This window comes from Callorhinchus milii, unplaced genomic scaffold (assembly GCF_018977255.1).
Source record: "Callorhinchus milii isolate IMCB2004 unplaced genomic scaffold, IMCB_Cmil_1.0 Scaffold1, whole genome shotgun sequence".
Taxonomy (NCBI): Eukaryota; Metazoa; Chordata; class Chondrichthyes; order Chimaeriformes; family Callorhinchidae; genus Callorhinchus; species Callorhinchus milii.
Genome location: NW_024704742.1, coordinates 108390474 through 108534652, shown reverse-complemented (window position 1 = coordinate 108534652; position 144179 = coordinate 108390474). Strand labels below are relative to the sequence as shown.

The window sequence follows — 144179 nt, the reverse complement described above, 5'->3', positions numbered from 1 at the left end:
ATGATTTTGCATTTGAAAAGCACCATTATTGTCTATTGACACCATTTGTTTTGGTCAATCAGGTGTCTCACTAAGAATTCCACATACTGCATATATGTCACTTACACATGGACATTTTCTATGAATGTGTACTCTCTCCCTGGAGGAATTCACCAGTTGCTAAAAGAAGATTCAATTTAGTTTTTCAAACCACTTAGTACAGTAGACGATGGATTTTTTTAATATAAGTATGGACAAGTAAAATCTATTCAGACAACCAAGGTTACTTCTCTCAAAGACCAAACAGAATGCATTCTACCACAGACTTTATCCAAATCCTATAATGTACTGAGAGTAGACTCAGCAGAGGTTCCCTCTGAATCCCCAAAGCGAAACTTGAGAAATGCATTGAATATTGATCAACCCATACATCCTACATTATTCATCCTTGAACAATTGTCAAGACATCTTGACCTGACATTTCCATTGTCCCAGAGCCTCATATTAAGGTGGAACTTTGCTGTCTTCACTCAGTTCTTTTGGTTTGGAAACAAAGACGTACTGAGAAGATCTATGGTTTCAGCATGTGTTAAACCATTAAATTCTTACTTCCCAATAGACTTGCACAGAAGTAAACTTCACTTCAGGTGGATTCTGCTACAGCACTTCACAAGCGGCTAAAAACGCTGTAAGTTTTGGTTCATTCTTTTATTCATTAACACATACTGTGGATTCAAAAGGTTGCATTAGCCACCACTTTACTGATTCTAAGAACAGATTAAGTTACAAACAGTAGTAGACCATAACTGATCTGCAATGTTTTTCAAATGAATAAAATACATTTGTATGAAAGCGCTTAGTATTAAAACTGCAATCTGTGCCTTTATTTTCCTCAGTATCTTTATACAGAGGAACATCTGGACATCAAGGAGGTTATGAATACTTGGACACTTCAGAAAGGGCTGCCAGTGATCATTGTTGAACACAGCGGGAGCTTAATCCGGCTACGACAGGAGCGTTTCCTGAAGGGTGTCCTTCCAGAGGACCCTGTGTGGGAGTCACTGCAGTCTGGGTAGTTATTGGTCACTTGTGATTGTTTTCCTGTGTTGTTTTTGGCGGAGTTTTGCTTATAGATCATTATAACACCTTCTGCAACACCTGCAGAATCAAAAATATTTTTACCTCATCTTTTGCAGCTATCTGTGGCACATCCCGCTAACTTACATCACGAGTAGCTCAGACAGAATTGGCAGATATCTGCTGAAAACAAAATCAGGTGAGAGATCTCGTACACACTACATTGAGGAGTATACACATGGCACCAGGTGTGATGCAGAGATGGTTGTCAAGGACTGCAGAATTAGAGATTCAATGTGTCACGTGCTGCCATCGCCAGTTTAGATTAGCTGTGCTCTATAGTATCTTAGTTCATCTATGCTACATAGTATCTTAGTTCATCTGTTCTCTATAGTATCTTAGTTCATCTGTGCTCTATAGTATCTTAGGTCATCTTTGCTACATAGTATCTTAGTTCATCTATGCTATATAGTATCTTAGTTCATCTATGCTACATAGTATCTTAGTTCATCTATGCTACATAGTATCTTAGTTCATCTATGCTATATAGTATCTTAGTTCATCTATGCTACATAGTATCTTAGTTCATCTATGCTACATAGTATCTTAGTTCATCTGTGCTCTATAGTATCTTAGGTCATCTATGCTCGATAGTATCTTAGGTTATCTGTGCTCTATAGTATCTTAGGTCATTTGTGCTCTATGGTATCTTAGGTCATCTGTGCTCTATGGTATCTTAGGTCATCTGTGCTCTATGGTATCTCAGTTCTCTATAGTATCTTAGTTTAGTTGTCCTGTCAGAGTACCATTGAGGAGAGCTTTGGTGATGGTCCATGAGAGAGGGAAAAAGACCAACGACAGACCCTATCCAAGGCTACTCTTGTCCATCTGTTTGCTCAATTAGCTGGGACAGACAGTCTAAGACAGTCTAAGACAAACTTTATGATTGACCAACAAAATAAATTTATAACATAAGTGAAGAAAATCCTGAAAACACACTTCCGACAGAACCTAGACTCAACAACAACAACTTGGATTTATATAGCGCCCTCCACTCCGGACGGCATCTCAGAGCGCTCATGTGAGTGTGAGCGGCTGCTCTTCTTGATGAGATTTAATGAAATAATAATGATCGTTATTTGACGTTTACGCATTTGCTATAGAGCCTTATCACGTCTTCGAGACGTCGCAAAGCGCTTCACAGAAATGTGTATCAATATGAAATTATTTAAATCTCAGTCTTCTTCCCTCTATTTATTTCAAGTGCCTTTGTAGCAATGTGATATCCTTCATAGCACAACGTCTGCAAGTCCCCTGATCTCTCCATGCCACCATGAGTGGCTGTACATGCCTTCAGCCACAACGTTCATAATCTCTAGAACTCCCTGCCTCAGCCTCTTTGACCCACACCCTCCCTTACCTATTTTTTAATCACCTGAAAACCTACCTCTTAACTGCGCCCAATCTGGCTACTGTACAGCATTCCAAGACATTATCTGATATGAAGGGTGCTACATAAATGCAAATTATTGACGTTGTTAATGTTTACAACAGAATTCAGGTGTAGTGTGAGTGTAATTCAGAATCCAATCTAACCGATGAAGCTAAACTCTTAGGTTTTCATTTGTTGGTGAACGTCACTAAACCCACTGATCTTGTGTTAATCAGATACTATTAAACTGGACAAAGAAGCTGACTGGGTGAAGTTTAACGTGGACATGAATGGCTATTACATTGTACACTATGAGCACAGTGGATGGGATGCACTGGTTAATCTACTGGATCAGGATCACACCCTCCTGAGCATGAAGGACCGAACACACCTCATTCATAATGCTTTCCAACTCGTCAGGTATTGTGAATTGCCAAGATAAATAGCATTATTGACCTGATAGTCAATATCACCTTATTCTGTGAATATACATTCCCAATCAAAGTGTTAGATTCATAGAAGTGACTACCTGGGAGGTCATTGAGTTACTTTAATCCAATTCTACTGAGACCTATTGATTCTTAATTCCAGTTATTTGCTGTTTTCTCATAGGTTTTTATGTTGTTCCTCTTCAAATGTTTATCCTAATACCCTAGCCAATACACCTTAAGTACTTCTGAAACTCAGAATTGTACAATACAATTACCAGACAATGTATCTTTGGTGTTTGGAGGACGTCGTAAAACAATTAACACTGCAGTTGGGAGCCAAGGGGAGTGGGGAGGGGAAAGATAAATAAAAGTGTGGTACATCGCAGTGGAGATGCTCATAAGCCCTGGTGTAGTTTCAGGTGTGTGTACCGCTCACTATTCTTTTTTTCAAACAGAGACTGATTCTTGATATAAGATGGTAAAAAGATAGGTGGGGGGGGGTGAGTAAAATAAAAGTGAAGTGGGGGAAGGTGGAAAAGCTTGATTTGTGTGTCATTTTTGCTTTCTTTAGTGCAGGAAAGTTATCACTTGATCGAGCTCTTGACCTGACCCGTTACCTGAGACACGAGAACAAAACTGTGCCAGTGTTACAGGGTCTGGCTTATCTGGAGGTATTTTACAAATTGGTTGAGAAAAGGAGTATCCCTGATGTTGCAACAAATCTGAAGGTAACAATCTCCACTTAACCTAGACCTTGCATTTGTTGACTAAGGATGTAATCTTTGGTCTGGTTGTAGTGCTGGACATTGCTGTGATATTGCTGCTGGCAGGAATTGGATTTCCTGCTGCCAGTCACACCTGTTGGGGCTGAGGAGTGTTCTGGTAATCAATCTTAGGACTGTAATATTTTTGAAGAGGGAAATGCTGGATTGGCTATTAGAAATCACAATAAAAATTAAAATAAGACAAAACACGTCAGAGTAATAACAACAATACTCATTACATTTGCCTTTCACATTTCGGAAGAAATCTCAAAGTGCTTCACAGGATACACTGTAAAGTGTAGGACTGTGTATTTTGTGGGCAAATACAGCAGCCCTGCTCAGCAAACAGCCATTAAGTGAAGTTTATTTGAGGGATTATAGAGGGAGAAACTTCCCTCTCTTCTCGTTTTTAAAGAAGAAATCATTAACATCCACCTGAACAGGGAGAGAGGGCCTTCAATTAATGTCCATTCAAGGGACGGCATCTCCAATAATGCAGCACATTCCCAACACTGCATTGAAAGGTCAGCATAGACTATATGAGTTCCAAGTCCCAACATGAGGCTTGAACCCACAATTTCTGATTCAGAGGCGAGAATGCTAGCTATTGAGCCAAGCTGATACACAAAATTAATTATGGGCTGTTTTCAGGTGTGAATCTTTAACATAAGGAATCTTTGTGTTTTTCCTTCAGATAAGGTTGTATTCAAGTTGTACTGTGTACCCTGACCATTTGATTGAAAGTAAGACAATCCCAGGCTGACTCTTTGTGTGATGTCCATCATATTGCAGAGATATATTCTGGAGTTTTTCAAACACCTGATTGACAAGCAGTCCTGGAGTGACGATGGCTCCCTGTCAGAGCGTCTGCTGCGCACCAACCTCCTGGAGATGGCCTGTGACCTGCAGTACCCTCCCTGCCTCCAAAAGGCTTTAGATTTATTCAATAAGTGGAAGAATTCCAATGGCACCATCAGGTTAGTTCAGCTTCTCCTTTGTGGTGAAATGCAGACAGCTGCCAGTATCATCCTAGCACCATGTTGGGCTTCAGTTTGTAATCGATGATATATTATATAGACAACAAAGACTGTTTGTGAGTGAACCTAAGCCAATAATCTCATTGAGGGGCTGAAATGTCTTATATAGAGAAATTGATACCTAGTTTTATTGATGGGTTTGGTTCATTTAGACAGAAAATAGTGAATAGCTGAGTGTTTATTAGTCATTAATTTTTTTGATGGATCAGATTGTCACATATATGAGAACAAGGTTTGAATACATATTGCTGATAAATCAACCCGATCTTACATAGTGCTCTTAAAATCATTCAGGGATATTTTTATATAATTTCTAGTGTAAATTTTGTCTTTTTGTGGGTGCATAAAGTTAGGTAAATTATACATTCAGTGATGATATACTACTGTAATAGGTGCGGTAGGTGGCTGAGTGGCAGAACAACAACAATTACACTTGTACAGCATCCTTCACATTGGAAAGATGCTGGACTGTCAGGGGTATTGGTCCCGAGCTGGGAGTTGGGATCAGAAGGAGAGGAGGGCAGCAAAGGTGGGTGTGGGAGGATGGCCGAAGAGACGGTCGAAGAGGAAGGTCTTCAGACCGGACTTGAAGGAGGTGGTGAAGCAGAGGGATTGCAGTATAGAGTTCCAGAGTGTGGGGGTAGAGATGCTGTATGCCCGACCACCAATGGTGGGACGGGAAGTGCGGGGGTCCTGAAGCAGGCCAGTGTCTGCCGAGTGGAGGGAGTGCCAGGGTGATATGGGGTTATGAGGTTGGACAGGTAGAGGGAGCATAACCATGAATGGCCTTGAAGGTAAGAACAAGGGTTTGGTATTTAATTTCTCCAGAAAGAGAAGACTATAGATTTAGGCTCCAGTGTCTTCGGTGGTATGGGTTTCAATCCCACTACTATCAAAAGCTTTTAATCTGGTATAATGTCCCCGTCAGATGTGAAGATTGCTGTAGGTGGAGGCCAATTTAGTTTTCTTTGTAAGTTATTTTCTCAGCGCCTTGGGACGTCCTCCTGACGTGAAAGGCGCTTTATAAATGGAATCCTGTTGTTGTTGTTGTTGTTGTTGTTGTTTCTCACATCTCCTTTGACCATCCTCCTGTCAACACTTGTCAAAAGCTGAGAGTTGGGAAGGGAAGCCTGGGAATAGCCCGTCACTAGTGCTGCTCTGAACCAGATGTGAGGAGTGGGCAGCAGCAGCAGCTTCTCACTGTTACTACATTACTATTCCTTCCTGTGAGGAAGTCCTGACTTCCATTTGATTGAGATGGAGACTGCAGTGTCAGTTGTGGGTGTGATTCCATTTCCTACCACTGGGTGTCAGTGTGCAGTAGTCTCTATACTGAACCACTGAGACACCTGGTGGCCAATTTCTTAAACCCCCAGAAGTATATCAGACACAGCTCTGACATACATACTGCAAGGTTTTGAGATGATTCTTATCCAACATTATAGTATTATACTATACTATCAGCTTCTAGCTGCATCATTGTATCATTGGGCAAGTTTCCTTACTCCACACGCCCAATAATAATCCCTCCAAAAAACAAAGCAATAATATATTGGTCATTTTCAATCCACGACTGTTTGTGGGACACTGCTGTGCGCAATTGGCTGCCGCGTTTTGCCCACAAATATACGGTCAATTCACTTTAAAGCATATTCTGTGAAGCACTTTGAGACGTCAAGAAGATGTGAATAGCGCTATATCAAATGCAAGGATAATTATTATCATACTGTATTTACTGTACATCACTGTGGCTCATCCATTCCATTTGTCACGTTTGGTCATGAATGTCCGAATCGAGCCAGGCCTCTGTGGTGGTCTCTGTAGTCCAGTTCCTGAAACACCAGGTCCACAGTATTCCAGCCTGGCTCATCATCAGGACTTGGAAAGGCAGACCAGTCACTGAGCGCAAGGACTCTTTCGACTCAGCTCCTGTTAACCCTGTAAACCAAAGCCCTAATGATTTAATGGTCCTAGCTGGACAAGCAGTGGGAAAGCTTGCCAGAGAGTGCTACCAATGGCAAGCTCTGCTACCCAAGTATCTGTCTATAATAATAATAATCCTTGCATTTAATGCAGCCAATTGTGCACAGCAGTGTCCCACAAACAATCATGGATTGAGTGACCAATTTATTATTATTTTTTGAAGGAGTTATTACCCCAGGAACAGCAATTCACCAATCGATTAACATCCGGGTTCCTACTTACTGATAGGCACATAAGAACATAAGAAATGCTGGACGAAAAAAGACCAAGGTCCATCCAGTTTGTCTTCCATCTTCCATCAGGCAGTCACTTGCACATACGTTCCAAACTACCTATGTACTATATCCCATAATGTTATTTCCTGAAAGAAAACTATCTAATCTTTGTTTGAAAGAAAGGTAAACAGAAGCATGTGGAGTAAAGAAACTTGCCCAACATTTTGCCCTGTTGGGAATCGAACCCAAGCTTGCGAGGCGAGTTCTCTGACCACTGAGCTACAGGACGCCACAAATCTATTTCTGCCTTAAGCATCCAATCAAAATGTTGCACAGCAAATTTACTATTCCCTCCAATAGCAGTCAGCACCCAGTAACAGTCCCCTGTTTTAAAATCACAAAGCATGTTTCCCAAGAGTCCTGCTTTTCGCTTTTGGTTGAATTACACCGGTTACATTAGCCGGTGGTGCAATGATCTTTTACTGGCATTTACAAAGATTCTGATTCATGCCTACGTTGTTCACTACAGTTAGTGTTAAAGTTATTTTAACTTTAATTTTAATTTTAACTTTGATTAGTTAAAGTTAATCAACTAGTTATTTTATTTTTTCAGATTTTTGTTGGACAATAATATTGCCACTTTCATTACTTCATGTTTTTCTGATTTGTCAAAAACCGATTTTAAATCAAATTCTTTTTGACAATTTTCACACTGGGAGGTTTTAAAATTACCAAACATAATGATTTTATCTACATTTATTTCCTATATAAAGTAGTGAATGCAAGAATCTTTGATCTCATCCACTGTGTGCGATTATAGGCTCCTCCTTCTCCCCTTGCTCACTTTTGACCCCACTATAAGCCTTGTCAAGGCATTACTCAAACATTGTCATATTCACAACTTTATACAGGAAATTATTAATTATTATGATTGTTAATTCCCCCAACTATTAATTTTTTTCCTACATATTGGTTAAAAAAAATTAAGGAAAAATATTGGCTGATATTATTCGACAAAAGTGTTCACCCATAAAAAACACAATCACACACCCTCACGCACGTACATATATACTATATATAGATACATGCAATATCTGTGGATGTATCTATGTATGTATATACATGTAGGCTGCAGTGAAGACTATTAACTTGGAAAACTAACACCCCGATTTATTCAGCTTGCTGTTGTTTGGTATCACAGTTTGTCGACAGATGTTCTCGAGATCGTGTATTCTGTGGGAGCCCAGAGGGCTGATGGATGGGAATACCTCCTGAAGAAGTACATCCAGTCCATGTCAGGGGCTGAAAAGATTAAGATTGTTAACGCTTTGGCAGCCACCAGGGATCCAGAGAAACTGTCAGGGTAAGGAGTTTATTTTACATTAAACATTGAGGAGCCAAAAGGTACTAGATGCTATTCATGTCAGTTAGGTTTCATTTCATTGTGTTGGAATGTGATTAAAAGGCAACTAACAGCTTGTTTTTATTTTCATAGATTTCTCCATTGTTTCGGAATGTGTTCCAAGCTTGTAAAACAGTTCTTTCAAAAAGCTACAGATTTCCATCGATCAAGTAGAATTTTATAACTAGATTTCTGAACAAACATTTCTGTAATTACTCTGTACATAGGACAAAGTAATGTATTCTCCTTCAGAAAAAAATATAACAGCAGAACAACAGGGAAGCTGTACCAGCAAAGGAATGTGTGACTTGCGTGGCCTTCTGTTCAAACTTATGTGTGAAGCATATCCTGTGGCTGGCGTAGGCTTATTTTGTGCTTAATGCTCAGTTCTTCTCTGTTCTGATATCCCCAGGTTGTTGGAGATTGGTATGGAAGGGAATGTCATCAAGTTGCAGGATCTAGCCCATGTCGTTGCTGCAGTGAGCAGAAACCCAGTCGGACATCTCCTTGCCTGGAATTTTGTGAAGAAGAATTGGAACAAACTGATTGAGAAGTCAGTACCTTTTTAATCATTCAGACCTTGTGTCCTTCATAGTATCTGAGCAGCACAAGGCAGTGACATTAACAAAGTAAAAAAATAATAATTCTTGCATTTGATATAGCGCTTTTCACATCTTCTAGATGTCTCAGGGAGCTTCACAGAATATACCGTAAAATGAACTGACTGTATATTTGTGGTTAAAACGTGGCAGGCAATTGCGAACAGCAGTGTCCCACAAAGCAGTCATGGATTGAAGTGACCAATTTTTTTTTCTTGAGTGATTATTACTAGGCGTGTGGAGTAAGGAAACTTGCCCAAGGTTTCACCCTGCCGGGAATCAAACCCAGGTCTCTCACTGGCAAGGCAAGTGCTCTAACCACTGAGCTACAGGACTCTGTATTGCATTGCAATACACACCAACACTGAATGTTTCAATGTCATATGGAGAACAATTGCAATGGGAGCAGTTACAGCTCAGTGAAGGAGCATTGGGTGACCTACCTGTGTTCATCTCCACATAGTGAAACTAGACTGAAATACTCTTGTGATATGATCTGTTGAGATGAGTGGCTTTTTATGATCTTGTGCTTTGAGCAGAATCCTTCATTGTTTCCCATAATAGATCTCTATGATCAATATAATACTAATAAAAAGAGCAGCTCACATTCAGGAACCTCGGTCACCTCATAACAGCACTAAATACTAAACTAAGCTAAACTGTCCAAGAACATTAATTTTCTTTTGCAAAGTGCCAGTGTGAAGGGTGTTTAACAACGTCCATATTCATCATAGATTTGAGCTTGGCTCCGTCACTATCAGATGGCTTATCATTGGAACGACATCTCACTTTTCATCACAGGAAGAATTGGAGGAGGTTAGTGGCTTTTGTTATTGTATAAACACAATGAAAGAGAGAGCACAAAAATATGGTTGGTGACAATGTTAGAACATTCAGTACAAAACTCTCAAGTGAGGCTTAAAGGTAAAGGAAGGTGCACTCTGCGTACAACCTGTGCTAAACGTGAACTTGAAGTGATTGCTGAGGGAGGCCGGTATTTTTCCCACTTGGCTCCTGTTAACCCTGCAATATGTAGAGTTTTCCAAGCTGGAGAAGCTTGCCAGACAATGCTCTTGGTGGCAAACTATGCAATTTAAGCTTGTTAAACTCCAGTAGTTCCCCGATGTACACTATAGGTTCCCAAGCCATGGCTTTCGCAAACTTGTGACTTGTGTCTAGTACAATCTGGAATCAGGTATGCAAGGTGGGTGGGTCCCTCTGGGAGAGACTTAACATTCCATTCCAGACATGGACATTTACAGATGTAGTTGGTATACATATATGGGCTCCCTCTCAGGTTTAGATACTATTAAACATGATGATGGTTTTTCACATGTTCAGGCACCCGGCTGACCAAAAACACGATAAATGCTGACACTGGGTAATAATCAATTTTGAGAGAAAACAACTCAGAGAGAACCTCATAGAGATACGGGCAAACATAAAGCCACCCATTTAACCTGTATTTCCTCTTTTCTAGCCTGAGTAACTGGCAGTACAGAGGTAGACATCCTGAACATATGACCTGAACATATGACCGCAATGTTGTATATAATTGAACATTGTTCAATTATATTCAGGCTATATTTGTAAAGTATGTCCTGTAAACCAAACCCTTACCTGCATACATCTGTTTCAGGTGAAAATGTTCTTTGAATCTATCAAGGAGCAGAGCTCCCAGCTGAGGTGTACCCAGCTTGCCCTGGAAACCATTCAGAAAAACATTAGGTGGCTGGAGCGGAATCTGGATGTCCTCAGATCGTGGCTATTGGATATTACTATCCCACAGTAATACCACTGCTCAGCAACATCTTATTTCCCTTCATTTCAGGAGTCCCGCAGTATAGGCTGCAACACTGGTAAATATAATGGAGTTGGCAAAACTGATTGAAAGAGAGGGAGAGAGAGTGTGAGAGGGGAGAGAGAGAGTGTGAGAGGGGAGAGAGAGAGTGGAGGGGGGAGCGAGAGTGTGGGAGAGGAGAAGTGAAGGAAAGTAATTGTAAGAGAGTGTGTGTCTGTGTCCTTCATTCTTCCCCCCCCCCACCACCACCCTACCTCTGCAACCTCCTGACCCAGCCATTCCCTTTCCCAGAAAACACCAGCTGGCTTCATGTCCCCCTCATCCCCCTCCAAGTCTGCCCTACCATCACCATTTTGCCCTCGCCCATGGGAGCTCCATTCCTGGAGTCCCTCTGACTCGCTCTCTCCCCTTTCAAGGCACATCAAGACCTAACTCTTTGATGAGGCTTTCTTTCCCTTCCCCACCCCAACTCCATCAGCTCCCACCCCCTCGGCTGCCCAGCCGACAATGTCGAGAGCTTTGAGACGTCTTTCCAGCGTGAAAAAGGCGTTGTGTAAATATTGTTATATTTCTGGAAGGGAAACACAAAAATATAGTTTATGGGCCTGGGAACCTTTCTCTAATAGGAAATCAGGCCCTTGGAGACCAAAAGGTTGGACCAACCCAGTTTTAATAAATAATGTGATACAGATGCCCACCAGATAGCTGATGAGGAATCTCTGAGGCTTGGGCCAATAGGTGCTGGGACGTCCTCCTGACGTGAAAGGCGCTTTATAAATGGAATCTTGTTGTTGTTGTTGTTGTTGTTACCTGGAATCTGAGTTTGTGAACACACGTTTATACATCCAGTGCCTGAAATCCACCTCGATTGGGTTGAGAGAAGCAACAGCTGTTGTGTAAACATCGCACCTCCAATTGGTAGAACCATCGCTCAATGGGAAAGGATATGTGCCTGAGCTACATGCAGGAAAATGGTAGCAATGCCATCATGTGCCAGGTGTAGGTGGGCTGCATGGAACTCTCAATTTGGTTTGGATATTCTTAAACATGGCGTTGGGTTTCCGCATGTGTCAAACCCGGCTGATCATGTTGATGGGTTTGAGCATGTGTCAGACAAACGGCTGACCAAAAAAAGTTGAGAGCAGATGGTTGCAGTGGAGGAGCTAACATCAGTGTAGACTCGATGGCAGAATCTTTAACGCTGGAAGGTGTATGATTAGAGATAAAAGTTTTCAAAATCAAACACCAATGGTAATGCACTGATGTTTTTCTCTCTGGACTCATTGGACTTGGAGCCCAAACCAGGAAATGATGGCTTCCCAATGAAAATTGAGAGTTGCTGCAGGTTTCAAAGTGCAAAGCCAAAGATCATAACACTTTCAATCTCACATCTAACTGCTGCTTACAGTCACATTTTCTACCTGCAAATCAGAAATATTTCTTTCCCACTTCTGATTTTTTTTACCTTCTGATTTTTTTTATTAAAAAATGGAAAATGATTAGAAAATCTTGTGTGTTTTTGGGCTGTCTATATGTGTGTCTGTGTATAGGGGCTGTCTCTGTGTGTCTGTGTGTGTGTGTAGGGGCTCTGTGTGTGTGAATGTGTGTAGGGCTGTATGTGTGTGTGTGTCTATGTGTGTTTAGGGGCTGTCTATGTGTGTTTCTGTGTGTAGGGGCTGTGTGTGTCTATATGTGTGTGTGTGGGAGTATCTATGTGTATGTGTGTAGGTTCTGTGTGTCTGTGTTGGGGCTCTGTGTGTGTGTGTCTGTTTGACTGACTGTATGCGCGTGTGTGTGTGCGTGTGTGTGTGCGTAGGGAAGTGTGTGTCAGTGTGTGTGGAGGAGTGTGTGTGTGTATCTATGGTGTGGCTGTAGGGTCTGTGTGTTGATGTGTATGTGTCTATGTGTAGGGGCTCTGTATGATTGTGTATGTGTAACTGTCTGTATGTGTGTGTGTCTGTATGTGTGGAAGGGCGTGTCTGTGTGTGTGTAGGGGAGTGTGTGTCAGTGTGTGTGGAGGAATGTGTGTGGCTATGTGTGTCTATGCGTGTAGGGGCTGTATTCGATACAGCATTCGATACGGTTGACCACGCTATCCTCCTCCACCGCTTGTCCTCCCACCTCAACCTTCAAGGCACTGTCCTTGAGTGGTTTAGGTCGTACCTCTCCCACCGTCTTCATTTTGTTTCCACAAACGGCTTTTCCTCCAGCCCCCGCACTGTCTTGTGCGGTGTCCCTCAGGGCTCTGTCCTCGGTCCCCTCCTCTTCACCCTCTATATGCTCCCCCTGGTGACATCATCCGCAGACATGGGGTTAACTTCCACATGTATGCGGATGACACCCAACTCTACCTTTCCTCCTCTACCCTCAACTCCATGACCACCGATGTCCTGACAGCCTGTCTGTCCGACATCGAGTCCTGGACGAGAGACAACTTTCTTCAGCTCAACGTGCGAAAAACTGAGGCCCTCCTGATTGGCTCACGTCAGCGCCTCCGCACCTCAGACGCTGACACCATCAGCATCCAAGGCTGCACTCTCCACCTCTCAAAGCCAGTCAGGAACCTCGGGGTTCTGTTCGACCCTGAGCTGTCCTTTCTCCCTCATATCCGCACCACAACTGGCACCGCCTTCCATCACCTCCGGAACATCGCCAGACTACGGCACTACCTCACCCCTCACGCTGCTGAAACTCTGGTCCACGCCTTTATCACCTCAAGGCTGGACTATGGGAACTCTCTCCTCGCCGGCCTTCCCGCCACCTCCCTCCACACTGCAGGTCATTCAGAACTCTGCAGCTCGTGTACTGTCCCGCACCAGGCTTCGGGACCACATCACTCCCACCCTCGCTCGCCTCCACTGGCTCCCCATCCCCCAGAGGATCGAATTCAAGATCCTCATCCTCACCTACAAGGCCATTCACGGCCTTGCTCCCTCCTACCTCTCCAACCTACTATCCCCCTACTTACCTGCCCGTACCCTCCGTTCCTCTGGCTCCGGTCTGCTCCACGTCCCCCGCCCCAACCGCCCTACCATCGGTGGTCGGGCCTTCAGCCTCTCAGCCCCGAGGCTCTGGAACTCTATCCCCCAGTGCCTTCGCCGCCTCCTCCCTTTCCTCCTTCAAGGCCGGTCTCAAGACCTTTCTCTTTGACCGAGCCTTCAGCTCCCCTCTCGACTCTCTTCCTCCTCCTCGCTCCCTCCCTTCCCTCCCCTCACCCTGACCATCTCCCCCCTGCTGTGTGTATCTGGTGTGGCTGTAGGGTCTGTGTGTTGATGTGTGTGTGTCTATGTGTAGGGGCTCTGTGTGACTGTCTGTGTGTGTGTCAGTGTGTGTGGAGGGGAGTGTGCGTGTGAGTGTGGAGTGTGTGTGGAGGGGAGCGTATTTGTGTCTGAATGGAGGGGAGTGTGTGTGTCAGTGCGTGTGTGGTGGGGGGAGGGAGTCTGTCAGTGTGGGGATGGGGAGGGGGGGGGGAGTGTGTCAGTGTCAGTGGGGGGGGGGAGTGTGTCAGTGTGAGGACGAGTGTGTCAGTGTGAGGGGGGAGTGTGTCAGTGTGAGGGCGAGTGTGTCAGTGTGGGGGTGGGCATGGTGTGGGGAGGGAGTGTGTCAGTGTGGGGGGGAGGGTGTGGGTGGGGGAGGGGGAGGGTGTGGGTGGTGGGGAGGGTGTGGGTGGGGGTGGGGGATGGTGGGGGATGGGGAGGGTGTGGGTGGGGTGCGTGGGGAGGGTGTGGGTGGGGGGTGGGGTGGGTGCGGGATGGGGGATGGGGAGGGTGGGGGTGGGGTGGGGGAGGGGGAGGGGTGGGTGGGGGGGTGGGGAGGGTGGGGGATGGGGAGTGTGGGGGTGTGGGGGAGGGGATGGGGAGGGTGGGGGAGGGGGTGGGGGGTGTGGGGGGTGGGGAGGGTGTGGGTGGTGGGGGAGTGTGTAATGTGGGTTTGATTGCAGTATCCGCTGATCACAGACCAGAATGAAAGTGAAAGTATTGAGAGTGACTGTGCGAGAGCTGAGCTGAGAGGAGGGGAAGGGCAGAGGAGGAGACCGGACCTGGTGAGTATCTCTGGTGTTTATTCTGCTTTTAGAAAATGAGTGAAGATGAACTGCAAACGTGGGGACGGCGGTGAGAATTAGTGAAGACGACGATGTGCAGTGACTGCCGGTGTGGGCAGCCCAGGAGCAGGTGATCCTGAGCCCAATGTGGAGCTGTTCACAGCCACTGAGCTGCACACGGGGTCTGTAAGGGCTCTGCCGTCCTGACCCGGATTTCAATCCGATCCATTGACAGAGTGAGACAGTGACTGTGACTCGGGTCAAATATTAAATATTACGACACGGGAAGGGATGGTCTCAGTCTATCTGAGAGTTCAGAGAATCATGTGCCTGTGTCAGGAGAGGCCGAGCTCAGACTCTTGCAATCCACTGTGTGCAATTGGGCTGCGCTTTGTTTCCTCTTCAATAAAAGGTTATGAAATCAATATGGCAAAGTGCTGCTTACCTGTGGGTCTGTGGTTCAATAGGGACCACCTGGCGGGTCAGGGTTTAGTTTATATTCGCAGGTTTTATGGTGATCCACACAGGAGGTCAACCACCACAAGGGCTGGGACCAGGATCAGAAACAGCCTGACTGATCTCTCCCCCCTCCCAGGAAATGAATCCAGGACATGGTGTGGTATTCATTTTTATTGTCCTGAAATGGAAAGGTTTATCCACCAGTATTCAAACTCAGAGCTGTCTTGTTCTTGTTTCCTTTATTTTTGCTATATTCCTTACTATTATTTTTAATACATCATAATCCTTGCATTTGGTATAGCACCAAATGAAGGCTTTCCCAAAGAAGACTTCACGGGATTTACCACAAAATGGTGTGACTGTGTGTTTGTAGGCGAAAGTGGAAGCCCTATTTTGCACAGTAATATCCTACAAACAACTAAGCCATGAAACGAGTGACTCATTTTATTTGGGGTATTGTTGGACAGCACATTGGGAGAAACTCTTCTCGGACAGTGCCATGGGATCTTCCACATCCATCTAAATAGGCAGACTTGGCCTTGGCTTAACACCTCGTCCGAAGGATAGCGTCTGCGGCAATGTAACACCCCCCAACATTGGAGTGTCATCGTAGACTATATGAGTTCAAGTCCTGATGCAGGGCTTGAGCCCACAACCTTCTGACTACCACTGAACTTGGCTGAACACACACATACCTTATTTTCCATCTATCTTTCTATTTCCCTCAAACTTCTCAGTTGATTCTATAATTGTTGTCTGCTGGGGGCAGTGCATTGCAATCCTTTGAAGAAAAAAATCTGGATTGACTTCGGAGTGGCTTAGCTTCCAATTTTAAAATTGTGTTTTCAAATATAATATGCATGAAATGTAAGTAATGTATTGCGAGTCTGAACATTTTGTGTTTAGACAGTCATGATAACAAAACTAACAGCATTAAAATAACCTGTGAGGACCATGCGATTATTATGTATGTCAATTAACTCTGTTGTTTGAAGTTCAGTAATGTGAGAATGTATTATATTTGCAGATTACTCCTGATTGTCATCCATACATTGTTGGATGTCAATAAGGTGTAGATAGGTTTCAGAATGTGCTATTACCATTTCAATGATACTGTCTCTGACCATGCAATATTACTGACCTGTTGTTCTTTCAGGGGACTCTGCGAGGAGAATGTTATCGAAAAGGGAGATGGTGTTATTGATTGCTGGAATACTATTGCAGTTCTTGCTGAGCTCTGCATTAAGCACCAATGACCATGAGAGTGGAGATGCTCCTATAGCTTCTAATGGACAGAAATTTCCCTGGAACAAGATGAGGTTGCCCAATAGAATCATCCCACTTCACTATGACCTGTTGATACACCCAAATCTAACCACTCTGAGTTTCACTGGAGTAGCCAAGATTGAGGTCTCTGTCAAACAAGACACCAACTCCATTGTCCTCCACAGCAAGTACCTGGAAATCACCAGCGCCACCATTGCATTAACACAAGATGGAATTGCCCAACATGAAAAAGCCATGAATGTTTTGGAGTTTCCACCTTACGAGCAAATAGCGCTTCAGTCTATTGAGCCTCTGGGTGCTGGAGAGAAGTACGTTATTAACATAAACTATGCAGCCAATCTGTCTGACGGTTTCTATGGTTTCTACAAAAGCAGCTATAAAACACAAGATGGCAAAACAAGGTAAGGTAGCATTTGTTTTGTAGTTGGTTAACTCATAATTGCTGCTCTGGTACTCGAGTAAACACTTCCCTCAATGTCGTACAAAATGACAGGCATCATTGATGTTATAATGATGTCTCCATCATCAAACCTCTCAAAGCGCTTTCACATGGACTTGCTATTGTGTATGCTGATTGTTTAGTTGTAACTATTTCAATGGAGTGGTTTTAGGCTTAGCCCAAATCAACAAATCCATTGCAGGGAGAACACAGTACCAAAAGCCCCACTCTGAGCCACAAATGGGTAGTCCTGAAGATAACTAGAGGTATATCACCAATCCATAAAATACACGATCACTACACTTTACGGTATATAATAATCCTTGCATTCGATATAGCGCTTAATCACTTCTTCAAGATGTCTCAAAGCGCTTCACAGAATATACTTAGAGTGAATTTTGTGGGAGAGAAACGTGGCAGCCAATTGCACACAGCAGTGTCCCACAAACAGTCGTGGATTGAGCGACCAATATTTTTAAGGAATTATTGCCGACAGAAAAGCGATCTACCAATCGACTGACAACCGGACCCTACTTACTGCTAGGTAAACAGAGGTTGTGGAGTAAGGAAACTTGCCCAATGTTTCGCCCTGCCAGGAATCAAACCCAAGTCTCTCGCTTGCAAGTCAAGCGCTCTAACCACTGAGCTACTGGACTCCACAATTTACCCTGCAAACCGTTTTGAGATGTCCACCCAAAAGTGAAAGATTCTACATCAAATGCAAGGAATATTATTTATTTATTATAAATTAAATCCCATTGTAACTGCCTTACCCCAGTATATTCAAGGCGATAGAGGAGAGATAGAGTAGGGTTGGATGTACACATACTCGTCCCCCACATGATCCCAGGGCAATAAAAATAGTTGTCTTGATGTGCAACTTGCCCTTCACTTATTTCACATTCATTTAACTTGCTCTAATTTCTTTTGATGAATGTCTTCCCTTTCTAGACTGCTTGCTTCTACCCATTTTGAACCTACATCAGCACGCATGGCCTTTCCTTGCTTTGATGAGCCGTCTTTCAAAGCCAACTTCTCAGTCAAGATCAGGAGAGGCAGCCAATACATTGCACTGTCCAACATGCCCATGGTAAGTGATCTTCATTCTGTTTGACAGTCACACCCTCACTGTTTATGATTGTAGGATTGTTTAGCCTGACCTGCAACTGCAGACAAACTTTCCACTTCACGTCATTGTCAAACGAGTGAAAAAAAGAGAACTCTGACTTTCCAAAACACTTGTCTTTATGATGGCTTTTATGAATTAATGAAAGAAGCTTTAAATAACCCTGGCTGTCTCTGAGCTCACAGTTACTAAAGCCTTGTTATTAGCCCTAACCCTCATTCCCACCTCACTTTAAATTTACCACCATCTAACACAGATGTGATTTAGTTTTGTATTAAACTCACAAAAAGATTTTTTAAACCAGTGAGATTTTGATATTGTGCTTTACTTCAATATACAATTTACATTTAAGTATACAGTGGAAACCGGTTAATTTGGACACATTGGGGGTGGTCGTTTTGTCCGCCTTAAGAGGCGTCCGAGGTTAGCTGAATTATCATTCCCGCCCATCAGAGGACTGGCGCTGTATAATGATATGTGATAATGTTTCACTTGAAGCAATGTTAACGAACCGGTCGGTTAAAAGTTAAAATAGTCTCACAGAGATCAGTAAAATATATTTACCTTCGTTTGGCTGCAAAATACAGAACTTACCCTCCAGCAGAGGAGCCCTGATGCTTCCTCCCTCCCATTGCCATTCTAATTGGACGGGAAGGGGACCAAATAGCAGCGGCTCCGTAGTGATCGACATCCTGTAGCTGCTCCACCCATTCACAAGCGGCTCAGCTGTCTATCAATCGTGATTTGACCCCTCCCATTCCCTCCCTTGTTCTTTCCTATTGCTCCGCCCCCCTCACTGATTGACAGACGCACTCCAGTCACTTGTGAATGGCCGGAGTCCGCTGTCAATCGCAATCTGACTCCTCCCATCTACATCCAGGAGTCCCTCGTGGCTGAATGCAGCCGCTGGACACACAGACGGCCTGAGTGAGTACATTCAGTGGCGACCAGCGAAACATTTTGCCCAGATTCCTGTCCGAATCAAACGGCATATTTAGGGCAGGAAACAATATAAATGAATTGGGGCCGGGCGTTTTGTTCAATTTACCCGATGTCCAGGGTTACCCGGCGTCCGGCAAAAGCGGTTTTCACTGTTTGTGTATATATACATATATGTACACCATTCCTTCACTTTAAAAAAAATTGAAAATAAATGTTTCATTTGAAAAAATATTAAGTGCAGTTTTTTGTTTTTATATCTTCCAGGTTAAATCTTTCCCAATAGGGGAGGGGATTTTTGAAGACCATTTTGCTGTGAGTGTGAGGATGAGCACATACCTGGTGGCATTTATTGTCTGCGACTTCAAATCTGTTAGTGCTGTAACTTCAACAGGAATTAAGGTGACCTTTGCGCCAAAGTTGTCTCTCTGTGTCTTGTCCTGGTTCCTGCTCTGTATGGCTGGGTGTATGGAACACAACATTGCTGCCACATCAAGTAAATAAAATCTTCAAAATGTTAAGCGGAATAATTTTTATGAAGCCCCTTTTTGTGTCAATATCTCTCAAAAGGCTTCCCATTGAGTTACTATACAATGTATTCTGTTGATATAGTCAAGTGTGACAGCTAATAGGGACCAGAAACATGTCATAAAGAACAAGTATCAACAAATAATATTAGCCAGGGGACCAGAATACAGTAACTTTCTGCTCTCTGAACGAATGTCATGCGATCTTAAACTGCATAAATTGTCACTGATTGTACAGTACAGAACCTGGTCACTTGGCACAATCAGTCCAACTGATGTTTATACTCCACCCGAGTCTTCACCCACCCGTACTCCAACTCATCCCTTCTAGTCCCTTCTCCTTCGTGTGTATATCTATTGGATTCACTAGAGCAGGCAGACTTGGTGTTAATATCTCAACCGAAGGACATATATTTCAGTGATATATGATTTAAAGCATCTTTCCACAGGTTTAAAGAATTGAAAATATGACGCAAAATAATGTTTCCTCCTTGTGAGGGGTTGGGCAGTATCCTGAACACCAGGTACCTCATATTCAATACCTACGTGAGCTACAATTCTACCTGGGTATAGATTACTACAACAATAACTTTATATAGCACCTCTCATGCAGCGTAGAGTCCCAGAGTGCTTGACAGTGGCGGAGCACGACTCCGAGCTGGGTGGAGGTGACCAGAGGCATAGATGTAAAGGAAGGTTATCATGAGTTTGTGTGTGCATATATATAATAATAATAATCTTGCATTTGTAGCAGCACCCTATCACGTCAAAGCGCATCGCAGAATATACTGTGAAGTCAATTGACTGTATATTTAGTGGGTGAAAAATATTATAGATTATATATAATATTGATTCGACAAAGTGCCTGTTTCCGTGCTTACAGTCTATAACAATCTATGTAGTTAAAAATCCCATGACATCTATTGTAATATAATATGTTATCTATTACTGGATTAATTCAGAGTGTCCAGAATGTGGGAAGATTCTTAAACCCAGTCTTTAATTTTGAAGCTGATTGTTTTAAGAGTTATTTGTTTTTTTGTGTGTATGGGGAAGTCTGCCTTAAACATTTTGGATCTGATTAAATCTGGGCCTGGAGAAATGGCATCTGGAGCTCGGAGGAAAATGTCCTTTGACCAAAACTATGTTGTAGTTTTGTAGTAAAAAACACAGAACTACGTGTATGGCATTTTTCAAAGTTTAATTTAAATTTAGAACTTCCAAAGTTAAGTGATAGTACTGTGCAGACTCTGTTGCATTTGCTTTTAAGATTCCCTGGTACTAGTTTACCGTCATGAACAAGTATCCATTGAACATAATAAATTGCGCAGAGCACCAAAACCTGCTGTGTGCAATTGGCTACCACGTTTCACTCACAAATATATACAGTCAATTCACTTTACAGTATATTCCGTGAAGCGCTTTGAGACATCTAGAAGACATGAAAAGCGCTATATCAAAATGCAAAGATTATTATATTTATTTCTAAGCAATTGCCTATTCTGGAATATAATGTACATTTTCCTGCTCATTGACTTGAAGGACTTTGACACATCTATACCCCATTCAATAGGTGTCCATATACGCTGTTCCAGACAAGTGGAGCCAAACTCACTATGCTTTGGAAGCAGCAGTGAAACTACTGGAGTTTTATGAACATTATTTCAATATCTACTTCCCACTCCCAAAGCAAGGTATGGCAATATCAACAGCTACTGGGAAAGGGATATCAAACAGTCATAATGTTCTTTAAAAAAGGCAACAATTTAATTTCATCTTATTACATATACTGTATATCAATGATATACCCCTACCAACCTGTTCGCTCCCTCTGCTCAGCAGGCTCCGGCCTGCTTCACGTACCCCGCCTTGCCCACTCCACCATTAGCGGGCGGGCCTCAGCCTTTCTGCCCCCATTATCTGGAACTCTATCCCACAAGCCCTCCATTCTACAGTCACTCTGCCTTGCCCCATCCCTTGCCTCATTCAAGAGCCGTCTCAAGACCCTCCTCTTCGAACGTGCTTTTGGTCACCCTCCTACCCCTCCCCTCCCCGCCCTCCTGATCCAAACCACCAGCTCGAGTGGGGTTCCCTGACTGTCCAGTACCTTCGGACATCCTCCTGACTGAAAGGTGCTATAGAAATGTAATCTGTTGTTATTATTGTTGATATTGTGAAAATCGACCTTGCTGTTGATATAACAACAGAAGAAATATTGTGCTTTTAGATCTCGTAGCGATTCCCGATTTTGAGTCAGGAGCCATGGAGAACTGGGGTTTGATCACTTATAGGGAGACATCTCTACTCTACGATTCAGTGACCTCCTCAGCATCGAATAAACTATGGATTACTATGGTGATTGGGCATGAACTGGCTCATCAGGTATTTCCATCTCTTACATTGAAAGTTGGCTTTCTATCATGACAACAACAACTTGCGTTTATGCAACAACTTTCATACAGTTTACCATTTTGGAATGCTGTATTCTAAATTCACCAGGAATAAATGGAGAATTCAGGAACTATTTTGTACATCGAGGGATATAAATTTATAGAACAAGTTACAAAGTAAGCCCATTGAAACAAAGAGTTGTACTTGTTCTACAGGCAAGTAAATGTGCTTCTGGAGAGAAGGAATTGATAAATGTGGTGAGAAGATGGGTGTAATGAATATGAAGGAATGTGCACTAGCCCTATTGAAGGCTTAAAATCTGTTGGAGCTAAGAATGCTCTATGTTAAGCTTGTTGAGGTGTGTATCTGAATAAAAAAACAATAAATAATCTGAATCCTTGTACTTACGGCCTTTGTAACCCTAAAATATATATAATATATTATAAATGGATATAGCGATAGATATACAACTTCGACCTATTATGGTGAGGTGTGTGCTCGTATGGTCTGTAATGTGACCATAATAAAGATGTAAGAGCTGTACTGAACACAAAGATGTGAAAATTGCAGTATTCCTAAACACAGTCTGTTGCTTAGTTAATGCCAGGATGGTTAACACATCGTACAGAATGTGTCTGTCCTTAAAAACCTGTCTTTAATCCCCCTGGTACACCAGCCATCTCTGTTCCCTCAAGGCACAAGTGCGAGCTGCCGAACGTGCCTGGACCAAATCCAAACTCATGGTCCATTGGCACATTTGGCTTCACCACACCAAGACCTACAGCTGTGCTCTTGCCTCCGTCAAATCCTCCTACTACTTCTTGGTTATCTTGGAGACAAAGGACAATCCCTGGCTTCTCTTTTCCACCACTAACCGTCTCCTCCGTCCACCTTCCCATACCTCACCCATCCTCTCCTCAAACTCCAACTTTAAGGAGATGCTGGACTTCCTCGAATCTAAAATCAAGGGAATACGTTCAGCCACCTCAGCCCCGTCCACAGCCATCCCCACATCACCTCTCCCTTATGACCCACCCCCACCCATACTCCTTCGACCCTATCACTCCCTCCTCTCTCACCACGGCTGTCCGCAAACTCAAACCCACCACCTGCTCCCTCGAACCCATCCCCACCTCTCTCCTCATCTCCCAGCTCCACCTTCTGGCCCCTCTCCTTGTCCACCGGTTCAGTTCCCACCCCCCTAAAAACAGCTGTCATCACCCCCATCTTGAAAAAACCTTCCCTGGACCCATCCCTCCTCTCCAGCTACCGCCCCATCTCTAACCTCCCATTCCTCTCCAAGGTCCTGGCACAAGTCGTCGTGTCCCAGCTCAGCTTCTTTCTTTCTCGCCATTCCTTCTTTGAACCCCTCCAATCCGGCTTCTGGCTGCCCACAGATCGGAAACAGCCCTGGTCAAAGTCACTGATGACATTCTGAACATCTGTGATCAGGGCTCCCTCTGCCTCCTTGTCCTCCTCGACCTCTCTGCCACCTTTGACATCGTTGACCACTCCATCCTCATACACCGCCTCTCTGCTTTACTCAATCTTCACAGAGCTGCCCTTGCCTAGATCGAATCCTATCTCTCTCACCGTCTCCACTTTGTTGCCTCTAACGGTTTCTCCTCCAGCCCCCGCACTGTCACGTCTGATATCCCCCAGGGCTGTCCTTGGCCCTCTCCTCTTTAATATCTATTTGCTCCCCCTTGGTGACATCATCCACAGACATGGGATCAACTTCCACATGTATGCGGATGACACCCAACTCCAGGACCACTGCTGTCCTGTCGGACATCAAGTCCTGGTTGAGGGCAAATTTCCTACAGTTGAATGTGAACAAGACTGAGGCCCTCCTGATTGGCTCCCACCAGCGCCTCAGCACCTCAGGCTCTGGCAGCATCAACCTCCACGGTTGCACACTACAACTCACCAGCCAGTCAGGAACCTCGGTGTCTTGTTCAACCCTCAACTGTCTTTTCTCCCCCACATTCAAGCCATGACCAGCTCTGCCTTCCCTCACCTCCGTAATATCGCCCGACTCCGCCACTACCTCACCCCTCAGGCCACTGAAACTCTTGCTCATGCCTTCATCACCTCCAGGCTCGACTATGCAAATGCCCTGCTTGTCAGCCTTCCCAACTCCTCCCTCCACAGGCTGCAGATAATCCAGAACTCTGCAGCCCGTGTCCTCTCCCAAACCAAACTCCGTGACCCCATCTCCCCCACTCTCGTACGACTCAATTGGCTCCCTATCCTTCAGAGGATCCAGTTCAAGATCCTGGTCCTCACATACAAAGCCCTCCATGGCCTCGCCCCACCCTACATCTGTGACCGCCTAACCCCTATCAACCTGCCCGTTCCCTCTGCTCAGCCGGCTCTGGCCTGCTCCACGTCCCTCAACCCACCCGCCCCACCATTGGCGGAAGAACCTTCAGCCACTCTGCCCCCAGCCTCTGGAATTCCATCCCCCAGTCACTCCGCCTCGTCCCCTCCTTAGCCTCCTTCAAGTCCCGCCTCAAGACCCTCCTCTTTGACCATGCCATCGGCCATTCCCCTCCCCTCCCTTCTCCCCCCCCCCGACCCCAGCTCGGGTCTGAAATGCTGTACTCTGTCCAACGCCTTGGGATGTCCTCCCGACGTGAAAGACTCTATACAAATGTAATCTTGTTGTTGTTGTTAATGATAGGTTTGTGACCGAACATTCCCTCCCCACCCAGCTTCTGGGCAATGGTGTGTCCCACAGGCTTGTCACATTTCAAATGGGATCCATGTTTGTTTTACTTACAAGTGCCGTTTATTCAGTGCCTTTCATATTGGGAGGATGTCTGAGAGCACTGAACACTCCTGGCTGGGCAGTCAAGCTGGGGGTGGGACCCAAGGAGGGTGAGGAGGGGAAAGATGACCAAAAGTGTGATCAAAGAGGTATATCTTGAGCTAGACCTTCAATGAGATGAGGGTGAGAGGAAGGAATCTCTGGGATGGAATTTATCCTTTTGATTGTAAATCTTAAATTTTAATTCATCTGGTAAGGAAGTGCTAAATTGCTGCTCGCAGGGCCCTTCGCAATCCTTGCTAATTGAAAGCAAACCTTTGAGAGTATTAATGAATGTTTGTTTCCTCCAGTGGTTTGGTAACCTGGTGACAATGGAGTGGTGGAATGACCTCTGGCTTAACGAAGGCTTTGCCCGGTATATGGAGTTTGTCTCTGTTGGTGCCACCTATCCAGAGCTACAAGTTGTGAGTAAATTCTTCTCAATACCAGTAACTCAATAACTACAGGATCTTTGATTCAATTTAACGCATTCTTTCACGTTTGATCTGCCCAGGATGACTATCTTCTGAACACATGTTTTGGAGCAATGGGAAGCGACTCCATGAATTCATCACGTGCTATATCCACAGCAGCAGAAAGTCCAACTCAGATCCAGGAAATGTTTGACTCGGTATCTTATGAGAAAGTAAGTGGGAATTTAACAAAAACTAGACTATAAAGCTAGTCCTGGGCTAATGTAATTGCAACAGAAGTTTGAATGGCGTTTGGCCCATTGGATCGCACCCTTCTAGAATACCTATCCTACCAACTTTCTATAACAGCATTAAACTGTTTCTAAAACAGGTCTAGTGTCCTGGCCTCAACCACCCTTCCTGGTAACTCATTCCAGTCTTTAATTACTCTCTGTTTAAAGTAATTAGAGAATTCATATGTTCTCTAACAGGCTAATAATGTGTCAGTCTCCCCTATTATAGTTTTGTGTTTATACAATGTAATACAAATTTACATTTATGTTTGCAGTATTCACATCAGGAGGACATCCCAAATGCTCATGTGAGGATAGGTCATGCTTAACTTCTAACCCTGTTGCTCTAGTTGGTAGTATGTGCCCAATATTTACCTATGGCTCCAGTAAAAATACTGTACCTCAATGTTTGGCCTTTCAAAGAGAGTCTGAATAAGCATTGATGTTTCGTCTGTCACTCATTTTTGCTGTCTGTTTTTTTTATTTAGTAATGGGGACAATTCATTAATTCCAGATTATGCATGGTGTAACTGACCTTTTGCTACTGTTGAATGTAGGGTGCTTGCATTCTGCACATGTTGAGGAATTTTCTAACAGAGGAGGTTTTCCAGAGTGGCTTAGTTTCTTACCTACGGAAATACAGCTATGGGAATGCCAAGAACGAGGACCTGTGGAACAGCATGGCCAATGTAAGGCTTTACATTTCTGTAAAAAAATATGATTTTGCATTTGAAAAGCACCATAGAGTGAAGAAGTAAATGTAAAATATTCAATCAGTTCACATTATTGTATGTTGATGCCATTTGTTTTGGTCAGCCAGGTGTCTGACACATGGGAAAGTCCATCAACATGTTAAGGAGTATCCAAACCAGATTTCGAGTTCCACATACTGTATCTATGTCATTTACACACTTATCCTTTTCCCTGTGTGTGGAATGGAATATGCACTCTCTCCCTGGAGGACTGCACCTGGGAACATTTGATACAAATTGCCAAGAGCCAAGAGTTGGCGAAAGCCAAGCAAGAAGTGACATTGACAGCGATGGACAAATAAAATCTATTCAGACAACCAAAGCTACTTCTCTCAAAGGCCAAACAGAATGCATTCTACCACAGACTTTATCCAAATCCTATAATGTACTCAGCAGAGTTTCTCTCTGAATCCCCAAAGCGAAACTTGAGGAATGCTATTGAATATTTATCAACCCATACATCCTACATTACTTGTTCTTGACCAATTGTCAAGACATCTTGACCTGACATTTCCGTTGTCCCAGAGCCTCATATTAAGGTGGAACTTTGCTGTCGTCACTCAGTTCTTTTGGTTTGGAAACAGAAAGACGTACTGAGATTATCTATGGTTTCAGCATGTGTTAAACCATTAAATTGTTACTTCCCAACAGACGTGCACAGAAGGAAACTTCACTTCAGGTGGATTCTGCTACAGCACTTCACAAGCGGCTAAAAACGCTGTAAGTTTTGGTTCATTCTTTTATTCATTAACACATACTATGGATTCAAAAGGTTGCATTAGCCACTACTTTACCGATTCTAAGAACGTAGGAATAGTAGTAGACCATGGTTGATCTGCAACATTTTACTGCTTGTTCATGTTATCCCTTTATACACCTGACTATCAAATATTCATCTCCCTCCCTCTTAAATTCTGAGAGATGTCATTACCCAGAATATCAAAGATAGCTGACTCCATTGGACTTTCAACATCCAGAAAGTTAGGTCAAGCCCTATTGTAGCCTTCTGCATGGCAATCATGTAATTAACATGGAGTCCTGTAGCTCAGTGGTTAAAGCACTGGCCTCACAAGCGCGAGACCTGGATTCGATTCCCAGTAGGGTGACACGTTGGGCAAGTTTCCTTACTCCACATGCCTGATAATAATCACTCAAGAAAAAAACCAATAATAAATTGGTCACTTCAATCCACGACTGTTTATGGGACACTGCTGTGCGCAATTGGCTGCCGCGTTTCGCCCACAAATATACACTCGATTCACTTTACAGTCTATTCTGTGAAGTCCTTCGAGACGTCGAGAAGACTTGAAAAGCACTATATCAAATGCAAGGATTATTATTATTAACAAACAAAGGCATGCTTGTAGCAAGACAAGGAAGTTGCCTGTCAACAGCTGAACCTCATCGAACACACAGCACTGGGTGGCTGAGCAGAGGAGAGCTCATAATCCATCAAATGGGGAAGTGAACACTTATTGTCATCAATTAAGAAACAGAAGAAGTTGGAATGGAAGGACTGCAGTTTTGTGGAATGAGATCAAAAGGGCCAAAAAGCTTTTACATCTGAAGCTCCCTTGTGATCTCCACTCTGGGTGGATCATTCACAGAATGACTTACTTCCTTTAAACACAGATTTCAAAAGAATAAAATACATTTGTATGAAAGCGCTTAGTATTAAAACTGCAAACTGTGCCTTTCTTTTCCTCAGTATCTTTATACAGAGGAACATCTGGACATCAAGGAGGTTATGAATACTTGGACACTTCAGAAAGGGCTGCCAGTGATCATTGTTGAACACAGCGGGAGTTTAATCCGGCTACGACAGGAGCGTTTCCTGAAGAGTGTCCTTCCAGAGGACCCTGTGTGGGAATCACTGCAGTCTGGGTAGTTATTCCTCACTTGTGATTATTTTCCTTTGTTGGTTTTGGTGGAGTTTTGCTTATATATAATTATAACACCATCTGCTGCACCTGGAGTATCAAAAATATTGTTACTACAATCTTTTGCCACATTCATATTTTTAACTGAATCTTTTGCAGCTATCTGTGGCACATCCCGCTAACTTACATCACGAGTAACTCGGACAGAATTGGCAGATATCTGCTGAAAACCAAATCAGGTGAGAGATCTCATACACATTACATTGATGAGTATACACATGGCAGCACCAGGTGTGATGCAGAGATGATTGTTAAGACTGTGATTAAGAAGTGATAAGAAGAACAAAAGAAGTGATTCAATGTGTCAAGTCCTGCCATTGCCAGCACGGTATCTTGGTTTGGCTGTGTTATCAGAGAACAACAACAAAATTACATTTATAAAGCGCCTTTCACTTCGGGAGGACGTCCCAAGCTGAACAGTCAGGTGTCGGGGCCCGAGCGTGGGGGAGGGGTGGTGTAGGGGTGAGGGAAGGCAGAGAGGTGGGAGGGCGACCAAAGGCACGATCGAAGAGAAGGGTCTTGAGACCGGCCTTGAAGGATGCAAGGGAGGAAGCGAGGTGAAGGGACCATGGAATAAAGTTACAGAGTGTGGGGACAGAGAGGTAGGAGGGGGCAAGGGCATGGTCGGGTGGGAGACATGGAGCAGGCCAGAGCCCGCTGAATGGAGGGAGTGGGCAGGTTGGTAGGGAGTCAGCAGGTCAGAGAGGTAGGAGGGGGCAAGGCCATGGATGGCCTTAAAGGTGAGGACAAGGATCTTGAACTCGATCCTCTGGGGGATGGGGAACCAGTGGAGTCGGGCGAGGGTGGGAGTGATGGGGTCACGGAGCCTGGTGCGTTAGAGTACATGAGCTGTATGGTTTTGGATGATCTGCAGCTTGTGAAGGGAAGAGTTGGGAAGGCCGATGAGGAGGGAATTTCTGTAATCGAGCCTTGATGTGACAAAAGAACCTTGGAGTGCTTTTCCATGAGAGAGGGAAAAAGACCAAAGACGTCTGTCTGTTTGTCCCCATCCAAGATTCACCATTCTAGTCCACCGTCATCTGTTTGCTCATTCAGCTGGGACAACATAATATAAATATTAATAAATCAATATTAGGCAGATATCTGCTGAAAACCAAATCAGGGAATGAGGGACTTCAGTTATGTGGAAAGACAAGAGAAGCAAGGATTGTTCTCCTTGGAGCAGAGAAGTTTAAGGGAAGATTTAATAGAGATGTTCAAAATTATGAAGGGATTTGACAGAGTGAACAGGGAGAAACTGGTTTCACTGGCGGGTGGGTTGGTAACCAGAGGACACAGATTTAAGATAGTTGTCAAAAGAACCAGGGAGAAGATGAGGACAAATTTTTTCACATAGCGAGTTGTTTCGATCTGGAATGCATTGCCTGAACGCGTGGTGGAAGCAGATTCAATGACAACTTTCAAGAGAGAAGTGGATAGATATTTAGGGAGGACAAATTTGCAAGGCTATGGGGAGAGCGCGGGGAAGTGGGATTAATTTGGACAACTCTTTCAAAGAGCGGGCACAGGCACGATGGGCCGAATGGCCTCCTTCTGTGATGTATAATTCTATGATTCGATGAAATCAAGAAATATTCAAGAAAAATGCTGAAAACACTATCCATCAAACACAGACTTACCTAGACTCATGTAAATGTTCATGGGCTTGCTTCTTGACAGCCCGTGGGAGGTGACAAACCCTGGGTCAGTCTCCATATACTATGTTGTAATTAAAAGTTAAAAGGCCACATTCAGCCAAGAATAGAGGTTTCAGCAATGCTTGCTATCTAAGACAATGGCAGCACTTTGAATTCTAACCAGAAACTTGGTCGGAGAATCCATTTTTCTTTCAGAAATAAGGGGATGTTCAGGTCTGAACCAGTCGCTAAGAGCACAAAATTATTACATTTCTGGCCTTGTGATAATTAGCACATCATATAGCATATTTTTCCCTGTAGATAATTGTACCCATAATTATTAAAATGGATTAAGGTAGTTTTAAATATTTGGCATCTCTTGTGACATAAAAATGAAATACACTTTCATGGCTAAAATAGTACAAACCTAAACATAGTGTACAAGATTTAATGAAATGTGTGTCAATGTGAAATTATTTAAAACACAGTCTTCTTCCCTCTATTTATTTCAAATGCCTTTGTAGCAATTTGATATCCTTCATAGCACAATGTCTGCAAGTCTCCTGATCTCTCCATGCCACCATGAGTGGCTGTACATGCCTTCAGCCACAACGTTCCTAATCTCTGGAACTCCCTGTCTCAATCTCTCTGCTCCACCACCTTCTTTACCTATTTTATAATCTCACTTGAAAACCTACCTCTTAACTGCGTCCTTGAGCACCTCACCCCTCCTCTTTCTCCCTTGCTTGGTGTCCATCTGGCTACTGTACAGCATTCTGAGACATTATCTGATATGAAGGGTGCTACATAAATGCAAATTGTTGTTGTTAATGTTTACAACAGAATTCAGGTGCAGTGTGAGTGTAATGCAGAATCCAATCTAACCGATGAAGCCAAACTCTTAGGTTTTCATTTGTTGGTGAACGTCACTAAACCCACTGATCTTGTGTTAATCAGATACTATTAAACTGGACAAAGAAGCTGACTGGGTGAAGTTTAACGTGGACATGAATGGCTATTACATTGTACACTATGAGCACAGTGGATGGGATGCACTGGTTAATCTACTGGATCAGGATCACACCCTCCTGAGCATGAAGGACCGAACACACCTCATTCATAATGCTTTCCAACTCGTCAGGTATTGTGAATTGCCAAGATAAATAGCATTATTGACCTGATAGTCAATATCACCTTATTCTGTGAATATACATTCCCAATCAAAGTGTTAGATTCATAGAAGTGACTACCTGGGAGATCATTGAGTTTCTTTAATCCAATTCTACTGAGAGCTATTAATTCTTTATTCCAATTCTTTGCTGTTTTCTTATAGGTTTGATATTATTCCTTTTCAAATGTTTATCCTAGCCAATAGCACCTTAAATACCTCTGTAACTCAGGATGGTACATTACAATTACTATATAGTCTACATTTTTGTTAGGAGGATGTCTCAAAACCCTTAACAGTGCTGGATGGGCACCCAAGATGCAGGTGGGAGCCAAAGGGTGTGGGGAGAGGGGAAAGATAATTGGTCAAAGAGACATGTTTTCACATCTGCTCACAGTTGCTAGGTTATCTTAGGAGATCTGCACATAGCAGTGGAGATGCTCACTAGTATTGGTATCATTTTGGGTGGGTATCGCTCACCTATCCCTTTTTTCAAACAGCGACTGGTTCATTGGATAAGATGGTACAAAGATAGGGGGGAAATAAAATAAAAGTGAATTGGGGGAAGGTGGAAAAGCTTGATTTGTGTGTTATTTTTGCTTTCTTTAGTGCAGGAAAGTTATCACTTGATCGAGCTCTTGACCTGACCCGTTACCTGAGACATGAGAACAAAACTATGCCAGTGTTACAGGGTCTGGCTTATCTGGAGGTATTTTACAAATTGGTTGAGAAAAGGAATATCCCTGATGTTGCAACAAATCTGAAGGTAACAATCTCCACTTTACCTCGACCTTGCATTTGTTGACTGAGGTTGTAATCTTCTACCTGGTTGTGTAGTGCTGGACATTGCTGTGATATTGCTGCTGGCAGGAATTGGATTTCCTGCTGCCAGTCACACCTGTTGGGGCTGAGGAGAGTTCTGGTAATCGATTTTAGAAGTAAAGTATTTTTGAATAGGGAGATGCAGGATTGGCTATTTAAAATCATGATAAAGAATAGCTCCTTAAATATTTTTTGGTAAGGCACAATAGTTGTGGTATAAATAAAAGCAAAAAGATCCTTGTTAAGCAGACTGAGTCGTTTACATTCAATGGACAATTCACCATAGTGACAAATTGTCCAAATACAGCCCAGCATGCTGAAAGCAAACCGTTCAAATGAATTCCAAGCCAAACACAAGAAAAGTAATAATAAAATGATAACTTACTAATTTAAGGATAATAATATCCTTACATTTGCCTTTCACATTGCGAGGACATCGCAAAGTGCTTTACAGTATATACCGTAGAGAGTAGCGACTGTGTATTTTTTGGACAAATGCAGCAGCCAATTTTGTGCACAGCAATGTCTGGCAAACAAGCATGAAGTGAATGACCAATTTTATTTGAGGGATTATTGATGGAGAAACTTCCTTTTCATTTTGATATTAAAGAAATCTTTAACATCCACCTGAACAGGCAAACATCTTGAACAATGCAGTACCTTCCCAACACTGCATTGGAAGGTCAGCATAGATTATATGAATTCTAAGCCCCATTGTGGGGCTTGAACCCACAATTTCTGACTCAGAGGCGATTCACAATTCACAAAATTAATCAATTATGTCTGTCAAAGGGGCTACAATGGGCTGTTTTCAGGTGTGAATCTTTAACAGAAGGAATCTTTGTGTTTTTCCTTCAGATAAGGTTGTATTCAAGTTGTACTGTGTACCCTGACCATTTGATTGAAAGTAAGACAATCCCAGGCTGACTCTTTGTGTGATGTCCATCATATTGCAGAGATATATCCTGGAGTTTTTCAAACACCTGATTGACAAGCAGTCCTGGAGTGACGATGGCTCCCTGTCAGAGCGTCTGCTGCGCACCAACCTCCTGGAGATGGCCTGTGACCTGCAGTACCCTCCCTGCCTCCAAAAGGCTTTAGATTTATTCAATAAGTGGAAGAATTCCAATGGCACCATCAGGTTAGTTCAGCTTCTCCTTTGTGGTGAAATGCAGACAGCTGCCAGTATCACCCTATCACCAGGTTGGGCTTCAGTTTGTAATCGATGATATATTATATAGACAACAAAGGCTGTTTGAGAGTGATCACAAGCCAATAATCTCATGAGGGGCTGAGATGTCTTATATAGAGAAATTGTTAAGACTCAGATTGAGTATTGTGTCCAATTCTGGCACCACACTTTACAAAGCAAGTCAGGGCCTTGGATAGGGTACAAAAGAGATTTACCAGAATGGTACCAGGAATGAGAGACTTCAGTTATGTGGAGAGACTAGAGAGGCTGGGATTATTCTCCTTAGAGCAGTGAAGGTCGAGGGGAGATTTATAATAATAATAATAATAATTCTTGCATTTGATATAATGCTTTTCACATCTTCCAGACGTCTCAAAGCGCTTCACAGAAAATGCTGTAAAGTGAATTGACTGTATATTTGTGGGCGAAACGTTTAATAAGGTATTCAAAATTATCAGGAGTTATGATAGAGGAGATTGAGGGAAATTGATTCCTCTGGCAGAAGTCACAGATTTAAGATAATTGGCAAAAGAACCAGAGGGGAGACCAGGAGAATTTTTTTACCCAGAGAGTTGCTATGGTCTGGAATACACTGCCTGAAAGGCAGTGGAAGCAGATTCAATATTAACTTTCAAAAAGAAATTGGATAGTTACTCAAAAAGGAAAAATGTGCAGGGCTATGGGGTAAGAGCGGGGGAGTGGGACTGGTTGATGCCTCTTTCAAAGAACCAGCACAGGCGCAATGCGCCGAATGGCCTCCTTCTGTGTTGTAAGATTCTATAATACCTAGAAATTATTAGCAGCCAGTTTTATTGAGGGGTTCCTGTTATTTAGATCCAGAATAATGGATACCTGAGTGTTTATTATTATTGATGGATTCAGATTGTCACATACAATGAGAACAAGGTTTGAAAACATATTGCTGATATATCAACCTGATAGTGATCTTAAAATCATTCATAGGTACTTTTTATCAAATTTTCTGGATTAATTTTGTCTTTTTAGTGGGTGTATAAAATTATGTCAATTATACATTTAGTGCTGATACCATAATACTGCAAGTGGATGGAGGCCAATTTAGTTTTCTTTGTAAGTTATTTTCTCACATCTCCTTTGACCATCCTCCTGTCAACACTTGTCAAAAGCTGAGAGTTGGGAAGGGAAGCCTGGGAATAGCCCATCACTAGTGCTGCTCTGAACCAGATAATAATGATAATAATAATAATAATCCTTGCATTTGATATAGCGCTTTTCACGTCGGGAGGACGTCCCAAAGTGCTTCACAGAATATACTGTAAAGTGAATTGACTGTATATTTGTGGGCGAACGCGGCAGCCAATTGCGCACAGCAATGTCCCACAAACAGTTGTAGATTGAAAATGACCAATTTATTATTGTTTTTGGTTTTGGAGGGATTATTATTAGGTGTGTGGAGTAAGGAAACTTGCCCAAGGTTTCGCCCTCTGCCTGGAATTGAACTCAGGTCTCTCACTTGCAAAGCGAATGCTCTAACCACTGAGCTACAGGACTCCACAAATGTGAGGAGTGGGCAGCAGCAGCAGCTTCTCACTGTTACTACATTACTATTCCTTCCTGTGAGGAAGTCCTGACTTCCATTTGATTGAGATGGGAGACTGCAGTGTCAGTTGTGGGTGTGATTCCATTTCCTACCACTGGGTGTCAGTGTGCAGTAGTCTCTATACTGAACCACTGAGACACCTGGTGGCCAATTTCTTAAACCCCCAGAAGTATATCAGACACAGCTCTGACATACATACTGCAAGGTTTTGAGATGATTCTTATCCAACATTATAGTATTGTACTATACTATCAGCTTCTAGCTGCATCATTGTATCATTCAGCAAGTTTCCTTACTCCACACGCCCAATAATAATCCCTCCAAAAAACAAAACAATAATAAATTGGTCATTTTCAATCCATGACTGTTTGTGGGACACTGCTGTGCGCAATTGGCTGCCGCGTTCGCCCACAAATATACAGTCAATTCACTTTACAGTATATTCTGTGAAGCACTTTGGGACGTCTAGAAGACGTGAAAAGTGCTATATCAAATGCAAGAATTATTATTATATTATAATGCACACTCTGGGGTCCCCAAGCCGTTGGCTCATGTCAACCTGTACCTAATACTATATGTAATTAGGTAAGCAGGATGCGTCCATCCAGGGTGAGAGTGCACATTCCATTCCAACAATCTATTCCTGGAATTTCCATGTGTAGTTGGGATGCATGCAATTCTCAGTTTGGTTTGGATACTCTTAAGCATGGTGATGCATTTCCACAAAACCAAAAAGCAAGTTTCCGGCTGCCAAAAAAAAGTATTCATCCTGAGTGTAAGGCTGTACAAAGTTCAAGTTGTTATAGAAGAAATTCTGCTTTGTACAAAAGCTTACATGCAGTGCACGTTTTGGTAATAAAACCACTTATGCATGCCTGTTGTACTTTTATTGATTAATATGTCACCAAGTAATGGCTTATTTACCAGTCTGAACATCTTACTAATGAACACAAACGTGCCTGTTCACTTATTCACTCACCTTCAAATATGTACTTACATAAGTACCTATATACATCCACCCAAGCGTATATACATCCATCCATAAGTATATAAATACATACAGCACCGTATGCAGTGAAAACTATTAACGTGGAAAACTAACACCCCGATTTATTCAACTTGCTGTTGTTTGGTATCACAGTTTGCCGACAGATGTTCTCGAGATTGTGCATTCTGTGGGAGCCCAGAGTGCTGATGGATGGGAATACCTCCTGAAGAAGTACATCCAGTCCTTGTCAGGTGCTGAAAAGATTAAGATTCTTAATGCTTTGGCGGCCACCAGGGATCCAGAGAAACTGTCAGGGTAAGGAGTTTATTTTACATTAAACCTATCTCTCTGACCTGCTGACTCCCTACGAACCTGCCCGCACCTTCTGTTCAGCGGGCTCCGGCCTGCTCCATGTCTTCCGCCCGACCCGCCCTATCATCGGTGGCCGGGCTTTCAGCCTCTCTGCCCCCCACACTCTGGAACTCCATCCCACAGTGCCTTCGCCTCACTTCCTCCCTTGCCTCCTTCAAGGCCAGTCCCTCCTCTTTGATCATGCCTTTGGTCACCCTCCCACCTTTCTGCCTTCCCTCACCCCTATACCACCCCTCCCCCATGCTCGGGTCCTGACCCCTGACTGTCGAGCGCCCTGGGACGTCCTCTCGACGTGAAAGGCGCTCTATAAATGTAATTTTGTTGTTGTAAAAATTGAGGAGCCAAAAGGTACTAGATGCTATTCATGTCAGTTAGGTTTCATTTCATTGTGTTGGAATGTGATTAAAAGGCAATTAACAGCTTGTTTTTATTTTCATAGATTTCTCCATTGTTTCGGAATGTGTTCCAAGTTTGTAAAACAGTTCTTTCAAAAAGCTACAGATTTCCTTCGATCAAGTAGAATTTTATAACTAGGTTTCTGAACAAGCTAATTACTCTGTACATAGGACAAAGTAATGTATTCTCCTTCAGAAAAAAATATAATAGCAGAACAACAGGGAAGCTGTACCAGCAAAGGAATGTGTGACTTGCGTGGCCTTCTGTTCAAACTTGTGTGTGAAGCACATCCTGTGGCTGGCGTAGGCTTATTTTGTGCTTAATGCTCAGTTCTTCTCTGTTCTGATATCCCCAGATTGTTGGAGATTGGTATGGAAGGGAATGTCATCAAGTTGCAGGATCTAGACCATGTTGTTGCTGCAGTGAGCAGAAACCCAGTCGGACATCTCCTTGCCTGGAATTTTGTGAAGAGGAATTGGAACAAACTGATTGAGAAGTCAGTACCTTTTTAATCATTCAGACCTTGTGTCCTTCAGTAGTATTCGAGCAGCACAGGCAGTGACATTTATGACATGTATTGCAATACAATGTGGAAATACATTTTAATTTATAAAACACTGGTTAGACCTCAGCTAGAGTACTGTGTTCAGTTCTTTTTCATCACACTTATGTAAGTGTGAAAAGAACACACACATAGACACACACACACATAGACAGCCCCTCCACACATACATAGACATACACACACACATAGACACACACACCTAGACAAGCACATATAGACACACACAAACAAACATAAACAGCCCATACACACATGAATTGGCATCCACTACACACACACACAGACACACACATTGATAGACCCTACACACACACACACATAGACAGCCCCTACCACCCACACAGACAGCCCCTACACACACACATAGACAGCCCCTACAGACACACACACAAATAGGTCGAATGGCCTCCTTCTGTGCTATAATTCTATGGTTCTATACACACCAACACTGAATGTTTCAATGTCAGGTGGAGAACAATTGCAATGGGAGCAGTTACAGCTCAGTGAAGGAGCATTGGTTGACCTACCTGTGTTCATCTCCACATAGTGAAACTAGACTGAAATACTCTTGTGATATGATCTGTTGAGCTGAGTGGCTTTTCATGATCTTGTGCGTTGGACAGAATCCTTCATTGTTTCCCATAATAGATCTCTAGTGTGATCTCCAGTATGAAGGGTGTTTAACAGTGTCCTTACTCACCACAGATTTGAGCTTGGCTCCTTCACTATCAGATGGCTTATCGTTGGAACGACATCTCACTTTTCATCTAAGGAAGAATTGGAGGAGGTTAGTGGCTTTAGTTATTGTTTAAACATGATGAAAGACAAACAACACTCTCCATAATAATTTTCTGGTATCTCTTGATGGGAATTTTTAATGAAGAAATCCGGTAGTTGTTGACTCCGATTATTTTCAGAGTGGGGTTTCCCTCAGGTCACTGAGACGGACCTGCCACCAGAAACAGTTGCTCACTCGTACCTCTAAATCAAAAAATACTGCAAAATTGAGGTTAATATCTTAAAGTGATTGTATTATATATACCACAGACTTTTGACACTGGGGTGAGGAGATTGAGTATGACTGTGGGTTAGCACACTTGTCTCTCATCTTCAGAGCGGTTTTGCCTCAGGTCAATGAAGTCACTGGAGGGATGAGTTTGAATGAGCTGATAGACCTTCTTCATCCAAATCAATCTAAAAACAATGTTCTATTTGCCAGCACTGACATCCACTACTTGTAGGTACAACACATTTAAACCATAGAGCCTTCAGTTATTATGAGTGCAACAATCACATCATAACTGCCTGAATATTTGACTGTTGATTGAAAATGATTGCGACAATCATCTCACTTACCTCTCAGCTGTCAGTCAATTGTATTATGTTTACCTAGAGTGGTGATCACAGATATAATTGTAGTGGCAGAATCAGAACTGATCTCTATAACAGGATAATTACTGAAGTGAAGAGCTTTGCCAGCACTTCTTATTCAGCTGTTCCTCAGATGTTAAGTGTTGCATTCCATTAAGCACCATAGCAATGCTGCTGATTCCTTCTCTGGTTGTTGTTGCTCATTCAGTCCCACTATTAGTACAACAATTTGCATTTAAATAGCAATGCCCTATAAATAGCCATGTGTGAATGACCAATTTTTTATCATTGTTGGCCAGGACACCAAAGTAAATTCCCTAATCTATTCAAATAGTGTCATGGAATTTTCAGCGTCACCCTAAACATTTGAAATATAAAAATATAAAAGAGTATGGGGAGAGGGCCGGGCAGTGGGACCTACTGGATAGCTTGTTCAGAGATCTAGCACAGACACAATGGGCCGAAAAGCCTCTTTTTGAACCTGTCATTACAGCGCCTTCTAAGGAGGGAAGACTATCTGAGTAAAATGAAACATTTAACCTTTAAGAACTTTCTTGTAAGCATTTACTCTGTTCATTTTTGGCCAGACAAGTGTCTGACACACAGGAAAATCTATTACTGTGTTTAGGTGTATGAACTCCACACAGTAATCCTGGACTTATTAACTTAGTAATTCATAACACAGGGTTGTAGATACAAGCTGGCACCTCTTTCATTTCCATAGTACATCCCAGCCCACAGTGAAAGCAACAAAGGGTTCATCAAACCAACAAGCATTAGGGGCAAACACAAAGTCATCCACTTAACTTGTATTTCCTCTTTTCTAGCCTGAGTTAGACCTATGACCAAAAAGGTAGACACCCAGAGCCTATGACTGCAAAGCACATTACAAAGCACATTGTTTAATTATATCCAGGCTATATTTGTAAAGTATATCCTGTAAACCAAACCCTTACCTGCATACATCTGTTTCAGGTGAAAATGTTCTTTGAATCTATCAAGGAGCAGAGCTCCCAGCTGAGGTGTACCCAGCTTGCCCTGGAAACCATTCAGAAAAACATTAGGTGGCTGGAGCGGAATCTGGATGTCCTCAGATCGTGGCTATTGGATATTACTATCCCACAGTAATACCACTGCTCAGTAACATCTTATTTCCCTTCATTTCAGGAGTCCCGCAGTATAGGCTGCAACACTGGTAAATATAATGGAGTTGGCAAAACTAACTTATTATTATGAAAGTATGCAGAGGCCACAAGTCATCAGGCACAATAACAAGGGAAAGAAATTAAGCATTGGATAATGCAGTAATTTATTAGATGTGGGGCAACAGAGCTATAAACGTCACATCCACACCCTGTTCAGGCTCACGTGTGTATGCTAATGTTAGCATTTGTTATTTTAAAAACTTTATCAATTAACTTTCATTTCAAACAGGTTTTCTTAACAGATTTCTTAATTTAAAAAGTTTCAATTGAATCTCCAAGCTATCAAACATGCTGAAGAATGCATTCAATCATCTGAAATTCAATAATTCTTCATCTTATTCAATAATAATAATTTAATTTGATATAGTTCGTTAACACGCCTTCAAGACATCTCAAAGTGCTTCACAGAATATACTGTAAGGTTAATTGGCTGTATTTTTGTGGACAAAACGCTGCAGCCAATTGCACCAAGTATATTTCTTACAGTATAAAGAATTCTGTTCAGAAATATTACATGCCTTCTGTTTCTGTGAATGAGCCTGAATGGACTTTATCCACTCATGGTGGATAAAGTTGCAAACTTGTTTAAAATCAGCCCCACAAATGGTAAGATTAGTGTTTCAAAAATTGAAGTGGTGCAATGCCCCATATCAAGGTTATAAATACCCGGGTCTAACTTGCAGTATTTCTTTATAGAATTAGTTCTTGTTGCCCAGTGAGAACTCCATCCCAGAAGTAAATTGCACCAGAGCAGAATTCCCATGGGTCAGTGTGACGTACTTCCATTTACCATAATAACATCCCATTTGTATGACTCCAATTGTTAAGGAATCCTGTGAAAGCAAACTGCAAATTAGATCCCGCTGTTATTCTGATAACTTGTAAATGTACACTGGTGTGCTAAGTCATGCTTTCTATGTGATTTTGAAGTGAAGCTCGAATGAGTTAGAACAAGCTGTGAGTTTGCAGTTTTAGTTGTTGCTTTTTGTCGTGTGCTATGCTACTTGTCAGGGGCTGCCCTGAATGACTCAGATTTACTTGGATGTACAATGAACTAAATTTGTACAAAGAGCATCATGCCCGCAGCTTGTTCCCATGGGCAGAAAAACACTTCAACTGTGATTCAACTAAAGAGTGTGTGACTTAATTCTGAAGAGCCAACTTACTATTTTAAGTGCTCCAGGATGCTGCCCAGCGTGAAAGCCGCTATATAAATGCAAATTATTGTTATTGTATTTTGTTTGCTTAAGTGCTTCAGGTTTCTGAATGGTTGAGAATGAGCCATTAACATACTTGAGAAATACACATCATACCATAAGCCAGAGATCAAATTGTCCAAATACTGAGTGCGTTGCCTGAGTGTGGGTAAACCTGGAATGAGAAGACAAAGGCCATTGGTTCCATCGTCCACTTCTTTCAGCAGATCCTGTATATTTTGTCTATCGTGAAATGCTTCACCACTTCCTGATCTCTGAAAGAATAAGAATCCTTCTATCTGATATAGTACCTTATCATATTGTTGATACATCTCAAAAGGCTTTGCAGTTTACTGTGAAATGGAATGGCTGTATATTTGTAGGCAAACCTGGCAGTCTATTTATACACAGCCATGTCCTGCAAACAATCAAGAAGTGAGTGACCTATTTTATCTTGGGCACTGTTGGCCTGGAGGTGACTAAGCATAATTTTTCAAAGATGTAATAATTACAATTACAATGGATGATGTTAATGCTAATCCCTAAATATTGCTGTGACCATTGAGATGTTTACCAGGTCCTGTGTCACATGAAAGGAAAGAGAGATATTTTAGACAAGAAATTACATGTAATTGATGTTACCAATATTCTGTTCTGTTTCTTAATTCTTAAACACAGCCACAGAGGTCTTGGGGTCCATGTTTGATTCTCAGTGATATTTTTATTATTGTTAAAGAGTCTACTGTAATGTTATTACCATTAACGCTATCAGCTGAGTTTTATATTTTTGAAATTCAAGTTTTAATAGTGCTACCATGTTGGCAAGGACACCTAGAAGTATTTCTTTACACAGAGTAACACCCTACCAGGAAGAGTGGTTGAGATCAGGGCCCTGAACTCCTCTAAGGAATAGCTGGATGTTCTAACGGGGATATTGTAGAGTGGGTACCCAGGCAAAATGAGATCAAGTAAGTAGGGTATTCTTCATCTATACTTCTCTCTGATCCTGCAGTTAAGGTTGTGCAGCAGTACAGATTGCATGAAGCCATGTTGTGTAACATTACCTCCTCAAAGTGGCCTCACAACTAAAACACCTGCTGAATGGAATTCCAGGGACTAGCAATAAAAATAGTGATCTTTTCCTTATAATTTTGTCCAATGTAAAATCATATGTTGTGCATAATCTCTGGATCAAGATAGTAGAACAAGAGGACATGGGTTAAGAGTTGTAGAGGGAAAGGCAATTTCAGGACGGACACCAGGAAGTTTTTCCTTATTCAAAGGGTAATTAATTACTGGAACAGTTCACTAGAAAGGGTAGTTGAGGCCAGAACACTGGATTTCTTTAAAAAGCAGCTTGATGCTGTGATGGCAGGATGGTAGGGTGGGTATTCTGGAGGAATGCGATCATTTGGACCGAAGAGCCTTTTACATCCAAACCAATATTGGGATCCTTTACGTACAAATTCATTTTATTTCCAGGTTGGCCCACTAGATGGAATGCTCCAGTTTTAAATATAGCTAAACACAAATGTCTCTGCCAAGACCGGCCATCTACTGCTTGAACCAATTTAATCAATTAATGGAAGCTTTAGCCATGTCTGCAGAGGACTCAGCCACTCTCACAACTGCGAGGGAGATGTGTAGATATGAGCAGCTATTGAGGATAAAATGGAGGAAATATTGGTAAATGGTACTGTTTATTTGCACATAGTGATTTAATCAAGGATCTTCTGTCATTCAATTTAATTAAAAAAATATTTTGGACCATGCTTTAGTCAAGTGGAAACGCAAGAGGTTTGGAAGATAAACTTCATCGCCCATAAATTAAAGTGTAATGCAGAAATGGGATTTAGTAAATATTTTTGATAAGTGTTTCCTGATATCTCAGATCTATTGAAATGTTTATCACCAGCAAAAAGGGTCTTTCTGACTGTGTTGATGTGTGGCTGCATTTGAAATGTAGGTTTGATAAAAGACGTGTTACCAGTAACTCTGGGTATAAGCGCTGGGGAAATTTCAGTCTCTTGTGCTGATAAAGTAACTGTTTAGTATCTCTATCTTACCCAATCGATGAAGAGTCTGCTGTGCAGGGTCATGCGTCTGCCAATTTACACTGTTGTAATAAAGTACTGAAATGGAATCGCCGCTGTCTGGGTGCCTTAATTTTGAAAATGCAAGCAGCAGAGCCGGGCTGTTTTGGCTGTTTACCTGCTGGGAGTTGAAGGCTATGAAGTATGATCACTATAGAAATGAGCATCTTGAATTCAACTGACTTAAGATGACCATGATGGCACCAATGTCAAATTGAAATCAAATACCAACAATCACATGCATGGCAGAGTGTTGAAATACCACCAGCCTCAATCATTTGGTGCGGCTATATTTAAAACTGCCTCCAGCAGCTGTTGCCTGTGAAACGTGACCACAAACAACACTCAACGTATTAACAAACAACATCCTAGATGTGGAAAACAGAACATTGTCTCACGGCTCACACTCACCACTGGTTCTTTCAATAATTAGCACTTTCAATGCAATGGGGTGCCTCAGCATCTGTACTGGGACCACTCCTGTCGCATGTATGCATTAATGACCTGGATTTGCAGACCCAGCAGTAAGATAATTACATTTGCAGATGACACAAAGTTGGCGGAGGCAACAAGATCTTACAAAGAAAGCTTGTTAGCTACTGTACATGGGCTGATGACTGTCAAATTAAGTTCAATACAGATAAATGCAAAGTACTGCATACAGGAAATAAGAATAGAAAATACATGTACTCTGTGGATGGGATAGTACTTTCTAAAGGGGAAGCTGACTCATTGCTCACAATATCAAAACAACGTGAGACAGCAATAAACAAGGCTAACAAGACACCTGGACTACATTGCTAAATCAGTTGAGTTCAGATGCCCAGATGTCACACTCAAGCTGTGTAGTGGTCTGGTCAGACCAAACGTATAGCACTGCTTACATTTCTGGTCACTGTAACATAATGGAGCTGCCTAAACCCTAGAGGCAGTGTAGAAAGAGCAACAAGGATGGTCTATGAGCAATGGTTAGACAAGCTAGAGCTCTTCAGTCTTGAGAGAAGATGTCTCAGTGTAGTCCTTATAGAGATATACAAGATTTTAAAAGGGATTGAGAAAATAAACTCAGAACAGAAGCAACAAGACACCAGTACAAAACAACCTCTTTATACGAACCAATCTTGTGATCTTGATGCCTTAATGGGAAAAAGGTAGGGTGGATATTGATCAAAGACTTGAACTTCTTGTGAACTTATTTTGGATCAATTTGAAAAAGCCTTTGATGGTTTCTCTTCAACCGTGCCTTCAGCTCCCTTCTCGACTCTATACCCTCCTCACTCCCTCCCTTCCCCCCCCTCACCCTGACCATTTCCTCCCTGCTCGGGTCGTCCTCCCGACATGAAAGGCATTCTATAAATTCAATCTTGTTGTTGTTGTTGCTGTAAAAGGGACCAATCAGTGTTCAGTGACATGGAGAATGCAGAGAATAAAAGACCTGATTATAGGGGTGTTTGGGTGACAATACAGGCATCCACTTCTCCGTGCGCAGTAAAGTCTCAAAAACAGCACCAGCCTCACACAGTATTCAGTTTCTACAACAACAGCTTGCAGTTGTATAGCCCTTCATGTGTGGTAATGTCTCGGAGCACTTAAAAATGGTGGAGGTTGATGCCACTGGACGACTGGTTTACTGGTCTTTCATTCTGACCATGTTGAAAGAGCAACAGGGGCATTTACATTGTTGACAAAGTCTGAAGGAACCTTCTTCAAAACAATTCAAAGGATCATTTTTATTTCAATCCAGACAGTATAAGAATCTTTCTGAATAATACGCCTGGGTAATTCTGTGAAATGGTAATTTCTCACTAATGTATGTCAGTCTTATAAAAGGCAAAGTCAGTTTTGCTTCTCTTTTTAACCACAGTTAGGGAAACAAAAGTAACAACTCAGTGGAATCGTTTGCTTAAACACGTACAACCACAGTATTGTGGCCTCAGTTATAGACAAGTTCAGATCTGCTCGTAAACCTTCAAGATATTTTTCTGACCTCATGAGAGACCGATATACAGATATATCCTGCATCAACCTGACTGCTAATGTAGGAGTTAAATAATGTTTGCAATGCTGAGCAAGGGAGTAGATGTTTCATCTGTTCAGCAGCACATACAGGATCACAGGTAGGCCATTCAGCTCATCCCTGCATTTAGCTAAATAATGGCAGACTCTTAATACCATTTCCCTGTGAATTTTCCATATACCTTAATGCTCTAGCAATGCAAAATCTGTCAAGGGTGGTGGGGGTAGGTAGATAATCAAAGGCACAGTTGAAGCGGGAGATCTTGAGATGGGCTTTGATGGAGTCAAGGGAGTAGGCGAGGCACAGGGGCTTGAGTTCCAGAGGATGGGGCAGAAAAGCTGAAGGCCCGACTATCAATGGGGGATATGGAGCAGGCCAGTGCCCGCCGAGTGCAGGAGTGGACAAGTTGGTAAATGTTTAGTAGGTAGGGAGGATCAGGACCTTTAAAGGGTTTTAAAGGTGAGGACAAGGATCTTGAACTTGATCCTCTGGGGGATGGGGAGACAATGAAGCCGGACGAGGATAGGGGTAACTAGTTTATGGAGCATAGTCATGAGAGAACATGAGGTGCTGAGTTCTGAATAATCTGCACCTTGTGGAGAGAAGATTTGTCTTGTCAACGTCTAAAATCTCATGGCTCTCACCTCCTCCACCTACCTGACCTCCCCCTAAAACTCTCTGAACCTGTATGCAACCTAGGCGTCAGGTTCAACCCCCAATTATCCTTCCTCCCCCACATCCGGTCCCTTACCAGCACCACCTTTTTCCATCTCCGTCGCGTCGCCCGTCCGCCAATACCTCTCCCCAAAAGCTGCTGAAACTCTGGTCCATGCCTTTGTCACCTCTCGGCTGGACTACTCCAACGCCCTCCTCGCCGGTCTCCCATCCACTACTATCCATAAAATCCATTGTGATTTAGTTCACAAGATGTCAGTGTCAATTGTCATCTACTGTACCATGCGTCATGCTGTTTTATTTCCAATAAGAAAGTGCAGCAGCATTCCCTTGGTATCTCCCGTGGAGACGCATCCAAAGTTGGGATAAATAGTGTGAGGCAACACTGTGTAACACAGCAACTCGCTCGTCACCTCACTCCCTTTCCCACTTTGACTGCAAAGTAAGAAAAGCCTACATTGAAAACATATTCACTGCCGTATACTGCAAATTGTCTGATCTAGAATAAGAATGTACCCCACCAGCCAGATTTGGAGAACATATGTGTATTGGATATTCAAATGTGAACGTGGCTGTTTAGAAACAGTAGCTTTCCTATAAACTGCTCTCTACACTCAGCTACAATACTTCACTAATTAAGGATTTTCTCTCTCAGACTAGCATGTGCATTATTGTTTTGTCAAAAGTAAGAAAGGGAATCAATTAGAATAATTAAGCGTAGAAGAAAGCAAGCAATGAGGAAAGATCAGCAGAATATATGTAAATTATACGTGTAAGTTGTGGGCTACATCGATTTGCAGGGAGAAGTCCAATTGACTCTGCCCGCTACACATTGTTGCAAATCAGGACTGAAAAAATAGTACAATTTGATGTTGACATACACACATACTGACTCATATGCAGATTGCCCAAATCAAGTGTTTGTTATAATATTTATGTTAATACAAATGTTATTAATATGAATTGAGTCATGTGAACACTTAGATAGCCTGATACTTAATGGTCCAAGTCAGCTCCATCGAACTATCCAGAATTTCTCTCAACAGAATTTGATTAACATATGTGATGCTATATAAAGTCATTATCATTTTAATTGGTTTGTGCTAGCAAGTATAGAACGTTCAAGTCCAGTAATAGATATATTTTTTNATTCAGGCACGTTCATAGGTTGAAGAATTTCCTGCTGGGTACAATGGGCATGCTAGGAATCATGTTAGCTTTCAAGAGATATAGATAGCTATCTAAACAAGAATAATTCACAAAGAATGGGGAATAAGCATTAAATAGAGCTGAATGGATTGCTCTTTCAAGGAGCCAGCATAGACATCACAGGCCAAATAGCTTTCTGTGCTGTAAATTTCTATGGTTTTATGTTCCCTTTTTGTTTCATTCTTTACATAAGACACCATAAAGACCTTGTAAAACCTAAGCAAAACCTGGGACAAATGTTATTGCCCTTTGACACTAGCTGGTCCAATGCCAATTTATACCAAGATCTGTATGGTTAATAACCTAAGGTCACTGTAATGAAATGATTGTAAGAGTAATTCTGTAATAAAAGTATAGTAGGAGTTACATAAAATTTCTTTTATCACATCAGTTATCACTACATGCATTACGTGGTTTAAATGTAATCATTTGTAATGTATCAATTACAAATTTACCTAGAGATACAAGCTTTCCCTCTCTCCATAGAATTATCAATGCCGTCTGTGAAACCGGGTCACACATTCACTGGCTTACTAAACCAAAAACTTGGAATAAGCTACTATAGTTATTGATCACCTCTGTTCATGCAAAATCCCCACTATATTGCATTTATGACAGTCCTTACTATCCTAATTGATTCCCTTTCACACTATAGTATTAGCAAAGGCAGCTATTTCCAATACCAGCCTTAGATTCAGTTTAACAATAACAACAACAACTTGGATTTATATAGCGCCCTCCACACCGGACGGCGTCTCAGAGTACTTCACAGTAATGGATCCTGGAACCGAGCCAGGGGGAGGGGGAGGAAGGTGACCAAAGGTACGGTCGAAAAGAAAGGTCTTCAGCCGAGACCTGAAAATAGAAAGAGAGGGAGTGAGGAAGGGAGTTCCAGAGCCTCGGGACGTAGTGGCTGAAGGCACGGCCACTGAGGGTAGAGCGGAGGACTCGGGAGACAAGGAGGAGGCCAGTCCTGGTGTAACGAAGGCAACGGGCACTGTTGTGAGGAGAGAGGAGGTCAGAGGGGTAAGGGGGTGCAGAGGAGTGGAGGGATTTGAAGACAAGGGTGAGGATCTTGAAGTCGATCCTCTCTGCGACAGAACTGGGGAAATCGGGGAATGGAGTTTTGTGCGGGTAGGAATGCGGGCGGCAGTTGTTGCTGTTATAAATCCAAGTTGTTGTTGCTGTTGTTGTAGATTCAGTTTGAAACTTGAATGGTTGCTTATCTAATCCATCCAATCGGGTTTCCGTGCCGCCCACATCACAGAAACAGCCCTGAGTTACGAATGACATTCTGTCCATCTGCGACCAGGGCTCCCTTTGCCTCCTCCTCCTACTCGACCTCTCTGCTGCTTTCGACACCCTCATCCACCGTCTCTCCTTTCACCTCAACCTCCACAGAGCTGTCCTTGACTGGTTCAGATCGTACCTCTCACACCGCCTGCACGTCATCTCCTCAAATGGTTTCTGCTCTAGCCCCTGGACCGTTTCGTGCGGCGTTCCTTAGGGCTCTGTCCTTGGTCCCCTCCTCTTCAATATCTATATGCTCCCTCTTGGTGACATCATCCACAGACATGGGGTCAATTTTCACATGTATGCTGATGACACCCAACTCTATCTCTCTGCCTCCACCCTTGACTCCAGGACCACTGCTGTGCTGACAAAATGTCTGTCAGACATCAATTTCTGGATGAGAGCTAACTTTCTTCAGTTGAATAACAACAAGACCGAGGCTCTCCTGATTGGCTCCCGTCAGCGCCTCCTCACCTCAGGCTCTGACAGTCTCACCATCCATGGTTGCACACTCCACCTCACTAAGCCAGTCCGGAATCTTGGGGTCTTGTTTGACCTTCAACTATCCTTTCTATCCCACATCTGCTCCATGACCCGCTCTGCCTTTCCCCACCTCCGCAACATCGCCCGGCTCTGACGCTGTCTCACACTGCAGGCCGCCAAAACCCTCATACATGCTTTTATTACATTGAGGCTCGACTATACTTGTCAGTCTCCCCAACTCTTCCCTCCATAGGCTACAGGCCATCCAGAACTCTGCAGTCCGTGTCCTCTCCCGCACTAGGCTCCATGACTCTTATCACCCCCATTCTTGCCCATCTCCAGTGGCTTCCGATTACACAGAGGATACAGTTCAAGATCCTGGTCCTCACCTTCAAAGCCCTCCATGGTCTTGCTTCCCCCTACCTTTGCGACCTCCTAACCTCCTAGCATCCTGCTCGCTCCTTCCACTCAGCAGTCTCTGGCCTGCTTTACGTCCCCCGCCTCACTAGCCCCACTATTGGTAGATGGGCCTTCTGCCATTCTGCCCCCACACTCTGGAACTCCATCCCACAGACCCTCCGCCACTGCCCCTCCCTTGTCTCCTTCAACACCCATTTCAAGCCTCTCCTCTTCGACCGTGCTTTCGATCTCCCTGCTTCCCCCTTTGCCCTCCACATTCCTGACCCCAACTTCCAGCTCAGGTCCGAAACTCTGTCTGTCCAGCACTTGGGACATCCCCCCGACTTGAAAGGCGCTATACAAATGTAATTTTGTTGTTGTTATTGTAAGGTGGTCCTAGCTGGCAAGCAATGAGAAAGCTTGCCAAACAGCAATATCAATGGCAAGCGATGCGGTTTTACCTGGTTAGACTCCAGCAGTATCCCAATGCACACTCTGGGGTCCCCAAGCCTTGGCTCATGTCATCCTACGCCTAATACTATACGTAATTAGGTAAGCAGGATGCGTCCGTCCAGGGTGAGAGTGCACATTCCAGCTCGGGTCCGTAACTCTGTCTGTCCAGCGCCTTGGGATGTCTTCCCGACATGAAAGGAGCTTTACAAATGTAATTTTGTTGTTGTTGTTGTTGTTGTTGTTGTTATCCTGAGTACACAGAGGCACAGGGAAAATTCTCCATTGTGAATAGGTATCCTCCCATAGACTTTGCCTACAAATACACAGTCACTACACTTTGGAGTGAATTCTGTGAAGTACTTTGAGACATCTCGATGACGTGATATTTCAAATGCAAGGATTGTTATTATTATAATTACATACACTATACATAATGGAAAAAAGCCATTCAGCTGCACTACTCCATGCTCCGGATGAACCTCCCTCCCTCTTAATCCCTTTCCCATATCTCTCTATTGCCCTCTCCTGTACCTAATCCCTTCTCTTCCACAGCACATCCCGTGTTTTAACGACAGTAAGAAGTCTGGACACACTTTTGCCTGAAATAATTGCATAATAAGCCTCTTTTGTAGCTCCACCCATAATGTAACAAGGACATGCTCTGAGAATCCACTTGGTTGCATTTTCTTTGACTCACATTAACATTTAACGCAAATTGTTGTTGTTGTTGTGTATGGTTTCCAATATTAGATTACTCTGGGATTCAAATCTAATTTTTAATTTATATTGATCCCGTCCTTTATCAAATTACATTCTCATAGCTAAAGGAGAGTGATATTTAAATATATAGACACAGCATATTTAAATATAGAAACACATATGTAAGTGAAAGCGCACAGAGAAAAAATAATGCCAGACATAAAAGCACTGACATAAGTTTTAATATAGTTTTTCCACCACTAGATGATGCTATTGTGTTTTATGCATTATAACAACAATAATAATTATAGAAGTCCTGTGGCGTACTGACACTCGTCTCGAAAGGGAGAGAACCCGGGTTCGATTCCCAGAAGTGGCAAAACCTTAGGCAAGTTTCCTTGCTCCACACGCCTCTGTTTACCTAGCAATAAGTAAGAACCCAACTGTTAGTTAATTGGTGGATCACTTCCGGGGATAATAATCCCTCAAAAAATAAAAAGTTAAAAAAATTTGGTCATTCAAACATGACTGTTTGTGGGACACTACTGTGTGCAATTAGCTGTCTCATTTTGCCCACAAAATTCACAGTCAATCTACTTTACAGTATATCCTGTGAAGAGCTTTGAGATGTCTTAATATATTATTATCAAGTAATTTTATCAAGTAATTCCCTGTCTTCTCTCCAGCCCCTTTATTTACCTGGTTTTGTTTATTTAAATAACATTTGGTTAGTTATAGGTGTTAACAACTTACAATAAGGCAAACATATTTCCCTGTAACTTGCACAGAGGTAAGAACATAAGAACATAAAAAATGCTAGATGAGAAAAGAGCAAGATCCATCCACTTTCCTTGCAGTCGTATGCACATATGTCCCAAACTACCTATGTACCTAGGTGTTTTCAGTTGTGTTAAAATCAGTCTTCCCAGTGAGAAATTCTCATAAAATATTTGCTTTGTGTATTCAAAATATAAACATGAATAAATCCACATTGCAATGGTTCTCAGTGAGGAGGGATGAAGGAAGCAGTGTATTTAGCTCACCTTGAGTCTACAGAATAAAAAGTAAAACCGTACAATTGGCTTAGCTTGATACTCTCTTTTCTCCACCTCTAATTTACACATTTCGAATGTATCAGCAATTGATTTTATTTGTTTGTGCAAAGCAAGCACTTAGAGATCAAGAGTTTATGAATGATACGTCACCGTTGGTAGAAGAAAAGGAAAGAATACGAAGAAAAGCAAACATCAATTGGCATTTTGGTTTAAAGATCTTTGAGGGAAAATAAAAATGATGACAATTGAAATAGATGAAACCAAATTTAACAACAAGCTAAGACAAGAGGGACACAGTATGTAAACTACTTAACGTGCTTGGGAATATAATAGACATCAAAACTAATATTGGAAGATAGATAGGGATGACTGAGCAGTTAGTACCTTTTTGTAGTATTTGTCAGGAGAAATACTAAACAAAGATCAGATTATAAAATCAACTCACGATGTACCCTGTTTATATGCACTAATGCAGGCCAGTGGTAAAGTTTACAGAGAAGGTATTTGACACTTTCAACAACAAAAGTCAACACAAGATAAATTAGACAGATAAAGTCACAAAAGACAAATGCTGGAAGATATAATCACAAACAGATTGCAGAGTGGGTTTGATGTGCTGAATGACCATCTCTTTTTTCTAATTACCCATGTAAGATCATTGCCAGTAAGAAGTTGCCAGTAAACAAATTTGCGGAAAAAAACCCTTTCCTACTTGATTAGTTAAATAATATAAATAATCCTTACATTTATACAGTGCCTTATCACGTCATCGAGATGTTTCAAAATATTTCATAGGATATATTGTAAAGTAATGTTACTGTGGATATTTTGTGGGAGAACGCAGCAGCCACAGCAATGTCCCACAAATAGCCATGGAGTGAGTGGTCAATTTTATTTGAGGGATTCTCGGCAAGGACACCAGGGTAAACTCCCTTCTCTTTTTGAATAGTGCCATGGGATGTTTAATATCCACCCGAACAGGTAGACAGACCTCGGGTTAAAGTCTCATCCAACGGACAGCACCTAGAACAATGCAGAAGCCCTCCCAACACTGCACTGGTGTGTCAGCATAGACTATATGGGTTCATGATATGCTTAAAGTACAAGAAGCCAGACTACCACACTAAGAACTGAAATAGTGAAGTAGACAAATACAAAAGGATACTGTGAAAATTCAAGAATGACCAGACCAAGAGCTGTATAGAAAGACAACAACAACAACTTGAATTTATATAGCACCCCTCACTCAGGGTAGCGTCCCAGAGCGCTTAACAGTGGTGGAGCATGACACTGAGCTGGGGGGAGGGGGGATGTGACTGTCGAAGAGGAAGCTCTTCAGGCATGATCTGAAGATGGGGAAGGAAGTGGCAAAGCAGAGGAATAGAGGAAGAGTGTTCCAAGTTTCGGGAGTAGTGGCTGAAAGTGCAGTGACAGATGGTGGAATAGAGGGCCTGAGGGTCAGGCAGGAGGCTGGAGCCAGTCAGGCAGAGGCAGCAGATTGTGGGTTGGGGGTTAAGCAGGTCGGAGAAGTAGGGAGGTGCCGGGCATGAAGGGATTTGAAAATGAATGTGAGGATCTTGAAATCGATCCGTTCGGCAATAGGGAGCCACTGGAGCCTGGCTAAAACTGGTGTGATGGGGGTACAGAGTTCAGTACGGGTAAGTATGTGACCTCCTACAAGCCAACAGTATAAGCGAAGAAAGAGGCATTATCTAGTTAAAGAAGGGTGGAGTGAAAGGTTGATGCTGTCCCTTGTTCCTATACAATAGAGGACTAAGAGCCAGCCAGAACCTGTTTGATTATTAATCTGATGTGTTGTTTGATCCTCACCCCAGCCCTTGAACTTATAATTGAAGCTAATATTCTAGGGTAATACTGAGTCAGTGCCGCATTGTTGGAACTCATGTGCTTCGTGGGAGAGATTCAATTGAGGTAATTCAGTTGAATGATAAAAAAATCCTATGGTACTAGTTCAAAGCAGCGCAGGAAGTTCACCTGGTGTCCTGGCCAACAACCCCACAAATAATAATAGTTTCACCCAAAAAATACACATTCAGTCCACTTTACTTTACAGTATATCCTGTGAAGCGCTTTGAGACTTGTCGAAGATGTGATAAGGCGCTATATCAAATGCAAGGAACATTATTATTTATATTATTATAATATTGGTCACTTACTTCATATTGTTTGATTGCAAAATATCCAGTTACTACATTTTACAGTAAATCTTGCAAAATCTTTGAGATGCATACTCATCCTTACTAAACTCCGTACTCCCATTACACCAGTTCTAGCCAAGCTTCACTGGATCCCCATCACCGAACGGGTCAATTTCAAGATCCTCACACTCGTTTTCAAATCCCTTCATGTCCTGGCACCTCTCTCCCTCTCCAACCAGGCTACCCTCCAACCCACAACCCGCTGCCTCTGCTCAACTGGCTCCGGCCTTTTGCATGTCCCTAGTGCCTTCTGTTTCACCATTGTTGCCTGCACTTTCAACCACTACGCCCCGAAACTCTCGAATACTCTTCCTCTAAACATCCGCCTTGCCCGTTGCTTCCCCATTTTCAGGTCGTGCCTGAAGACCTTTCTATTCGATCTTGCCTATGGTCACCTCCCTCTCCCCCCTGCTTGGAGTCGTGCTCCGCCACTATCAAGCGCTCTGGGACACTACCCTGCGTGAGGGGCACTATATAAATGCAAGCTATGGTTGCTGTTGACGTGCCCTCCTGTGTGAAAGGCACTATTTCAAGTGCAAGGATTATTATTTTTTTGGAAGCTCTTCATAAAGAATGAAGAGAGGGTTATAAAGTTAAGATGTTGTGATAGAATAGGAATTGAAACAGAATATTTTGACACATAAGAATTATAATATTGTGAAATATATTGCATCCAATGAATGCAGAACTGATTAATTCAAGAGGGAGCTAGACTATTTCCCATTGTGCAAAAGAGTCTTGAAAGTTAACAACAAAAACTTGCTGTTATATAATGTGGGGTAGAGTCTTGGAGTGCTTGATAACGCTATATAAGGAACAAAACATCTATAATAGTACTTTAAATTGTACTTTTAAGTGAAAGGTGCTATGCAAATGCAAAAATACAGAGATTACAGTGAGAATTATCTGAATAAATCAAGTGGCCATTTCGCTTTAATAGATTCCATAACATCTTGTATTAATATTTCTTAAGTTTGTTAAACTTAAGTGCAAACATATTTTTATAAAATGTTCCTTTTTTCTCTAATGTTTCTGTATGTCTACTTGCGGTGAAGAAATAAAATAATTGAATGAGATGCATAATTTTCAATGGGCAATCTGATATTATGAGAGATTCTGTCACTTAATTTAGAGAAGATTTTATCTCTTAGATTTCAAAGTTCCTGAACCAATTATGTGCAATCGTCTGGCTTGTCAATTTGACAGAGAAACTCGGTTTGCTCCCTGTAGACTGACTTATACATTTTCCTTTGCAGTGTGTAGTTTCTATCTCCTGTCTTCAATTGGATTATGGAGGAAGTATTATTGAATTGTCTGTGAATGATTACACCTATTTCCTCTGTTAATGGGCAAGTTACATAAAGCAGCTTTCATATGTGGGGAAACTTCCATTCCAAAACTTTCTGAGAATGTCACTTGGCACGTAAAGGGTTACGCGGGGGCTGTGACACAACATGAGAGTACATCCAGAAGCTATTACTTGAACAAGACAGAGGAGGATGGGAAAAGGGGAATTCACCACTCAGTAGAAAAGTAATTTGATCATGAATGACGGGTGCTTAAACTGATTGCTATGGCTAATTGGCTCATGTAGCTTTCATCTGGCTTTATTGTATAAACAATATTGCGTTTTAGTATATATTCATTATTATGCTTCAAGTTGCTATTTTTAATTAAAGTTGTTAATTATATTAGTCTCTAGTTGTCTCTGATAATTCCTTTTTGAAAAGCAGCATGGGATATTTAATATCCACCTGAACAATAGGCAGATGATACCTTGGTTTAACATCTAATCTGAAAGATGTACCTCCAGCAATGCAGAGTGCCCCAATAATGGGCAGTTGGATAGTCTGATAAACGGATTACTACCAATGAGGAAATTATTAACCTTCTGGTACGCAACTCTTCAAGGACAGAGAACAGAAAGGGTACAACTTTGCATAATGTAATGGACGAAGGCTGCACAAGTACTGGGATGCTCGCGAGACAATAGCAAGTTATATGGTTTTAACTGGTTAAGTTGAAGAAAACTGATATATAATTCAATGGTACTTCAAAATATTCGATACTGTAACAGAGAACCTCAGTAGGTAAGGTGAATAGCCCTTTACTAAATACTCTACATAGACATAACGTAAGTCTTTTAGTAAGTCTTATTTAATTCTCTCGCTTTCTCCAGTGCTGCATTCACAGATCAGAAAGTCACAGAGTCTCAACTTGCTCTGTGCTGAGTGAGCTGATCTCAGCCAGGACAGAAATTGGGCCACTACAATTAGTCTCAGCACCCTTGTGTGACAAAGGGATAATAATAATCCCTGCATTTGAAATAGCGCCTAATCACGTCATTGAGACATCTCAAAGCACTTCACATAATATACTGTAAAGTGAATTGACCGTATATTTTGTGGGCAAAACGCGGGAGCCACTTGTGCACAGCAGTGTTCCACAAACAGTCGTAAATTAATCAAGATTCCCGTTCTGCACTGCCACCTTTATTGGAGAATGCTGTTTGTAGACAATGAGTGAAGAAAGGATCAGACTGGGTTGTTAAGTCCCATTTCTCTTCGTCAGCTGGATGTCTGAAACATGTTGAAACCCATCACCATGCTTAACAGTATCCAAATCAAACTGAAAGTTCCACATTTGCTTGCCACTTACATATGGAAATATGTGTGCCTGAATGGATATGTACCTTCTCCCTGGAGGGATACACACTGATTACCTAATTCTGGGAAATATTAGGTGCAAGTTGGTGAAAGACACGGCTTGGGGTCCCCTAAGAGTATGTTAGGGTACTGCTTCATCTTAACAGCTAAAACCATATAACGTACCATTGTCTGGCAGGCATCCCACTACTTGTGCAACTAAGGGCACCCTAACCAGTAGACCTTTGTCTTGCAGGGTTAATAGCAGCCAAGTGGAAAGAATTGCTGAACACAGTGACCCATATGCCCCTTCAATTCCTGCAAATGAGCCAGGCCATCTGGTCTATCATCAGCAGTGCACTAAGTACTGCAAACACACCTGGCTGAGGAATTGGACTGAACCAGATTAGCTCCAAGGAAATTCTATGTGTCTCCCTTCCAAGGAAGATAGTCACTTAGGTCCCCATAGCTGAATAGCCTGCCGACACTCACTGTCTAGAATGACCTTTTAGATGAGATATTAGTAAACTGCTGGAACTAGAGCCCAGAAAAAGACTCAGCACTTTCTGAAGAGATGGAGAGGATAAAAAAAACACTTAGGTTGCATGTAATCAATTCCATTTGGACTTAGATAATTTATTCAGTAATCTATTTAACAATAAGAAAGTATTTCGCTTTTATTTATAGCTGGGAGTTATCCAGTTGCTTTATTTCACTTTGTCTGCACCTTCTTCCATTTTGATTGAGAATATCCATTCTCACTAATGCCTTGTGGAGGATTAGCGTCACTTTCTTTGAGTTATATTCTTCTGAAGGAACCTGATATTTTATTTGCTCATGCAACTCTTGCCCCACACTGCGACAACACATTCAGTCCTAATAATTATAATAATTCTTGCATTTGATATAGTGCTTTTCACGTCGGGAGGATGTCCCAAATTGCTTCACAGAACACACTGTAAAGTGAATTGACTGTACATTTGTGGGCGAATGCGGCAGCCAATTGCGCACAGCAATGTTCCACAAACAGTCTTAGATTGAAAATGACCAATTTATTATTGTTTTTGGAGGGATTATTATTAGGCGTGTGTAGTAAGGAAATTTGCCCAAGGTTTCACCCTGCCTGGAATTGAACTCAGGTCGCTTGCTTGCAAAGCGAGTGCTCTAACCACTGAGCTACAGGACTCCTGAAAAATTATTATGCCTGCTTTTTTCTGACTCACTTTATTTAACAATCTATCCCTGATTTTGTAATCATGGGCTTCAATATGCAACCTGTGATGTGATAATTATTACCAGTGATATCATATTGAACAACTCATTTTTCACCACTATAATCTTAATAATCCTTGCATTTTGAAATAATGCCTTATCACGTCGTCAAGACGCTGGACTGGATAAAAACGAACTAGAATGGAATACCACCCAATACAAACTTACATTTATCTTAGTGCCTTTCCTTTGAAAGACTTCCCAAGGCGTTGGAATGAGGAATAAACTAATTGAGGTAAACTGGAGTGAAGTAGAATTCACTGCTGGAAGCTGCAAAAAAATTGTTATATACATGAGAGAGAAAGAAATAGAAAGTGTAGAAGAGGGAAATAGGAGTGGTGGAGACTTGTGTAAATGTAAAATGTAAATGTAATCTTGTTGTTGTGTGGAATATAAACACCGGCATGGACTTGTTGGGCCTAATAGCTTGTTTCCATTGTAATTGAATGAGCAGAAGATAGCAAATAAGGTAATCCTTGCATTTGAGATAGCGCTTTTCAGCAGAAGATAGCAAATAAGGTATCTTCTGCTCACGGGATTAAAACTGAGTCAAAGTTGATATTCCTGACCACTGAATACCAACAAGGATAGTGAGGCGGGGGCTAGGAGATGTGGGCCAGCGGCAATCTACAAGCCAGCGGAATTTTTTTTAATTTTCCGTTTCAGTCCTGATCCAGGTAGGTACGAATTCTGGATCACCAGAGATTTACTAACCTCTGTATCCTTAGATGTGTTTGGGAGATATTTCCATTTCTTGGCCAGTTGAGAGCATTATTTGAAACATTAATTATTAAAATAAGTCAGAGTAATGAGCAACAAAGGTGGTGCACACTATAAACTATCCGGGGATCTACAAATCCAGCCATTTAAAGATGGAACTTTCAATAAAGACTCCAAGCTGTAAATGGAGTATTCCCCCTCTGCCAACCAGATACACATCATGCAGACCCATAGGAACTCTGCCCTTCAAGCTGATTGTGTCCGAGCGTATATTACCATGCATTACATACCTTCAACCACCAGAAATCCTGTGAAGTGAATTGAGATACCCTGATGTCAAAGGCATTACATGAACTGCAAGGATTACTGTTATTAAAATCACTTACAAGATTTTGAGTAATTGTATGTTTAAATTTGAAGATGACACAAACCTTGGGAGTGTGGTAAACAGTGAGGAGGATGGTAGAAGACTGCAGGAGGATATAGACAGACTGGTGAAATGGGCAGACACATGGCAGATGAAGTTTAATGCAGAGAAGTGTGAGGTGCTGCATTTTGGAATGAAGAATGAGAAGAGGCAATATACACTAACTGGTACAGTTTTAAAGAGGGTACCAAGCAGAGAGACCTGGGGTTTCACAAACACACGTGTTAGAAGGTGGCAGGTTGCTAAGAGCTGTTTAAAAAAAAGCATATGGGATCCTTGGCTTTATAAATAGAGGCATAGAGGATAAAAGCGAGGAAGTTCTGCTAAACATTTATAAGGTACTGGTTAGGCCTCAGCTGGAGAATTGTGTTCAATTCTGGGCATCACACTGTAGGAAGGATATCAAGGCTTTGGAGAGGGTGCAGAGATTTACCAGAATGGTACCAGGATGGGGGAGTTTAGTTATGTGGAGACTAGAGAGGCTGGGATTGTTGTACTTAAAGGGAGATTTAATAGAGGTGTTCAAAATTATGAGGGATTTTGATAGAGTAGATGGGGAGAAACGGTTTCCACTGGCAGCTGAGTCAATGACCAGGGGACATAGATTCAAGATAATTGGCAAAAGAACCAGAGGGGAGAAGTTTTTCCCCTCCAGAGTTGTTATGGTCTGGAATGCACTGCTTGAATGGTGGAAATAATAATAATCCTTGCATTTGATATAGCGCTTTTCACGTCGGGAGGACGTCCCAAAGCGCTTCACAGAACACACTGTAAAGTGAATTGACTGCATATTTGTGGGCGAACGCGGCAGCCAATTGCGCACAGCAATGTCCCACAAACAGTCGTAGATTAAAAATGTTTTTTTTAGGGATTATTATTAGGCTCTGTGTGGAGTAAGGAAACTTGCCCAAGGTTTCGCCCTGCCTGGAAATGGATACAATAACAACTTTGGATAGGTACTTGAAGGGAAAAAAATTACAAGGATATGTGGAAAGAACGGGGAGGTGACTGATTGGGTAGCTCTTCCAAAGGCCGAATGGCCTCCTTCTGTGCTGCAATATTCTATAATTCTACGATTTCCTCCCAATGTGAAAGGTGCTTATAATAAACACACTTCTTGTTGTTGTAGTAGTAAATATAAGAGTTAAAGTGTTGTTGATTCGAAACTCTTTCCAACCCTGGGCAGTCTTGGTTATTTTTCTGAGAACAAAAACTGATCCAAAACCAAAGCAACATTTATGAACCAGGATCTGTCACTCCCCAAGGCGTGGCACCAGCAGAAACATTCCTCTCCCTCTCTCTTTCTCTCCTGCAAAAACTTGGCAGCTGCACTGTGGGGCTGGTTACAGCGGGTGGGTTGCGGCTGGGGGGTGGGCTGCGGCTGGGGGTGGGGTGTGGTGGGGGGTGAGCTGGGGGTTGGGGGTGGGCTGGGGGTTGGGGGCTGGGCTGGGGTGGGGCTGGGGTTGGGCTGGGGGTGAGGGTGGGTTTGGGGGTGGGGTTGAGTGGGTGAGTTGGGGGTGGGGCTGGTGGTGGGGATGGGGTGGGGCTGTGGGTGGGGGGTTGGCTGGGGGGGTGGGCTGGGGGTGGGGTTTGGAGTTGGGTGTGGGTTGGGGGCTGGGCTGGGGGTTGGGTTGAGTGGGTGAGTTGGGGGTGGGGTTGGGTTGAGTGGGTGAGTTGGGGGTGGGGCTGGGGGTTGGGGGTGGGGTTGAGTGGGTGAGTTGGGGGTGGGGCTGGGGGTGAGGGTGGGGTGGGGTTGAGTGGGTGGGTTGGGGGTGGGGTTGAGTGGGTGAGTTGGGGGTGGGGCTGGGGGGTGGGGTTGAGTGGGTGGGTTGGGGGTGGGGTTGAGTGGGTGGGTTGGGGTGGGGTTGAGTGGGTGAGTTGGGGTGGGGCTGGGGGTGAGGGTGGGGTTGAGTGGGTGGGTTGGGGTGGGGTTGAGTGGGTGAGTTGGGGTGGGGCTGGGGGTTGGGGTGGTGTTGAGTGGGTGGGTTGGGGGTGGGGTTGAGTGGGTGGGTTGGGGGTGGGGCTGGGGTGAGGGTGGGGTTGGGGTGGGGTTGAGTGGGTGATTTGGGGGTGGGTTGGGGTGGGTGAGAGTTGGGGGTGAGGGTGGGGGCTATGGGTGGGGTGAGGGTGGGGCTGGGGGTGGGGCTGTGGGTGGGGGCTATGGGTGAGGGTTGGGGGCTATGGGTGGGCTGTGGGTGGGGGCTGGGCTCGGGGTTGGGGTGAGGGTGAGTTGGGGCTCTGGGTTGGGGGTGAGGGTGGGACTGGGGGTGGGGGTTGGGGGCTATGGGTGGGCTGTGGGTGGGGCTATGGGTGGGGTTGGGGCTCGGGGGTGAGGGTTGGGGGTGAGTTGGTTGGTGAGGGTTGGGGGTGAGGGTGGGGCTGGGCTCGGGGCTGTGGGTGAGGGCTGGGGGTTGGGGGTGAGTTGGGGGTGTGGGTGGGGTTGGGGGTGAGTTGGTTGGGGGTGAGGGTGGGGGTGGGGCTGAGGGTGGGGGTGAGTGTGGGGCTCGGGGTTGGGGGTGGGGGTGAGTTGGGGCTGTGGGTGGCGGTGAGTGTGGGGCTCGGGGTTGGGGGTGGGGTGGGGCTGTGGTGGGTGGGGTGGGGGTGAGTTGGGGCTGTGGGTGAGTTGGGGCTGTGGGTGAGTTGTTTGGGGGTGAGGGTGTGGGTGAGTTGTTTGGGGGTGAGGGTGTGGGTGGGGTGAGTGTGAGGGTGGGGTTGGGGGTGAGGGGTGGGGCTCGGGGTTGGGGGTGAGTTGGTTGGGGGTGGGGTTGGGGTGAGTTGGTTGGGGGTGGGGGTGGGGGTGAGTGTGTGAGTGAGTGTGGGGGTGAGTTGGGGCTGTGGGTGAGTTGGTTGGGGGTGAGGGTGAGGCTCGGGGTTGGGGGTGAGGGTGAGGCTCGGGGTTGGGGGTGAGGGTGTGGCTCGGGGTTGGGGGTGAGGGTGAGGCTCGGGGTTGGGGGTGAGGGGGTTGGGGGTGAGGGTGTGGCTCGGGTTGGGGTGAGGGTGAGGCTCGGGTTGGGGTGGGGTGGGGCTCGGGGTTGGGGGGGTGAGGCTCGGGTTGGGGGTGGGGTGGGGGTGAGTGGGCTGTGGGTGAGTTGTTTGGGGCTCGGGTGGGGGTGGGGCTCGGGGTTGGGGTGAGTTGGGGCTGTGGGTGAGTTGTTTGGGGCTCGGGTGGGGGTGGGGCTCGGGGTTGGGGGTGAGTTGGGGCTGTGGGTGAGTTGGTTGGGGTGTGGGGCTGAGTGTGAGGGTGAGGGCTGTGGGTTGGGTGAGTGTGAGGGTGGGGTTGGGGGTGAGGGTGGGGTTGGGGTGAGTTGGGGCTGGGGTGAGTTGGTTGGGGTGAGGGTGGGTGGGGGTGAGTGTGGGTGGGGTTGGGGTGAGGGTGGGGTTGGGGGTGAGTTGGGTGGGGTGGGTTGGTTGGGGGTGAGGGTGTGGGTGGGGTGAGGGTGAGGTGGGGCTCGGGGTTGGGGTTGGGGTGAGGGTGGGGCTCGGGGTTGGGGGTGAGGGTGGGGGTGGGGCTCGGGGTTGGGGTTGGGGGTGAGGGTGGGGCTCGGGGTTGGGGGTGAGGGTGGGGGTGGGGCTCGGGGTTGGGGGTGGGGTGGGGGTGGGGCTCGGGGTTGGGGGTTGGGGTGAGGGTGGGGTGGGGCTCGGGGTTGGGGGTTGGGGTGGGGCTCGGGGTTGGGGGTGAGGGTGGGGGTGGGGCTCGGGGTTGGGGTGAGGGTGGGGCTCGGGGTTGGGGGTGAGGGTGGGGGTGGGGCTCGGGGTTGGGGGTTGGGGTGAGGGTGGGGCTCGGGTTGGGGGTGAGGGTGGGGTGGGGCTCGGGGTTGGGGGTGGGGTGGGGGTGGGGCTCGGGGTTGGGGGTTGGGGGTGAGGGTGAGGGTGGGGCTCGGGGTTGGGGGTTGGGGGTGGGGCTCGGGGTTGGGGGTGAGGGTGGGGTGGGGCTCGGGGTTGGGGGTGAGGGTGGGGGTGGGGTGGGGGGTGGGGGTGGGGTGGGGTGGGGCTCGGGGTTGGGGGTGGGGTGGGGGGGGTTGGGGTGAGGGTGGGGGTGGGGCTCGGGGTTGGGGGTGGGGTGGGGCTCGGGGTTGGGGGTGGGGTGGGGGTGGGGCTCGGGGTGGGGGTGGGGGTTGGGGGTGAGGGTGGGGCTCGGGGTTGGGGGTGAGGGTGGGGGTGGGGCTCGGGGTTGGGGTGGGGTGGGGTGGGGCTCGGGGTTGGGGGTGGGGGTGAGGGTGGGGCTCGGGGTTGGGGTGAGGGTGGGGTGGGCTCGGGGTTGGGGGTGGGGTGGGGGTGGGGCTCGGGGTTGGGGGTGAGGGTGGGGTGGGGTGGGGGTGGGGTGGGGGGTGGGGGTGGGGGTGAGGGTGGGGGTGGGGCTCGGGGTTGGGGGTGAGGGGTGGGGTGGGTGGGGTGAGGGTGGGGCTCGGGGTTGGGGTGGGGTGGGGGTGAGGGTGGGGGTGGGGCTGGGGGGGGTGGGGTGGGGTGGGGTGGGGTGGGGGTGAGGGTGGGGTGGGGTGGGGTGGGGGGTGGGGTGGGGTGGGGGGTGGGGGTGGGGGTCGGGTTGGGGGTGAGGGTGGGGCTCGGGGTTGGGGTGAGGGTGGGTGGGGGTGGGGTTGGGGGTGGGGGTGGGGTGGGGTGGGGTTGGGGGGGTGGGGGGGGGTGGGGTGGGGTGGGGTTGGGGGTGGGTGAGGGTGGGGCTGGGGTTGGGGGTGAGGGTGGGGGTGGGGGGGTGGGGTTGGGGTGGGGTGAGGGTGGGGGGGGGGGGTGGGGTTGGGGTGGGGGTGAGGGTGGGGGTGGGGCTCGGGGTTGGGGCTGGGGTGGGGGGTGGGGTGGGGCTCGGGGTTGGGGGTGAGGGTGGGGCTCGGGGGTGGGGGTGGGGGTGGGGGTGGGGCTCGGGGTTGGGGGTGGGGTGGGGGTGGGGCTCGGGGTTGGGGGTTGGGGGTGAGTTGGGGCTGAGGGTGAGTTGTTGGTGAGTCAAACGCGAAGGAGAAGCCGCAGCACTCGGATCGTCGATCGACCCGTCGCGTCTGTGAAAGCCGCTCTCGGTGAAGCGGAGGCGGACGGAAACGGACGAGAGTTAAGATGGTCGTCTGGACTTCGCTTTGAACAGCGCGGCGGCGGCGGCGGCGGGAAGGCAGTGCGGCCCGAGAGCGGCGGCGGCGGCGGCGGCGGCGGCTGAGAGGGTGACTCCGCTCCGCTCCCCCGGTGCCGGGGGTGGGGGAGGGACTATGGTTTAGTTGCCCGGCGATCCTCTGGCCCCGGAGGGAGGGATTTGCTTTGCTCGCAGTCAGACGGACCCCCTGTCCCCCCTCTCTGTAGCTGTGACCGGTAAATAAACACCACCGCAAAAGGGAGCGGAGAGGAGAGGAGAGGGAGTGAGGAGGAGCCATGGATCCGCATCCACAGAGCGGTGAGTGCAGAGCAGAGGGCGCTGGGGATACTGCCCTGTCCTGCCCTGTCCTGTCCTGCCCCGCGCTGTCTTGCCCTGTCCTGCCCTGCCTTGTCCTGTCCTGTCCTGCCCTGCCTTGTCCTGCGCTGTCCTGCCTTGCCCTGCCCTGCCCTGCGCTGTCCTGCCCTGCCTTGCCCTGCCCTGTCCTGCGCTGTCCTGCCTTGCCCCGTCCTGCCCTGCCTTGCCCCGTCCTGCCCTGCCTTGCCCCGTCCTGCCCTGCCTTGCCCTGCCCTGCCCAGCCTTGCCCTGTCCTGCCCTGTCCTGCGCTGTCCTGCTCTGCCTTGCCCTGCCCTGCCCTGCGCTGCCCCGTCCTGTCCTGTCCTGCCCTGTCCTGCGCTGTCCCGTCCTGTCCTGCCCTGTCCTGCGCTGCCCTGTCCTGCCCTGTCCTGCGCTGCCCTGCCCTGCCCTGCCCTGTCCTGCCCTGTCCTGCGCTGTCCTGCCCTGTCCTGCCCTGCCCTGTCCTGCCCTGCCCTGTCCTGCCCTGCCCTGTCCTGTCCTGCCCTGTCCTGCCCTGCCTTGCCTTGCCCTGTCCTGTCCTGCCCTGTCCTGCGCTGTCCTGACCTGTCCTGTCCTGCGCTGTCCTGCCCTGTCCTGCCCTGTCCTGCCCTGCCCTGTCCTGCCCTGTCCTGCGCTGTCCCGTCCTGGAGAGGGTTTGTGACAATAACAAGGGATCTGATGTGTGCAAAACGTTACAAAGTTTCCCAGTAATAATCTCAGGAGGAAAGGTCTGAGAAAGGCTGAATGCCAACATCTCCTCCTCCTCCTCCTCCTCACACACAGTTTCATTCCCAAATGACTCACTGCGTAATTTTTAAACTGACCCCAATCTGGGCAACACAGCCCTTCATTATATTTTAGTTTTTAGATGCAAAGGATCTTATCTAACACTCTGGCCCATGATTGGTCCCTTTTGATTTTGTTTCTTAGTGTTGTGCCAGCATTTTCTTAAAAAAAATGCCCTTTCATCTGTTTTTTTAAAACGGATGGAATAATATGTGTTAAGTTTCGCTTCTCACTTAACTTCCTTAAATGTCGTCTGATCTGCTGTGAGTCGGTGTAATGGTGTAATGTTCTCACATCCCTATTTCTGAGCTGCGTTGTGATGTTCTTTAGTTTGCATCCCTGAACACAATCCAAGGGTTTAATTTCTAATTCAATCTCGCCGCAATCTCGATTTTAATACTGTTTACCATTTCAGAGCTCCTCTCTCATAAAAATGTATTTTTGCAACATTAGCAATGTTGTACTGAGCACTAATGACCACAATGGGAATGTTGCGGAGATGTAATTTTCCTGCATACATCTACTGTGTTTCACTGGTTTCTTTTGCTGTCGGATAGTGTTTTATTTGTCAAAATCGTTTTACTGGGTGCTGATGTTGTTCACAACTCTTGATCTAATGTCACGTTAAAAAAAAAACCTTTTCCTGTCATGTGATGTAGAGCTGAAGGCAAAATTGGCCATGCTGGTGGTGATTCAACTGAAAGAAACTCCTGGGGAGAGTGAAGCAGATCGCAATGCTAACATAAACGATTATATCAGAGATGGTTCAAAGTATGCTCAGGCTCTGAGTTGACTATAAATTTCTTTACTTGAGTCTCTTGTGGTTTATGAAGGCATTCAAAGCTGGATCTGATGTAAATTATGCTGCTCAGTTGTGCATTGTGTGATTTCGTATTGCAAGTACTGTAATTGTTGGTTTGAACTGCAGTGTGTCATACCAACAAAGTTCATACAGCAGAGAACACTTCGTAAAAATCATACTGTGAGAAAAATTCACTCAAGCATTATCGTCAGTCTTCAAAAGCAACATGTGCTCTGTTTGACAACATCTGCTGTGCAGGTCAATTTGAATCTCCCTTCTGAATGATATATTATTGGTGTAGATGGGCATCAGGAGTTGTTGGAGAGGGGTTTGTCCCAGGTCATTGAAGCAACAAAGCACTTTAGTTGATGTAATTCCCTGAAGGTCTGGGTATCCGTGAAAGGCATCTGCTCAAGGGTTTGTGGTTGATGGAACCTCCCTCCTTGCTGCCGGAGCAGGTGTTCTGGAGCCTGGAGCTAATTTATCTGCATCCCAATTTGCTTGTGGTCTTTTGAATTATAGATATTTTTCCTGTAATTGTAGGCACTTTCCTGTAGTAACAGAAGTTCCATGCATGGTTGCGAGTGTTCTTCCTGCACTGTGCTGCTCCATTGTACCCATCAGGACCGCATGGTCTGGGCTGGCACATCAGTGCAGTGCTGGGGTGAGCTGCATTGTTAGAAGTGCCGTCCTTCGGCGTGTTAAACCGAGGGCCCATCTGCCTGTCCAGATCCCATGGCATTATTCAAAGTGAGTTTCTGGCCAACAAAAATACAGATAAAATTGGTTACTCAATTCATGGCTGTTTGTGGGACATAGCTGTTTGCAAATTGGCTGCTACATTCACCTGCAAGATACACAGTAACTGCACTTTACAGTGAATTCTGTGAAGTGCTTTGAGATACACCTACTGTGTAGCAGGATAGGGAGGGAGGCCACCGGCCCTCCAATACACCAGAAGTCTCAGCGACGCATCTGAGCATGTGTGCCTAACATTTGCCGAGTGCCAGGATGAGTCACAGTGCCTCCTTGTGGCCCAGGAGGACCTTACTCGCCACTCGTTGAACTCTTTTCCCTTGGAGTGATGAGTTATCTGGAGTGTACTGTGTATCAAATGCAAGGATGATTTATTATGATTAGTGAAATTCCTGTCTGTTCAACTAAGGAGAGGCTTGAATGATGCATGAAAACTGGTCTACAGGCTTGTCCTTTGATGTTGCGGTAATGGCCATGACCTTTTCTTCCCTTCCATTCTCCGTGCTCTTTGGCTCTTTATGAGGTGAAATGTGCAACGTGTGATGTGGTAATTATAATTATCTTTGGTGACAATTATCACATCACAACTCTTACTGCTTCAACTCTTTAGCTTTGATTGACCCTGAGTTTAAAAATCCAAAGCAGAAGCGTGTTGTCTGAGTTTCAAAAGCCTCTCGTGACAGAGCAAAATCCATTTTTGGTAATCTGCAGGAGCTGCTAATTTACATGCAATCTGTATTCGTGGCCTAATTACATTTTCAGCATGTTTAAGATTTACTCTGATATTCTCTGTGCTCGAAAATGCTGTTTTAATGATTACTTCAAAATCTTGGTAAAGATACAACGTTTCAGTGAAATAGCGTAGATCTCAGCACAATTTCATGGTAAATTGTGTTCAGAATAAAACCTGCTTGAACACATATCATTAACTTGCTGTATGTATGTGAATGGATTGTGGTGTCTTACTACTATTGCAGCCTCTTGACTGCTAAATGTGCAGTGATTCCATGGCTCAGGTATTCAATATTCCAGCTTCTCTTTGTGCCATGTAGTTCCACATGTACTGTGTTGGATTAGAGGAACATAGTGACAGGAGAAAACCATTCATCTCATTGTACCATCATATTAGATCACAGCAAATTGTTTAATCTTATTTCTCTGCCTTTTCTCCATATCCCTTAATACCTTTACTTCTCAGGTTTACCCACTCTTTAACTCGCTTTTGAATATTGTAATGAATTCTGCATCTGTGGTCTTGTTGAAAGGTACACTCCACATTCTTTCACTTTAGGTAAATAAATGTTTACTGATTCTCCTTTCAATTGGCTTTGTTCTACTTTTGCTTGATCTTCATGTTCACCCAGCTCTTTACAGCCAACTGCAGCGGGTGTAAATAATTGTTTTAAGTTTATAGCAAACAACAGATGTGTCAGCTGGATTATGAATGCAATATTTTGGCATAAAAACCTAGAATGCCTTTGCCTTTCAATGTTCACCTGACAGTATAGCCTTAACCCTAAAGAGAACATTTAAATTTTTTTTGCAAAATGTTCTCTAAATCTTAACCATGAGATGGCAGGGCATATATTGGCCTGCTAAGCTTGTGGGTTGAAGCCCCCAAATAACTTATGAAATTCATAAGCAAACGCTCTAACGCATTAAAACTTACAACTGTCTACTTCTGGTCAGTCTGCAATAGGGTATAACTACTCGTTAAATGGACACGTCAGGGTTTATATATATATATACATATATGTATATAGATGTCCTATGTCAGGAACTTTAAAATCAGACAGTCTCAGCAGTCCAATACAGTGTTGGGGGAGCCTACATTGTTAGAGGTGCTGTCCGTCAAATGAGATGTTAAATAGAGGCCCCGTCTGCCTATTCAGGTAGACACTAAGAATCCCAAGGTGTTACTCAAAAAGAGAAGGGACTTTCTTCTGGCCAACAATCCCCCAGATAAAATTGGTCATTAACATCATGACTGTTTGTGGGATATTGTGTGTGCAAAATGGCTGCAGAACGTGGAAGGGCAGACACGTCACCTGGGGCAGGGAATCATCCCATTCAACTCTGCAAGCCAAAGCCCTAATGGGTAGGGTAGTCCTACCTGGACAAGCAGCAGGAAAGTTTGCCAGAGAATGGCAAGCAATGTGGGTTTAGCTGGTTAGACTCCAGCAGTACCCCAATGTATACTCTGGGGTCCCCAAGCTCTTGTCAACCTGACTTGTCAAAAACAACACTTTTGTGGACTTCCCATTTTATGAAAAGGCTGAGTTTCTATAAAGTACAGAATGAATGGAGCTGTGAGTTGGTCGTTATAGTTGCTACTGTTTTCATCTTTTCTCCCTTCACACTAGTAAGCATTTATGCTTTGTTTAATGGGCAGAGCAAGCTACTAAAACATCTATATGAAGTATCATTTTACGGACTGTCAATGCCAAATGTCTCTAATGCGTGTATTTTTACACAGGTCTGCCTGATGCCTGCTCAGACAGATCATTATTGTTATGGCTGGTTTATTCAGATTACCATCAATATCATTCGGGTTATATTTTAATAAGAATTGTGTAAATATTGAATTTCTAAAACATCAAATGTGTTGAAGAACAGCACAACTTCAGCATATTCAGTGGTTTAGAAATAAGATAATCACAAATCCTATTAAGAAATAAGGCAAATTAGATCCCTAATTATAGGACTTTAACATGCCCTAGATAAATATGTCTGTAGAATGCCTGATAGTCCGAGGTCCAAGGTTTTTTATCTATTTTTAAACTATCGCATCTTGTAAAGGAGTAGAAACTCATCTAGTCGTAGAGTAGATTTCTAAGGAGTTAAAATTTACATTCTTCCTTCCTCTATCCCCATGTACTTTCATGAAGAAACTTACTTGTTTGTCACAAGAAGAAACTTACTGGTTTTGTTTCTTCAAATATTATGTGAAAGGTGTTATATAAATGCAATCTGCCTTAACATGCTGTCCAGATGTTATTGGCTTATTTACCTTATGCTATCAGCAGTTTGTAGGTGGAGCTCATCAACCCACAACTCTCTGCCTCTGCTCGACTGGCTTCTGTATGTCCCCCGTGCCCTCCGTTCCACCATTGGTGTTGCGCTTTCAACCACTATGCCCTGAAACTCTGGAACACTCCACCTTGCCCCTTCCTTCCCCATCTTCAGGTGGCGCTTGAAGACCTTCCTCTTTGACTATGTCTACGGTCACCACCCCTCACCCCCCCACCCCGGCTCGGCGAGATTGCATTGTAGAGCTACTGCTTCTGATCTCTAGAAAAGACAAAGGCACTGATTTTAAAAACTTTGAATTTGTGAATGAATAAATCAAGACTTCTCTTGTTTTGTTTCTTCAAATATTATGTGAAAGGAGTTATATAAATGCAATTTGTTGTTGTATGCTTTTCGGACCTCCACTTGTATCTAAAGATTGTATCTAAAGATTGTATACAATCTAAATCTTATTATTATAAGAAATAACAAGCAAGGGGAAATTGTGACACTTATTCTCACTTCTTTTTATCTCCACCCATCTCAGGGGAAGAAGTAAGTTTAAGAATGCTAAAAGTGGTGTGTGCACTGCTGTTAAGAATGTCCTGTATTACATTTAGAGGTTACTTCCCTTGGTAAGTTTAGTGTGTCCCTCTAGGGAGAGAGAGAGTGCTCATTCCTTCCCAGATACACAGAAATTTCCATGCATAGATGGCATACATATGTGAGACTCTTGGTCTGGTTTGGAGACTCTTAGTGATGGATTTTCGTGTCAGACATCCAGCTGACTAAAATATGTCTCAATGTGCTAACTGTGCTGATTCAATGTGCTCCCAAAATAGGGAAGAGAGGGTAAGGACTAGAAAGGCTAAGAAAGACTGGCATGTGCAATAGTAAATCACTCTTGTGCTAGTCACTGCTTCTGTTTTCTCATGTGTGAAAGACGATTTAAATAATGCATCATGCAGATGGTGTGTCTACGTGTGTGGACAAGCTCATATCCTTCGCCCTTCCCTTTCTCCTCCCTTTCTCTTCTGTAACATACTGTACTAATAACGTTAGTAATGGATTGCTTCTCAGCCTTCTGGCTAAGATCAAGTCTGGTATCTGTTCTTATCAGTTACTCCTTGGGCTGTGCACCTGTCAGTTCTCTCTCTTGGAGGTTTGCATTGTTTAGGGATGCCATGATCCAAAACTCCCCATGATTTACTCCTGTGGGGCAAAGCTAATTCCAGGAAAGATATGCCTTTGGCCGTCTGTGATCGGGATGTCAGAGGGTTCTGATTGGAGGAGTTTGATTCACACTCAAAAAAAGAGTGGAGAAACCGGAATACAGATCAACCTTGAGCCCTTGAGTCCTCCAACTCAGCGGTTAGAGCACTCGATTCGCAAGAGAGAGGACCTGGGTTCCATTCCCGAGCAGGCTGAAACTTTGAGGAAGTTTCCTTACTCCATGTTCCTCTGTTTAACTTGCAGTAATTATGAACCCGGTTGTAAGTCAATTGGCGGATCGTTTTTCTGGGGGTAATAATCCGTTTTTAAAAAAAAAATTAAAAAAATAATTTGTTCACTCAATCCATGACTGTTTGTGGGACGTCGATGTGCGCAATTGGCTGCCGTGTTTCACCCACAAAATATACAGTCAATTCACTTTACAGTATACTCTGTAAAGCACTTTGAGACGTCTTGAAGACATGATAAGGCTCTATATCAACTGCAGGGATTATTATTTATTATTATTACTTGATTTGCCCGAGTGGTCATGATGCATGAAATTGAATCCGCGTTGTACTTTGACAATCAGGGACCCAGATTTGGGTGAGCATACGGGTTCCCTTGGGGGCAACGCAAGTTCCACTTTGCGGAGAGTGATTCAGTTTAATTTGGCTTAGTGGGGGGTGATTGGGGACGACCTCACTCACCAAAAACAAATGTTAGTTATGGAGTGTAATACAAGGTTTGTTTGCTTTCTGAGGAGATTGGTCAAATGCAGTGTATGACTCCTGCCTGTGACAGATGGTGCAGTCAGGCTCAAGCAAGCACAATGTGAAATGATTACTAGGGATGCTTATCAAAATAAAACAGACCCGTCCAAGGTCCTAGTTTCAGGATCTGATTCCTGTTTAAAAAGCACTTAGTAAGACATCACATAATAAAATGTTTGAGTCAGGTTTCAGGATGCTGTTTTTCTCTACCGCAATCAATTGTTGAGGTGGCAACCATATGTACTTTCAAAAAAAGACTGGACATGTGGTTAAGAGAGAATAAAATTGAGGAACATGGGAGGAAAAAGCCAGGACATGCTTTTTGATGCTTTATGTAAGGATCTTTAAAGACATTTTCCTCCCATTCATCCACAAAATACACTAAAGTCACTACACTTTAGAGTCTATCCTGTGAAGCACTTTAGGTGTTCTCCTGAAGTGAAAGGCGCTAGATCAAATGCTAGGTTTATTATTATTATCCCAGTGGTGTTGCAATGGGAAAGTTTAGAGACTGCTGATAAGCACTACACTATACTGTACAGCCCATACAAAACCTGATGGCTCTTTTTCATTTATTTAATTCAGGTGTATGGTAGAGGATATCTGTTTGCACTAATTACTGATAAGGTTTCTTCACTTTCAGGAAGTGTTTTTTGTGGGCAGCTTCATAAGCAACTGCTGCAGATACAGGGAGAGTGTGAAATGTACTATTAGAATACGGCAGATTTTGCACAAAGAGTGCTTGTGGTTTGCTTTTATGCCATGATAACTTTCAAAGCCGAAAATTAACCTGACACCCAGGTCCTAAAGGAACAGTAAATGCTACTTGAATGGCTGTCAACAGCTGAATTTGTCATCGTGTGTTTAGTGTCTATTTGGTGTGTGCGCCATCTTTATTTAGTTGTACTGAATGGTCCTCCAGTTTAAAATGTTATATATTGGGAGATTTATTGGTCTTTCTCAATCACCTGTTGTTCAACTCGTATATGCTTTACAAAGGCTGGCCGCAGGCAGTCTTAGACCATGCATTTCTTGCATTACTGTCAACTGTCATCATATCGTAATGAAATTCACTTAATTGTGGACAACTCCTCTATCTACTCGAATTTATTGGATATGTGTGTATTCCAATATAGCAAGATGTCTTCCTGATGTGAAAGGCACTATGTAAATGTAAATTGCCTTTTATACTGTTGTAGTAAATACCACAGTGCATATACATATCAGTCAGGGAAGACTTGGAAGGCACTAAGACCATACATAATATATACAAGCATAAGATTAGTTTAAACCTATTGCATAGAAGGCCGGTATACAAACTGACACCATTTTAATTTCTGCTACTTTGAATGGCTGTCAACAGCTGAATTTTCATTGTGTGTTTAGTGTCTTTTTGGTGTGTGTGCCATCTTTATTTAGTACATTCATTCAGCTTCTGTTGAATAGATTTTTATGTTCCCCTGGAATTTCATATTGATTTAGAAAGCCCAACACCCCCATCCTCACTTGGCCGCATTTGGCTCCTCATCCCCCAAAGGATTGAGTTCAAAATCCTCATTCTCATTTTTAAATCCCTCCATGGTCTCACCCCAACCTACCGCTGAGACATCCTACTTCACGTCCTCCGACCTACCCACCCAACCATCGCCAAACAGGCTTTCAGCCATCCTGCCCAGTTCTCTGGAGAATACCATCACAAAGTCCCTCTGACTCCCTCCTTCCTATCTTCCTATCTTTCAAGGCATGTCTCAAAATAGCTCTCTTTGACAGTGCTTTCAATCATCTGTCTGCCCACCCCACCCTAACCATGTCAGCAGCTTGTGTGACAATGTTGCACTCTAAATGTGCCTTAGGATGTCCTCCTGATGTGAAAGGTACTATGTAAATGCATATTACATTGTATATTGTAGTAAATATCACAAAAACATATACATATCACTTACACAGCTACCCTAATGTCTGGATGGTAGGGTGTACAATCTGCATCCTTCACATAGTTGGTGGAAACAAACACGCTCACACCCCCATAGAAAAAACAACTAATATTGTTATTGTTGCTTTTTCTACTGTGGCGTAATCGGGCCTGTTTCCTACAGGGGTGTGAAGTCTCTCTGCCTTTCCCCTGTCTTCAAAACCTGCCTTAACTTTGACTATGCTTTCGGCCACCTTCCTTCAGCTTCCTTCCCCTCAAAGTTCGGACTACCAGTCAGTCGTGTGAAGCACTTTGAGATGTCATCCTGCTTTGAAAGGTATTGTATGAATATAAATTGGCTTCATAATGTTTGTGGTGTGATCCAGACTGCTTAGTACTTTCCGGCAGAGGTTGAAGATTACTTATATAATCATATCCCTTTGATGCCATTCGAATGTTTGGGTGTGACCAGATGGATTGATTGGCCTTTTCCAGTCCTGCATGTTGTTCCTATGTGTGCTTTGAGATACTATCCTGCATGAAAGTTGTTGTATGTGCTAATGTTTGGTAAGTGCCACTATTCATAAATCAAATTCATTCAAAACTCCGCCACCTGTATTCTCACCTGCACCAAATTCCATACCCCAACACCCCAGTCTTTGCCAGGCTCCACTGGTTTCCTATTACAGAACAGATTGATTTCAACAACCTCACACTCACAAACAAATCACTTCATGCCCTCGTAACGGGCTATCTCTCTGACCTGCTTACACCTCACTCCTCTACCCAGCCACTTTGCTCAACTGGCTCTGGCCACATGCATTCCCTCATCCCCTTCACTATCAGCAGCCTGTTTACAGCCACTACACCTCAAAACTCTGGAATTCTCTGCCTCAATCCCTCCGCCTTGCCCTCTGCTTGCCCGTCTTCAGGCCATACGTGAAAACCTTCCTCTTTGACCATGCACATGGTCATCTCCCCTTTCTCCCTGGATTGACGTCAAGCTCTGCCACTGTTTAGCACTCCGAGATGTTACCTTGCATGGAGGGCGCTATATGAATGTAAGTTTTTGTACATGCCAACGTTTGTGTTGGAAATTAGTGAGATTTTGCCATAAACCTCTTCTTTTCATTTCTCCAAACTGGCCTAACCTTAGATCTTTAAGGTTTGGTCTTAGTCGCAATCCTCAACCTATTTTTTCTTAAACTGTTTGGGTTACGATGCCTAAAGATTTATCTCTATCCTTTGACTATGTAGTTAAAGTTCAATGTCTGTAGCTTGACTTGTAATCATCTCATCCCAATTAATTTTCTCCTGATAGGAAGTAAATGAAATTAAAATAATCTGGTTACTGACAGCCATTTTGCTGGTTTGTTCTTCACGGTCCAGGACTTTCTCCCACTAACGACTAGTCACGGCCAAAATAATGTGGGCCCAAAACACTGATATTTAATTTATTAACCCATTTGCCAGAAGACAGAGCAGTTCAGAATTGATTGGCAAATCATTGAAAATGGATGGCAAGCTCATAAAGTTGTCATGAAAGTTAATGAAATCTTAGGTTTATAATAATAATCCTTGCATTTGATATAGCGCTTTTCACATCTTCTAGACGTCTCAAAGCGCTTCACAGAATATGCTGTAAAGTGAATTGACTGTATATTTGTGGACGAAACGGGGCAGCCAATTGCACACAGCAGTGTCCCACAAACAGTCGTAGATTGAAAATGACCAATTTATTACTGTTGTTTTGGAGGGATTATTATTAGACGTGTGGAGTAAGGAAACTTGCCCAAGGTTTTAGCCCTGCCGGGAATTGAACCCAGGTGTCTCACTTGCAAGACGAGTGCTCTAACCACCGAGCTACAGGACTCCACAAATGGGTGGATAGAGTATAAAAGCAAAGATTTCATGCTAATTATTGGTTAGAGCCATAGTTGAGTATTGTGTCCAGTTCTGGGCTCTCCATTTTAGGAAGGATCAAGGCTATAGAGAGGATACGGAAGAGGTTCACTTGGATGACAACCAGGAAGAGATTGATTAGTAGATACGAGAGGAACTGGAGGGATCAAATCAGAATGGTGTTTTCTAAAACTTTAATGTGAGAAAATAATATCCAGAAACTGAGAAAGCCACTAGGTCCTACGAGTCTGTCGATTTTCAGTTTGTCTTGAACTCCATCTATCACCTGCCTTCTTACCATATCAATCAACTCTACATGTCTACATTTGAATGATCTAAACTCGTAACTTATTCCACAAGCCTTTTATCCTTTAGGAATACAAAAGATTCCAACAGATTTGGCTTTTTTTCCCCATCATGTTGCATTTTATCCTCTCATTGTTTGAACACGGTCTGGGGGGAGGGTGGGGGGATTTAAAAACTACTCAGTGTTTTCCATTCCAATGGAACCAGTCAGATTACTGATTAAACAGTATCAGTGTAACTACTAGGAATCAGCCACTTAACCTTTTGCAGATGCATTTTTTCCATTCTGAAGAGATGATAAACAGTGGAAAAACGGTATTGAGACGAGGAGTGGCGTGCAGCCCACACATTTTCCGACACTGCGCTTAAAGTTCTGATGAAATGGTTCATTGAATTACTTCAAGCTTACATGCTTTTCTGGGTAGCCATTCAGGGCTACTTCATTGGATGGCAAGTCATTGCAACAAAAAAAAGATTGTGCTTCACATAGATTTGTATAGATTGTACAGCCCAACTAGTCTGTGCCAGTGTTTATATTCCACATGAGTTTCCACCCACTCCCACATAAGTTCAGTTCAGTTGCCTGTTTAGGTCGATGTTAAAGATCCATGACACTATATGAAAAGAGAAGTGAGTTTTTCCCGATGCCTTGGCCAACAATCAATCTCCCAAATAAAATAGATCATGCACTGATCATGGCTGTTTGTGGATCAGTGACAACTGGCTAACATGATGTGCTCACAAAATACACAGTCAGTCCACTTTACAGTATATCCTGTAAAACGCTTTGAGTGCTATATCAACTGCAAGGATTATTATTATTTACAAATGTGAATATTGCACCAACTAAGCATTTTTAAAGTATTGTAGTTACTCCGTGCAAGATCTGTTGGATTTTAATATACATTCCTCAGTACTCTGTCCTTGGTCCTCTCCTCCCACCACCAAGAGGGAGCATGTACATCTTGGTGGCATCATCTATAGACATGGGGTCAACTGCCACATGTATGGGGATGACACCCAACACTATCTCACTGCCTCCAGCCTTGACTCCAGGACCACTGCTGTGCTGACAGAATGTCTGTCAGACATCAAGTCCTGGATGAGAGCTAACTTTCTACAGTTGAAGTCAACAAGACCGAGGCTCTCCTGATTGGCTCCTGTCAGCGACTCCTCACGTCAGGCACTGACAGCATCCACCTCACTAGGCCAGTCTGGAACCTTGGCATCTTGTTTAACCCTCAACTGTCCTTTCTACCCCACATCTGTGCCATGACCCACTCTGCCTTCCCCAACCTTCGCAAACATCGTCCGACTGCCACTGTCTATCCCCTCAGGCCTCCCGAGATCCTCATTCATGCATTTGTTACATCTGGCCTTGACTATGCAAACTCCCTGCTTGTTGGCCTTCCCAACTCTTCCCTCCACAGGCTGCAGATCATCCATAACTCTGAAGCTCCTTCACCAGGCTCCGTGACCCCATCACACCCACCCTCGCCCGGCTCCACTGGCTCCCCATCACTCAGAGGATAGAGTTCAAAATTCTCGTCCTCACCTTCAAGGCCCTCCAGTGCCTTGCCCCATTCTACCTCTCCAATCTGCTGACCCCTTATCAACCTGTCCACTCTCTCCGCTCAGCAGGCTCACCTGGCCCGCCCCACCATCGGCGATCGGGCCTTCAGCCTCTCTGCCCCCAACCTCTGGAACTCCATCCCCCATTCCTTTTGTCTTGCTCCCTCCTTCAAGGCATGCTTCAAGACCCTTCTGTTCAGCTAACTACCTATCACCACCTTTCCCGCCCTCCACCCTTTCTGATCCCCCTCGTGCCACCCTCGGGTCCTAATCCCCAACTGTTCAGTGCTTTAGGCCGTCCTCCCGATGTGAGAGGCGCTTTACCAATGTAATTTTGTATTGTATCACTCATCTATTCAATATAATTTACAATACAATTTAACTTCTGTGCCTCCCTCTGATTTCCCTCTCCCGCACCAGGCTCGCTGACCTCAGCAACCCCAGCACCACTCCCATCTCCCAGAGGATAGAGTTCAAAATTTTCATCCTTGCCTTCAAGGCCCTCCCATTGCCTTGCTCCTCCCTATCTCTGTGACTTAACACTGTATTGGCCTGTCCGCTTCCTCCATTCACCAGGCTGCTCCATGACCCCGCCCGGCCCACCCCACCATTGTCGGACCTTCTGCCTCTCTGTCCCCACCCTTTGGAACGCCCATCCCACAGTCCCTTCGCCTTGCTCCCTCCATTGCCTCCTTCAAGGCACGTCTCAAGACCCTCCTCTTCGATCGCGCCTTCGATCACCTTCCTACCCTCCCTGCCTTCCAACCCTCCTGATCCCAACCCCCAGCTGGTGTCCAAATCCCTGACTGTCCAGCGCCTTCGGACGTCGTCCCGATGTGAAAGGCACTATGTGAAAGGTGGAGTCCTGTAGCTCAGTGGTTAGAGCACTCGCTTTGCAAGCGAGAGACCTGAGTTCAATTCCAGGTCAGGGCGAAACCTTGGGCAAGTTTCCTTACTCCACACGCCTAATAATAATCCCTCCAAAACCAAAAACAATAATAAATTTGTCATTTTCAATCTACGACTGTTTATGGGACATTGCTGTGCGCAATTGGCTGCCGCATTCGCCCACAAATATACAATCAATTCACTTTACAGTGTGTTCTGTGAAGCGCTTTGGGACGTCCTCCCGACGTGAAAAGCGCTATATCAAATGCAAGGATTATTATTATTATACAAATGTCATTTGTTCTTGTTTAATATGAGGTTTTAGGATAAAAGTTATGTACTGATAAAATTTTCTTAGCTTTTAATTTAGTTCATAAAAGTGGATCTCTTTTCCAGTCATAATATTCCCTTCAAAAATAAATAAATAAATAAATCACTCAATCCTCAATTGCTTGTAGGACACTGCTGTGCGCAATTGGCTGCAGAGTTTCGCCCACAAAAATATAGTCAGTTCACTTGACAATATATTCTGTGAAGCGCTTTGAGACATCTTGGAGACGTGATGAGGCGCTGTATCAAATGCAAGGACTATTATTATTATTTAAAATGATTACTTATCCTTTCATTTGATAAATCGCTTTTCATGATATGAGGAATGTATTTGTTTTTTGGAGTAAAAGATTCTCATGGCTTTTTTCTGTCCAGTGTCTTTTCCTTCTCTATTTCAATGATGCTTCTTTCATATTAGATATGAAAGTATCAGATTAGCCAACTATTAAACATGGTATAGGTGTAGTGATGCACCTGTAATGTAAACAGCAATGAGCGAAGTAGCCAATAAATTAGAATTTGGGGGAATATTTGCATGCTCCCAGCAAGAGTTAAATGTCTGGAACAGGCGTACTCCTGCTGCAGCTTGTTTTACATGGAGACAAATATGGAGTGTACATATGTGATGATTCCTCTTTTTTCCCCCACTCCGTGGCTCACTCACATGATTTATGTTCCGTTTGAATGACAAACATTTCAGAAGATAGAACAGGACATTTTGGCAATTGTGTCATTAGTTTCCATACCCCGCACGCCTCTGTTTACCTAGCAGTAAGTCGGAACCCGTCGATTAGTCGATTGGCGGATCTTTTTTCCGGGTTAGTTTTGACAGAGGCTGAGTGGCATCTGGTCATGTTGGGCGATTGTCAAGATGGGCCGATGCTGTTGCTTACTGTTTAGTTTCCAGGAGCACTGAATCATACTGTGTTTATAGTTTCAAAAAATGCTTCACCATTAAAGCACCATTGTTTTTCATCTTAATGTCTCGGAACATCTGTGTGAGATCCTCCCCTTTGCTTCTGGAGAATCCTCATCAACCGCTGAAGAATTCACTAACAGACTTAACCAATCGATCCACCAAGCTAACTAGTTAATCCCTCTGCAATTCAACTGGAACTGGTGTGATGCGGGTGCGGAGCCTGTAAGACCATTTAGTCTTAACATTTAAGATAATAATAATAATCCTTGCATTTGATATAGCGCTTTTCATGTCGGGAGGACGTCCCGAAGCACTGCACAGAACACACCGTAAAGTGAATTGACTGTATATTTGTGGGCGAACGCGGCAGCCAATTGCGCACAGCAATGTCCCACAAACAGTCGTAGATTGAAAATGACCAATTTTATTATTGTTTTTGGTTTTTGGAGGGATTATTATTAGGCGTGTGGAGTAAGGAAACTTGCCCAAGGTTTCGCCCTGACCTGCCTGGAATTGAACTCAGGTCTCTCGCTTGCAAAGCGAGTGCTCTAACCACTGAGCTACAGGACTCCATTATTATAATAATAATAATAATCCTTTAATTTGATATTGAGCCTTATCATGTCATTGAGAGGTCTCAAAGCGCTTCACAGAATATATTGTCAAGTGAATTGAATTGGTGCTACAATTGTCTCTTTAGCTAGTAAGGGGAGAATCAGCCTGATGTCTTGCTCCTGTGTGTTCTGTTGAAGAGTGGCCATTCTCGTGCACCTCTGGTGAGGAACGAATGGGAGCTCAGTAATAATGCCCTTTCTAATTGTTCTTTGTTCAGGTAGCAGATAGCCGGTTCCCGCATATGCTCACATTTTAACTCAAGTCAAAGCATTCAATGAAGGCTAGGTGGTGACTGAGGAAAAGGAACGGCTTATATTTTTAATTGCTGGTTTAAAAAAGTAATGTTTTTAGGTATGGATTGTTGCTTACCCTCAACAAATCTAAATGCAATCCAGCCAAGCAATCAAAGAAGTACTCCTTTGCTAAGACACTTAGAGCATGACATGAATTGCATCAGTGACCAAGTCAATTGAATTCTCTACTTAACTCCCAACAATGGGCTGCTCTTATAAACTTGGAAAAGTTTCAAATTGGACTGAAATTAGCACCTCTTATTCTGTCCAAGTATTAAAAATATACAGTACAGTATAATCGTGGCCTCTGTTGGAATGGAACTTTCTGTATTGTGCTCCAGATTGCTAGATGCATAATTTAGCTATTTGTTTTATGCGTCACCATTACTGAAACATTTTCAGAACTTATTGGTTGAATTCAAAAAAGTTTATCAGAGCAGAAGCAGATTGTGTTCCTGTTGGTACAGTAATTCCAAGCGGACGGTAATTCACTCTGGCAGATGATGATGCTCTTTTCCTTTATTGCACAGTATATAGAAAAGGGCAGAATTCCCACTAGAATCCCAGTTCACTGCTTGTGGATACTTAGAATTGCCTTTAGTTTGATTTGCTCTGCTAGTTAATGCTCCTCCTGTCTGAAATATAGTACTGTAACACACTATTTCCAAAGTACTGAAATGGTAATTAATGAACAAGGTCTCCTTTTCAGCATAGAAATAGTAAGAATGAGTTGCTGTTTGGCAATTTCTAGTCATAATCAATAAATATAAGTGGCTGAATGGGTTTTATTATTTGTAAGATATCAAGTAACTGGTTTGTAACAGTCATCTTTTGGGCTGACCTGAAGTGAACTCCTAGTACAGGTTCAGATCTGGCTCACGAATTTGGTGTTTCGATTGATGAGGGGATGGGGTGCATTGGTGTAAAGTGCTCTGAGACATTTCCCTACATGAAAATGTTATGTCAATGCAAGTTGTTCTTGCAATTGTATGAATTTGTATATACAGAATCACAAAAAAATCAAACGCAAAGTGCAAGGATTAATCAAGGGCATTTTCCCGTTGGAACTGGATGGAAATGATGATGATTCACACCCAGAATAGAGTCCACTTACAGCCTGATGGAGATCTAAGTGTGGGTCAATTTGTGCAGATGTGCAAAGGAACCAACCTGACCAGAGTTTGCATATGATGCCTTATCCATTCAAATCCATTTTGTCTTGCAGAGCGAGCTCAATTGCCCAGAAACATGATTGAAAACAGCATGTTTGAGGAAGAGCCAGACGTGGTCGATTTGGCCAAGGAACCGCGTCTTCATCCCCTGGAGCCAGATGAGGTTGAGTACGAGCCACACAGCTCACGCTTGCTCGTGCGGGGTCTGGGAGAACACGATCTTGAAGATGATGAAGAAGATTACGAATCCTCTGCAAGATTATTGGGCATGTCCTTCATGAACAGGAGTTCCAACCACCGCAATAACTTAGCAGGGGGCTATAACAGGGAAACATCGGGGGGATCTTGCTCAACATCTGCTCGGACCATAATAGTGGGAGCGTTTGTTTTTGTGATCATACTCTCTGTAGCAATGGTCGCCTACTTTCTGCCAAAATGTACCTTCACCAAAGAAGGCTGTCATAAAAAGAACACAACTTTGACCCCCATATTTCCCATGACAGCCGATGGCAAGGTATTTCCTTGGGCAAAGATGAGACTGCCTAATGCTGTTGTACCAGTCCGTTATGTTCTTGTTTTGCATCCCAATCTCACTACCTTGACGTTCACGGGCTCAGTGGAGATACATCTCGAAGTCAAGGAAAACACAGACAGCATCATTCTCCATAGCTCGGGTCTCCACTACACTGAAGCAACTTTGGCTCCAGAAGTGGGAGGCCAGCCGATGGCTGTCAAGGTTTTGGAGTATATACCAAGGGCGCAAATTGCAATCAAGGTCACTCCCAACTTATTAAAAGGACAAAAGTACAATCTGAACCTGAACTATGCAGCAAACCTGTCTAACACCTATTATGGATTCTATAATAGTAGTTATAAAGACAAAGACCAGAACAAGAGGTAATGATTTATTATGTTTATTGAATTCAATTAAAACTACTTTGTGATATATCTGCTCGTTTTGAAAAGTCACGAGAAGGAAATAAACCTTTTAACTGAAAGCCCAGGACATATTTTGAGGTTATGATGTTTGAATATATAAATATGGTATGTCCTATTATTGACTTTTTACTGTTTGATCCAATCAGAAGTGCAGTATTCTCCTACAATCTACCATTTCATAATATACTACACTACCTCATAGTAAGAATTCTGTAAAGCGCTTTGAGATGTCACAACAATGTGAAAAGGCACTATATCGAATTGTTATTGGACAACCCTGTTAGAATATAATAATAATAATCCTTGCATTTGATATAGCACCTTATCATGTCTTCAAGACATCTCAAAGTACTTCAAAGAATATACTGTAAAATGAATTGACTGTATATTTTGTAGGCGAAACGTGGCAGCCAATTGCACACAGCAGTGTCCCACAAACAGTCGTGGATTAATTGACCAAATAATTTTTAAAATTTATTTTAAAGGAATTATTACCCCCGGAAAACTGATCCGCCAATCAATTAACAATCAGGTTCCTATATACTGCTGGGTAAACAGAGGTGTTGGAGTAAGGAAACTTGCCCAACGTTTTGTTTCGCCCTGACCGGAAATCGACCCCAGGTCCTCTTGCTTGCGAGGCAAGTGCTCTAACCACTAAGCTACAGGACTCCACTTTGTCCCTTGATTGTGCGCAGATTCACTTAGGTCCATGACATCTAGCTTCCCGTGTTGACCAGTTCACTTCCAGCGCTATAAAAATAACCAGCTTCTGAGCAGCTAAGTCTGACATTATGTGTTGTGCACAAAGTTTTGCAGATGTCACTTCCTGCACGCTGTTTTCTGTGCAAGAAATGCCTCCAGCGTCACTATTTGAGGGCTCTACATATATGCTTTATGCAGGAACAGCACTGACATCACTTCTTGTGTGAGGTCAGCCGTGCCTGTTGCGTGCAACATGATTGAAGTGATGTCAGCGGCAACGTGATGACCAGGAAGTCAGCTTTTCAATTTGCTCTTCCCTTATAACACGTCCTCTGAGATATTGGCCCCAGGCGGCAGTGTTGTAGAAGGATTGCTCTGTATTGCCACTGTTTTTCTTGGATATATGGCTATATCTTTTTAAAGCCTCAAAAAGGTGTTAAAGGGAAAGAGCAGACTTATTCCCAACCATTGGCCCTTGCTGCATTTGTGCTGGCTGCTGAAAGGGGGCAAGAGAGGAGTGGGTGTCATTTCTGGGTTATTTTTTGCCCAATTCTAGATGATTTATACTTCCTCATAGTCTTGCATGACAATGGAAATGAAACTGTAACCAGTTTGTGAAGTGCTTAGTTATTAAGCAACACATCAATGTCATTTTTTTTAAAACAAAAATTATTTTTACAGCTCCTTATCGTTTCAAGTCTGCTCAGAGTTTTTCCCAAGTAATTGCTGCGTAGTGATGTTATTGTGTTCATTTATTAAAATAATCACTTGTTCTTCCACTATAGCAATCAGCTAGCATCCAGCCTCTGCTGCCTTACTTTGCATCATAGATATCGAGCTTGATACACTTGCAGCTTTGAGCTTAAAGAACTGGCTATGAGATCAGTTAGGTGGACTGCACTGACTGTTCCTAATCCTATAGATTCCTTATGGTTGCTTTTGGTCAGATGGTGTCTGACACATGTGGAAACCCATCACCATGTTTAAGAATATCCAAACCAAACTAGGAGTTCCATGCATCCCACCTATCATGGAAATTCCTCTGTAATGGAATAGAATGCACATTCATAAAAAAAACAAAAAATAGACAGAAACCTAACTGCTTCAGTAAAGTCCTTCTGGGAAAGGAAATCTTTCTGTTTGTCCCACATGTGACCCCAGTCCCCTGTTCTGGTGGACATTAAAGATCCCACTGCACATCTCGAAGAGAGTTTCTCCCGCTGTCCTGGCCAACAGTCCCCCCAGATAAAATTGGTCATTCACTTCAAAGCTGGTTGTGGGATTTTATTGGCAAATTGGCTGCCGTTTGCCTGTAGAATACATAGTCATTACACTTTGCATTAAAATCATCCTGATACAAAAGGTATTATACCAAATATGTGAATGATTATTATTATTAGACCTGCATAACATGTTTCAAATAGCTTCTGAAATAGCCTAACAACAACTTGCATTGATAAAGTGCTTTTCACACAGGGTAGAGTTTTAGAATGCAGAACAGTGGCATAACTTGACCCCGAGCGGGAAGACAGGGGAGGTGACCATAGACACAGTCAAAGAGGAAAGTTTTCATGTGCAATCTGAAGATAGGTAAAGAGGGGGCAAAGTAAAGGGATTGAGGCAGGGAGTTACAGAGGTTCAGGGTGCAGTGTCTGAAAGTACAGCTGGCGATGGTGGAGCAGAGGGGTTGGGGATGTGCAGAAGGTCCAAGCTGGCCGATCAAAGGTGGCAGGTGGAGACGTGAGTTGTAACAGGTTGGAGAGGTAGGGAGGCATTAGGGTGTGAAGTGATTTCTAGGTGTGAATGAGGATCTTGAAATCGATCTGTTCAAACCTCTTTGTGCCTTGCCTGACTGACTAGGCCCTAATCGTGCTCCTAGTAAACCACTCAGTTGTAAAAGTTGCATTGGTTTAAAGAGAATATTCATCACCATCTAATTAGGCCAACCAGGAATGAGCAACAAATGAAGGCAAAATGCCACTTCACCCACACCTCAAAACAGAGTTAAAAAAACTGCTCCACACAGTGGTATCCTCTTTGACTTCCCTTGACAAACTGTGCAGATCAGTCAAAGAAACTTGAGTTCCAGATTCAGTTACTGTGCCAGATCTCTGTTGGAAAGACACAGAATAAGTTTGTTTTATGTTTTATTTTTGCCAAGTACACAAGAAACCTGCAGTAATTCTCTGTCCTTTACAGATTGTTGGCAGCCACCCAGTTTGAACCCTTCGCTGCACGGACTGCCTTCCCATGCTTTGATGAACCAGCGTTTAAGGCTACATTTCGGATCAAGATTATCAGGGAACAATCCCAGGTCGCGTTATCCAATATGCAAAAGGTACCTGAACATAAACTTTTTTTAAAATTAAAATTTTACAACCAGATGCAGACATGTGATTTTCTAATGGAAAATGTGTGATGTTTTACTTGAAGTCAATGGCTTAATATGCTTACAAGGAAAAGAAAGTCTGGTAGGAGGAGTTTTTGTTCAAAGTTCTTTCTATCAGTAAATATAATTACAAACTACATTTTACATATCCTTAATTTCTTCAACTTTACAGAGAAATCTACCTGTTCTTGCTCCCCCTCCCCCTCTCCCGTTTATGTCACTGACAAGCAGGAGCTTGATTGACAGGCAGTTCTATTTACGTCAGTGGGGGGAATACTATGTAGCAGCCCGCGAGCCCGTGTGGAGATGCTTGACTCTGTACATTGGACAAAGCTAACAGCAGCTGGATATTACTGCATAGCATTGGCAGGTATTATATTCAGGATCACACAGCTCAGAATTGGCTCAAAGGCTGGTCCAATTGTCAGTGTACATTGAAGTCATGAACACATGCATCGCCCCACACCCCCCATCCCATCAGTGATCTCTCCAGAGTAATCTACAGCTGAAATAGCCCGAAATGATGGATCTCTGCAATAGTATGGAGTTGAACAAATCTACAGACCAGAAAGGACCCAGATTTAATTCCCCCCCCGCCACGCACACACCATGTTGAGTTAGCTGATCTCAGCTGAGGCAGTACTAGGGCCACTATAATTGACCTCAGTTTTAGGGACGCAAAAGTCAGTTCCTGATCTTTATCCCGCAATTCCTGATGGGGATGTCAGTGTGTGTTATGTGGGTTAGGACTAGATCAGTTCAGGCTGTAAAGAAATAGCCTGGCGCCATTCCTGTCTAGACTCACGTGGGAATAATGGCCATTCAGCATGCATTGAACAATACTCCGACAGTAAAAAGAGAATCAAATGGCTTCAAGAGGAGGAGAAGGGAGGAAATTAAAATAATAATCCCTTCACACTGGGAGAACGTCTCAAAGAGCTTCACAGGATTCACTTTAAAGTGAGACTGTGAATTGTAGTGAAATTACAACAACAACTTGCATTTATATAGTACCCTTCATGTGGGTCAGAGTCTCAGAGCACTTATTAGCACAGGAAAGAATAAGGTTAGGGACTATGTAAGACTATATGAAGATGTTTAGATTGACCAGATTCCACCATGAGTTCATGAGTAATCGTCTAAATGTGTCCGTGTTAAAATTTTCAGCATTTGGTATCCAGTTACCTCTCTTAACAGCCTAGTAATAGCTCCCACTAGTGGAATTTTTATCCCATATGGAATTCTTATGGAATCACAGAGACTTGCCAAGCACATATTCCATAGGTTACTTCATATTAATTCATCATCAGAACAACATATTCAGCAATGCAGTAATTGCAAAAATGGGAACCGAATCCATGCTCATATCTTGAGTGTGGTACGAGTTAAAGTTACAACTATCATAATGTACCTTAAAACTAGCTTCTGGTGAAATAAATAATAATAGTAATAATAATCCTTGCAAATAGGAGCAATGGTAGTCTCCTTTAAGTAATATACCTTATTTTTTAAGTATTCTGTGGTGAGTGGATTTTTTTAGGGTTGGAACTTAAAAGTCCACAGAACGATTGCTGCATCATTAAATGCATCAAGCAGGGGTGAGGCTAAAACAGTGCTGCACTTGCATCATGTAATGCCTCAGGAAGTATTTCTGCAGTTTGGGTAGCTTCTTCCAATGCTATAAAATCTACCCTGTTAATATACGCAGTGTTTTCTAATTGTAAATTGCATTGTTGCTTCACCTGTAAGTGCTGGTGCGGGTGTGAGGTACAAATGGGTTTCTGTTGTACACATAACTGTTCTCTCCCCGCCCCTCCACCCCACCAAGGGTCAGTATTGTAGCTTGCGGCCTGTTTTTGACACGGAGGTGCAATAAAACCAAGAAGGGCATATTAAAATGTGTTTTGAAGCCATGCAGATGTTTCTCATGGAGGCTGATATCACTGTACACTCTGTTCCAGAACGCGACGGTAGAGAAGAATGGCGGACTCTTTGAAGACGAATTTTGTGAGAGTGTTAAGATGAGCACTTACCTGGTGGCTTTTATTGTCGCTGAATTGACACACGTCACCAGTTCATCTAAATCCGGAACTGTAGTAAGTCCTCTACTCACCTTGTATCCATCGCTGAAGATCAAACATCTGCTGTCTAAATCCTCATAGAACAGACATACCGGCAGCTCCATCAATTCAAGATTATCTATAATATGTAATACAATATATTATATATACATATATATAAAACAACACAACCCTCACGATGCAATCTGAGTACAATCTCAGGATTCCCCTGTATTTCAAGGGGGAGAAAGATTATTGTTATTGAAAGGCATTTTGTTTAATAATTTAGAGGAAAATTATTTGATTTGTTTTCTTGTGATGTAACTGTAGGTCATGTGACTAATGTGGATACTATAGTGTACATTTGTCAAGTTTAACGAAGCAGAGAGCTAGAGTTCTGGGTCATGGTCAAAACCAACAATGTGGAAAACCTCTCCCTATTCAACCTGGCTGGAGTCCGTCCATTGCACATCCTTCAACGGAGGCTCTGCTACAGCACAGAGTACAGTGGGTGGAGATGGCAGCCCTCATTTTAACTTCTGTGTTTTTGTTCTTGTGTCTGGACACTGTTTGTGGGATACTGCTGCTTGCAAATTGGCTGCCGAGTTCGCCATCAAAATATACACAGTCACACCACCTTACGGTATATCCTGTGAAACGTCTCGACATTGTGATAAGGTATTATATTAAATGCAAGGTTTACTGTATTAATTTCTGACAGTATGCAGATGATCTGGTCTCACCCTCTGCTCTGAGCTGGCAATGTTGAGGGTTGGCCTGTGCCGGGTTGAATATAGTACAGTATGAATAAAGAATAATCTTTGCATTTGATATAGCACTTTTCACATGGAACCGTCATCTTCACCAAATTTATTGAAATGTGTAGTGACTGGATTTTGCAGGTGAAAAAGGAAAACTGAGAAGTGTTGGGATGGAGCAGTCTGAAGCCCTGGGCTAATAAACCCTGACCTTTGACAAACTTGAAAAGTTTTCCAATTTCACAAAGTGGCTAGAGAATGCTGATGACCTCTGGTGACATGATTTCCTTACCTTTCTAATAGGTATCAGTACACGCTGTTCCTCACAAGATGGAGCAAATCCATTACGCCCTGGAAGCAGCAGTGAAGCTGCTTGATTTTTATGAGAGCTACTTCAATATCTCCTACCCCTTAAAGAAACTGGGTAAGTTTAAAGACAATCCTCACTGAGGTCTGCCAGTGCTCTTTGCTACTGTGTGCAACTGAGACTCAAAATACTGTATCGCCTAAATCTCCGCTGTATGAATGACATTTATTGAAGTGTTAGACTGCAATGCAGTTTCACTTCAAACTGAATTCTAGTCTCTGCTGTAATTGGGAAGATTTAAAACACTGTCCTGTACTAGTGTGACCACATAAGTCTTTGTGGTGTGTGTGTGCAATGCATTTGGCAAAGGTTCAATTGGATGAATGATTTTTACAAAGTGGTAAAATGAATCCAATAATGCTCTTTTTATTTTGGTTGGAAGGCCTTTTCTCCTGAAGGGACTGACTCTTTGCTGTGGGTCACTCTCAGCAGCTAATCAAGCGTTCGGGTGTGAGCTTAGTCATTAAGTGTCGGATACTGAGTCACAGAGAGCATTGGTTAACCCAGGCTTCACCAGAGTCCAATTATAATTTCAGCTAACTCAGCACAGCCTGGGATTCATACCTGGGACCTGGCCAGTGTCTCTACGCACTGGCTTTCAGGGAAATGTTTTTGTTTTGTTTAATTTGAATTTGGGAGTAGTAATGTCATAAACTGCCCATCTTATACAATACAAAATTACATTTGTAACGTGTCTTTCACATCAGGAGGCCATCCTAAGTTGCTTGACAGATAGGGATTTGGACCCGAGCTGGGGGGGTGGTGGGATCAGAGAGGGTGGAGGGCAGGAAGGTGGCCCAAGGCACGGTTGAAGAGTAGGGTCTTGAGACGTGCCCTGAAGGAGGCAAGGGGGGCAGCAAGGCGAAGGGAATGTAGGATGGAGTTCCAAAGGGTGGGGGCAGAGGGGCCGAAGACCCGACTGTCGATGGTGGACGTGGCAGCCCGGAGCCTGCTGAGCGGAGGGAGAGGACAGGTTGATATGGGGTCAGCATGTCACAGAGATAGGAAGGAGCAAGACCGTGGAGGGCCTTGAAGCCAAGGAGGAGGATTTTGAACTCTATCCTCGGGGAATGTACATTCCTGTACATATCAACAATGGCATGATCTCATGTCACGCCTATGGTTCATCTTAAGCCTAATCCACATTTGTAGGAGCATCAGAATATGGTTGTCGGAGGATCTTTCCATTAAACACCAACAAGCAAAAACAACTTGCATTTATATCGTGGCCTTCATGCAGGATAGAGTTGAAACAGTGGCCCATTCACAGTTTGTGATTTACTTATAAATCTTTAGTTTTGTGTGCTGAATGCATACTGAAGTCTCAGCATTTTAAACCATCTTTCCAATGATATTCTTTTTCTTGCATGCAGCAAACAACCTAAAACCTAAGAGAGCCTTGAACACGTTTCCCATGAACGGACTATTTCAAGACTAAATGCAACCCACAAAAAGAGGAATTGTAGATTCCGCAATTCCAGATTACAATTGTCACCAGCCGTCACACAGACTTAGCTGAGATCTGTTCAATTTGTACTGAGATTGAATAGAGTTATGAGCAAGGAAGTGAGTGGTGCAGTGAGTTAGAGCATTGGCCTTTTATATGTCAGACCAGGACCTGAATCCAGGCCAGACAGATGAGATGAAACACTCCTCTCTGTGAACTGTAGAAATTCTAAAAGACATTAATGTGGGCGCTCTTGATCTAATTTCCTGTGGAAAAGCAACAACATCCTTCTCCTCCCCATACACACAAACAAGTCATAATTCAGGCAAATAATTTCCAAGTGACAGCGTTGCTCTGAGCAGCCTTTGGGCATCTGGTGGAGGAAGTGGTGCTTTGAGAGGGTTGGGTTGAGGTCTATTTTGTGGCAAAGATGTTGGAGGCTTTTTCTGAGTTAATTTAGGCATTATTTGACTATGGGTTGTTCTAGGACTGACTATCCTCACTTACAGCACACAAGTTATTTTACCTCATTCAGCAATAATAACTTGCTTTTATATAGCTCCCTTCACGCCGGACGGTGTCTCGGAATACTTTTCATTCAAAAATACTTGCCAATCTGCACCCCAATACTCTCTGCGATTAGCTACCAATGAACATTCCATTCCAGACATGGGAATTTCCATGTGTAGGTGGAATGCATGGAAATCTCAGTTTGGTTTGGATACTGTTAAGCATGGTGATGGGTTGCCACATGTGTCAGACACCTGGCTGACCAAAACAAGCCTTAGCAATGACTCAAACTTTTTTTCTGCATCTACCAGCACCTGCACAGCTGACAGAGAGGAGATATTCATATGGTTATCCTTTTATGCTGTTCCTCTAAAGCCTCAATATCAATGCCGAAGAAAATCTTTGGAACAGTGGTTTAAATTGTGATTTTAAATATTATTTCCAAATATTATACCACATCCTGTTGTTTATGCACCCGAGTACACCAGGCAGCTGCTGGGGCAATGCTAATGGACCTTAATACTGTTAATGGAATTAGGGTTCGCAACGACTTCCCTCGCTCGTTCCCAGATCTTCTCTAAGGATGTAGTTTTCTAAGTCATTACAGGATGCTTCCAATAATCTAACTTTGTTTTTGTCAGTCCTGGAAAGAAACAGAATGAGCAATTTATTGATGTCACGAGTAATGAACAATATCCTCAGCATTCTAAGGGACTCCTTGTCTCTTTCAAATACTGTCCATTTATCACCAGACTTATGGTGCTCAGAACATGCGTGTTAGTGAGAGAACGAGCTGGGGGAGGGGAGAGGTTACAGCTTGGGAAAGAAACCTTCTTTTTGCCCCCTGCTTGGGGCAGACAGAGTTGTTTCCGATGCAAATGTTTACTCGGAAGAGGTTGAAGGATATAAAGTTGAAACCTACGCTTGAGGATTTAAGGCAGAATGCAATGATGAGTGAAGTGAACTTGGTAAAGATTCTAAGGAAATAAGAGAAAACAACCAGCCTCTCTGTTTTCACTAGTTCTGTGACGTAGTTAACGTTGTGCTATTTATTTTCTTTCTGATAGTTTACTGGGCAACAGTGAAGCCTCTGTGTGAGTTATGGAGCCTCTGTGTGAACTGTCTGAATAAACCTGATGGCCTCACTAGCATCATTCCTGGTTGCTGAACCAGAGTCAATCCATTTCCTTGTCCACTGACGAGTCATACACAATAAGAAGACCAGTCTTTAACCTCCATGTCTTTGATAGACACTGAAACATAGCTGTGTCATCAAGATGTATTGCATAACACCGGGCTAACCCACATTTGCAGACATGGGGTCAACTTCTACATGTACGCAAATGACACCCAACTCTATCTCTCGGCCTCCACCCTCAACCCCAGGACCACTGATGCCCTGACATCAAGTTCTGATTGAGAGCCAACTTTCTACAGTTGAACATCAGCAAGACCGAGGCTCTCCTGATTGGCTTTCGTCAGTGCCTCCACACCTCAGACACTGGCAGCATCACCAGTGGAATTTTTGAACAAGGAATACTGCAAATAATTTGCAAACATCTAGATTTTGTACTTGTATAAGATCTGCATTTTATGAATTTGAGTGCAGTTTAGTTATGGTTCTGTGTGTGTCATCAGTAAAACTGACTGCTTCAGAGGCTGTGTGGAATGCAGGAATGTGCTGCTCTGCTGAGCAGTTTGAGCTGGGTCGGCTTGCTGCAGCAACAACATTAGACCCTCAAAATCCCTGCTGTTCACTTTCCCTGTATAAGAAACTCATTCAGCAGAAGGCTGCTGTGCCACTGGGCTACAAATTATAGTAGTATCCAAATAAGGAGTCCATGACAATGTGCCTCCCTCTGACTATTATTGCTTTATACCTGTTATACCTTCATTATATCGAGGCTCGACTATGCAAATTCACTGCTTGTCGGCTTCCCCAACTCCTCCCTCCACAGACTGTGGATCATCCAGAACTCTGCAGCCCGTGTTCTCTCCCGCACTAGGCTCTGCGACCCTATCACCCCCATCTTTGCCCAACTCCGCTGGCTTCCCATCACACAGAGGATACATTTCAAGATCCTGGTCCTCACCTTCAAAGCCCTCCACAGTCTTGCTCCCCCTTACCTCTCCGACCTCCTAACCCCTGTTCGCTCCCTCTGCTCAGCAGAATCCGGCCTACTTCATGTTCCCCTGCCTTGCTCACCCCACTATCAGCGGGCTGGCCTACCGGCACTCTGCACCCACCCACTGGAACTCCATCCCGCAGTCCCTCCGTCTCACCCCCTCCCTCACCACCTTCAAAACCCATTCATACAGCGGAGATTTAGGCGATACAGTATTTTGAGTCTCAGTTGCACACAGTAGCAAAGAGCACTGGCAGACCTCAGTGAGGATTGTCTTTAAACTTACCCAGTTTCTTTAAGGGGTAGGAGATATTGAAGTAGCTCTCATAAAAATCAAGCAGCTTCACTGCTGCTTCCAGGGCGTAATGGATTTGCTCCATCTTGTGAGGAACAGCGTGTACTGATACCTATTAGAAAGGTAAGGAAATCATGTCACCAGAGGTCATCAGCATTCTCTAGCCACTTTGGTGAAATTGGAAAACTTTTCAAGTTTGTCAAAGGTCAGGGGTTTATTAGCCCAGGGCTTCAGACTGCTCCATCCCAACACTTCTCAGTTTTCCCTTTTTCACCTGCAAAATCCAGTCACTACACATTTCAATAAATTTGGTGAAGATGACGGTTCCATGTGAAAAGTGCTATATTAAATGCAAGGTTTACTGTATTAATTTCTGACAGTATGCAGATGATCTGGTCTCACCCTCTGCTCTGAGCTGGCAATGTTGAGGGTTGGCCTGTGCCGGGTTGAATATAGTACAGTATGAATAAAGAATAATCTTTGCATTTGATATAGCACTTTTCACATGGAACCGTCATCTTCACCAAATTTATTGAAATGTGTAGTGACTGGATTTTGCAGGTGAAAAAGGAAAACTGAGAAGTGTTGGGATGGAGCAGTCTGAAGCCCTGGGCTAATAAACCCTGACCTTTGACAAACTTGAAAAGTTTTCCAATTTCACAAAGTGGCTAGAGAATGCTGATGACCTCTGGTGACATGATTTCCTTACCTTTCTAATAGGTATCAGTACACGCTGTTCCTCACAAGATGGAGCAAATCCATTACGCCCTGGAAGCAGCAGTGAAGCTGCTTGATTTTTATGAGAGCTACTTCAATATCTCCTACCCCTTAAAGAAACTGGGTAAGTTTAAAGACAATCCTCACTGAGGTCTGCCAGTGCTCTTTGCTACTGTGTGCAACTGAGACTCAAAATACTGTATCGCCTAAATCTCCGCTGTATGAATGACATTTATTGAAGTGTTAGACTGCAATGCAGTTTCACTTCAAACTGAATTCTAGTCTCTGCTGTAATTGGGAAGATTTAAAACACTGTCCTGTACTAGTGTGACCACATAAGTCTTTGTGGTGTGTGTGTGCAATGCATTTGGCAAAGGTTCAATTGGATGAATGATTTTTACAAAGTGGTAAAATGAATCCAATAATGCTCTTTTTATTTTGGTTGGAAGGCCTTTTCTCCTGAAGGGACTGACTCTTTGCTGTGGGTCACTCTCAGCAGCTAATCAAGCGTTCGGGTGTGAGCTTAGTCATTAAGTGTCGGATACTGAGTCACAGAGAGCATTGGTTAACCCAGGCTTCACCAGAGTCCAATTATAATTTCAGCTAACTCAGCACAGCCTGGGATTCATACCTGGGACCTGGCCAGTGTCTCTACGCACTGGCTTTCAGGGAAATGTTTTTGTTTTGTTTAATTTGAATTTGGGAGTAGTAATGTCATAAACTGCCCATCTTATACAATACAAAATTACATTTGTAACGTGTCTTTCACATCAGGAGGCCATCCTAAGTTGCTTGACAGATAGGGATTTGGACCCGAGCTGGGGGGGTGGTGGGATCAGAGAGGGTGGAGGGCAGGAAGGTGGCCCAAGGCACGGTTGAAGAGTAGGGTCTTGAGACGTGCCCTGAAGGAGGCAAGGGGGGCAGCAAGGCGAAGGGAATGTAGGATGGAGTTCCAAAGGGTGGGGGCAGAGGGGCCGAAGACCCGACTGTCGATGGTGGACGTGGCAGCCCGGAGCCTGCTGAGCGGAGGGAGAGGACAGGTTGATATGGGGTCAGCATGTCACAGAGATAGGAAGGAGCAAGACCGTGGAGGGCCTTGAAGCCAAGGAGGAGGATTTTGAACTCTATCCTCGGGGAATGTACATTCCTGTACATATCAACAATGGCATGATCTCATGTCACGCCTATGGTTCATCTTAAGCCTAATCCACATTTGTAGGAGCATCAGAATATGGTTGTCGGAGGATCTTTCCATTAAACACCAACAAGCAAAAACAACTTGCATTTATATCGTGGCCTTCATGCAGGATAGAGTTGAAACAGTGGCCCATTCACAGTTTGTGATTTACTTATAAATCTTTAGTTTTGTGTGCTGAATGCATACTGAAGTCTCAGCATTTTAAACCATCTTTCCAATGATATTCTTTTTCTTGCATGCAGCAAACAACCTAAAACCTAAGAGAGCCTTGAACACGTTTCCCATGAACGGACTATTTCAAGACTAAATGCAACCCACAAAAAGAGGAATTGTAGATTCCGCAATTCCAGATTACAATTGTCACCAGCCGTCACACAGACTTAGCTGAGATCTGTTCAATTTGTACTGAGATTGAATAGAGTTATGAGCAAGGAAGTGAGTGGTGCAGTGAGTTAGAGCATTGGCCTTTTATATGTCAGACCAGGACCTGAATCCAGGCCAGACAGATGAGATGAAACACTCCTCTCTGTGAACTGTAGAAATTCTAAAAGACATTAATGTGGGCGCTCTTGATCTAATTTCCTGTGGAAAAGCAACAACATCCTTCTCCTCCCCATACACACAAACAAGTCATAATTCAGGCAAATAATTTCCAAGTGACAGCGTTGCTCTGAGCAGCCTTTGGGCATCTGGTGGAGGAAGTGGTGCTTTGAGAGGGTTGGGTTGAGGTCTATTTTGTGGCAAAGATGTTGGAGGCTTTTTCTGAGTTAATTTAGGCATTATTTGACTATGGGTTGTTCTAGGACTGACTATCCTCACTTACAGCACACAAGTTATTTTACCTCATTCAGCAATAATAACTTGCTTTTATATAGCTCCCTTCACGCCGGACGGTGTCTCGGAATACTTTTCATTCAAAAATACTTGCCAATCTGCACCCCAATACTCTCTGCGATTAGCTACCAATGAACATTCCATTCCAGACATGGGAATTTCCATGTGTAGGTGGAATGCATGGAAATCTCAGTTTGGTTTGGATACTGTTAAGCATGGTGATGGGTTGCCACATGTGTCAGACACCTGGCTGACCAAAACAAGCCTTAGCAATGACTCAAACTTTTTTTCTGCATCTACCAGCACCTGCACAGCTGACAGAGAGGAGATATTCATATGGTTATCCTTTTATGCTGTTCCTCTAAAGCCTCAATATCAATGCCGAAGAAAATCTTTGGAACAGTGGTTTAAATTGTGATTTTAAATATTATTTCCAAATATTATACCACATCCTGTTGTTTATGCACCCGAGTACACCAGGCAGCTGCTGGGGCAATGCTAATGGACCTTAATACTGTTAATGGAATTAGGGTTCGCAACGACTTCCCTCGCTCGTTCCCAGATCTTCTCTAAGGATGTAGTTTTCTAAGTCATTACAGGATGCTTCCAATAATCTAACTTTGTTTTTGTCAGTCCTGGAAAGAAACAGAATGAGCAATTTATTGATGTCACGAGTAATGAACAATATCCTCAGCATTCTAAGGGACTCCTTGTCTCTTTCAAATACTGTCCATTTATCACCAGACTTATGGTGCTCAGAACATGCGTGTTAGTGAGAGAACGAGCTGGGGGAGGGGGAGAGGTTACAGCTTGGGAAAGAAACCTTCTTTTTGCCCCCTGCTTGGGGCAGACAGAGTTGTTTCCGATGCAAATGTTTACTCGGAAGAGGTTGAAGGATATAAAGTTGAAACCTACGCTTGAGGATTTAAGGCAGAATGCAATGATGAGTGAAGTGAACTTGGTAAAGATTCTAAGGAAATAAGAGAAAACAACCAGCCTCTCTGTTTTCACTAGTTCTGTGACGTAGTTAACGTTGTGCTATTTATTTTCTTTCTGATAGTTTACTGGGCAACAGTGAAGCCTCTGTGTGAGTTATGGAGCCTCTGTGTGAACTGTCTGAATAAACCTGATGGCCTCACTAGCATCATTCCTGGTTGCTGAACCAGAGTCAATCCATTTCCTTGTCCACTGACGAGTCATACACAATAAGAAGACCAGTCTTTAACCTCCATGTCTTTGATAGACACTGAAACATAGCTGTGTCATCAAGATGTATTGCATAACACCGGGCTAACCCACATTTGCAGACATGGGGTCAACTTCTACATGTACGCAAATGACACCCAACTCTATCTCTCGGCCTCCACCCTCAACCCCAGGACCACTGATGCCCTGACATCAAGTTCTGATTGAGAGCCAACTTTCTACAGTTGAACATCAGCAAGACCGAGGCTCTCCTGATTGGCTTTCGTCAGTGCCTCCACACCTCAGACACTGGCAGCATCACCAGTGGAATTTTTGAACAAGGAATACTGCAAATAATTTGCAAACATCTAGATTTTGTACTTGTATAAGATCTGCATTTTATGAATTTGAGTGCAGTTTAGTTATGGTTCTGTGTGTGTCATCAGTAAAACTGACTGCTTCAGAGGCTGTGTGGAATGCAGGAATGTGCTGCTCTGCTGAGCAGTTTGAGCTGGGTCGGCTTGCTGCAGCAACAACATTAGACCCTCAAAATCCCTGCTGTTCACTTTCCCTGTATAAGAAACTCATTCAGCAGAAGGCTGCTGTGCCACTGGGCTACAAATTATAGTAGTATCCAAATAAGGAGTCCATGACAATGTGCCTCCCTCTGACTATTATTGCTTTATACCTGTTATACCTTCATTATATCGAGGCTCGACTATGCAAATTCACTGCTTGTCGGCTTCCCCAACTCCTCCCTCCACAGACTGTGGATCATCCAGAACTCTGCAGCCCGTGTTCTCTCCCGCACTAGGCTCTGCGACCCTATCACCCCCATCTTTGCCCAACTCCGCTGGCTTCCCATCACACAGAGGATACATTTCAAGATCCTGGTCCTCACCTTCAAAGCCCTCCACAGTCTTGCTCCCCCTTACCTCTCCGACCTCCTAACCCCTGTTCGCTCCCTCTGCTCAGCAGAATCCGGCCTACTTCATGTTCCCCTGCCTTGCTCACCCCACTATCAGCGGGCTGGCCTACCGGCACTCTGCACCCACCCACTGGAACTCCATCCCGCAGTCCCTCCGTCTCACCCCCTCCCTCACCACCTTCAAAACCCACCTCAAGACTCTTCTTCGACCGTGCTTTCGATCTCCAAGCTTCTCCTGTTGCCCTCCACCCTCCCCCACCCTGGGTCCATAACTCTGTCTGTCTAGCGCCCTGGAACGTCCCCCTGACGTGAAAGGCGCTATACAAATGTAATTTTGTTGTTGTTGTTTTGTTGCCAATGCTACGATGCTGTTCCATAAAAGTTAGTGATAGAGGATAGTTTTGTGATTCTCACCAATTTTCCTGCCTTCCCTCAGCTCCTCTATCTAAAGTGTTTGACCTTTTTTTCATTTCACCATTTCACTACAGTTCTGCTGAAGCCTTCAAAGGTGTTCATGTGTAATGTTCATGTTCATGTAAGCCTTGCCAGTCAGCAAACTCTGTGCACATAAGGGGAGAGTGTGGTGGAGTTGTCCAAGCTGAGCCTGATCCCGCTCTTATCTAATGTTTACACATCTGCACTTCCAGGGCATATTAGATAGTACAGCGGCCTGAGATGCCATCCTATATGAAAGGTGCTGTATAATTCCAAGTTGTCATTATTGTAGTAAGAGTTTTGAGACGTCCTCCCGATGTGAAAGGTGCTATATGAATGTAAATTATATTGTAATGGAGAATGGTAACCCTGGCTTCATTTTTATTTCTTTCCCTCCCCTGGATTCAAGACACTGAGGCTAATTGAACAACAACAACAAGATTCCATTTATAAAGCGCCTTTCACATCAGGAGGACGTCCCAAGGCGCTGCACAGTTGGGTCATGACCCAAGCAGGGGGGAAATGGTCAGGGTGAGGGGAGGGAAGATGAGAAACAGTCTCATCTCTTATCTGTGCACTCACCTACAAAATAAACAGTGACCACACTTTACAGTAAATTCCGTGAAGCTCTTTGAGACGTCCTCCCATGTGAAAGATGTTGTTATAATAATAATAATCCTTGCATTTGATATAGCGCTTTTCACGTCAGGAGGACGTCCCAAAGCGTTTCACAGAACACACTGTAAAGTGAATTGACTGTATATTTGTGGGCGAACGTTATATGCAAATACAAGGATTATTATTTAAACGGAGCCTAATGAATGTATTAGATTTACAGTAACATGGCATTTCTTACATTGATAGTGTGTATGTATTCTCTTCCTAGATTTGGTCGGTATTCCTGATTTCCAAGCAGGAGCCATGGAAAACTGGGGTCTAATCACTTTCCGAGAATCATTGCTCCTGTACAGTTATAACTATTCATCGATAATGGACAAACAAATGATTACCATGGTGATAGCTCATGAACTGGCCCATCAGGTATCTGACCCTAATCGCTAAATATAAAACTGAAATAACAGTGAGATCCTGTCACTCACACCTCTCACCTTCAGCAATCAAATATACCAAAGACAAAGAATGAAAGTGAGGGAAAGATTTTTGTAGTGTTATGAGGAGGACCAAATAGAGTGGAGCAGATTACCTTAGTTTAGGTAAGAGATAGTACTCAGAAAATGAATATTCAAAATGTAATAATGGGTGTATGCATATATACAGACCAATCTATCCTCCTCCACTGCCTCTCTCACCTCAACCTTCATGGTTCAGATCCTATCTCTCACACTGTCTCCACTTCATCTCCACAAACGGCTTTTCCTCTAACCCCTGCATCATTCTCGTGCGGTGTTCCTCAGGGCTCTTTCCATGGTCCCCTCCTCTTCAATGTCTAAATGCTCCCTCTTGGTGACATCATCCGCAGACATGAGGTCATTTCCACATTTATGCGGATGACACACAACTCTATCTCTGCCTCCGCCCTTGACTCCAGGAACACTGCTGTCCTGACAGAATGTCTGTCAGACAACAAGTCCTGGATGAGAACTAACTTTCTACATCAGCATCAACAAGACCGAGACTCTCCTGATTGGCTCTCATCAGCGTCTCCTCACCTCACACGCTGACAGCATCCCATCCAGGGAGGCACACTCCACCTCACTGAGCCAATCTTGTTTGACCCTCAAATATCCTTTTACCCCGCATCTGTGCCATGACCTGCTCTGCTTTCCCCCACCTCCGCAACATCGCCCGGCTCCACCACTGTCTCATACCACAGGCCACCAAGACACTTATACATACATTCATAACATATAATTTATCGAGTCCTGTAGCTCAGTTGAGTCGTGTAGCTCAGTGGTTAGAGCACTCGCTTTGTGCATTTCGCCCACAGATATACAGTCAATTCACTTGACAGTATATTCTGTGAAGCGCTTTGAGACGTCTAGAAGACGTGAAAAGCGCTATATCAAATGTAAGGATTATTATTATAACATCCAGGCTCGACTGCACAAACTCCCTGCTTGTCGACCTCCCCAACTCCTCCCTCCATAGGTTGCAGATCATCCAGAACTCTGTAGCCCGTGCCCTCTCACGCACCAAACTCTGCGACCCTATCACTCCCATCCTCGCCCGACTCCACTGGCTTCCATGACACAGAGGGTACAGCTCAAGATTCTGATCCTCACTTTCAAAGCCCTCCATGGCCTTGCTCCCCCTATCTCTACGACCTCCTAACCTCCTACCAACCTGCCTGCTCCCTCCGCTCAGCGGGCTCTGGCTTGCTTCATGTCCCCCACCTCGCCTGCCCCACCATTGACGACCGGGCCTTCAGCCACTCTGCCCCCACCCTCTGGAACTCCATCCTGCAGTCCCCCCGCCTCACCCCCTCCCTTGCCTCCTTCAAGACATGTTTCAAGACCTTCCTCTTCGACCCTGCCTTGGCTCATCCTCCTCCCCCTGCCCTCCACCCTCCGCAATCCTGACCCCCGGCTTGGGTCCGAAATACTTGACTGTCCAGCGCCTTGGGATGTCCTCCCAATGTGAAAGGTGCTATACAAATGTAATTTCGTTATTGTTGTTGTTGATTCCCTAAGCTGTGGGAGATATTTAGAACTGAAATTTTGCTGTTTTAAACCGATTTCAACATGAATCTGTTATGGATTGTCACAAATTTACCCCCAATATTTTTTTTCAGAAACAAAACAGTGATTTTAGTAATCCTCCACATTCTAACAACATTTGACTGTTGCAAGTTTCTGTCTGAGCTATGGCACTTTGACTCTTTCTATGTTAATTACAGAGCAGCGATATCATGTGCTGTGACATGAACAGCTCATTTATTCCATATCCCATGCTTGTTAGCAAGGAATGAATTGTCTTGTATGCAACCAACTTCTAATGAAATGACCGGTATATAACAACCTTGCAATGGTTATTCACGTGGAAGCAGATCTTTGGCCTGTGCCAAATATTTCTACTGTGATAATAAATACATTTCAATTTTCTTTTAGATTTGGCAAAGTAAGTTATACTTTAAATGATCCTTCCTACTAAAACTGGAGCCTAATTGAGATGAAGTCTCCCAATTTCTGATGAGTTTTATTTTTTGGGAAATGTTTTATAATTTTTCTTTACATCATTTCTGCAGATGGGACTCATGCTTTCCGTGTTTCGCCCACAAAATACAGCCGTCCACTTTACAGTATATGTGAAGCACTTTGAGTGGTCTCAATGACGTAATAAGGTGCTAGATCAAATGCAAGGATTATTATATTGCTCTAGTGTGCAGCTGCGGCTTATAATTTACGATTTGATTCAAAGATTGATAGAATTCAATAGGTTGGACGTGAAAGGGAACCGGTGAGGGACATGAACAATATGCTTCAAACTTCTGAAGTTGAACATCTGAAGTGTGTAGAATGAGTGGGTGGTTTGCCCGGTAATCTCACTGGAGCTTGACGACTCCAGCAAATCTGAACACTTGATAAAACTCACCAAACTCATGTTTGTACCACACTAATGAAATACATTGTTGCTAAAAAAATTAATTATCTTAGCTCTGACCTTAACCTGCTCTACATCACAGGAACTAGTTGAAGTTTTAGCATATGCTTTCCAATCTTTCCTACACATAATTACAATAACAGTGACAACAACTTCACATAGGATAATGTCTTGGAGCGTTTAACAATGACTGGTTCGGAAGCCAAGCAAGGAAGAAAAGAGAAAGGGGAGAGAAAATGGGAGGTAGCCTTTGGCACAGTCGAACAGGGAGGTTTTAAGGCAGGATATAAAGATGGATGGAGAGGGGGCAACGTTCAGACCATGCTAATGCCTATTTTAGGAGCCATTCATCACATCCAGGCTTGACTATGCTAACACCTGCTTGTCGACCTTCCCAACTATTCCCTCCACAAGCTGCAGATCATCCAGAACTCTTCAAAGCCCTCCATGGCCTTGCTCCTCCCTACATCTGTGACCTGCTAACCCCATATCAACTTATCTGCTCCCTCCACTCAGTGGGTTCTGGCCTACTCCATGTTCCGCGCCTGGAAGAGTTGTCCACTAATCTGTTAATTTTGGTAATTATTTTCAACATCTCAATCAAATCACCTATTAATCTTGTTTGCTCTAAGGAATATAATCCCTGTGAAAACAGCCTCTCATCATAGACCTTTAGCCCAGGTATTAATCTGGTATCTAATGAACCATTGCTGGACACCCTCCAAGGCTAGTTTATCCTTAAGACAGGTGCCTTGGAACGTCCTTCCGACGTGAGAGGCATTATTTAATGTAATTTGATGTTGCTGTGCCCTAAACTGAATACATTTCCGGGTATATCTGTGTTCAGTTTTGGGCACAACAATAACTACCAAATGAGGTCTACCAAGCCCTCTATATAAATGGAGAAACACCTCCTTACTTTTATATTCCAGACCGTATGAAACAAGTTCTTTCCGCAGCAGTCGTCTTCTGATTGCTCTTTAACATTACTTGTCATATGCAAGAGCTGTTTTTACCTGGACTGTTTTGTCTTCTCAGTGGTTTGGTAACTTGGTGACAATGGAATGGTGGAACGACCTTTGGTTAAATGAAGGCTTTGCCACCTTTATGGAATTTCTCTCACTTGAAAAGATATACCCAGAACTCCAAGTGGTGAGTGAAATAAGTGTAATTTATCATTTTTCATCATACTAAGTGCGATCCATTACAACCACATTCTGCTTTGGAGGAGTATAACCTGGTTGTGCCTTATATTGAGTTATGTTAGGAAATTTAAAAAATTGGCATGTGTCACTGATTTACATATTTACATAGAATATTCAGCACATTAACAGGCCATTCGGCCCAACTGGTTCACACCTGTGTTTATACTTCACATGAGTCTCCACCCACTACTTACTCTCCCATACCCTTCTGGGTGCGCCAAACTGAACACAGTTCATCTGTATATCTATGATCTTCAGATTTTGCCCAGAGATTGGTGACAATCACACTTATCCGAAGCTGGATTGCTTTCTCTATTGCTGTTGAATTGCTTCTCTTGCTCTAATGGTATTGCATTCCTTTATTTCTGTTCACTGTTTATAGGCTGACAGATTTTTACAAAGACGTTTCCTGGCAATGGACAAGGATTCTCTGAACTCATCCCACCCATTGTCCACTCCTGTTGAAACCGCAGAACAGATTGAGGAGATGTTCGATACAGTTTCTTATGATAAGGTACCAATACGATTGGATTTGTAAATCATCTGGTCTCTCTTAGTGTGTTATACAATAGTGTGTAAATGACAGGATTGCCAACGAGAGGAAGAATGTGGTTCAGATTCTGGCTTTCCACCAACAGGGCCAATACATTAGAATGTACAGCACAGAAACAGGCCATTCGGCCCAACTGGTCTATGCCGGTGTTTCTGCTCCACATGAGCCTCCTCCTGCCCTTCCTCAACTAAGCCTTCAAGCATAACCTTCTATTCCTTTCTCCCTCATGTACCTATCTAGCCTTCCCTTAAATACATCTATGCTAGTTTCCTCAACAACTCCTTGTGGTGGCATGTCCCACATTTCCACTGCTCTCTGTGTGAAGAAATTTTTTCTAACTTCCCTATTTGATCAATTTGTGACTATTTTATATTGATGGCCCCTGGTTTTGGTCTCCTCCACAAGTGGAAACATCTTCCGTATGTCTACGCTACAATACAATATGTGTAGTGCCTTTCACATTGGGAGGATGTCCCAAACCACTTCACAATTCTAGCTGTGCCTGGAGCTGAGGGTGGGAGCTAAGGAGGGCGAACAAGAGAAAGATGCTCGAAAGCACAGTCAAAGAGGTGCATTTTGAGGCGTACTTTGAAAAAGGGAAGGGAGGGAGTAAGTCAGAGGGACCTGGGAATGGAGTTCCAGAGAGTAGGTGCCAAGTGGCTGAAAGTCCGCCTATCAAAATGGGTAAAAAATTATTCAAGCACTTGTCGATTTCAGCCCTCACATTGTATCATTCCAACAACTTAAAAGTGTAATTTCATTTGGCTTATATGTGCCTTTCTGAAAAACTATTTTCATGTTGCATTTTCTGCCATCAATAAATAATGACAATGAACAATCCTTGCATTTAATACAATGCCTATAACATCAAGAATATCTCAAAGCACTTCACAAAGTTTCTATAAAGTGTGTGATAATGCCCGCAGACAGCCATGAGATGAGTCATCAATTTAACTGCAAGGTCAGGACTCTGGGAGAAACTCCCTTCTCTTTCTGATTGAGTCAGCATATCTTTGACATCCACCTGAACAATTAACAATATTGTTTAGTGTAAATACATTACTACCAGAAGTACTGCAGAACTTTCCTGTGAATGTGCAACTGTAAGGGGAAAGTTCCAGAGGTGACTGAAGACACGGTCACCATTGGTGGCATGGAGGGACCTGTGTTTGCTGAACGATGGGGGTGGGCAGTGGAGTGAGCTACAAGCAGGTCAGAGTGGTAGGGAGGTGGTTGGATGAGGATCTTGCAATCGATCCTTTCAGTAATTCAGTAAACTATTGATTCGAGTGATCAGTTCTTTCCCTTTTTACACTAGGGAGCTTCCATTCTTTTGATGCTGAAGGACTTCCTGTCTGAAGACACTTTCCAACAAGGAATTATGAGATACCTGATGGACCACAAATTTGGAAGTGCTAAAAATGAAGATTTGTGGAACAGTATAGCGAAAGTAAGTGTACTTAGTAATACTTATTATGAATACAACATATTTTGTAATGTAGATGATGATTGGTCTCCAGCTCTTGCAGCACTATCATGTCTAATCCTGTAACAACATCAACTGATAAAATTTATAACATTTATTTCATTTATGATCACATATTTTGTAGTGGAAGATGTTCAGGTAAATACAGAACAACTGCATTGTGATGGGGTGGTCTGGGTCTGTAGGCTCGACAGCAACAACAACAAAATTACATTTGTATAGCGCCTTTCACGTCGGGAGGACGTCCCAAGCTCAGACTCTTACGTTAAAGGAATTGTAGGAAATGGCTGACTTTCTGTTTGGTCAGGTCAGTGCTGATGACACTTCCTACACGTCTGCTGCTACATTCAGGAAGAGTCACTGATGTCATTTTGTGTGCATCACACATGTGGATTATGCACAGCCTGCAGGAAGTGACTTCAGCGGTGACCTGACATCCCAGAAGTCAGCTATATGGAAGTCACGTACAGCGTGATGCCTGATAAAGGGGTCTTGCTGTATTTAGTTGTATTAGAAAAGGAAGAGAGCAATCACTAGAAGAGAGGCATCAATAAATCAAAATAATAGTTTGGAAAAAGAGCTATCCAACAAAATGATGTCAAGTAAGAGAGAATAAGGAAATGAAGAGAATCCAAATGACATTAGCTAAAAACTAATTTACACTGGAAAGTGATGTTTGGTGACGGATTTAGCTGAATACTGGATTAATACAGAACACAAGTTGCAATCTGCTTTACTCTGCACCTGATAAAGTTCTGCTATTCCCATTGGCTGATAATGTGCAAATTGAATCCACTTGTCAACTATCTTCATCCTTCAGGATACAGTTCAAGATCTTGATCCTCATCTTCAAAGCTCCGGCCTGCTTCGTGTCCCCGCCTCACCCGCCCCACTATTGGTGGGTGGGCCTTCAGTCTCTCTGCCCCCACCCTGTGGAACTCCATCCCAGAATCCTTCATCCTCGCCCCCTCCCCTGCCGCCTTCAAGATCCGTCTCAACATCCTCTTCTTCAACCTTGCCTTCGGTCACCCTCTTATCCCTACCCTCCCCGCCCTCCATCCCTCATGAACCCAACCACCAGCTCGGGTACAGATCCCTGACTGTCCAGCGCTTTGGGACGTCCTCCTGACGTGAAAGGCACTATACAAATGTATTTTGTTGTTGTTGTCCACTTATCAGCATTGAACTCCAATGCAGATAACTCAGCATTGTAAGATACAAAAACACTGCATGTATTCGTGCAAGATTTCTAGGGCTGTCACTCACAAAGCACACTAAACTGGCAGCACAGAGGTAATAATAATCCTTACATATGATATGGCACCTTTTCACATCATCAAGACGTCTCAAAGTTTATCACAAGTTTTCATAAGTGTTTATTTAGTAAGGGGAGAGAATCAGAGCAAGAGGTTGTGATCGTGCCTTTCTCATAATGACCTAGAAGGAGCTGAATGCTAACCTAGGCTGCTAGTTGTGTGTGATTAACAATATTCATAGCTGTGCCAAAACTCTTGAGAATTTGAGTACCGACTGGATTGAAAACTTGTCTCTTTTGAGAAGATGGAATACCTATTTGTTTGTCTTTGCAGCAGCACAGAAATAGTGTTTTAAAGCAGATCTTTATTCTGCAGAAGACAATATGAGAAACAAAATGACTATGATATTTCTGCCTTTACTTCACCAAGTAACTGGCTGACTCCTTCTGTAAGATTAAACAGTTCCTTCATTCCAAACTGGTGTTAAAAAGATAATAATCATAATAATAATACTTGCATTTGATATAGCACTTTTCACGTCTTCACGGAATATACTGTAAAGTGAATTGACTGTATATTTGTGGGCGAAACGCGGCAGCCAATTGCGCATATCAGTGTCCCACAAACAGTTGTGGATTGAAATGACAAATTTATTATTTTTTTCTCTTGAGGGATTATTATCAGGCCTGTGGAGTAAGGAGATAGCAAACATGAAGGTTAGAAATAGAGTGAGAGATGGAGACTTGGTGAGAGAGAGAAAATGAGTTACTGGTGAGAGAGAGAAGACCATGCACATTGTGATCACTACCATAGTGATGTAACTTCTGATGAAGGAATTTTTGGTTAACACTGTTGCTGATCGCACCTGAAGACCTTTCCTCTCTCCCCAGCTCAGCATCAAACTACGCCATTGTTCAGCAAACCCATGTAAAGGGCACTACTCTATATAAAGGGCATCAATGTATATAAAGGGCAGTACTGTATATAAATGCAACTTATTGTTGTTGATTTGTATTTTGTGCTATGACCAATTATCCATACTATTTCCTAACCAAAATGGGACCAGTCCAAATTGTTGCAGATAATCAGCTCTCGACATAGATTACATGATCGCCTACCCCAAAATGTTGCTTACCTTCCTGATTGGGCGGGGGAGGGAATCAACAACAACAAATGACATTTGTATAGCGCCTTTCATACCAGGAGGACATCCCAAGGCGCCAGACAGTCAAGGAGTTGGGCCCGAGCTGGGAATTGGGATCAGGAGGGGTGGAGGGCAGGGAAGGTGGGGGTAGGAGGGTGACCTAAGGTACGTTTGAAGAGAAGGATCTTGAGAAGGACTTTGAAGGAGGTAAGGGCAGGAGCGAATTGAACAGTTGAACTTCATCTTTTCTCGTCCAATGTTTATTGCATGCTTATTTTCAAAAAACACTCACTGAATACTAAGCAAGAATGGAAATACTGAATGCTTATTTCCAACAGTAGTCAGTGCACTGTTTTCTTTCACAGATTAAAGATCATGATTTAGATGTGAAAGAAATGATGAAAACATGGACACTGCAGACTGGATTTCCCCTGGTCACTGTTAAGCTGGACAAAGCTGCCAAGAAAATTTACATCAGCCAAGAGAGATTCCTCAAGACAGTTATGCCCCAGGATCCAGCATCTTCAACCAATTCCAGGTACAAGTCACACAAATGCTGAAAATAAATTTAAAGCTTGAGGTTAGAAATATTCAGCTCTGTTCTCTGGCTGAAGAGATTGGGATCAAAGTGAAAGGTGTCAGATACATCTGACTATCCGACTCAGCTAAGTGCTGCATAATGCATTTTGTTTATAAAATACATATTTATTTAATGACGGGTTATTTTTCCAAATCTCCTACAATGGAGTCCTGATGATCTGGTTCCATAAAATCCCATCCATGCTCTAGCAGGTTTAACTGCATCGTTCAGTTTAGAAACATAGAAATCTACAGAGCAGATGAAGGCCATTTGGCTCATCGAGTCTACACCGACTCACAGAGAAGGAGATCAATTCAACCCCATTGCTCTGCCTTATCCCCACACCCCTTCAAGCTCCCCTCTTTCATATGCCTATAATAGTATATAATAATTCTTGAAACTGATATAACTTTGTCAAGATGTCTCAAAGCACTTCACAGGATATACTGTATAGTGGTTTTGACTGTGTTTTGTGAGTGAAAAGTCTTAACTGCTTTGCAAGTGTTCTTCTGAGGTTAGGCATAAGATCAGGATTATCATTGGAGATTTGAGGAAACCCTTTCAAGTAGAGCATTCTTTGCTAAAAGAAAAAAACTTCAGGATCATTGGGTCTTTGTCAACGTCCCTCCCCATTTGCTGGACATGTGTGAAACAGGAAGTGATGTTAGCAGTGACCTTATGATCTGAAAGTTGGCCAGTTTTAGCAGCAAGCTAAAAATGGGCAACTTCAAAATCAATAAATCATCAACAACATTACTTCCTGCTTTGCGAATGCGCAGCAAACGGGACGTGACGTCGACACTGACTTATTGACCCTGAACCCTATATCAAATGCAAGGATTATAAGTCAGCCATTTTAGCACCATTTGGTTTGTGGCAAGTGAGCAGGTCAGCAGTGCACCTGCATAGTGAAGGGGTCCCCAGTAACTGCATCATAACTGAATTTGCACTCTAGTGAAGCGTGTTATAGCAAGGCTGCCGGGGACTACCAGTGGATGTGGAATATGGAAACATGTCCTACTGGAAATGGACCTGGTGTAGAAAAAAAGACTGGGCATAGCACCCTGTTGAGCACTCGTGGTCTGAGAAGTCTGGTGGAGAGGATAAAAAGCTGAACACTGCCAAAGGGAGCCTGCATTTCTGAAATCAAGGTTAAATTGTTGGGCTTAATTTGCATGTTGGGTTAACAATATGCAAACACATATAAGTGCATGTAATTATATGATTAGTAACCAATGTAAAGGATTACAGAATTCACAGCACCAGTATATTTGTATATAGTTAATCTGACCCACAATTTTTTCACAGAGTTTGAGAACGCAGCATGCAATTTAGATCCATTACTTCACTATAGCACAAATTTGCTAATAATGTGGTTGTATTGTGGACGCCATTCTCTCATTGTCAGCAAAGCAGGCCCACTCACTTCCCTCACACCAGAACAGAAAGCAGGAAGCTAACACTGTAGGCAGCCTTCACTGTCCCTGACAAGGAAATAGTTAATGTAGTTATTGGTCTCTCTTGAGTGAAATATGCACACTTATATTCTCCAGCACTACCTAGCAATTCTCCAAACATATAATTGACCTTAAGAAGAACACAAACTTTAAACAATCTTGAGTCAAGCAATGTTCCCAAATGAAACTAAATTATTAAACTCCTCAGTGTCCTGGCTATCTGAAAACACTTGGTGACTTTCTGTTCAAGGTTGATCTGCTGAGCTCCACGGTGCTACATGATATTGCTCTGCTGAGAACAATTGGTTTTGCCTCTCCCCTTTAATTCTGACCTCTGGTGTTCTTTAATTGCCGCCTTGTCCCATAAGGAAGGTTTTATGGTTTATCTAATGATTACATGCAGTTTAGTTCAGATAAACACAGGAGAGAACTAAGGCAATGCGCTTCATTCATTAACTCTTTACTGCAACACTATTGTATATTATAGTGAGGTGTCTGGCAGCTTTATCTGGCTCATTCAACCTGATAAATATCACATCGAGTTCTGATTCAGGATTATTTAACAGGAGCAGCAGAGTATGTCTGAAGAATCTCAAAGAATGATAAGGTAACTCAACCAGATTGGACACATTCTGGGATCCTCAAAGAAAATGTATAATGAGTCACTATAGTACAATAAAGTGTAATCTGGTTTGAACTTCAAAATTCTCCACCCTGTGTTTAAGGATAGGATATTGTGGTATAATTTGCTACTCATGTGACCTTGAACACATCGAACAGGCTGGAGGCAGAACCACAAGTCTTGGGCTACGCTTTGTGGACTTCACTGCTGAGCACGGCCTGTGGAGGGGAAGCTTTATCTGGCTCATTCAACCTGATAAATATCACAAGGACCACAGAGTTCACTGCATTTTGAGATGTGCTTTGATTCATTTAGACCTTTTAACAGCCTAATACCTTAATCGGGATCCTGAATGCGTCATGCTTGAACAAAATGGAAGGGGTTGAACCTGTGCCTTTGATTTCCTCAGCTCCCTGTGGCACATCCCACTGACGTACATAACCAGCAGCTGCAGCAATTATAAGGATTCCAATTGCATCAAAAAATGGCTTCTTAAGGAAAAAACAGGTAACTGGCTGTGACTTCAGGCAATAAAATACATTTCAGCCTCTGCTCAACGAGTTAGACCAGTGCTGTGATGAGCAATTTGTCAAGTTTTACTGGAGCTATGGCAGATGATGAGGCAGAGTTTACATTGCTAAACAAGGCCGCGAGAATATATTTTGATTACTGCTGTCTCCTTCCGGATGTCTTTAGCTATATTCTTTTACAAAATGAAACCTCCTTACTGGTTCCGTCAACCCCACTATGTCTCATCTATCAGTTTCTTTTCCTGCCCCCACGTGGTCACATCGAACACTAAATGATATTGGTACCGGACAGAATGGGAAAGGAACAAAGTAATTGCAGTATAGAATCATTGTTGTACGTTTTACAAATTTGAGATAAACATGACAGCTCTAATATAATCATGAAGATATTGCAGCTAAACTCTTAGTTATCAGTGTCTAGTCTTAGCAATGATGCCAGGGAATTTCATAAAAATTTTGATGTATTTTACCTTCCATCAGGCACCATTGATTTTACGGAACCAGATGTGACCTGGGTGAAGTTTAATCTGAATACAAGTGGGTATTACGTGGTATATTATGAAAACTGTTCAGAGGAATTAATACAATTATTACAAAAGAATCATACAGTACTCAGCGACCACGACCGAGCGAGTCTCATCAACAATGCTTTTGGACTTGTAAGGTAATTGTCTGGCTTGATTCTGTTTCTCCTTCGTGTTATTGCTGACTATGTTCAGTATGCATTATGGCACACTTGCTACTTGATACAGTTGCAAATTGTTAATTGACACCACTGTGTTGTATCAGTCAGGTGTGGTCAGTAGCTGGGTTTGAAACCAAGAAAGACCGCACTTTCAGTGATCTGCCACCAGCTCAGTTGTCCAGCCAGCTTTGTCAAGAGCTTCGAGACGTCCTCCTGACATGAAAAGCAAGAGAGGAGACGTTTAGGGGGGGGGACCTGATAGAAGTATTTAAAATTATAAAAGGATTCAATAAGGTTAACATAAACAGGCTGTTTCCACTGATTAGGGAATCCATATCCAGAAAACACAAATATAAGATAGCAACTAGGAAATCTAAAAGAGAATTTAGGAGGAACTACTTCACGTGGAGGGCAGTGAGATTATGGAAATCGCTGCTTGAAGCAGTGGTCAAATCAGACAGTGTAGATGCATTCAAGAGGAAGCTTGATCTTCATGTGAGGGAGAGGGAAAGAGAAGGGTATGGGAGGGAGTAAGAAATGGGTGAGGACTCATTTCAGTATGCTGGACATTTAAAAAAAAAGCTTGATGCTGTGATGGGAAGACAGTAGGTAGTCTGGAAGGATGAGCTTAACAATGGTGGAGCCTGACACCAAGCCAGGGTACGGTCAAAGAAGAAGGTCTTCAGGCATGATCTGAAAATGGGGAAGGAGGGGGAAAAGCTGAGGGATTGAGAGAGAGCGCTCCAAAGTTTTAGGACGTAGTGGCTGAAATCACAGAGGGAACAAGGGACAAGCAGGAGGTTAGAGGCAGCCAAGCAGAGGCGGTGAGTGGTGGAGTGCTGAGTAAGCAGGTCAGAGAGGAGAGTGAGGTGCTAGAGCATGAAGGTATTTGTAGATGAGAATGAGGATCTTGAAGTTGAGTTCTACAGTCTTAATGACTATGTGGCATTTTAATGAGTCCGGATTCAATGAAAATCATTCAAGCTATTGATACTGTTTTGTATGTCACATTGTCTTAAAAATGCATCCCCTGCATTGTCTCAACTGATGTTTCTCTCTTTTAGCTTAGGCAGAATCCCACTGGGAGAAGCACTTCACCTGACCAAATATCTTAAGAATGAAGTTTGCACTGCCCCGGTGACTGAAGCATTGGGTCAGTTCAACTACATCTACAATCTTGTGCAGAGGAGAGGGCTGCTGGATCTCGCTGGCCGGATGAAGGTATTTGCTGCTATACTTTACATCAAAATCCCACTTAGAAATAGTTTTGCTTTCTTCATCAATTTTTAGAGTTCCTTGTCCACTCACTGTGCTTTTTGGACTTTGGCTTGCTCTATGTCGCCCACCCGGCCCACCCCACCATCAGCGGTCTGGCCTTCAGTCTCTCTCTGCCACCATCCTTTGGAACTCCACCCCATATCTCGACCTCTCCCTTACCTCCTTTAAGGCTCATCTCAAGACCCTCCTCCTCGACTGCACCTTTGGCCACTCTCCTACCCCTACCCTTCCTGTCCTCCATTCCTCTTGATCCCAACCCCCAGCTCGGCTCCGAATCCCTGACTGTCCAGCACCTTGGGACATCCTCCTGACATGAAAGGTGCTATACAAATGTAATTTGTTGTTGTTCCCCAGCCCCCTTCTCCTCTGTTCCTCAAGTTCTGCTATCAGCAGGCTATTCAGCCATAAAGGGAGGAGAGAGGACAGCATTGGAACCTAGCCTTGCCTGAGATCAGCTAAAGAATAATGTCAGCATCCCAGGTTGGGGAGGCAAAGAGAACGAGAACAGGAAAAAAATATTAGCTGGGCAAGGTTTGCCATTTGCTAGCCCCTCTTGCTTGTAATGCACATCAGGTGAAGTAATGGTCAGGCTTAACTGCATTACCAATTATGGTTCAATAGCCTGCTGACACTCGCTAACTCACTAAAATACAATAGCAATGTGGAGGATGTGGTCTCACAGCCATAGTTTCGCCCCCACCCACCCCAAGAAGGAATTCCTCAGGGCTCTGTCCTTGGTCCCCTCCTCTTTAATAATATAATACTCCTTGCATTTGATATAGCGCTTTTCACGTCGGGAGGACGTCCCAAAGCGCTTCACAGAACATACTGTAAAGTGAATTGACTGTATATTTGTGGGCGAACACGGCAGCCAATTGCACACAGCAATGTCCCACAAACAGTCGTAGATTGAAAATGACCAATTTATTATTGCTTTTGGTTTTGGAGGGATTATTATTAGGCGTGTGGAGTAAGGAAACTTGCCCAAGGTTTCGCCCTCTGCCTGGAATTGAACTCAGGTCTCTCGATTGCAAAGCGAGTGCTCTAACCACTGAGCTACAGGACTCCACATCTATGTAGCTCAGTGCTCTAACCACTGAGCTACAGGACTCCACATCTATATACTCTTTAACATCTATACGCTCCCTCTTGGTGACATTATCTGCAGACATGGAGCCAACGTCCAAATGTATGTGGATAACACCCAACTCTATCTCTCTGGCTCCACCCTTGACTCCAGGAACCACTGCTGTCCTGACAGAATGTCTGTCAGACATCAAGTCTTGGATGAGAGCTAACTTTCTTCAGTTGAACGTCAACTAGACCGAGGCTCTCCTGATTGGCTGCGGTCAGCACCTCCACAGCTCAGGCGCTGACAGCATCACCATCCATGGATGCACACTCCACCTTACTAAGCCAATCAGGAACCTTGCATCTTGTTTGACCCTCAACTATGCTTTCTACCTCACATCCGTGCCATGATTCGCTCTGCCTTCCCCTACCTCCGCAACATCGCCCGGCTCCACCACTGTCTCACACCACAGGCCACCAAAACCCTCATACATGCATTCATAGCATCAAGGCTTGGCTATGCAAACTCCCTGCTTGTCGGTCTCCCCAACTCCTCCCTCCATAGACTGCAGATCATCCAGAACTCTGCAGCCCGTGTCATTTCCCGCATCAGGCTCTGTGACCCTATCATACCCATCCTCGCCCGACTCCACTGGCTTCCCATCACACAGAGGATAGAGTTTAAGATCCTGGTCCTCACCTTCAAATCCCTCCATGGCCTTGCTCCCCCCGACCTCTGTGGGCCACATGCAGAGTAACATAGAAAAAATGCTAATTCTAATTGTATCAAATGTATATTAATTCAGTATCTGAGTATCTGAATGCGGGGTGGTCCAACAGTTACATTTGTGATGAATAATCAGTGTTTTGTGTGGTATTTGAGAAAAGAAAATGTTAAATACGAGTTCAGAATAACCATTAAGACTTAATTTAGGGCGGACTGCTTAGACTAAATATATCTTTGTGTTTTTAGAAAAACGTCTTTGACTTATTTGGAAAGCTGATCGATAAGCAAACCTGGAGTGACAATGGATCATTTTCTGAACGACAACTTCGTTCCACACTTCTTTCTGCTGCTTGCAATTATGACTATAATGAATGCATCCAGAATGCAACCTTACTATTTAACAATTGGACAAAATTGCAATCCACAGACTTGTAAGTAACCAGTTCACCTATATGGTTATCATCCTCCTGCATTGGGGTTTTCACTGACACATTATGTATCAACATAGTACTTTTATTAGTTATGAGTTGTAGTGAACACCTATTCACTGTTTCCTACCATAACAATATTCTATTTATTTTCAATACTTGCCTTAATACCTACCTCCTTGACCATGCTTTTGATCATGTGTCCCTCCCCACCACCTGCCCTCTTTATCTGTGTGTGTCCTCCTCCTACTCTCGCCCGCATCCATCTTAACTCAGTTAACCAGCCAGCTGTGTTAAGCATTTTGAAACATCCTCCTGACATGAACAGCGCTTCATAGATATTGTATTGTACCTCATCAAACATATTGAGGAGTCAGCAATACGAATCCAGGCTATTTATTTTCTTGTGTCTCGACTATGAGCACTAATTCAACATGTCTTTTGTAGTAAAATTAAACCTTAAAATACAACTTTTTATGCTCACTCCTTATTTTGAGGTTCCATAGTTTCCAATGTTTCCCAACATTTACTTTAGCTGGTCTGCATAGATAATTTGGTGTCAGTCTGGTTGACTTGATAGCTCTCACCTCTGAGTTAGGAAGTTGCAAGGTCAAGCCCCGCATCAAGACTTTGAACTCACAGTTTAGGCTGACACCCCATTACTGTACTGGGGGAGCTCTGCATTGTTCAAGGTGTCACCCTTCAGATGAGATGTCAAACCAAGGTCCCACTTGAATATGTCGGCAGACATTAAAGACTCCTACAGGACATAGAGGTCCCAGTGTGAAAGCTGTACAAGGATAATTGATACAAGGATTATTATTATAACGTCTCCACATCTTATTAACTTTCACAGCTCTTCAGTTTTTCACGTGTTCAATGTTGTTTTAATTTGCAATTTCAGCTTACCTACGGACCTCATAAGCACAGTCTTCATGATTGGATCTCGTACCTCAGAGGGTTGGGATTTCTCTCTGAAGGTGTACACTCATTTGCAGTTGGATTCAGAGAAACACAAAATCCTGATGGCTTTGGCAAACACCGAAAACGTCAAACAGCTGGTCTGGTTTGTAGAACACCATCTCTACCATGCATTCTCATGCCTAGAAACTGCGATGGTAAAATAAACAATCATGTAAATGAATGTGAGAAACACGTTGTGAAAACGGTAATTGATGTGAATGTAACTGATACCACGCCACGATTGCATATCCATTAAAAGCTAATGAGAATAAAATAATTGAACAAGCATTTAATTACACTGTTAAACAATGTTCTTTATTATTTCTGACAAATGAGACTATTCACACCCAGGCCTGAATATAATATTGAGAACATCCCTTGTTTATTTTGATGCCCTTCAGCATTCCAAATATAGAAAGATTACTGGCTTATTTCTGATTGCTACAGATTTGAGTTCTGGAGGGATATAGAGCATATGAGACTGCATTCGTCCTTAAAGAAAGATTCTTCTTTAATGGCTTCCAAATGGGCTTCCATATTCTATTAATCCTATTGGTATAACACAATGCTAAATGTTGGTGCATTCATTTATATTTAGAACATCATATTTTACCAACTATATTCTGAACATAAAATATAACATTTGAGCTCATGCATTCTTTGTGCATTATTGGACTAAGATCATTAACTTAAAAGGGAATTGGGTAAATATTTTTGGAGAAACAGTATTACAGAGTACAGAGAAAGAGCAGGGATTAGGAATTAGAATAGAAAGCTCCAGTGAGGAACTAAAAGCCTGATGGGAGAATGGCCTCCTTTTGTATTGTAATTTCTATGATTCAGATTGGCAGGTCACTAGGCAGTAAAAAACAAACACATTTTTCCTCCTTCTTTGGATGCAGTTTTGGGGTTGAACCCGATAGTGGAAGCCTTCAGAAATGTCAGCAACATTCACTGTTTGAACAAGTATTTCAAAAGTTGACCGAACAAAATAAATTAGAAACAGTATTCTGGAAATGCATAATGATCCAATCAATATTTGAGCGAGAAAACTATATTCTTAAGATTAATGATTGGGTGATTTCCAAAGATGGATGCTTGGTTGAAAATTAGACAAAAGTTATAATTGACCAACCAGACCTTCAGTTAAACAAATATAACCCAGTTTGGAGGACAGTTTTTAAATTTCTGAAATTATTAAGATCATGTTATGGTTCTAACAGGCTAATATATATGGAGCTCAACCCTTCCCAGTTGAAGTATTGAAGCCAACAAGATACTGACCTGCAAATGTGAACAGGATATTTATTTTCTTTCTTTCCTAGGTTATTGCAAAATAGTTTGAGCAATAATATAATAAAGGCACATGAATTGCCCTACATCCTTGACATTGCAAGCAAAAATGTAGTTGGATACCTCCACACCTGGGATTTTGTTAAAGAAAAATGGGATCCTTTAGTTAAAAAGTAAGTTCCTGTTCATATTTTTCATTAATTGTGTCTCTCTTCTGCCCTTCTCACTTAAAGGCAATTGACCATTTTCTTTTTACTAAGCTAATGCAATAGATAGATGAATAGAACACATTGCTATAGATAGGTAAATGGAAACTTAAGAGAATTTCATTATACTGGCAATGATTATAGCAGAATAATGATAATGTAATTCTCTGTATAAGAAACTTTAATCTATAGGTGTGTTACTGTGAAATAAGGTGACTATGTTACAAATAAATGCTATTATAGTTATGAAGCAGAATTCTGAGTGATTTGAGAAAGAGAATATAATTCTAAATATTTATTCGGGGTTTCCCAGGAGAAGCTCTCCTATAATTTAATTTGCACCTTGACAAAAGGGATTTGAATTACTATTTGTAAGTATTCTTATTGGAATGAATTATAACATTTACGTATTTCATTTTGATTTTATTTTATTATAGATTTCATCTTGGGTCGTCTGCTTTGCAGAAGATTATCACTGAAACAACACAGTTTTCAACAAAAATGCACCTGTTAGAGGTCAGTGGTTATAAAAGGTTTGGAGATTATTAACCGTGCCTGTAGACATTAGAGGTCTAAATTCTAGTTGGTGTTAGACTTATCGCATTTGGTGATTTCAGCTACGACTAGGACTTCCCCATTATAATCACATATTGCCAGAGACACTATCTGTAGATTTGACCAGAATTTGAATGTAACCTTGTTTCAATTTAAGAAAGAATTTTATCTTTAGAGTATGCAATAACAATGACCTGAATGTGATGATGCATAAAATTCCTGAGTGGATGGTTCAAAATTTGTATGTGGCATTGGGGCTGGACTAAATAAGAGGAACATGTTTTCTTTCAAAATACATTGTGTGTTTAGTTGTTGAAAGCAGAACTGGAAGGTAAATTATAATCAGTTCAGTTTACAGTCCAGACACCAGTGAGGAATCCTATATCTGTGGTTATATGAAACATGTAAAGCAAAGGTATATTTTCTGGATGAAAAGTTGGCCAAGGGTATTTTTAGTAGGATTAGGAATTAGGAATAGAAAATATTCTGAAAACCAAAATATCAACTATGTGACTAACTGATATACCATTTTACTTTCCTTTTGCTGCTAGATTAGTCATACTTGTTATTTAACTTTAACCCTTGGTCAGTCTGGTGAAGCCAGTCCATTTTTGCTGAGTGGTTACAGATGTTCTTTGCTCATGCACTGAAAAAAGAGTAATATTACACTAATATATTAGTTACATTTATTAGTATTATAGTGATACTTTATTGAAATCATTACATTTCAGCAATCAGAAAATTCTTTCGTACAGAATACCATAGAATTTATCATAGAATTCTGTTGCTCTGATAGCTGGTGCAGATTTAATGGGCCGATTGGCCTCCTGCACTGTAAGTCTCATGACGTTATTCTATGATTCACAGCAGAAGGCACTCACTCAAGCCTCTGTCAAATTACTTGATGGGGTTCTGTATATGTTATGGAACTCAAGGTAAGTGCTAAATTTGATGACTGGTCACGATTCAGTGGGAGGTGTACCTCATATCTATGGCCAACAGCATAAATCCACTTGTGCATTTGGTTTGCCAGAAGGTACTGGACAGGATGAAGTGTTTCAATTGGAAAATATGTGCTCTACCCCTTAGGTTACTGTTAGTAAATACCTAGAAAGTGGCGGGCTGTCTCAAATCTTCACTCAAAATAATATTTTCCCAGTAATATCCATTTCAGTATTTCCCTGCCTTTCTTTCTCCTCCTATTCTAACATTCCCTCATTTAAGAGGGTGGACAAGTAAGTAGCCTCTAACAATTCCAAGCTGACCTCCATTCGGTGTAGAATTATATGACTCTGTGGCTAATAATAATAATCCTTGCATTTGATATAGCGCCTTATCACGTCTTCGAGACGTCTCAAAGCGCTTCACAGAATATACTGAAAGTGAATTGACTGTACATTTTGTGACCTAATGCAATGTCAAAAAAAATTAAACTTTGACAGTCATGAACTTGAAAGAGCAACCTTAAATGCAGAGTATATTTCAAAGTCTCGCTTTGAGATCAGCCTGGAGATTGATTATTGGATACAGGGTTTTTTTGAACCCATGCATAAAAGTAGGCAAGGATGTGAAATTGAGCAGCTGCTAAAAGAGAAACTATTTCTAAAGATTATTGAATTGGTTGTTTAATTTGTTCTGTTAAAATTTTTGTTTTTCACCCAGGTCCAAACATTTTTTGACTCGCTGAAAGACCAGGGCTCCCAACTGCAATCTGTGCAGGAATCGCTTGAGCTAATTCATCTGAACATTCAATGGATGGACAGAAATCTGAATAATCTGAAAACGTGGCTATAGAAATAACGATTCCTTTTTTGTTTTGTTTTGGTAATTTGAATACACCTATGTGCTAACTGATGCTAAATTGGAGTAGTATAAAACAGGATGAGGTCAGCTATCATTGCAACATCAGTTTGCACTATTGGGGAGGGGTGAAGTTAGCTCAGGGCAACTGAATTCCTGTTTTTGTCAAAATTGTAATTATTACATAGTTGTGAGGAGCTGCAGACCAAAACTGGTGATGGGTGAATGTATTAAAAAAAATTGTGTTATGCTAAATGTTCTCACTGTATGTTACTGGTTTATATAAATTTAGTGTCCAATGTAAGGTCAAGAATATATGCCACATAAAGTTTAAAGAGAGAACATCCAGCTTACAAAACAATTTAACTTTATTTTACATTTGTTGTGTACCATGGATCTATTGTGTGTTACAGTAAAGGGCAATGTCTTGCAGTTAGGATTTACAATATTGTGGCAGTGCTTTGTGTGCTTTATTGCTGCTGGCTGTCAGTATCATAATGACACTGTCTGCAAAGACTGGATAGCTTGTACAGCACAGATATGCCTTTCCAACATTCAGAATTTATAGTACATGGTGCACTTTTTCTGTATTCTGCCGGAGTTCAACCTACATACAATCGTATCAGTCAGGTGAAACCATTTATCTTTGACTTCTACATCATTTTCCATTTTGTTTCCTTTCCATAACCTACATCATATTGGCTCCACCAGAATGTGCATGATGGTTTAAGAAAGAATCCAGTTTTTTTGCAGATGTTATGTATATCTTATACAGAAAAGTGATGAGCACCAACCACATTTATGGCAGTAATTTTTGTCTCAGAATTCTGCTAATATTGATAGACAGATTGAACTTTGCTGTCAGAATTTATGATCTTATCAGAACCACTCAACTGAATTACTGCTTTATATCTCACTCTAGCCATCCATTATCCCCTTTATATCTTTGACACTTAGTGGAGTCCACAAGGTGACCTGTCAAAAAAGGTACTTTACTTCTACACTGTAAATCTGCTATCGCTGCAATAATCATCCAATGTCAAAAATGCAGAATAAATTTAAAAACAATGTAAGTTAGATGTTGCTTTTGAACTATAAGAGTGTGCAAATATTGCAAATAATTTTGCCACGTTACACTTATATCAACCTCAGGTACTGATCTCATTAGTAATTTGTATTGAGAAGTGCAAAGTGGGACATTAATTGAAAGCCAAGTTGGACACATGTATTGTAAAGAATCATGTTCTCAGTAAATTGCCAAATGGGAAGTCTTGTGAAAACAATACTGATTACAAGAAATGGAAGTACAGAAGTATAGTTAACTACATGCATGTGGTGACTTTAACTCTGTTTCTTCTGAAGATCCAGCTGCGATTTTGTTTTCTTTGTAATTTTCATTGGCAAGTTTTCAGAATTATGACATTTCTACTCATTAAGGTCTTGCATTTTTGTAGCATTGCTGAATTGGAAATACCTGGTCAATGGTTTACTGTACACAATGTGTTGAAAGTTAAGATTTTTGTAAGGGAGCCTTATTCATAATAGGTTTAAAAATGAGAAAGGAAAGATAATGAGCATTTACTCATGCAGCCTCAAAAAAGATGCTGTTGACATTGCTTCTCTCTCAGGTTGTAAAGTGGTAAATCATTAATTTAATTTTTGTGGTTTACAGGAGTTTAATGCTGTGGAGTGAAAAGCGAAGTACTATAAGTTGATAGTCGATAAGATATTTTTGGGAGACTTTAATAGAACTGTGGATTGTATAAATCAGATCTTAAAAACTCTTTGAAAAAAATCAGTTGTATCTTTTAACCATTATAAAAACTCCTTAATAGTTTGTTTAGTTTGTATTCTTTTAAGCTTGTACAATTGCACAATATTTGCTGATAATTAGTGAGGACTGTTAGAAACCATGAGAAAACTGTTTTGCTGTTACTTTTCTTTCCCCCGCCCCTAAGAGATAAATACATTTCATTATATTTCAGCCTATTTGCTTGTAACCGCACTGAAAACAAGGCATGCAATGCAAAACCACTGTGGTGCATTTCTGTGAGGTAGAACTAAGTGTATTTGATTATAATGACATTTCTGAATAAATTACTCTGGAAATTTGGCTTATGTGTATTTTGTAATCTTTAATGATAATAATCTTTGCATTTGATATAGCGCCTCAACACATCGTCAAGATGTCTCAAAGCACATCACAGGGTATATTGTAAAGTGGATTGCCTTTGTATTTTATGGATGTTAGCAATTCTCCAGCGATGGGAGAAACGCAGCTGCCAAATTGCGCACAACAAAGTCCCACAAACAGCCATGAAATGAGTGATCAATTTTATTTGAGGGATTTAGTGACCAGGGCACCGGGAGTCACTCTTTTCGAATAGTGCTATGGGATCTTTTAATAACCAATTAAACAGCAGATGGGACCTCGGTTTAACATTTCATCTGAAGAACAGCACCTCCGACAATGAAATACACCCCCAGCGTTGGATTGGAGTGTCAGCTTAGACTGTGATTCCAAGGATTGGACCCACAAGAGTGCTACCACTCAGCCAAGCTCACACTTATCTCCTTATGTTTTAGTTAAGTGGTCTATTTTGTTATGTATATTTCAATTAAGCACTTTAAATAATTGCTATTCTATACAATTTAAAATGTACATGCCATCTTACCGGTACAAAACACTGCTACGTTTCGTGGCACCTATCCAGCTGGAACCACCCTTACTCATCAGAGCTTTGATGTGCAAGGTTGAGGACTAGTAAATCTCAGATAGAAGTTAGTCAATATTTGACCTTGCCTTGGATTTGTCATACATATCTCCTTAGACACAGAGATGCCCTACTTATCTCTTCCTTTCGTCCTGATTACCACAGGAGCATTCTGCAAACAACACTATTCGGTGATCATCTCTAGTCTTGACAATTGAGTAGTGTGGTACAGTATTTCTAATCAGCTGGTATGACCTATGTCCTGCAATGTATTTTGTCTGAATGTACTGCATCATTGATACATGGGTTTCAAGTAACATTCTAACGTACATATTTGTCTGGAATTAAGTGTCCGGAAGGGACATTATAATGTAAATGTGTAGAAGAATGTATATTTTATTGTGTCTTTTCATGTCAAAATGCTTTCAAATGCTTCGCAAGCAATTAAAAAGTATAGTTTATGTAGGCAAACATGATTTGAGGGATATAATGGAAATCTCAATTCCTATTGTACTCCACAGTAAAGGTTAAAATAATCTGTGAAATCACAATGAAATTGGCTCTTGAGTGACCTCTATTGTGCATTTATATGGCTAGCCTTGAAGGTGCTTTGCTTCCAACATTAGCAATTTAGAGCAGAAGATTCTTTAACAGTGTCTCTGATCACAAGAGAGGCAGTGGAAATTTCTGCAGATGGTTTAAGTGTCACATATGGGAACCCTGATCTAGAATCCAAGTCAACAGGAGAGGATAAGGACTATTAGTATGAGTGAACTTCTGAAATCGGCTGCAGAAATATACTTCTCAATGTAAAAATATTGGGTTACACTTGAACAATCTACTATACACTGTTGTCCCATCCAATGGGGTAATGGTGAGACAGAAAACTTGTTGCTGTTTAAATTATTCCTTTTATGTTGAATGAGAAGTTTCTAGCTTTGTGTCCAATGATGTAACTTGATCTGCAGATTCTGTAAATGCTCAAATTCGTTAAAAGTTTATGACCTTGTCAGAACCACTTCATTAAATTACAGCCTTACATCTCTGGGACCAAGTCATTTCCTACATTTCCTTTTTCTCCAATTTCCCTTCAAAGTCCTGAACCTTGATGCAAACTCCTTAAAAGGAAGCTTTTATATTTCTGTAAATAGTAACATACTGTGGCTATTTATTCACACAATCCTTGGTTATATGTTCTTTGCTATTTTTTCAGTTGAATCTAACTTGTAATGTTTTTAATCTTGTGTATTTCCTTCTCCATCTTGCAGTGTTTCACCATACCCATCTTATACTCTGTAGCTTTGCTATTGTGGATATATGAACGTAGAAAAAAAGTAATTCACTAGACTTGCCTGGTTGCTGTTTGCCTTCATTTATCCCCTTCCTCCAGCCAAATTTATAGTAATTCAAGTCCCAGACAGGCTGATATTTCTGTCTGGATATTCCTTATGAATGTTCAAGGGAAGGGGGAGATACTGTGCGCAGCCAATTACTGAAGAGTCTTACTTCAATAAACATTAAAGATTGACCTGGGCCCTGGTTAAAATATAACTCTATATTTCACTATTTTAGTCTATTATGAGGATTATTTCACATTGCAATCTATTATCTTACATTATTTCATAATGCAGATGTCTGCCAAAATCTCCAATCCAATAATTGTTAACATTCAAGTCAGAGATTGTGGGTCAGGCCACACGTTGGGACTTGCAGTGCTCAAGGTGTAGTTAACAATGCAGGAGGAACGCTGCATTGTTTGAGGTGCCGTCCTTTGGATAAGACGTTAAACTGAGGTCCTGTCTGTCTGCCTGTGTTCAGGTGGAAGGTAAAAATGTGAAACCAGCTGGGAGTTGCAACAATCTCCCAGATAAAAATTGTTCATTTGCTTCATGGCTTCATTGGCTCCACATTCACTTGCAAATACAGTCACTTTACCTTACAGTAAAATCTTGTGAAGTGCTTTGAGAAATCTTGACAATACAATAGGATACTCTTGGGTTACAACCTAATTGGACGTGTTTTTATTGTACTGTACAGCTTTGGGCAGTGCCGAATTAAAAAAAGAATTTAAACCTGCAAAACGTTGCTTTCCTATGAAGACCTTTTCTTATAGAGTTTCAAAAGCACAAACCTAAATCACTGTAAGCTACTCTGCTATGCATAGGAGGTCATGCTTAATATTGGGCTACTTTGGGGCTAGTGATTGATTGACTTTGGGCTACAAGCATATGATAATTTCTGCCAACCTGAGTGAGAGTGAGAGCAGAGTCTCCACAGCAACTGGAACCTCCTCGGCAGCCCCAGCTGCTGCTGTAACTCTATGTTCTGCCTGTAAGAAGCTGATCCCTCCTGTTATTGACTCACTTTGTGTATTTGACTCTCCAGCTTGTCTGCCATGGTTACTGTTGTTCCCCTTTCCTGCTTGTGTTGTTGCCTACAATGGTAGACTGCCAGAGCCCTGGGTTCCCAGGCGACACCTGAGCCTCAGGTAAACAGAGGCAGCACACAGCAAAGACTCCTCTATTCCAGGGTCCCAACATGTTCCTGTAGGACACTAGTGTGAACAATTCTGGAAGGATGAAGTTAAAATGGCCCGAAGGACCTTCTTCACCGAACTAATCTTGTGATCTTGTAATAGTGAGTATTTGTGGAAGGTGCAAATTAGGTCTTGGATGTGGTTAGTACTTGTTCATTCCCATAGTTTGGAGCAAGTAAATTAATCCTACATTAAATGTACAGTATGATTTCTTTTGAGATTAATGTTAAAAATTATTTAACATTTCCCCCCTTTTCTCTCTCAGCTCCTGAATGTGCTGAATTATGCTGCACTTAGTGTTTCAGGGATGCTTGTGATTTACCTGTTCCTCAATAAAATGCCCATTCTTCATGTCTCAGTCTAATCTGCCAATGTTAACAAGACTGTTCCATGGGGTAATGTGGAAGATCCACAGCTAAGCCTGAATATATGGCACCCAAAATCTAACAGAACTTACTGTGTTGATCAGGAGTAGAAAATATGGCTTTATTTTAAAATGCTTCCAAGGCCTCAATTTTTTATCTTGCGATTTGCAAATAATATTTTTGGACAAAATAATTACGTAAACTAGGTTTAGTAATTCTGCAATTGTCTTTTTGTTTTGGTCAATACTTTAGAAACGAAATGTATAAATTATATTGAAAAATGTGCATATCACCAACACCATTTCTTATCAAAAGTAGTTACTTTATTCTGGAAGGGTTTTTCAAAGTTTATGATTTTTTTTAAGTATTGGAAATGAGAATTAATTAGTCATGAAAATTTGCAAAATAAGTAAAGCTATAAACAACAAGGTTAATCATATGCTGGGGACAACTCAAGGGTTATAAGTTGGTTATAAATTGAAACGTTATCTTAGCTTAAACATGTTATTCTATCATAAATCATAAGTAAAATCACGCAAAGCTCTCTGGGAAGCTACCCTGCATGAAGGGTGCTATATAAATGCAAGTTGTTGTTGTTATTTGCAATATTGCAAACAAATAGTTTTTAGGCATCTTTCCTTCAAAACAAATGACATACTGCACAGGATTTAAAAGAAGGATGAACGTTGGACTTTGAAACACTAGTATGCCAATGAGACCATTAATGTACAACTTTAACTTTTACACTAACGGTTTCAGATGAATTTATTTGACAGAAGTGGTACAAGGAGGGGATCCTCAAGGAGGAATTCTTGCACTAATTTGATTATTATGTCAGCTTCTGCATTTCTGCAATGTGTACAATGTGAACTTTTCAACTTTAAAATTAATTCCTTCAAAAAAGGATAGGTTGAATATATACTGTAATAGAAACAGGTTTGAGGTAAACATAGACATTTCAAGAAATTATGAATGAACACAGTTCACGGTGATGTCGAGACCATGAAAATGTCATATGTGGACAGCAGTTGGATAGGCTAAATAATGGGACATTGTAAATCTAAATAAATACTTTTCAGTCAGAAACAAATTTAGCAGTTTAAAAAATAGAGAAGTAGATCCGTGGTTAGAGATGTTGTGTGGTCTGTTTGAGTGAATCCCGTGGTCTAAATGCTCTCATCTATATTTTCTTTCCTCCTGAAGGCACTGAATCAGCCTATGTTGTGGTTCCTTAGGTGCCCCCTGTACCTTGCATATATGACCATTCTTCACACATAAGTCCATAGCGAAGGTCAGATAATTTAGAGATGGCACAGCCAGTCTTCTCCTTACCTGATATACACACGGATATAACTTCCACATGCTCCCTCTTGGGGATGTCATCCGCAGACATGGGGTACATTTCAACATGTACGCGGACGACACCCAACTCTATTTTTCCACCTCTCTTTGCGACCCCCAGTCCCCTGATGTTCTATCAGTCTGCCTGTCAGACCTCAGGGGCTGGGTGAGCGCTAATTTTCTTCAACTGTAAGTCGATAAGACGGAAGCCATACTCTTTGGCTCTCGTCAACATCTCAAATCCCACGGCTCTCACCTCCTCCACCAACCCGACGTCCCCCTAAAACTCTCTGAACCCGTATGCAACCTTGGCATCAGGTTCGACCCCCAATTATCCTTCCTCCCCCACATCTGGTCCCACACCAGCACTGCCTTCTTCCACCTCCGACGCATCGCCCACATCCACAAATACCTCTCTCCGAAAGCCGCTGAAACCCTGTCCATGCTTTTGTCACCTCTCGGCTGGACTATTCTAACACCCTCCTCGCCGGTCTCCCATCCACCACTATCCATAAAATCCAAATCATTCAAAACTCTGCCGCCCGCATTCTCACCCGCACCAAACTACGTTCCCCGATCACCCCAGTCCTTGCCAGACTGCACTGGCTGCCTATTCCAGAGAGGATCGATTTCAAGATCCTCACTCTTGTATTCAAATCCCTGCACTCCTCTGCACCCCCCTACCTCTCTGACCTCCTCTCTCCTCAAAACAACAACAACAAGATTCCATTTATAGAGCGCCTTTCACGTCGGGAGGACGTCTCCCAAGGCGCTGGACAGTTGGGTCAGGACCCGAGCATTGGGGGGGAAATGGTCAGGGTGAGGGGAGGGAAGGGAGGGAGCGAGGAGGGGGTAGAGAGTCGAGAGGGGAGCTGAAGGCACGGTCAAAGAGAAAAGTCTTGAGACCGGCCTTGAAGGAGGAAAGGGAGGAGGCGGCGAAGGCACTGGGGGATAGAGTTCCAGAGCCTCGGGGCTGAGAGGCTGAAGGCCCGGCCACCGATGGTAAGGAGGTTGGGGCGGGGGATGTGGAGCAGACCGGAGCCAGAGGAATGGAGGGTACGGGCAGGTAGGTAGGGGGATAGTAGGTTGGAGAGGTAGGAGGGAGCGAGGCCGTGAATGGCCTTGTAGGTGAGGATGAGGATCTTGAATTCGATCCTCTGGGGGATGGGGAGCCAGTGGAGGCAAGCGAGGGTGGGAGTGATGTGGTCCCGAAGCCTGGTGCGGGACTGTACACGAGCTGCAGAGTTCTGAATGACCTGCAGCTTGTGGAGGGAGGTGCCGGGAAGGCCGGCGAGGAGAGAGTTCCCATAGTCCAGCCTTGAGGTGATAAAGGCGTGGACCAGAGTTTCAGCAGCGTGAGGGGTGAGGTAGTGCCGTAGTCTGGCGATGTTTCGGAGGTGATGGAAGGCAGTGCCAGTTGTGGCGCGGATATGAGGAAGAAAGGACAGCTCAGGGTCGAACAGAACACCGAGGTTCCTGACTGGCTTTGAGAGGTGGAGAGTGCAGCCTTGGATGCTAATACTGTCAGCGCCTGAGGTGCGGTGTGGGGGCTGGAGGAAAAGCCAAAACAGCATCCATTGCCTTCGATCCTCCGGGTCTGGCCTCCTCCTTGTCCCCGGAGTCCTCTGCTCCACCCTCAGCAGCCGTGCCTTCAGCCACTATGCCCCGAGGCTCTGGAATTTGCTTACTCACTCCCTTCGTCTCGACCCCTCTCTTCCTTCTTTCAGGTCCTTTCTGAAGACCTTTCTTTTCGACCACGCCTTTGGTCATCTTCCTCCCCCTCCCCCTGGCTTGGCCTCGGGATCCGTTACTGTGAAGTGCTCTGAGACGCCGTCCGGTGTGGATACTAAGACCAGTTGTGGTGTCTAAACTACCAATCTGTCGATCAACTTGGCTGTCAACCTGGTTAAAATCAATTAAGTTAATGCAGATTAATAATCCTCTCATTTTGATACAGCTATAAAGTTGTAACGTCCTTCATCCAAAAACACTGTGTCGTGTTATGGCTGTGTATAGCTGGGAATCAATTTGTGCACATCAATCCCACAAATAGTCATGAAGTGAACAGCCAATGTCTGTCCAGGTTGCAGATATTAAACATTTCTCCATAATAAAATTGAATCTCCATTCAATTTGTTACTTTACTATTTTCATTCAAAATATCTTTGTTTATCCAATTTTAGTAGAAGATGTACTGAATTATTGGAACAGTCTTCAGAAAGATCAACTTATCACAGAATAATGCAGGCTATTAAATCCTACAACTGTGTGCGATGTGGAAATGATTTTGCCAGTCAAACAGCCTTAAAGCATCATTTTCGAGCTAAACATATTGGAAGAGTATATTGTGACAAGTGTGGGATTGAAATGCTCCGAGAGAAGCTGAAGGAACATGAGCAGGTATGTACTTAGAAACTCTCTCCCAATTTTATATTCTGACATTCTGAAGAACTTCAAACAAGTCAAGAAGTTAGAGATTACCAAAAACTTAAATTTGCAGCAATTTGAGATCACTATTCAAAATTGTGGGACAAATGGCCATTATTATTAATAATAATCCTTGCTTTTGATATAACCCTTTATCAAGTCTTCCAGACATCAAAGCGCTTCACAGATTATACTATAAAATGAATTGACTGTATATTTTGTGGGTAAAACACAGCAGCCGATTGCGCACAGCAGTGTCCCACAAACAGTCGTGGATTGAGCGACCAAATTATTATTTATTTTGAAGGGATTATTACCCCCGGAAAAGCAATCCACTAATAACCGGGTTCCTATTTACTGCGAGGTAAACAGAGAAGTGTGGGGTAAGAGGACTAAGAGCCTAAGGTTTTGCCCTGCCCGGGAATCAAACCCAGGTCTTCTCGCTTACAAGGCGAGTGCTCTAAACAATTCAATACAGTGCATGAAATCTGACAATGAGCATTGACAGGCTGTTTGACTGCCAAGGGAAATCATAGCCAAGCTCCATCCTGTCTTGCCTGCCACTGCTCTAACAGTGGACTCTGGTTAGCGATCGAGAATGGGATAGTAATCTGATTTTTTTTCCTCCACTGCTGGGAGGTGAGGCCAATTGTACCATGCAAACCATTGCCCCAGCTGAGATCAGTTAATTCAACACAGAACAGGATTTAAGCCTGTGATCTTTTCTACGTGGCTTTGTGCTGTTTTGGGTGATGCATTTACCTACTCAGATGTAAGATGAGCTATGTAAAGAGACAGTCATGAGAGAAATGTTTTGCTTGATAACCGTGAACAATAAAATGTTTGTACTGAATATATTCTGCTTCCTCTGTAGATTGTACATTACAAGAATAAATGTAACCTACTAAATGAATACCCATACTGGGATCAACCCTTGGAAAGAGAGGACAGGTTTGTGGCATCTGAAAAGTGTGTGACCTGTCGGATGTGTCACAGAGTGTTTGGAACTGTCCACAGCAGAGAGCAACATGAGAGACAAGAGCATCATTTTACAGCCTGTCAAAGAGGTACTCCAAATTCAGCATCATTCCCTTGTCGTAATAAACTTATGTGGCATCGGATAGCATCTGCAAAACTTAAATCTCTTTTTGGGGTCAAGTTGAATATCTGAATAAATGACTTGCCGCTGGTGATGATCATATACATAATCCAGGTACGAAAGTCTTGTGAAGAGGATTACTTTCCATCAATTTCTATTGTAAAAGACTTTTATAATGCTAGACACAATGCTTAAATACAAAATTCAGACACAAGTAAAACCTCCTTCAAACTGATCATTTAGGAAATGTCAGCGCCCGCTCAGTCCTCTGCCAAATTTTAACTGGATAAGAGCAACAGTTTGTTTTGGGCCCAGAAGTATTTTTGGGGTAAAATATGTTTTCTTTAGCAGTATTTTTGGTGGTTGTTCAGATTGAATTATGAGTGAATCAAAGGGGCTGTAGTACAAAGCATATAATTTTTATCCACAATCTTGAAAATTTCTGATTCCATCATTATCATTTCTTCTAAAACCAGTTTATAGGGATAGAAATACAATGGGTAATGAAAGATCCATTTGAAGTATCTGATCCTGATTCAAATTGGCAATGTTCTGAATATTGACAAATCAGCAATGTATAAAAAAACTCTTAAGAAGAAATCATAAATTGAATTTTGTAGTTTCCCATTTAAACTTTTAATTAGGATTTTTGATAATGTTTTTGTAGCAAGAATGTCAACAGCATTCTCCCCAGACAGTATATTGGATCACAGAAGCTTGCAGCTATTACGAAAATTCGTAGAAACTTGCCTTCGACCAGAAATGGGACCCCTGAGAATGGCTTGTGCTGAAGAAGTAGATAAACTCATTGACTTGATTCAAGAATGTTGTCCAACATCTGTGACTCGACTCACCAAGGTAACCAAGTGTAGACAATGAGTCTTACTTAATTTAAAAAGAAATTAAGAGTGTACTATGGGGAAAGAGGCAATTTACTGTTGCACGCAATTCTTGTATAGTGTGAAAATTACCATTTTCAAGGGTTTTGAACAAAATCCTGATCAGATTGTAAATGTAATTATCATTCTCAATAAAACCCAAGAAGGGGTGATATGTGTTTCAAAACAATCAAATCTAATCTGCTCTATCCCTCTGAAAAAAAAGTGTTCATTTTAAACAGAGTTTCTTATAAATTAAGTATGAAATAATAATGATAAGAATCCTTGTATTTGATATTGAGCCTTTGACATCAGGAGGATGTTTCATCTAGCTTCACAAGAAACAATTTAAAGTGTAGTAACTGTGTATCTTTGTGTGCAAAATAAACCTAGTAGTTTAGCCTGTACAAAATCCTTAATATATTTGATGTCTGAATGACTTGATTAATGTATGTACAGGAATTGATCCGCTGTAATGTACTTAAATTGTCTGTATGCACATGCTTTGGTTAATGCATTTACTTACTCAGGTGCCAGATGAGTTATGTAAAGAGACAGTTTTGAGAGAACATTTTTGCTTTCTTCAAAGGGTGGCTCATATATCAAAGGCACAGATACCAGAGATTGGTCAGATATCGATGTTGTGTTGTTCAGTAACTCGTTCACAAGCATAAGCGACTGCAAAGAAAAAATGTCAGCCATGTTGGAAGGCCTGGAGAAAAATTTAAAGAAATCTCTGCTGACAAATCGGTGAGACAAAGGGATATTTAATAATAATGTGTTATGAGAGGAGGTTGGAAGGGTTGGTTTTGCTGATGCAGATTTTATGAGGTTAACAAGTTATCCCAGGACCCAGTGAATACCATAGATTCTGGAACTGCTACTTTGCATTAAATGGTGACAAAACAAGAAAGCATTTGCCTATGGCACCTCTGACAATATAGAACTCCCACTGCAATGTCACTTTATATTATGACCCAGTCCTGGTATAGGTCTCAAGCTGTTTTGTTATTAAACATTTGTTCTTCAGCCATTCTGACCCACCCTCTGGAACTCCATCCCAGAGCCCTTCCTCCTCGCCTCCCTTGACTCCTTCAACACCTATCTCAAGACGTTTTTGACTGTTCCTTCAGTCATTTTTGCTCCTCCACCCACCCCTTGCCCTCCACTCCTCTCTGATCCCAGGCCACAGCTTGGGTACAAACTCCTCATTGTCCAGGGCCTTCCTATATACACCGTCCTCCTGATGTGTTAGGTGCTATATATAAAAGCAATTTGTTGTTCTTGTTGCTGTTTCTAAGCTGACACTTGCTCTCCATTTCTGAGGCTAAAATGTGCAGTGGGGAAAATGTACAAAAAAAGCTTAAATAGCAAGTGTGCCTGGTTTTATATAATTCTGCTTAAACTTATGTTCTCACCTTAGGATATTGATAGAAAAGAAGGCTTCAGTTTCTCTTCGATTTCAGTTCAAGTGCATCAAAGATCTGCACATTCACCATTTTGATGTCATGCTTTGCTGTGATATGTTAGGATCCAATCCTCCCCGAGGTTTGTGTGTTAGTTTGTATTGTTCGTTTGTGATGTGAACTTTTCTGCAGCTAACACATTGAAAGGAAAAATGTAAACATTTGAAAAGAAAATGTTTTGAGAGGCTGAGACAATTCTGAGAGTTTCATCAATATCTTCTGATGGCCAGCCATTTAAAATCACCACTTTTCCTGGAAATATTTTAAACTTTTGGAAGAATTTATTTACAATGCACTTACCTCTTGGTAGTCTCTCCAATAAGTTGTCAGGTCCCATTTTTCTCTTTCCACTGTGTTGTCTTCTCTTCACCTAACAACATATTTCCTCCTCTTCCAGCACAACTGTATCCCTAAAGCTGATTCATATTATTAAGGACACAACTTAAGTTGTAATCTTTGGAATTGCCAAGCTTTGAACATACTCTGTTGATCTGGTTGACATGTTTTATGCTGTAACACATGCCTGCCAGCCACTCGAGCCAGACAGATCCTAAATGCACATGGCGACAGATTAGGTTCTCGAACCAAGTGGTTTATTAATATGGAAGAAAATCTTAGTGGTCTCCAGTATCCCTAAAGGAGACAGATCAGACTCTACCACTGACAGAACTGGAGGGGTGCAGGTACCTGAGAATGCGGTCAGTCTCTTGCATCCCTTCTATCCCACTCTTTCGCTCAAGGTTTCCAACCTGCTCAGGAAATGACTACATGGTCTCTTCGTCGCCGTGCTTAACAGCTGGAGTGTTTTATCTACAGATTGCGAGTCTGCCATGTGGCTAAGCCTCAGGCTTCCTTTATTATCTCAAGTTCTGTAACAGAAGCTGCAGGACCCTTCTTTGATCGAGCCCTAAAGAGCCTGGTCACGTCTTAGACTTGAGGCTATTGTTTTAACATTTCAGATAATGCAGGATTTTAATAATCCTTGTATTTGATATCCACCTATCAGACCATTGAGATACCTCAAAGCATTTTATAATAATAATAATTCTGATCCTTACATTTGATACAGCATCTTATCAAGTCTTCAAGATGTCTCAAAGCGCTTCACGGAATATACTGTGAAGTGAACTAAAGTGAATTGATTTTGTGGGCGAAATGTGGCAGTCAATTGTGCACAGCAGTGTCCCACAAACAGTCGTGGAGAGTGACCAAATTATTCTTATTGTTTTTTTAAAAAATTTGAAGGGATTATTACCTCTGGAAAAGTGATCCACCAATCAACTAACAACCGGGCTCCTACTTACTGCTAGGTAACCAGAAGAGTGTGGAGTAAGGAAACTGTCTAACATTTCACTCTGCCCGGAAATCAAACCCAGGTCCTCTCGCTTGCAAGGCAAGTGCTCTAACTACTAAAGCTACAGAACTCCATCTATATTGACTATTCATAGGCGAACTTAGCAGCCAATTTACACAAAATGATATCCCACAAATCACCATGAGGTGAATGACCAATTTTATTTGGGGGATTGTTGGCCAAGCCATTGGGAGAAACTTCCAACAATGTAGCCCTTCCCCAACACTGCTTTGGAAAGTCAGCCTGAACTATGAGCTCAAAGTAGGGTTTCAGCCACAGCTTTCTGACTCAGAGGCAAGAGCGCAAGCCACTGAGCCAGGCTGCCGCCTATTTTAGAAATCTCTCCATTTCAGTCTTAATTTGGAAGCTGGTATTCTGTACCTTACAAAAAATGAACTGTGAAAAACTTACCTTTGATTAAGACGGAACTTAACAACTTTCCAAACTTTGCACAATGTTAAATTTTAAAACTATAATCTTAAACCCCAAACCATGAAGAATTTCAGACTTCCGGTGGATTTGAGATTCTAAGACTCTAATGCCATTACAAATTAAAATTAGAGGATGATTAGTTTCTAGAATTAGTCAACACATGAAAACAGAAATACAATTATTTGTCTAATGAGATTAAGTTAATTTTCTTTAAAGATTTAACAAACACTTAGATCAAATTGTCTTCAGATTAAGAAACTTCCATAGAATCTTTTTTGAAACGTTATAACTTTCTGAATATATTTCTTTAAACTGCCAGTACTGATGAAATCACTGATTTAACAACTTGTGAGAGTTATTAAAATAAACATTACAAGTGACATGAATTGAGAGTCACTACTTTGCATCACTTTAGTTGCTTTCTCCCCTCCACTACCATTCCAAAACTCTGCCGCCCGCATTCTTACCCGCACCAGACTCCGCTCCCCGATTACCCCAGTCCTTGCCAGACTGCGCTGGCTGCCTGTCCCAGAGAGGATCGACTTCAAGATCCTCACTCTTGTCTTCAAATCTCTCCACTCCTCTGCACCCCCCCTCCCCACCCCTCTGACCTCCTCTCTCCTCACAACAGTGCCCGTTGCCTTCGCTCCACTGGGGGCCTCCTCCTTGTCCCTCGAATCCTCCGCTGCACCATCGGGGGCCGTGCCTTCAGCCACTATGCCCCTTCCTCACTCCCTTCGCCTCGCCCCCTTGCTTCCTATTTTCCAGTCTCGGCTGAAGACCTTTCTCTTCGACCGCGCCTTTGATCACCTTCCACCCCTCCCCCTGGCTCAGCCCCAGGATCTATTACCGTGAAGCACTCTGAGGCGCTGTCTGGCATGGAGGGTGCTATATAAATCTAAGTTGTTTTGTTTTATTAATTTATTTCCCACATGCTTTCAGAATCACTAGCTTCAAAATTATTTTTATACAAAGCTAGTAAAAAGCTGTTGCTCTGGGAACTGCATTGCAATCAGCCCAGAGTGAAGAATGAAAGCCCTCTCTCTTATTTATTGGGTATAACAAATATTTTTGTTATTATTATAATGGACAGAAATGTTTAGACTGCGGCAGCCATGTATTGTTTTATTTCTCTCTTTCCTGGTTGTTGTTTAATTTTAACTCAAATATTTTATTAATATACAGATGTTAAAAAGAGCTTATATCGACGACTGTACAATTGTGGGGATGATTTAGAAACACAGCTTTATTCGGTCTCTCTACTGCAATACCAGGTGGATTTTGTAAAGGCATCGACTGTTGGTGTGAAGGACATGATTCGTCTGGTTAAATATTGGTTCAAAACCTCTCTTGCTAAACCCAGTGAAACCAACAGGTCTGTCAAGATTTGCAATCAGAGTTTTACTTATAACATTATTATTTTCAATAAATGTATCCTGCAGCTGCAATTAAATTGATTAGTATCATTGCAGTCCTGCATTTTGTATTTTACGACCAATTCTCGTGTAACCCTGAGCAACCATCATCATCGATAGATGTATTCAGTGCGCTTACATTCCACTGAACTCTTTGAGATGGCCTCCCGACTTTAAAGGCTTTTTTTTAAATGAGCAAGGTTAGGCCTGCTCACCCACATTAGCCAAATTAGACCGAATGCTTTCCACTTTGAGAACGAAAAATGTGTTCTATAAATCTAAATTGTAACTTGGAAACATGTTGTTTGCCTTCTGTGTTACTGAGTTCATCTCAGATCTCTGCTGGTTGACTTTTAGTCAAACAGTGTCATTGATTTTAGATGCCTGACCACAAGGTCCTCCTGATGATGAATTTGTTCACGTGTTCAGGCAGAAATAGACTATTAGTCTTTTTGGCTCACCAAGTGGTCAGCTTCCCCCACCTCAAGCGTGTGAAGCGCTTTGAGATAATAATAATCATAGTAATAATAATCTTTGCATTTGATATAGCGCTTTTCACGTTTTCTAGACGTCTCAAAGCCCTTCACAGAATATACTGTAAAGTGAGTTGACTGTATATTTGTGGGCGAAACACAGCAGCCAATTGTGCACAGCAGTGTCCCACAAACAGTCGTGTATTTAAGTGACCAATTTTTTTATTATTGTTTTTTTTCTTGAGGGTTTATTATCAGGCATGTGGAGATGTCCTCCCCATGTGAAAGGCGTTGTGGAAATATAAATTGTTGTTATTATACCCATCCAACTCCCCACAGACAGAGAAGTTGAATGTTACTAGATTAAAGGTGTTTAAACTGGGTTGAAGCCAGGTGAGTTATTCTGCAGTAAGATTATTGGTATTAAGATGCTGATCTTTCAGCTTGGGCTAGTGCCAATATTGGATACAAGAATCCTTTTGTCTTGCTATTACTGAAATCACAAATTCCTGAGCCATTTTAATATCCATTCACAGATTCCGGAGGCTTCCTTCATCCTATGCAATGGAACTCATGACCATCTATGTTTGGCAGCTGGCAGGAAAGCCTATATTTTTTAGTTTTGTCCAAGGACTGCGAGCAGTATTCAAGTTCCTGGTGAATTGCACTGATATTTGCATTATTTGGTTTGAACACTATGATGAGACATTTCAGATTGTGAAGAAGTCAGTTCAGAAACAAACCAGGTGAGCACTGTGAACTAGCAGGAAATCCAAAGTACAAATTTGAACTAAGTTCAAGTTTGGTCTTTGCTTTCATTCAGAAAAATATTAAAGACAGTTCTAATTTTGAGCAAACATGAGAGCGGGCATGTGTACTGACCCGATCAGTTTTATACCCAGAAAATTAAAATACTTTCTTTTTCTTTTTGATTCCTGGTGATCAATGAGGAGAGAGTATTGTGTGTTTTCTGGTTGATACATAAGCCGCTTAGATTTATCTAATAGTTTTGTGTACATCAAAGATTATCAATGTAAGACACCAGTTTTTGGACTTAAGTGCTCTGAGACACCGGCCGGCGTGAAGGGCGCTATATAAATGCAAGCTGTTGTTATTGTTGTCTTTTAGAAAAGAATTCTGCCAATGTGGTATTATTTTACAACCTCGTTATTTGAGGACTTGGATTTTAGATCCTCTGTTGCTAACTTGGAATCTGTCCTGAATCTATACAACAGTTTGTTCTTAATTGGAATCAAGGTTAGTAGGATACATGGAAACTTAGAGGGAGAAATATCCAAAGGAATAATGGATCCTTTGCATGCGCGGGCCTCTCTCAAGGTTAATGAGGGAAATGTGCGGAACAGCAGGTTTTTTCACAGATAGACAGAATTTTTTTCCCACCGTGAACAATCTGCAGCCCTAGTGATGGAGGAAGGAGATGTGCTCTGATATCCTACTCTGTGTGGAGGGCGCTATATAAGTGCAAGTTTTTGTGAGTGAAAGTATCAAGGATAGTGGGATGAAAGTCATGATAGTATTGATGATATGTGGTCCACTGAATGACATTTTCTCTGTCCATTCTTTATGTTAGAAGAAGTTGAGCAGGAAAAGCTTGTCAGAAAGTGATATCAATAATAATAATAATAATCCTTGCATTTGATATAGTGCTTTTCACGTCGGGAGGACGTCCCAAAGCGCTTCACAGAACACACTGTAAAGTGAATTGACTATATTTGTGGGTGAACGCGGCAGCCAATTGCGCACAGCAATGTCCCACAAACAGTCGTAGATTGAAAATGACCAATTTATTATTGTTTTTGGTTTTGGAGGGATTATTATTAGGCGTGTGGAGTATGGAAACTTGCCCAAGGTTTCGCCCTGCCTGGAATTGAACTCAGGTCTCTCGCTTGCAAAGCGAGTGCTCTAACCACTGAGCTACAGGACTCCACATGGCAAGCGATGTCGTTTTAGACTCCAGCAGTTACCCCAACGCACACTCTGGGGTCCCCAAGCCTTGGCTTTTGCCAAACTGCGCCTAATAGTTTCTGGAATTAGGTAAACAGGATGTGTCCCTCCAGGGAGAAAGTGTGCATTCCATTCCAACAATCTATCTCTGGGATTTCCATGTGTAGATGGGATGCATGGAAATCTCAGCTTGGTTCGGACACTCTGAAGCACGGTGTTTGCTTCCCGCGTGTGTCAGGCTGACCAAAAAAAAAGTTTACTCTATGATTCAGATTCTCAATTCCTGAAGACTTTCAATTCAGTTAAGATTAATATGAATTGAAATGTTTCTAAAGGTGATTTATTTTGATGTTTTATAATAAAAATAATGTTTTGAAGTTATAAAGTGATTTTTTTGTTGTTTAAGATTTCATTGTTTCTCAATTCCAGACCTTTTATTTTGGATCCAGCTAACCCCACCTTCAATGTCTGTGAAACCAGCAATGCTTGGGATGAGGTGGCTCATGTGGCTCGACAAAGTTTGCTGAAGCCACTTCTCAATGGTGTTCAAGCAAAACCTCCGTGGCTCTTTACAAACAGCTGTTGACTGACATATGTAGCTTTTGTTATCAGAACGTTCCCTAGATAATTTTAAAATATAATGCAAGGAAGTGTTGCATTCATGTGAAACTGAATGTAAACAAATGTAATTTAGATCACATCGGATTCTGGTATTAAGATACCAATTTTAATTTTCTTTTGTAATCCACATTTTGCTCAAAGTGCATCTATATTTCTTAAGAAGATTACATATTGTCTTTTAATTCCAGATTAAGATTCTTTAGTTGAATTAGATGTACAATTATATCTTGTTTATTCCAATTGAAAGATCAGTTCCTCTTAAGTTGTTTTTTTTATCTTGAATTCTTGAATTGGAAGCATTTCTAAACATTTATTTACAAAATACAGTGATGATTGGGTCCATAAGATCATCTCCCACATAATGACATTATATTATAAAATGGGTCGTAAGGTCACTGCTGACATCACTGCATTACGCAAGTATGGAGCCTGTCAGCACCAGAAGCTGAGAGTATACTACACATCTGATGTACCAGCGCCTTGGGACGTCCTCCCGACATGAAAGGCGCTATACAAATGTCATTTTGTATTGTGCTACGCTTCCATGGTATATCCGCATATCTGGACATTCGGTTTACTAGTATCTGACTATAATGATTACATTTGACAGTATTGTTTTTACTTCTGAAGTCCTTCAAGATCTTTCGACATAACTCACTATAAAAACATTCTTCATTCTTTCCTGGATCTCAGGATGCAATTAGGTCTGGATTTGACATCTTAACAGGATTATTCGTGCACACATTAATTAAGCTGCTCATTTCCAATTAAACCTTCCCATAATCAGGAAATCAATTATTTTATAATGTATTTTTTCCAAATTGCTGTCATTAATTATAATGAGGAAACACATTTTCAAATTAAAAAGCTCTGCAATGTTTGTGGTGCATTTCAGGGAATAGAAATATAATTTTCTTTTCAACAACTTCCCATTACTCATGCAATTTATTTCTCTTCTTCGTTTCCCCCTTGCCTTGCACCTCATCCCCCACCCTACCCAGATGTGTGAAGGTCACCTGCTTCCACCGCGCTCTGTGTCTGCTGTTCATAAACTGAGCACTAGATGGTACATTTGAGCAATTTGGGATGATTCTCCACTATCTTCATGCGTCCTTGTGGCAAGCACCTATCCTCTTTTCTATGGTTTAATGATGAGACGGTTGTGATCAGCAACTCTGTGCTAGGAATTGTGGGGACAAGCCCACAGCCAAGCATTCTGTGGCAGAGTGTGTGAACTAGCAAGTTGTGTCAGTGTGCTGCTTACTCGACACAGATTAACTACATTATTCATTAACTGGGAAAGATTATTTCATGAAAGTACCTTTATGTGCATTTTTTGTTAGATCTTGTTGGTGTTATATCAATAATTATTATTATCATGTCATTTTAATTGAACAATCATAATAATAAAATAACCACATAATATATGATCATAATAATCAATCATAATAATATTTAAAAAAGTGAGCACTCGCCTCGCAAGCAAGTGGACCTGGGGTTGATTCCTGGGCAGGGCGAAACGTTGGGCAAGTTTTCTTACTCCACATGCCTCCGTTTACCTAGGAGTAAGTAGGAACCTAGTTGTTAGTCAATTGGGGGGTCACTTTTCTGAGGTAATAATCCCTTCAACAACAAAAAATGAGGTCACTTAATCCATGGCTGTGCGCAATTGGCTGCCGCGTTTCGCCCACAAAAATATACAGTCAATTCACTTTGCAGTATATTCTCTGAAGCACTTTGAGACTTCTAGAAGATGTGATAATGTGCAATATCAAATGCAAGGATTATTATTTTTATTTGTCACACATCGGCAAACATATCAAAGCGCTTCACAGGATTTATTGTAAAACATAGGAAGGCAAACAATTTATATTTGGAGGCAAAAACAAATTGAAACTATATGTTAATTTGGATGAAATGTGTTGGAAATTGGCAATATATACACTGCTAATCAGGATGATTCAAATACCAGACACCATCAATTGATTGTAACAAATTGCTTTTTCATTCATTTTACTACATTAAATAATTTGTTTTTGCTTTTGTTTGAAAGTGTTTCCTTATGATTTAAAACCAACAACATGAATCTGTATGGGGTTTGAGAGATGTGATTTGATGTGACACTTTTTAGTGGCAATATCACACATTTAAGATTTCTGTCTCTTTCCAAGTCTGGGACCCAAGCTGCCATTCAATGTGGCAATTCCCGAGATACCGACTTAACTATGAGAGTGAACGACAAACAAGTCTTAGTAATTTAATGCCTGAAATGCTGCCAAAGTAATGGAATATTAAAAGTAACTGGTGCATGAAACAACTGCCTTATCAGCCGCCACTGTATGAGCAAATCATCTTCAGGTATTCCAGCCAAAGTTTAGATTATTAATAATAATAATAATCCTTGCATTTAGTATAAAGCCTTTCATGTCAGGAGGGCATCCCAAACTGCTTGACAAGATATATTGGAAGTGGAGTTTTTGTGGACAAATTAATGAACCTCACAAATATAGTGGAGCCCCATTGTAACATGACGAATTGGTTCCATAAAATCCCAATCTGTGTGATAACAAGGTGTGATGGGGTTTACTATGTATGTGTGTAGCCTATGGTAAAAGAAAATGGCTGGTTTCCAGATCATCAGGTCACCCGCTGACATCTCTACCTGGTTGCTGTACAGGCCCAGCAAAGAATGAAGTGATAACAGCAGCAATCTAATGACCTGAAAGTCAAAACATGCTGGAGGCAAACAGGCAGACTTCGTGAATGGCCAGTAAATAGGGTTCCCAGTGCCAACATAACAGAATTTGTGCTATAAAGAAGCAGATTATAACAATTGCACTGTTTCCATGCCTTCGCCTAGAATAAAATAGATGTTTAGCACCATGTTACTGCAAGCCTTTGAAATGCAACAAGAGTAAAATCAAACTCCCATGATTGGGAATGAGTGTAAAAGTGCACACAATGTGTTAACAACCTCAATGAGTGTCAAAGTTAACGTAAAAAACTGAGGGACCCCAAGCAAAAATGAAATCCTCTGTTGTCTTTATAGAAAACAATCTGGCTTCAACAAACAATCGATTTTCCAGATTGTTTTGCAATTCATGATAAAACAATGTCAAATGCAATGGCTTGTCTGCAGGCTGCTAATGGTAAAGAGCGATGCTAAATGCATCGGTTGCAGTACCAGGTGAACAACTTATAGAGCCAGAGCTCTCTCTTGAATTAGAGCTTTCGCAATCAATTTTATTCTACTTAAATTTTACAAAATAAAATAATTTGTCTCAGGGCACAAAGTGGCTACTTACCTGGAGAAGGGCACCAGGTACTGTGTTTCTTAGACCATTCCTTAAATAAATTGAGGAATGCTTTAAAGGTTAATGAAAAATTTGTCCCATAACCTTAAATTCAGAGCTAAGCAGTTAGAAGTGTGATAAGAAAATATTTCATCACCTAAAGGGCTGTAAAATGTGGAATATATTGTCTCGGAATGCAGTAGATGCAGATTGATTAGAATGTTTCAAAGGGAAATAGGCACTTAAGAATAAAGAGTATGAAGAAAATTAATCAAAAGGTCTGTCATGTTCCAATCAGATAGTGTAAGAGGTATGACTGCGTGAATGGTTTCCTTCTGTTTCTATGATCCTGTTTGCACAGAGCGTTTCATTTTATTTTGTCAAAGTCAGCAAAGCCACAAAACTGGACCCATGTGCTATCACATCAGTTATAGCTTTGCAAAATACAGAGCAAAACTATCTAAACTCAGCCCAACACAAGTGTCTCAATCCCCAAGATAAGAAAAGTACTTCTTAATTCCTGTTGGAATGTTGCATTTAGATTTTCCATGAAGTCTCACTTTTCTGACTGGTATTACAAATTTATGTTGAATTTAGCAGTTTTGTTTGGTGACTTGTGCCTGCTGACTCTTATGTTACTCCAAACTGGATTCAACCACAGGTTCCAGAAGTGAATCATTCAGTTTCTCACTTCTGAATGCAATAGTTTAGAACAGATTTCTATATTAGTTGATTGGTGAATCTCTTTTCCAAGGGTAATAATCCCTTAAAAACAAAAATGTTTTTNAAAAATATAATAATACTTTGGTCACTCAATCCATGACTGTTTGTGGGGCAATGCTGTGTGCATTTGGCTGCCATGTTTCGCCCACAAAATAGAAGTGTATTCAGTGAAGCTCTTTGAGACGTCTTGAAGATGCTATATCAAATACAAGGATTATTATTATATTATATTCAGCATGAGATTGGGTTTAGTAAAAGCATAGTTAGAGCCTTAGAGAACTTAAATGTATAATATTAGAATTGTTTAATCTCACTATTTTGATTTATTTTTAAATCCAGGCATCTAAAGTGATCGGCAATATTATAGTTGTAGAGGCAGAGTGCATTGTGGAGAAATGCTATGAATTTGATATTTGTCTATTCCTGTAAGTTTCTGTATGTTTGAATTGTTGTTCGAATTCCCCTTCACAACCTTCAAAAATACAGATTATAAGTAAAAGAAAAATTATTCACATTTTGAAAACCCAAACGGCAATTCAGTGCTTAAACTGAGCAGGGCTGCAAACTGCATCTTCTGCATTGGATATTGAAGACAAATAGTTTCTGCTCTTTGATCATCAGTCTTCAGCTGCAATGAGCAGGACAAGTGACAGCTCCTCTCATCCCAATTGACTTTACCAGAAGTAAATTTCTAAATGTTCACCGCTTACCAGGAGCTCAGCTATTATAACAAGTGCAATAGAATATATTTTGGAGTGGACAGCTTGAAAAGAAGTAAAGCACTGTGACTTTATAATGGATTGTTCACGGCTGATGATTTAACAAAATCCAATGTGTATTATGGTTTTATTGCTGTGCCAGCACATATTCAGTATCTATGTTGTGAGGGAATTATAAGGCTCTCACACAATTCAAGGGATCAGACACCTCATGGACTAAATAAGTGAAGCACGGTTGATTTATTCATCTCATTTCATTACATTACAGCCTTTAAGATCCCTCCTCCCCAGATGCAGCAACTACAGTGAAAAGTTAGTGCAGGATAATAGAGAAAGATCTCATAGGTTTCAATGTTCCCTCACAGAGTAAGCAACCTAATTGTCCATCTCTCATGGCAAGTCAAGTAGAGCTCTGAAAGTGAGTTACTCCAATTCAGGTTGGTGGATAATATGTCATTAATAGTGGGTTAAGTGCCCTCTTGGCTTGGTAATGGATGATGAACAAGGGTATGATGAGCCTTGAAACAAGCCAAATATACAAACTAAAAATTGAATAAAATGTTCATAACATCCTTGTTGCATGTGTCAGATTTTGCCAGAACTCTGACCTGGATGTTCAGGCCATTTGCCTGTAATGTATATATAGGAAATACAAAGATATTTATGCAGACATCTTTTCCAATATCAGTGCTGGGAAGAAATTCCACCTGGGTCTACATTTACCTGAATATGTTTCATGGTGTCCAGGATTTGGCATTTTTTTCAAAGCTGCCTCAGCTTTGAAACCTTTATTTTGAAAATGACAGAAAACTGACTTCAAAGTTAAAACTGTATTCATAAATTTGCCAAATTCTAGATGTTCTGAATTGCTAGAATAATAAAGTGAATGTGAACCAAGCTTATCCTATTGTCATATAATATGAAGAGAGAGAGAGATGGACAGGCAGACAGGAAGACATAGAGTTTAGAGTCAAGGCTGACTCTCCAGGGCAGTACTGGGGAAGCATTGCATTGTTAGAAGTGTCGTCATGCATAGGAGACATCAATTGAGGTCCTGTCTGCCTGTTCAGGTGGATGTAAAATGTTCTGAAATATTATCCGGG

General features: G+C 42.6%; 4 protein-coding genes and 1 pseudogene across 8 annotated transcripts in view; all 5 read left to right on the top strand.

Moving 5' to 3' along the window:
• LOC103178414 (endoplasmic reticulum aminopeptidase 2) overlaps nucleotides 1–10817 on the top strand; it is a 20773-nt gene extending 9956 nt beyond the window's left edge. For all 4 annotated transcript variants that reach the window (XM_042334197.1, XM_042334210.1, XM_042334203.1 and 1 more), the window contains exons 10-19: nucleotides 599–667; nucleotides 876–1051; nucleotides 1176–1255; nucleotides 2725–2908; nucleotides 3491–3647; nucleotides 4476–4660; nucleotides 8120–8281; nucleotides 8733–8873; nucleotides 9654–9735; nucleotides 10559–10817. In XM_042334197.1, the coding sequence (XP_042190131.1) occupies nucleotides 599–667; nucleotides 876–1051; nucleotides 1176–1255; nucleotides 2725–2908; nucleotides 3491–3647; nucleotides 4476–4660; nucleotides 8120–8281; nucleotides 8733–8873; nucleotides 9654–9735; nucleotides 10559–10711 (1389 nt within the window). In that variant the 3' untranslated portion in view covers nucleotides 10712–10817. The remainder of the gene's footprint in view (nucleotides 1–598; nucleotides 668–875; nucleotides 1052–1175; nucleotides 1256–2724; nucleotides 2909–3490; nucleotides 3648–4475; nucleotides 4661–8119; nucleotides 8282–8732; nucleotides 8874–9653; nucleotides 9736–10558) is intronic.
• A 3791-nt stretch (nucleotides 10818–14608) lies between these two features.
• On the top strand, nucleotides 14609–39814 carry LOC121848881 (endoplasmic reticulum aminopeptidase 2-like). Of its 2 annotated transcripts, none has more exons than XM_042334215.1 (19): nucleotides 14609–14762; nucleotides 16378–16909; nucleotides 17899–18037; nucleotides 19280–19414; nucleotides 21113–21233; nucleotides 21767–21921; nucleotides 25054–25167; nucleotides 25257–25388; nucleotides 26006–26137; nucleotides 26852–26920; nucleotides 27909–28084; nucleotides 28240–28319; nucleotides 30735–30918; nucleotides 31555–31711; nucleotides 32724–32908; nucleotides 35680–35841; nucleotides 36650–36790; nucleotides 37565–37646; nucleotides 39206–39814. In XM_042334215.1, the coding sequence occupies exons 2-19, from the start codon at nucleotides 16395–16397 to the stop codon at nucleotides 39356–39358; spliced, it is 2832 nt and encodes a 943-aa protein (XP_042190149.1). In that variant the 5' UTR covers nucleotides 14609–14762; nucleotides 16378–16394; the 3' UTR covers nucleotides 39359–39814. The 2 variants fall into 2 exon arrangements, with proteins under 2 accessions (XP_042190149.1, XP_042190153.1); XM_042334219.1 differs by having other exon boundaries at nucleotides 16366–16909.
• A 23631-nt stretch (nucleotides 39815–63445) lies between these two features.
• Nucleotides 63446–121368, top strand: LOC103178390 (leucyl/cystinyl aminopeptidase). Its single transcript, XM_042334193.1, has 18 exons — nucleotides 63446–63682; nucleotides 81019–81862; nucleotides 84806–84944; nucleotides 86957–87091; nucleotides 88117–88237; nucleotides 98742–98896; nucleotides 102455–102568; nucleotides 103004–103135; nucleotides 104493–104624; nucleotides 107426–107598; nucleotides 110129–110226; nucleotides 110730–110913; nucleotides 111999–112155; nucleotides 114257–114441; nucleotides 115343–115504; nucleotides 116727–116867; nucleotides 117338–117416; nucleotides 119118–121368. The coding sequence occupies exons 1-18, from the start codon at nucleotides 63661–63663 to the stop codon at nucleotides 119247–119249; spliced, it is 3105 nt and encodes a 1034-aa protein (XP_042190127.1). The 5' UTR covers nucleotides 63446–63660; the 3' UTR covers nucleotides 119250–121368.
• Nucleotides 70140–70301, top strand: LOC121850757 (annotated as a pseudogene).
• A 7084-nt stretch (nucleotides 121369–128452) lies between the features above and the next one.
• LOC103178423 (2'-5'-oligoadenylate synthase 1-like) lies at nucleotides 128453–138306 on the top strand. Its single transcript, XM_007893152.2, has 8 exons — nucleotides 128453–128611; nucleotides 129513–129705; nucleotides 130405–130595; nucleotides 131205–131365; nucleotides 132039–132163; nucleotides 135053–135242; nucleotides 136292–136501; nucleotides 138150–138306. The coding sequence occupies exons 1-8, from the start codon at nucleotides 128453–128455 to the stop codon at nucleotides 138304–138306; spliced, it is 1386 nt and encodes a 461-aa protein (XP_007891343.2).
• Nucleotides 138307–144179: the final 5873 nt, after the last annotated feature.

Bases quoted from the DNA above. Each gene is read 5' to 3' on its own strand.
- LOC103178390 (XM_042334193.1), top strand. From the start codon at position 63,661: ATGGATCCGCATCCACAGAGCG. The intron at 98,897-102,454 runs GTATCTGACCCT...TTGTCTTCTCAG, and splicing joins CTCATGAACTGGCCCATCAG to TGGTTTGGTAACTTGGTGAC. The intron at 116,868-117,337 runs GTAAGTTCCTGT...ATTTTATTATAG, and splicing joins TGGGATCCTTTAGTTAAAAA to ATTTCATCTTGGGTCGTCTG.
- LOC103178423 (XM_007893152.2), top strand. From the start codon at position 128,453: ATGCAGGCTATTAAATCCTACAACTGTGTGCGATGTGGAAATGATTTT. The intron at 128,612-129,512 runs GTATGTACTTAG...CTTCCTCTGTAG, and splicing joins AGCTGAAGGAACATGAGCAG to ATTGTACATTACAAGAATAA. The intron at 136,502-138,149 runs GTGAGCACTGTG...TCTCAATTCCAG, and splicing joins TCAGTTCAGAAACAAACCAG to ACCTTTTATTTTGGATCCAG.
- LOC121848881 (XM_042334215.1), top strand. From the start codon at position 16,395: ATGTTATCGAAAAGGGAGATGGTGTTATTGATTGCTGGAATACTATTG. The intron at 21,234-21,766 runs GTATGGCAATAT...TTGTGCTTTTAG, and splicing joins CTTCCCACTCCCAAAGCAAG to ATCTCGTAGCGATTCCCGAT. The intron at 26,921-27,908 runs GTAAGTTTTGGT...TCTTTTCCTCAG, and splicing joins CACAAGCGGCTAAAAACGCT to TATCTTTATACAGAGGAACA.